This window comes from Heterocephalus glaber, unplaced genomic scaffold (genome assembly GCF_053883595.1).
Source record: "Heterocephalus glaber isolate CG9 unplaced genomic scaffold, H.glaber_assembly_v1.0 deba00001600, whole genome shotgun sequence".
Taxonomy (NCBI): domain Eukaryota; kingdom Metazoa; phylum Chordata; class Mammalia; order Rodentia; family Bathyergidae; genus Heterocephalus; species Heterocephalus glaber.
The window spans coordinates 11,478,328-11,622,506 of NW_028258372.1; the positions used below are offsets into that span (position 1 = coordinate 11,478,328).

General features: G+C 37.9%; 1 protein-coding gene, 1 long non-coding RNA gene and 2 pseudogenes across 2 annotated transcripts; 2 read left to right on the top strand and 2 right to left on the bottom strand.

Moving 5' to 3' along the window:
* Positions 1-23,027: 23,027 nt before the first annotated feature.
* On the bottom strand, positions 23,028-40,528 carry Tnfsf4 (TNF superfamily member 4). The gene is made up of 3 exons (XM_004853422.3): positions 40,147-40,528; positions 25,557-25,599; positions 23,028-24,120 (listed from the first exon to the last, which is right to left on the bottom strand). The coding sequence occupies exons 1-3, from the start codon at positions 40,303-40,305 to the stop codon at positions 23,777-23,779; spliced, it is 546 nt and encodes a 181-aa protein (XP_004853479.1). The 5' UTR covers positions 40,306-40,528; the 3' UTR covers positions 23,028-23,776.
* Positions 40,529-58,199: 17,671 nt separating this feature from the next.
* On the bottom strand, positions 58,200-65,711 carry LOC110350946 (uncharacterized). Its single transcript, XR_002397907.2, has 3 exons — positions 63,624-65,711; positions 61,438-61,484; positions 58,200-58,525 (listed from the first exon to the last, which is right to left on the bottom strand). It is a non-coding gene; the product is annotated as an uncharacterized LOC110350946 (long non-coding RNA).
* Positions 65,712-116,816: 51,105 nt separating this feature from the next.
* On the top strand, positions 116,817-117,268 carry LOC101697887 (ubiquitin-conjugating enzyme E2 variant 1 pseudogene; annotated as a pseudogene).
* A 354-nt stretch (positions 117,269-117,622) lies between these two features.
* Positions 117,623-119,826, top strand: LOC101699232 (coiled-coil domain-containing protein 175-like; annotated as a pseudogene).
* Positions 119,827-144,179: the final 24,353 nt, after the last annotated feature.

Consider the following 144,179-nt stretch of genomic DNA (forward strand, 5'->3'; position numbering starts at 1 on the left):
TCTTGATTTCCTTATTTTTACTAACTTTGAGCTCAGTTTGTTCTTTTTCTAATTCCTTGAGCTATAATATTGTTTATTTGAGGTCATTCTTTATCAATGTAAGTCTTAATTCTACAAACTTAATGTCAGAATTGTTTTTGTGACATCTTACAAATTTTGATATGTTGTATTTCCATTTTAATTTGTCTCAAGATATTTTAAAACTACCCTTCTGCTTTCTTCTTTGATCCATTGATTGTTCATTAATGTGTTGTTTAATTTTCACATATTTATGAATTTTCCATTTTTCTTCCTGTTAAAAGATTCAGTTACATGCCATTGTAGTTGGAAAATATGCTTGCTGTGGTTTTCATCTTAAATCTTCAAAGACTTGTGTTGCAATCGAACATATTTCTATCTTAGAGAATGATCTGTGTGCACTGGAGGAAAATATGTATTCTGCCTCTGTTGGATGAAATGTTTTTGTCCAGTTAGCCTTAAGTGTTGTTCAACTCCAGTATTTCCCTAATAGATTTTTCTGCCTGGGTGATCTGCTGCTGAAAGTGAGCTATTGATATCCTCTACTGTCACTGCTTGACTATCTTTCTCTCCCTTTAGATACATTAATATTTGCTTTATATAGTTAGGCATTCAGATTTGGGGTATGTATATATTTACTATTATTGTATCTTCTTTATATATTGACCTTTTATTATTATATATTGACTTTCTTTGTTTCATTTTACAGTTTTTGATTCAATGTCTATTTAGTCTGATATAAATATATCTACCCATTCCATGACTTGGTTTCCATTTGCACGTGGTATATTTTTCCATCTCTTTACTTTCCATCTGTGTGTCCTTAAAGCTGAAGTCAGTCTCCTGTAGGTAGCAAATAAGGTCATTTTTAAATCTATTCAGCCATTCTCTGTCTCCTCATTGGAGAACTTAATACATCTTCACTGAGTAATTAGAGGCAGGTAAGGACTCTATGACCATTCACTGTTTTATGGCTATTTTGTAAACCTTGGTTTCTTTCTCTCTTGATTTCTCCTTTTATAATTTGATGATTTTCTGTATTTGTATTAGTTTAATTTTTTTCTTTATCTTTTGTTTCGTTATCTTACTTGGTGGTTGCCATAAAGCTTACATATAACATTTTATAGTTAAAATATTTTATTTTAAACTGATAACAACTATAATTATATTTTTTCAAAACTTTACACTTTTATTCCACCCCACACATATTTTATTTTGATGTGACATTCATATCTTTTATATTATGTATACATTAACAAGTAATTATAGTTGCAGTTATATTTAATAGTTTGATCTTTTAAATTTATACTAGATACAGTATTTAAGTAACTTATATACACCCATTACAGTATTAGATATCTTGAATTTTATTATATACTTACATTTACCAGTGATTTTTATACTTTTACATTTTCATGTTACTCATTTGTGTCCTTCAGTTTCAGATCAAAGAACTACCTATAGCATTTTTTCCATTAAGTTTATTGGCACATTTTAGGTATACAAAACAGTTACATTCATCATTGGGAACTTGTCCCTTTACATAATCTCTCTTGGTTCTTATTTTTCCCCTTTCCCCTGCCCTCCCCTCACCCCCTCCACCCTTCCCTATTTACAGAGACTTTGTTTCTATTTTTTCATTTTCTCATATTTTCTCTTTTCCCTTCTTTCCTTTCCCCTACCCCTCCCACTTCCCCTACCCCTTTAGACCTTTTCTTCCTATTTCATATTATCAATTAAGACATGCCAAGTAGTGATAAATTTCCTTAGCTATTGTTTGTATGGGAAAGTTATTATCTCTCCTTCATTTCTGAAGAACAAGTTTGGTGTAAAGTATTCTTGGTTGACAGTGTTTGTTTGATTGTTGGTTGGGTGGTTGATTGGCACTTCAAAGGGGGATCTTTCCTAGGCTGCACTCTTTCCTGAATTGAAAAATTTCTCCTCAATATTCTGCTTACAGCCTGTTGGAGTTTTTCGTGTCTGTGAGGAATCTCTTTTTCTTTGCTAATTTCAAGATTTTGACTCTGATTTTAGATAGTTTGGTTATAATATGTCTTGATAAAGTCTTTGGGTTGAGCCTGATTTATGACCTTTGGGGTTCATGTAACTGGATGCTGGTATCTTTCCTCAGATTTGGGAAGCATTCTGCCATTATTTCTTTAAATAAGCTTACTGTCACTTTCCCTCTTTCTGAAATTTCTATAATGTGAAAGTTAGCTCTCTTGATGATGTTCCATACATTCCATGGGCTTTCTTCATTCCTTTTTGTTCTTTTGTCTTTTTTCTCACTTGACTATACAGTTTTGAAAGTTCTGTCTTTCAATACACAGATTTTTCCCTACTCAATCAAGGTTACTGTAGATACCTCTAGTTGTATTTCTTCATTTCATTCATTGTTATTTTTCACCTTCAGAATTCATTTGATTCTTTTTTCATTATTTCTATCCCTCCGTTAACTTATAATTTTGTTCACATATTGTCTTCCTGATTTTGTTATTTATGTTCTCTTGTAGCTCTCTGAGCTTCCTTAAAACAAATATTTTAAATTCTTAGGCAATTTCTAGATCTCTGTTTCTTTGGCCTTGGTCACTGAAAAATGTATTATGTAACTTTGGTGCTGATATATTTTCTTGATATTGTTGTTGTTGTTGTTGTTGTTTTACCCTGTTGCTTTCTGTGCAGTTGATGGAGAAGTCACCTATTCCAGACTTCATAAACTGGTATGAGCAGGGAATGACCTTAACCTATGACTGGGTCTGAGGGCACTGGCTGGGTAGGAATGTGCTGATTCTGACTCTGGAAAGGGCACAGCGGTAGAGTTTTTATGCAGCTCTATTGGCCAAGGTTGACATCAGCAAAGGGTACAAGGATCCTCAAAAGCCAAAGCTATGGTGTCTGCAATGGCAGCAAAAGCTGCTGGGGTTCTCCTGACTTCATTTTATCCCTCAGGAAAAGTCATGGCTGTGATGATCCCCCTTTGTGCTGAGTTCAGCCCATGAGCACACTCATGACAGCTATGGTGTCACTGACGCGTGGCACCCATGAAGCAGTCATGATGCAAGGCTCTAGACTACAGTTATAAATGAATAGACCAGGGCCCAGGGTTCAGTGCCTCCTCTGCCACATTGATAAAATATGTGAGGCCTGGGCATTCATAGAGTGGCCATAAAGCCAGAGTCCAGTGTGCAGGTGCATGCAGGCTATCACTGCTCTATGAACCAGGCCACCAACATGCTGAAGTTGTAGCCTCAGGTCTGAGCCAAGACCTAGATCACAGCCGTGCATAGGGATACAGTAGGTACAAGGTCTGCAATGCAGGCTAACATCCTGTGATCATGGCTCTGGTGTTTGAGGTGTAGGCATGCACATGTACTGTGGAGTCAGGATCTGGACCTAATGCAGGGTTGTGAGGAGGAAGGAAGCAGCAGCATCTCAGCTGCAGGGAGGACAATTGTGGCTACTGTTGTAGGGGGTGGCACAACACTGTTTCCCTATCCAAGGTGTTCACAGTGGTGATGGCTGTTGATTACCTTAGTGACATAATCTGTTAGTGTCCTTTGCAGAGCAAGCCAGTGGGGAATCATGATGAGACCCCTTGGTTATTCTGTAGTCATCTTCTTTGCTCCTAGCCATCTTCAGAGGTCTCGGGTCTGCTATTCTCCCCAATATCTCTTCTGTGTATTTACTCTTATTTCTCCTCCACTGCATTGCTACACGTTCTTACTAGGACACTTGAGCCTTCCGAAGGCTATTTTTCTTTGTGGACAGTTACTGTTTTGTGTAAGGATAAAAGCAGTATCTTATTCTGTCATATGGCTGATGTGACTCCCCTAGAATTTTCAGTAACAGAAGAAAAGGCTACAGGTCTGACACTTCATACAGATTATAAGGTCTGTAGTGTTTGGTAATAGTGTAAGATAATGCCATTTATCGCAATCATCTTTCTTGTCAACCAGTAATTTTTCAACATTCTGTACTTCTTCTGCACACCCTTACATCTTTGATATCTGTGAAATAAGATCCTACAGGATAGAGACTGTGGTTTATATAAATAATAAACAAAATTACTAAACATCTTGAAAATGTTATGAACTGTGAATTGTGCTGGATGTTCCATTCAATCCTCAAAATAATCATATGAGGTTTCATTATCCCTATTTGCATGATGGCAGAGTATTAGAGGCTGACTGGTCTTAGATCAGAAAGAGAACATGATTTATCCCATTAGCTGTTAATTTATTGTCAATTGAAAACATAACTCATGTACCATTCAACAGAAGTCTTTCTGTAAGAGAAATAAAACCTAGCTAGGAAGCCCAGAGAAAAAAATTTATCCTAAGCCAAGTCTGTATCTCCAGGCAGTTGGATCTAGACCTACATTTTGCAAGAAGTCCTGGTCTGAACACACTTTATTCCTAAACAGAAACTTCTGTCAAGTTATAATAAGTTGTTCTCTTCCCAAGACTTTTGCCAGTTCTCAAGTGTCTAAATGGCAACACAATGTGCTCTATAACTTCCAAAATAAAAGCTCCTTCTTGGAGGCTGACCTGGTCCTTGGAAGCATCAGGAAAGGAGAGAATACAAGTGAGGGGAAAGCCAAAATGAAACATGCACAGAGAAGGGAAAGAGTCAGGGTAAGCCCACGTCTCACAAATGTCTTCTGATTCTAAGCACATGGCTTGTGTGCAGACTCAGAATGAATGCTATGGCTTCCTTGTATCCTTTGTAAGGCTATTTGTGCTGTATAAAAGGAAGTTAGAGCAGGTAATTAATAATGATGTAATTGATTTCATTGTGGTTAGATAATTATGGTTTATGGGGTTTGCTGACAAATTATACACATAAGAACTAATCACCTTCAGAAAACAATAGCGATATCGACCTTTGGGAAGCTGTTTCCATACTACCAATATGGACAAAAAAAAAAAATCAACCACTGGGGGCAGGAGCTGGACTTACACAAGGAACATTTCACTATTTAATGAGGAAATAGTATTAATGAAAATGTTCTATCCTTCAGATGTTGCATTACTTTAAGGGGAAAAAAAATCAATATTTGTTTTGTTTTGTTTTTTGTACCAGGTATTGAACTCAGGACCTTGTGCTTGCCAGGCAGGTGGCAGAATCACTAAGCTAAATCCCTGGCAAAAAAATCAATATTTGTATGAGAATTTTATTAGAAATTTCAATGTTCTATCTTTATATATACTAAGTTTCAAGGTAAATCATTTTTTTATTCACAAACATTTATTTATTGACCAATTTTATGTGCTTAGCACTGTGCTGTGTAGAGAAATTTAGTATCAGAGTGCTTGAGGAAACACTTGCATCAAATAATCATAATGCAAAATAGGAAGTACTAAGTGTCATAAAAGAATTATGTATTGCTTAAGAAGAATTCAAAGAAACCAGAACTTTCTTCCTTGTAGAATTAAAGAAGGCCTCCTGAAAGATTTTTGTTTAAGCCAAACCTCAAATGATGAATAGATGTTTATTTTATTCTATGTTGTATATACCAGTTTCAGAATAGCAATGCTGATACATTGCTTACCATTAGTAAGATTTTTAAAAAATTTTAAAATATATTCTCTCTGTTCTCCTTTATCCATTTTTTAGTTATACTATAGCTATATTGTCAAAGGACATATAGATATTATATACTATCATCACTTCCTTTAAACCTTGTTTTAGTAAAACTGCTTCATAGGTGAGTGTGTATCTAGTTATTTTAGCTGTTGAAGCTCCTTTCCTAATAGATTCTTTCAAAAGGACCCATGGGAACATGATTTCCTGAGCTTTTAAAAGTTGAAGACCATTTATCTGTGCTCATTATACTTGAAGATCTGTTTTGATGAGTATAAAATTTCGACTCATATTTTCTTTCCTTGAATATCTTAAATTGTATTCCAACTTCTTCTGGCTTAATGTATGTGTGGTCGGCTGAATAATGGCCCCCACAGACATCCACGCCTTGAATCTCTGCTTACCTTATGTGACCAAAAGAGATTTTGTAAATGTGATAAAGTCAAGGATCTTCAGATGCAGACATTATCCTGGGAGGTGCTAATTGTAGCCACTTACTTATTACTACCGAAAAGAAAGAAGGCAATGTGATGATTAAAGCAAGGAGAGACACGTGATGTGGTGCAGGCCTCTAACAAGCGATAACAGCTCTGGAGGCTGGAAAAGGCAAGGAAACAAATCTCCTGAGAGCTTTCAGAAAGAACCAGACCTGCTGACATCTTGCTTTGAGCCCTGCAATACTCATTTTTAGACTTCTGGCCTACAAAACTAAAAGAATACTGGCATTTTAAACCATTTTGTTGTGGTAATTTGTTACAGCAGAAATAAGAAACGGAGAGCATTAGTCTCAAAGAGTCTGATGATAATTTTTCCTTTATCTAAAGTTCAAATAATTTTACTGTAATATCTTTTTATTTGTCTGTAATCGGCATGGCAGAATGGAACTTTAAACATTAGATTTCTTTCCTTTAGAGATAAGTGGCTTCTTTAAACTTCCTGATGCCTGAGCCATACTGAACAACCCCTCCTCTTCTCAACCCAAATGAAGTGACAGAATACGCATATGCTGGCCCCAGAGGTCAGGGCCCACTTTCCTTTCTACTAGAAAAGGAGAGTTAAAAGTGGCTGAGAGGACAGAGTACTCCTAGAGATGTGTATTGTCTTTGTATCACCCCTTCCTTTTTAGAGATCCTTGCACACCTATACACATGCAAATGGACCCCTCCATGTTCTCAGAGCTAGCTTTGAATAAAGTCTTTTTTCTGATCACCAAAATAAATGGTCTCCTTTGGTACTGTCAGAGGTGAGCAAACAAATACAAGCATATGGGCCTACACAGCTAGTAACAGTTTGGGGCCATTATTCTGAAATAGAACTATGCCTTTTCAACATGTGGTTTCAAATCTTTTTATTTAAGAAAAGTTTTTTACTTATAGTTTTTAGCATTTCCTCTATTTTCTCTATTGGTTTTCTTCTTAAAGGACTCCTATCATCATGCATGTTAAATCTTTGCTTGTTTTCAGTATCATTACTTTCTCTTGAACACTGGATCCCATGTAGACAAGGTGGAACCCGTATCTGTCTCTGCCAACTTCAAAGACACTGGTGACTTGCAAGAAGAATTAGAGCCCTTTGCTAAAAACCCACACACATCCCCAGAACAGGACTTGGAGAATCAGAAGATAAAAAGATCTAGGAGAGCTAGGTGAGTTTGATCAGTTCAGTACTGCCCCAGAGCAACATGAATTGCCAACAGATCGGCAGCAACAGGCATAGGCTGCCCTTTCACTTACACCTTCCAAATCTTTTGTTGATTTCACCCTGTGGCTACATAGGGGAAAGAATACTAGAAACTATACTTCTAACTTAGCTAACTTGTGCTGCTACAGACTCAGTACATTTCACCCCTTGTTAACTTGGCATCCATACTCAACTTCCAAGTAGAGACAACAGTAAAAGGATGCTTCCGTTCACTGGTGCTGATATCTTTTTTTTCCCCTTAAATTCTTTAATTGGAACATTTTAGGTATACAATACATTTACATTTATCATTGGATGCTTGTACCTGTATGTGATGTATCTTGGTTCTTATTTTTTCCCCATTACCTGTGTGCCCTTCACTCCCTGGTGCTGATATGTTTTAAGCAACAAAAACCTTGTTAGTCCTAATTCCAAATAAGGAACAAATCTCCTTTATCCATCTTTAGACAATGTTCATTCTTCTTTTAGATGAGTCATACCAACCCCCTCCCACACCCCACCCCTGGATGGGCTTGAATTTTCTATCATCCTGCTTCACCCTACCAGAGTGCCAAGATTACATGTGTGTGCCTCTTCACCAGGCTACCTTCCCTCTTTGATACCTTATAATTTTAAATATAAGATGTAAAGTTAGATAAAATTAGTTCATGTTATATTAGATGGCAGACAAATGGGACAAGAAGGAAAACATTGACTAATATAGACTACATAAATATAGTCATATCAAAATAAGGAAGAAATAGTGATATTTATTAGTCTTCATTTCCAAAATTGGTTACATAGTTCTATACAGTGTTTTAAAATTCTTTTACCTACTATCTCCCTTAACCACATTGGTCCCTGCCAGTATGTCACAGAGCTGCTTTCTTCTGATTTTCAGATCTTCACTTAAATGTCATCTCCCCAAAGAGTCCTCAAAGCAAGAGTTACTCCTATAATAATAGCTACCTCATTATATTCTTCTTATAGCATTCTGTTTTTTCTTTCAATTATGTATTCATTGTTTCTTATATATCCATGGCTTTTCAAATAGTATTTTTGAATAAATGAACAAATAAATTCCTCCCTTTCTTTACCACCCACATGTACCAAGAACCAGGTACCAGTAGTTTTTTTATTCCTGACCTATTTCAGATTCATACCTCTCTTTCTACTCATCAACACTCTCCTTTCCATCTGATAGTCTGGCTTCTGACTCTCCCCACTTCAATTCATACTATGTAATATATTGAGTACTTAGATACTCAGGACTTTATGACCAGAAACCATCTTATGTTTGTTTTTATAACACACAGTAGGAATTCAATAAATGTCTGTGGATGAGTAGATAAAATGTCGTTGATTATATCAGGAATGTATTAAGAAACCCACTGGCTCTGTGTTTGGGCTCCTTGTCTTATGAATTCAATAATCTAAAAACAAAAATTAATAGATAAAATTATTTTGAACTTTCAAGGATCTGCCTTCTCAAAAAGTACCATGTATTTTTAGACTGCAGGTTGACATTAGCAGACCTGGAGACAGGCAGTTGAGGACTATGTGAAAAGCAAAGAGGTGTTTTCTTTCTTTTTTCTTTATCTTCTTAATCCAAGAGAATCTAACCTCCTCTGAGAATGCTGACAAAGCCCAGGGGCCCATAAAAGATCCAGACCATAGATGAGGGACTGGAAAAATGTCAAATTCTCAAAACCAACTAGATGAAAACATTCCACCTCAGGAGTAGATAGAGATGTTTTCTCTCTCTGAAGTTGGTCAAAATAGTTCCATTTTAGGGCTGGGGATTTAGCTCAGTGCTTTGGCACCTGCCTCAAAATCATAAGGTCCTGAGTTCAATCCCCAGTACAAAAAAAAAGCTCCATTATCCATGTTAAAGGACAATGACCTCGGAGGAAGGCAATAATATTCCTTAAAGACTCATTTAATCATAAAAAAGGAGCTAATCCTCAATTCAGTGCAACTGCCACATTGCTGCTTTCCCACTTTCATGTTTAAAGGTGCACTATTGTTCTAAAAAATCTATCACTTTGCAACAAGCTCTGCCTATCCTTTACACAGCTGCCTATATATCTTGTCTAAATGTTTTCTGTGAAGACAAAAAGAACTGAGAAGCATACTGGTTTCTCATGGTGTTAGGATCCAGCTTCCAAGGGATATATTTAACTGTTAATAAAATGAGATTTAGCCAGGGATTTAGTTAACTATCAATGAAATAAGAATAGTTTATTATCTAGAAGAAATATATTTTCATCAGTATTCAAGAGCTTAAAATAGTATAAACATGATTTATGGGAATAAAAATACAATATTAATGAAAAATATAAAAATAACTTGGTACATTTGACCAAAGCTGTTTATTGATGGAATAGTGTTGTGGAGTGCATCTGGGTAATGCCTGAATGTTAAGAGCAGAATGGAAAATAAATGTTCTGAAGACTCCTTCTAGAAAGTCTTTCTAGGTCCTTCTTGTCCTGAACAAAGAATTAGACAAACAAGTGCCAAAGGTAGCAAGGTTTTACATTTGTTAAAAGAAAGAAAAGAAAAATACTCTGCACAGTGAGTGCAGGCCAATTAAAAGTGGAACAGTGGTACACTCTGTAGGGTGAGAGTGGGCCACTGTGAGAGAGCTCAATGGTGACCATGTTTTGTATCTCCCACTCCTCAGGTAGACATCAGGTGTAGGCCATCCTGTCAAAAACCTGCCTCTTTTCTCACTAGAAGAATCGAAGTTAGCACTTTTTGATTAGTTCCAGATTTGGTGCTTTGGGAGCTGTTCTGCATATGTGTCCTGGAATTCTGTGATTGGCAGGTCATGCATTCCGCCCCACTCACCGGTTTGCCACACCCTAATCTCTTGACTCAATAGGCTGTAGAATGTTCTGTCTTAAAACTGGTTATAGGCCCCCAGCACCAAGAAGCAGAGCCACCCCTCAGCACCTAGGAGGTGATCTGAGTGGGCACCAGCAACACACACACACACACCCCACTGAAATGAGAAGACAAATAAACAAGTCTCAAAACCAGACTTCCAGATCACCTAAAGCAACCCCAAAGTAAAACAAGGTGGAACAATCTGATACTCAACCACCTGGACTCCCTGAACTGGCAACGAAAGAGAATCTGGAAAAAATGAAATAAAAAATAATTTCTCACATAACATCAGAGATTGTGCCCATAGTGCAAGACATGATTAATAAATCTAGAGAGGACACAGATAAAAAAGAGGAGCTGAGGAATATGATGGAATCCCAACATAGGAAACAAATGGAATACATAAAACAGATGCAAACAGATTTCCAGGAGATTAAAAACTCCATTGAAAGTCTGCCCAGCAGAATGAACCAATGTGAGGACAGAATTTCAGATATAGAAGAAAAGATTCCAATTAGTGAACAAGAAAAGAAAAATTGCTTTAAAATAGTAAGGGACCACGAGAAATCAATCCAGCAGCTGCTAGACAATGCAAAGAAGAATAATATAAGACTGATTGGGATCAATGCAGAAATAGGAGAGAGTGCAGATGACATAAACTGTTCACAGAAGTGATAGCAGAAAACTTCCCAAGCAGGGGAAAAGAACTTGATATACAGATAAGTGAGGCACATAGGACTCCAACTAGCCTTGATAAAAAAAAAAAAAACTACACATAGGCATATATAGTTAAGATTCCAGAAACCCAACAGAAGAATAAAATTCTACAAGCAGTTAGAGAAAATAAAGAAATCACATACAAAGGGAAGTCCATCAGAATCACAGCAGACTTCTCAACATAAACCATCAAGTCAAGAAGAGCTTGGAGTGACATATTCCAAGCCCTAAAGGAAAACAGTCTCCAACCCAGATTGATGTACCCTGCAAAACTATCTTTCAAAATGGATGGAGAAATAAGATACTTTCATGACAAAGAGCACCTTAGGAACTTCATGAATACCAATCCAACACTCCAAAAAATTTTAAACAATATCCTAAGAAAAGACAATGAGGATCACAATGTCAGGAAGACTAGCAAAAAGAAATTAAATGCAAAGGGGGAGAATTCAACAAAAAGGAAAGGTCATGACAATGATAAGTCAACACATATCAGTTTTAACCATCAATGTTAATGGTCTCAACTCACCAATCAAAAGAAATAGACTGGAAGAATGGGTAAAGAAGTAAGATCCAACAATTTGCTGCATGCAGGAAACACAATTCAAAAAGAAACTCATAGACTGAAAGTTGAAGGGTGGAAAACAATACTCCATGCAATGGGAACCCAAAAAAAAAAAGCAGGAGTCGCTATCCTCTTTGCAGATCAAGTGGATTTCAAACCAACTCTGATTAAGAGAGACAAAGAAAAACACTACCTCCTTATAAAAGGAACAATCCAAGAGGAGAGATGACAATCATAAACACATATGCACCAAACACTAGTGTCCCCAACTATATAAAACAAATACTAACAGACATGAAAAATCAAATAAGCACTAATACAGTAGTAGTGGGGGACCTCAATACCCCACTGTCACAAATATATCAACTAGAAGAAAAATAAGCAATGAAACACTAGAACTCAGTCAAACTCTTGAACAAATGAACTTAACAGATGTTTACAGAGTGTTCCCCACAAAATCAGAATACACATTCTTTTCAGATACACATGGGTCGTTCTCCAAAATAGACCACATACTTCCTCATAGAATATGTTTAAGTAAGTGGAAAGAAATTGAAGTTATCCCCTGTATATTATCAGACCATAGTGTGATGAAATTGGAGATCAACAGCAAAAGAAATCAAAAGAATTTCATAAACACATGGAAACTGAACAACACACTTCTGAATACCCAATGGGTCACAGAGGAAATTAAAGAAGAAATCAGACAGTTCCTACAATTAAATGACAGTGCCAATACAACATATTGGAAGCTATGGGGCACAATGAAAGCAGTCTTATGAGGGAAATTCATAGCAGTGAATACTCATATTAGGAAAACAATTAAACAACCAGATGCTGAACCTCAAGCTTCTAGAAGAAGAGCAGGACAAACCCAAAGCTCATACAAGGGAGGAAATTATAAAGATCAGAGCAGAAATCAATGCAATGGAGACTAAGAGAATGATACAAAAAAAATCAATGAAGCCAAGAGTTGATTCTTCGAAAGAATAAACAAAATTGACAAACCCTTAGTCAACCTTATTAGAAAAAGGAAAGAAAAGGCACAAATCCATGAAATTAGGAATGAAAAGAATGAAATTACAATGTACCCAGCAGAAATCCAAAGGATTATCAATACCTACTTCTAGAACCTATATGCCAAAAAGATGGAAAACACAGAATAAATGGACAGATTCCTAGATATGTATGAATTACCAAAGTTGAATGAAGAAGCCCTAAAAATTCTAAACAACCCAATGTCAACCAATGAAATTGAAAATGTAATTAAAAACTTACCAACTAAGAAAGGCCCAGGTCCTGATGGCTTCACTGCTGAATTCTACAAGACATTTAGAGAGGAACTGCTGCCACTACTGTTTAAACTCTTCAATGAAATTGAAAAGAAAGCAATACTCCTGAATTCATTCCTGGAAGCATCACCTTGATCCCCAAAGCAGAGAAAGACCCAACCAAAAAAGAGAACTGTAGGCCAATTTCACTAAAGAACATAGATGCAAAAATCCTTAATAAGATACTGGCAAATAGAATGCAAAAGATCATACACCCTGACCAAGTGGGATTCATGCCAAGGGTGCAGGGATGGTTCAACATATGCAAATCAATCAATGTAATACACTATATCAATAGATGCAAGGATGAAAACAACGATCATCTCAATAGATTCAGAAAAAGCATTCAACAAAATCCAACACGTACTTATGATAAAAGCTCTACAAAATATTGGAATAGATGGTCTCTACCTCAGTCTGATAAAAGCCTTCTATGAAAAGCCAACAGCACTATCACACTAAATGGTCAAAAACTGAACTCCTTCACACTAAAATGAGGAACAAGATATTGATTTCCAATATCACCACTCCTGTTCAATATAGTTTTGGAAACATTAGCCATGGCAATTAAACAAGAGAAAGAAATAAAAAGGAATAAAGATATGAAAAGAAGTCAAATTGTCATTATTTGCAATTGACATGATACTCTATTTAGAAGATCCCAAGAACTCCACCAAAAGTCTTCTAGACTTAATAACCAAATTCAGTAAAGTAGCTGGATACAAGGTCAACACACCAAATTCAATAGCTTCTCTGTACATGAACAACAGACTCACTGAGAGAAATAGGACAAACAATTCCTTTCACAACACCATCCAAAAAACTGAAATACCTAGGAATCAACCTAACAAAAGAAATCAAAGACCTCTTTTTGAAAACTATAGCACTCTGAAAAGAGAGATAGAAGATGATATCAGAAAATGGAAAGACATCCCTTCCTCCTGAGTAGGAAGAATCAGTATAGTGAAAATGGCCATACTTCCAAAACTGCTATATAGACTCAATGCAATCCCAATTGAAATTCCAGCAGCATACTTCATGGACCTTGAGAAAACAATCAAAAAATTTATTTAGAACAAGAAGAGACACAGAATAACAAAAGCAATTCTAGGTAACAGAGACATGGCAAGGGGGCATCACAACCCCCAACTTGAAACTATACTACAAAGCTACTGTGATAAAAACAGCATGGTACTGGCAAAGAAACAGACCTGAAGACCATGGAACAGAGTAGAAGATGCAGAAACAACTCCAGACACACTCAGCCATCTCATCTTCAACAAAGGAGCCAAACACCCTCACTGGAGGAAAGATAGCCTCTTTAATAAATGATGCTGGAAAAATTGGGTTTCAACTTGCCAAAGATTAAAACTAGACCTATATCTCTCACCATGCACTAAACTTAAATCAAAATGGATTCAAGATCTAAATATTAAAACAGAAATGCTGAACCAGCTGGAACAGAGTTTAGGTAGAACTCTTAAAGACATTCGTGTAGGAAAAGATTTTATGAACAAAACATCAGTTGCCCGTGAACTAGCACAAACAATCAACAAGTGGGATCTCTTCTTATTAAAAAGCTTCTGCACAGCAAGACAAACCAGGAACAGTGTGAAGAGACAACCTACAATGTGGGAAAAAATTTTCACCTGCTGTTCCTCAGACAAAGGTCTACTATCTAGAATATATAAAGAACTTTAAAAAATCAGACCTATCAAATTTAAAGACCCAGTCCAAAAATGGGCATCTGAAATGAACAGACATTTCTCAGACAAAGAAGTAGAAATAGCAAATAAATACATGAAAAAATGTTCAACATCACTGGTCATTCAAGAGATGCAAATGAAAACAATGCTGAGATTCCACCTCACTCCAGAAAGAATGGCTGCTATCATGAAATCAACCAATTACAAATGCTGTAGGGGCTGTGGGGAAAGAGGAACCCTGCTCCATTGCTGGTGGGAGTGTAGACTGGTGCAACCACTGTGGAAATCAGTATGGAGGTACCTCAAAGAACTAGGCCTGGAAGTCCCATTTGACCCATCTATTCCCCTGCTGGCTATCTTCCCCAAAGAATTAAAAGAATCATACCACAGTGATGTATGTGCACCCATGTTCATAGCAGCACAATTTTTAATAGCCAAAACTTGGAAGCAGCCCAATTGCCCATCAACTGGAGACTGGATAAAGAAAATGTGATTTTTTAAAAAATAAAATGGAGTACTACTCAGCCATAAAAAATGAGAAATTACAGACATTTATAGATAAACGGATGCACATTGTGACAATACTCTTAAGTGAAATAAATATGACACACGTGTAAATATTGAATAGTTTCTCTAGTGTGAGAAACTGAAAGTGTAAATAAGGACTAAAAAGTACAATAGATAATGTCAAATAGGAAGAAAATGGGCAAAGGGGAAGGGGAAGTGGAAGGGGTAGGGGAAAGGAAAGAAGGGAATGGAATTAATATGAGAAAATGAAAATAAAAAGGTAAATAGGGAAGGATGGGGGCGTTGAAGGGAGGGCAGGGGAATGGGGAAAAATAAGAACCAAGAGAGATTATGTAAAAGTGCAAATTTCCAATGATGAATGTCATATTGTATACCTAAATTGTACCAATGAAATTAATTTTTATAAAATAGGAAAAATGGATGCTATTTTAATCAGCTATTGCAAATAATATTACTATTTTTCCTATTTCCAAATTAAAGAGAAATATGTAACATATTATTTACATTTGTCCTTCATGTAATGAGTGTTTCTTGAGCATCTATAAGTGTGCAGGCAGTGTGATAGTACTAGTGATGATAAGAGATTAAGAAAAAAACCTGATTATAGTGGCAGGATATAGATTGTCATAGCTGAAAAATTACTAAGGTGGTATCTTTTCTTGTTAATAAATAGTTCAACATAAGTAAAAATAAAGCAGTAAACTGAAAGGATCTTTAGGGATTATTTCTTAATAATATAATTATTGATTATTTTTTATTTTTGTTATGTTTATCATTCTAGCCTCAAAGCCTCAGAAATGTAAGAAGTTTAAGACTATATAATGCCAGGCCAGGGATTTAGCTCAGTGGTTCCGTGGCCTGCCTCACAACCTCAAGGTCCCAAGTTCTATCCCTGGTACCAAAAAAAGAAAGACTACATAAAGCAGGAGGAGAAATGAAAATCTGTTATATAATTCAGCAATAAAGAGAATGTATATGAAAGTAAACGTGTTTTCTCAACCCTGGCAGAACGCCAAGAAAAACCACATGCTAAGAGTCTGTATTTAAGCTCTTAACATCCCTGTGTCCTCTGGTAGAGACCAGCCACAAAGAAATGAACAGTCAACCAACTCCCTTAATCAAAGCATTGTTCAAGGCACATGGTTAACCATGCCCTAGGGGACAATAACTCCAGATTTTGCAAGGGCTGTGGCATATTACAGAACATTCTGAGTGCTTAGTTTCCTGTTCCTGAGGCAATTCCTTGTCTGTTCTTAAATTTAATACCCCAGTTGACCCCCATACCCTTCAGAGGAACTAAATGGCCTTAAATCCATACCTTCAAGATCAGAATTGACTATGTAACCAGCTTTGGGGAGAAACCTGAGGGGAGATAAAGCATTAGTAGCTTTCATGTGCCAGCTGTTCTAAGTGACCTTTACATTCGCATTTCAACAACCTCCTTTCCTGCTTTGGTCCCATGCAGTGAATAAATGGCTACAACAGGTACCCTGGCTAGTTACTGGGAATGCTATTGAGAAGGCTCCTGCCACCCACATTCTCTGTAAGGGAGGCTACAGTAAGAGGGAAATTCTAAAGACTTGCCCAAAATTTAATTTTAGGAATAAGATATATTTAAGTATTAAGTAATACAAGTGTAGAGTGGTTCAAATCAATGATTATTTTAATAGTCATAACATCCTATTTGATATTTTAAATTACCACTGAAAAACAGTCAGTACAGTCTTTATTAAACATTAACTCAACTTAATAAAAAGCACTGTGTACATCTTTTTCAAAAATAACATAAACTTGGCTCTTATACTGTATTTCTTTTCCTTAGCTCTCCTAAATTATTTTTTTTAATTTCCAGGTTATTTAGGTAGTCATTGGCAGACCCAGAGTTTAAAACTAGGCTCCCAACACCAAGACCTTTCCATCAGGACACTCTGCCTCATTTTGTTTGTTCATTTCATTCATTCATTAAACTAATGTATATCACCTTTCTCATCAGACCAGCACTCACTGAGGCCAGGAGGCCTGGAGGAAGCTTACTGCAGTAGTCAAGAAAGTCAGTAAAGCCATGATTCACAGGCTTGTGACAGAGACAGGGTGAAGGAGGAAAGTATGCATACACCGGGGCTTCTGTATTCAAGAATGACTATGATGTCTTCAGCCAACATTATGAACCAGGAGGAGGGGTTGGCAGAAAAACAGTATGTTCTATTGTGAGCATACCGAGTTGAGCTACCCATTTTGCACATATAAAGCTGCATAAAGGCAGAGTATCAGTGGTTAGGTGTGTGGTCTTCGGTGTCAACTATTGTTGGTCTTGAATCTGAACCACACTGCAGTATATAGTAGCTGCAAGCCTTTGGGCAACTTTACCTTTTAGTGTCCCAAGTTCTCTAATATAAAATAGGAATCATAATAGTTACTACCTCAGAGTCCTTGGGAGAATATAATTAAATAGTTGTTATAAATAGATAACATGATGTGTGGTACAGGATGAGTACTCAATAAATAGTGTTTTATTACTAATCACACCACTGATGACAATAATGTGACATTGGAATGGAAGCCATCTGAACTGAAAGTGGTTTTAGATATTGTTCATATATGATCAGTGACTGAAGGCATTATAATCAATGACACTGGCAAATGTATAGAGCAGAGATCATAACGCACACGCTTCAAGGCCAGGCAGTAAATGAGTGGAATGAATTAGTATAAGTATATCTGTGCCTTGTATGAATGGTGGGGATTCTGGGGGAAATTGAAAATACAGAGGCCAGAGGGGACTAGGGGCTGCACACTTGCAATTCTAGGACTCTGGGAGGCTGAGGCAGGAGGATTGTAAATTCCAGTCCAGCCTGGGCAATTAGACCCTGCACTGAAATAAAAATTTTTAAAAGGGTGGGGATGTAGCTCAGTGTGAAGGCCTTGGATTCAATCCCCAGTACCGAAAAAAGCAAAACAGCAACAACAAAAACACATAATATCCCTGAAGAAAGAAGTTACTTCTCTTCTTGTTTTGTTTTTTGTTTTCTAAATTGCCAGAAATTTCTTGGTTTAAATGCTGGCAACTAAATTCAATTTAACCACTAAAACACATAGATGACTATGGACTCTGATATAAAGAAAGAGAAGGAGTGACAACAGAGCTCTGAAGGACACTAGCACTGAAGGGGAGGCAGAGAAAGAAGGACAGTGAAATCCAAGAACAGGAAGGACCAGGAAAGGAAAGAGAAGACAAGAAAGGAGATGTCAGAGAAGCACTCCAGGCAGAAGAGAGTCACCAACCACATTGGAGGTAGCATAGGGATAGCTATGGCCAGAGTATGCCACACAAGCCTGTTAACAGTTGTGAGCACTCCCTGAGACAGCAGATGTAATTATCAGGAAGCACAGGGGAGATAACACTCAAAGACATCATCACAGCATTAGAAATAAGGCAAGAGGTCCCGGGAGACTGGAACAACACAAGGAAGAACTCTGTTTGTATCCATCTCTTAAACTGCGAAGAGGGGCTCTGAGGACTTCTAGAGAGGATCTTTGCAAAAACAAGATGGACATTGTCAGTTCAGTCATCCCCTGGACACAGCTCTGATGGCCAAAACTGGAGGCAAGTAAAACCTCTACGAACTGTGAGCTGAAATAAACCTTTCCTCCTTAAACTTTGGGTGTCTCAGCAATGAGAAAAATAACTAAGACAGAATCTGGTACCAGAGGAGTGAGGTTGTTGTTCTGACCATACCTAACCATGTGGTTCCGGAGCCTTTGGAACTAACTGGCTTGTGGGAAGTTTGGAAAGGTTTGGAGATGCTGGCTGAAGAAGTAGCCCTTGAACGCCTTAAGCTATACTTAATGGGAGATTCTGGTCAGAGCTAAGAAGACCAGAATGGTGGTAGAAATGCTGTTGATAAAGATCAGGCTCAGGGGGTTTCTGCTAGGAGAAAGGACTACATTGGCTGTTGGACTCCAGAACATGTGTGTTATGCCTTGGCAGCGTTTGTCTGCATTTTGCTCAGGTCCAGAGACTTTGCCAGAGACTGAGATTAATGGTGCCAACTGATTAATCCTGCAGAAGAAATTCCAATACAGTCTGTTTGAGGTGGTGACATGACTACAGCTGGGGGCTTTTAGCCACATCTGTGTCGAGAATCAAGAGCAAAGAGCTCAGGGGAATGATTTCAAACATTGTGAGTTTGGCCAGAAAGGAAGCTCCAGTAGAACTATGGACTGCAAAGAGGGAGCAGAGAAGAACTTGGTTGCTGAGAAGGAAGAGGATAATGGAAAAGATGGCCTAAGGACATCACAAGAAACAGCCTTTCCAAAACCCTCAGTGCTGCAAAGGTGAAAGAATTTGCTTTGAGAAGAGAGCACCAAGTTCCAGAATAACAACAGCTTGGGAATTTGTTCCTCAGGGTGGGCTCAGAGTGCTCAGCAATCCAGGCACTCAACCCCTTCAGTCAAGGGAGAAGGAAGGCTGGATACTGCTCCAGCTGCTGGTAGAGGTTGGTGTCGTCCACATGGTGCTGGTTTTCGGTGTGTGCAGAATGAAAGAGTTGTAGGGTCAGGAAGACTTTCACCTAGATTTCGGGAAGTGACCTGGGATGCCAGGCAGTGAGAGGGCAGTTTGTGAAGCTGTGAGTGTGAAGCTGAAGGTCCAAAGCAGGCCCCAGAAGGTTGGAGAAGCCAAGAACATGGATCATCTGAGGAAAGCTGCAGCGAGTGAGTAAAGCCAGTCCAAGAGAGAAGCTGTGGAAGCTACACCACCTGCCAGGTTGTAGGGACAGAAGCTCCCAAGCCCTTTGGAGTTCACATCTTGCCACAGACTGCCTCGGGTGTTGACATGCAACTACAGGACTTAGTGTTTGCCCTGCTGAATTTTGGGCACGCTTTGGTCCATTCTTTCTATCCCCTTATTTGGAATGGGAAAATGGGAATGTTTATCTTGTGCCATTGTATGTTGGAAGTGTTTAACTTTCTTTTCATTTGTACAAGGGGCTTCCAGCTAAGAATTTGCCTTAAATCTTAGAGACTTTAGACTTGAACTTCAGCAGTGCTGAAACTGTTAGGACTTTGGCAACTCCTGGAGCTGAACTAAATGCCTTTTGCATAAAAGGATGTGCATGAGTCTTTAGGGGTCATAGGAGTGGAATGTTGTGGCTTGTGTGTAGATGTCCCCCCTAAGCCTCATGAGGTCATAGGGTGGGGCTTTTTGGAGGTAGCTGTATCTGGAGTGTGTGGTGCTGGGATTAAGGGTGTGTGATTACTACATCAGTCCACTGATCGGTTCGGGATAGTTCTGGGTAGGTTAAATGTGCCCCACCTTGGCTGTGAGTGCCACCTGCCCTAAGGGTGGGTAGCCTAGATAGAATGTAAAGGCTAGAAAGAGAGCTGCTGTTGTTACTGCTTGTTGCTTGCTGCTGCTAGCTGCTTTGCTATCTCCTGCCTGCTTGCCATGAACTATTTCTCCTTGGCGATGCCACCCTACCTTGGAGCCAGCCAATTATGGACTGAAACCACTACGGACTGTGAGCTAAATAAATGCTTTCTCCTTTAACTTGAGTGTCAAGTAGTTTGTCTCAGCAACAAGAAAGTAACTAAACAAGTAGGAAACCAGAAAACTTGTCCCATCCTCCCCTCATCAGGAAATTACCTAATCAGAATACAGAGAAGCAAAGAACAAACAGTAACTCTAACACTCTACCCAGTGGTAAATTCTGAGATCTTTTATTTGTTTTCATGTAAATATTAATATTATTATTATTGGTATTATTAATGTAAATATTTATATTTCCTGAGAACCAGCAAAGCACTAAATATAGATATATGGCTTAAAATAGGAAACCTGCCCATTATGCTTAAAAATATTATGATTTGGATCAAGATTGGAATCTTTTAAGGGCCAGGGATTTAGCTCAGTGTTTTCACCGCCTGCTTCGCAAGCGCAAGGACCTGAGTTTGATCCCCGGTACCAAAAAAAAAACCAAAAAAGATTGGAATCTTTTAAGCATTCTCTAAATAGAAAGTCACTAAATAACAATTGTTAACTCCTGAAGAATTGTCGAGGAGGATGAAGGAAGATGTTTAACTTTTGTAAGGGTTTTTAAAAAATGTATATAGTAAAAGGGAAAGTTATCCCTGTTGACACATAGCAACCAGTGCATAAACTTTTACTATGTAAGAAATCAGGGTGCAGAAATACAAAGTTATTTGTCTAATGTCACTTGGCTTGTTAATGCCTGAGAGAAACTTAGAATTCTTAGCTTCTGACTTCTCACGTTTTCTTTCCATATGTCTCTTCCATGTACAAAGCATAGGTTAATTATCCCATTGAAGGATATGACTTACAGGGCCTGATACACAGAACACATCTAATTTGATGGGTGTAAGGCAGAGGAGTGAAGCTGGTGCACAGCAGCAAAGGCCCTGTGTGGTGGAAGGAAGCCAGCATGAGAAGAGCAGGCCAGAGGAAGCCCAAAGGAGCGGGCATCTGGGAGGAGGCACCATGGCATCAAAGCCAACAGCTCGCAGAACAAGGAGGCTTAGGCCTAACCTATACACTGCATCCCCACAAGAAATACAAATAAATACCAAACTTTTAAAAAGCAAATATAGCTAGGCTTGGGAATTTATGCTTACAATCCTAGCACTCTGGGAGGCTGAGACAAGAGGATCACAGGTTCAAGCCCAGCCTGGGCAACTTAGCAACTTAGGGAGACGCCTACCCCATCTTTTTTTAAAGGGCTGAGGATATAGCTCAGTATGAAAGGCTTGGGTTCAATCACCAGTACCAAAACTAAAGTAAATATACATTTTTAAATATTACCTATGATCATGAACATTTACTTTTCCAGGTATCATTCATTAAGTAACAGCAACTTTCCAAAACACAGTCAATAATGAAAAGTAAACTATACACAGAAACACACATACATAAATCTTCTGCAGAATTCACGAGAAGCGTTTAACCCAGTGCATGATCCACAGAAGGGCCTAAGTGTTTAGCTATAATCATAATTATATGAGTACCTTGGCTCCCAGTGAGAGCTTCATTACTCTCACCTTATACATACATTCTTTTACTTATATTTAGCTAGCTCCTTTTCACAACAGGTTGAAATGGAGAGGTGAGAATATAGTTGGAGATAGATGCTTAAGAGGAAATAGAAAACTATCAGAAACTAGATCCAAATGTAACTGAGACCATTTACTGTAGGGACACAGTCCTCTGTCTTCCTGGAGGCCCTAGAGATAATCATAGAGGTCAATCCCTTCAATGACATGGAATCATCTGGAAAGATTTTATGATATGTTGTACCCTCTAATTAAGATAGCCAGGAAACATTTGCTACAATTTAAAAAATATATATCAAACATTTACATTTGTAAAAATTTTGGCACAGAGAACTTATAAATCATCTGGAAATTTGACATAAAAGAGCAAATTTTTCCCCAGTGCTATATACACGATGCACTATCAAGTTAAGGGGGGCCATTTAAAGTAAATAAAAGGGGTCCTATTTCCTTGAAGGCTGGATATCGGATGATTGTCCTAATTTCTCTCTTTTTTTTTTTTTGATACTGGGGATCGAACTCAGGACCTCGCGCTTGTGAGGCAGGCGGCGGAACCACTGAGCTAATTCCCCAGGCCCATCCTTCTAATTTCAATGATCAATGTAAGAGCACATGTGGCATTATGGCATTTCTAGGCAGAGATCATTTTTTTCATAAGGTACCATCACTACTTAGTGCTCTTTGACATCAAATCACCTTTGATTATAGCATTTCTTCATTTATTTTGGATAGCCAGCAATGTGGTAGATGTGTACAAAGCATAGTGCTGAGTATGAATCTCAGCACAAGCCAGGGGATGAGACGCACCACTTTGCCTACTTGGGACAAAGAATAGGTTTTCCTCCCCAGGTTGTTAAAATCCATATTGACTTTTACCCTGAGAGTCCAGTTCATTGCTATATCATGTGATAAAGCTAACCCTCACAAATTATCTCCCATCCTCTATAAAAAAATCTTTCTTGATTTTCTTTATGTCACAGATTAGATTTTTCACGGTATCACATCCCCAGGATGGTTCTTTGAAGAGAAATTTCTATTAAGTATGTTTGGAAGCTGGGAAGGCAAAATGGTAAAGAAAAACACCTGTGTACACAATATTTCTTAGACAGTTATCTCAAGTCCTGCTTTTCACAAGATGATTTTCCTTTCGAACTCCCACCAAATGAAAGAAGTATTTAAGCAATATGCAAATAGTAACCAATTTAACCTTGGAGGGGCCTCTTTGGTTCCCTGGGGTTGGTAGGTACCACCTTTTGAGGATTCATAACCCTGTTCCTTGCTCCTCTTCACTTTGGCATTGCCACACACATTAGCTTTCTGGCAAATGGTAGTCAAGGGTCTTTCCAATGACATAAGGTTATTTTGACAATTGCCTGACCAATAGAAACAATGTGAATGAAAGAGGCCCTTGGTTTTTCATTCTCACAAAGGTTCCTAGTGGGGTCAAGGCAATCAGCAGTCATGGGGGATGAATTAGGTGACTTAGAAGATAATAGGATAAATAAGATTGATTGGTAGGTAAAATAATGTTTTAAATATCCCTGAGTGAGGGGGTGGAACAGGATGTGCTCTGCTCATGTCCATATGGCTGAGCCGGAAAGGCTCTTCCACTCACAAGGAAGACTGTGTCCTGTCCACCTGCAGCTTGGAGTTCATCCTGGTCCCTGGTTGGAAGTGTTGCTGTCAGATCCTCCTTAGATACAAAATCCACCAGGATTTTGCTGGATGAGATACAGTTCTCCACCATTCATCCTGAAGTCCTTGCATGAGGTATTCGGAGAGTTCATACTCAAGTAGACTTTGTCTTTGTAAGCCAAAGAGACCACTGTGGTGAAGTCCACCTGCAGGTCCTTTCTCAGGGGGACAGAGATGGGATTCCGATGCATCCGGTAATGAAGGCTAATGCTGACCTCCTCCTGGAAGTAGCCCTTCACAGAGATGAGATAAAACCCATCACAGTTGATGATGACTGAGTTGTTTTCTACCTTCATGATATGAGCATCATTTGGGATGAGGATCAACTTCTCTTCTTCACATCCTAGAATGGGTAGGGTGAAAATTTGAAGAAAAAAAAATGAGCACAGCACTGGACAACAGCCTTCCCTACCTCTAGAGCCAGGTGAAGAGAAAGTGATACAGAAAGAGAGTTTGCAATGAGTGAAAGAAAACAAGCATTATGTTTCCTCCTATGGGTTGGAATCTGCTTTACCTGTGGAATGGAAGAAGGGGTAAAACTAATACCTGTGACCAGGAGAGTCTCAGGTAGAGCTGAGACTTGGAGCTGAGAAGTTACAATTGTCATATCAGACCTATGGTGGGAAAAGTACAACAGGGTTTTCCTAAGTTTTCAGAGCTGGGAGACATTGGCAATTTTGATGACTACTTTTTTGGTCAATGGGTGGACCACAGTAAAGTGTGGCAACAGTGCCCTCTGGCTTGATCCCACACACCACTTATTAGCTTGTCTCCAAGCTCTCTCTGCCTGACCAAGAAATGCACATTTTCCACATGCTCTGGGCATGACAGAATTTAGTACTAGCAGTTCCCTGAGCATAATGATGCAGAATCAAAGTGGGCTCAATCAGATGGAGATGGAAGAGTTCAAGGACACAGATTTGCTTCTCCCTTCTACCTCCTATTGCTAGTTTTCCCTGGAAGGTGACTTTGGAAGACTTACTATCACAGGAGGAATGAAAGGAGGAGGAGAAGAAAGAACAGCAGCAGCAGCTTTGTTAACTTTTTGCAGAGCCATTTCAAGTACAAGCCAAAAGGCCTAAATTTATTTTATTTCCATAGCCTCAATATCATATTGAATGGCCCACTAACTACCTCGGCTCACTTGTTTTGGATTATACCTCTTGGTAATGGGAAAGAATAGATCCCCACTGCTAGCTGCATTCAGCAATTCTTGCTTTGTACCAGGCCCAGAAGGCATATTTTAAACTGAAAATAAGCACCATTTATGGAAGGCAAAAGGTACTTTCCTTTAGGCTCAGAGAACTTAACTAAATAAGTAAATATATAGAACCCATTGGTGTTGGATATAATCACAGACTAAAGGATGCTCTCATAATAGTCAAAGTATCTTTTCCCTCCATATCTAGAGCTTCCCTCAGTTCTTATTAAGGTATAATCTTGTCCTAGAAGAGAATTAGCAGATTATGTCTCTTTATAGCCAGACAGACTTGTAGAAAATAAATCTTTAGTGTCCTTAGCTGAAAAAAATAAGAATTCCTACTCAGAACTCCTGGGGGAATTAAGTGAGACACATAAAGAACAGAGACAAGCATATGATTTTGTGACTAATCCCTCCTCTTCATTATGAGTATCTTTTCATATTCAGGCTCTGACAATTCTAGATGTAATGCTACCCTAAGGAAGAGGGCAGATCTTGTGTTCTGGAGGAATCTAAGAGACTAAAGAAAACAGATATTTTTAAAAATATGAATCAACTAAACTTTTGATGATACTTACCAGTAAGTAGTATGCTAATACTTTGAATTGGAGGATGCTGCACCTGAGGGAAGAAAAGAATATTTTTTTAAAAATGACTAAATGGAATTGGTAAGTCATAATCAATGACGCAGAAATACAGTGGCCTGTGAAGGAAAAGATTTGGCTTTTTCTGTGAGGACTAAACCCAGAATTCCTGCCTGACTCTGTTTTTCTGTAGCATCTTTTAAAATAAGTGAAGATTATGCTGCTCTTTTATGTAAGCATCTGAGATCAGTCATTATTTCTGTCAACTCTTCTTTGGTGTATTGTTTGGTTCACTGAGTCCCAGATTCCCACTTAGGTAACAGTGCACTCAATAGTCTTTGGGTTAAGAAACCTATTCACAGAGATTCCCTCATGGAAGAGTCTATGACCAATCACTCTGTGATGGCCACAGGCTTCCACAACACACTCTAAGAAGGTTCTGGAAACCTCCTGCATCCTTCTGCCACTGTCACACAGGAGGAAGTGCATCTTATTTTCAGGGGACACAGGCAATTCAGTAGCTCTTTATTTTTCTTTTTTTAGCACATCAGATCCCTCCATTCTTCTCTTCAACAGCTTGAAAAACCTAACTTGAACCAATTCAGTACTCAAAAGCAAAACGAGAAAACCATGAAGAGAGGAATCATGGGAGATAGATTGTCCACAGTAATTTGGTTAAAAAGAAAATGAAGCTCAATATGGAGCAAAAAGGTCTATTAAGTGAAAATAACAAGGGATGGAATATAAAGTATATTGCCATGTTTGCTTAAACACACACTTCTATGGACATTGAATACATCTGAAAGAGTTGCAAACATTTCTCAGGAGAAAAGAACTGGAATCCTGAGATCGGGAGTAAAAAAGTGATGCTTATTTTTCCTTAAGTGATTTACTTATTTTTTTCTTTCTGGTACCATGTGGTTGTATTCCCTACTAAAAAAGGAAATAGGACCAAAAAAAAGTCTATTGTGCCTGCCAAGAACAACAGCTCTACCCACAAGGTTATTTTTGGCAGGAGGTCCTGATCAAAGGTGTGGGGAGAGATTTGTTTTCATGCCCTAGGCAGTGGAATTCCTGCTTCCCACTCTGCTGGCAGACTTGTAACCTCAGTCAAGCGAATGACACTGGGGACTCCCCACACAGATGAGGAACCCCCTCCTTGCCTTACAATCATAGGCCCTACCAAGCTGAAACCAGGAAGCAGTGTAGGAAGAAGGGAGAGCTCTTCTGAGCCCTGCCAGTGGCTGGGCCTCAGGAAAAACATCAGTACAATGTGCTGAGCATGTGAATAGTGTTAACTTGGGTCCAAATGGGGGTCTTTGGTTCCCTCCCCCCGTGTAGCATTTGCAGAGACTGAATGATTGTCATTTGTACTTAAGGCAGTGCTCTGAAAAGACTTCTCAAGAGTTTATTACTGCACCACCACCACCACAATAATCCTCAGGTGAATAGTTGCCCCCACTGTTCTCAAACCGGGCGGTGCCACCTATTGGAGTCACAAGTCATTTGCAAAGTAGCACAAAGCACAGGGCTTGGTGTGCAGCACTTGGATTCTGATACCAAGCAGGTACTTGGGCAAGTTTCATAAACACTCTATATACCCGTTTATCTTCTTTGAAAACCATTAAAAGATCATGGTCATCCCTTCCAGCACTAACTTCCCATGACTTAGATTTTAAAAGTTGCAACTCTAAGTGTATTTAATAAAAGAGAAAAAAGACATGAAGCATCCACATTTACAAATTTACTAATCTCTCTGATCTTAATGCCTTTGTGATTTGATTATTTGGGGTAACTTTGCAGAATTCTCTGAAAGATTCCTGCAAATCAAAGAAACTTCCCAGGTTTCTGAAATAACCTCTCCTCTTGGTAGTGACCAAGAGGACATCCCCCGGCTCTGAGCAGCTAGGAAGGCACATGGGATTCCCTCCCTCGGGTTGATCTACTGTACTCCAGACTTGGAACATGAAAGAATGCAAAAGAAATTGTCTTCTAGCTGAACATTGTATTTTACAGATGAAGAAATTAAGGCCCACGGAAGTGAAAAGATTGACTCTTGCCCTCCAATCCTAGACAATTTGTATTATATCACCCGAGTGGATGTTTTTCTTCCTATGTAACTATGAAGTGAGAAGAAATTACTGTAAAGATTGAGTTAATCTCCCATTCTCTGTGACCTTGTTTCTACTTCAGTACCAACCATAAGGAAGAGAAGTTGCCACACAACAGATTGGCAATGACTTCATCATAAAAGGATGTAGGGAAAACTTAGAGCCCAGGCTTCCCCTCCCCTCCCCTCCCCCACCCCATCCAATTTCAGTCCTGCCATAAGTGGACTAAAACAAAATGAAACACAACCACGTACCCATTCAGCAAGTATGGACTATTTGACCAACCGACTGAATAATGGCTATGTCATGTATATCTAGAGGCAGATGATGATATAGCAGGAAGGTCTGTCAGCCCAGTGGTGCTTAAATGCTAATGTGCATTAGAATCATCTGTGAAATTTGTCACACAAAAAAAGTCCAGATCTCCAGCTTATTCACAAAGATTCTGGTCCAAAATCTCTGGGTGGATCCAGGAATAGACATTTTTACAAGGTTCAAAATTTGAAAATCATTGCACTAAATATAAACTTCTAAAGATCTAAAGTGTAGAGACAGTATTTTTAACCATGCCCTGGAGGGCGGGGAGATGGACAAGCCTGTCCCCAAGCTAGTACTCATTAAATGTTTGCTCTACTGTAAGTATTATTCAGTAGTTGAAGAATAATGTTATTATTATATAACTTGGCTGTTTGGGTAGAAACAGGATCAACAATTACTAAGTACTGCCATGTGGTAGGCATTACCCTCAACTCTGGGAACAAAAAGGATAGAACGTATTATCTTTGTTTTTGGCAAACTTGTATTCTGGGAAGAAAAATAGTCCCTCTACAAAAAACTTTCAATAAATACCAATATACAACACAAGGTGTTAAATTCCAGGAAATGGAAAGAAAAATCATCTCAGCCTTTGATTGTTTAAGGAGAAAGAGCCCAGACTTAGGGTTCTTGAAAAGGGAGAAGAGAAAAAATTCAGTTAAGCCAGAGACAATCAATGATTAGCTGAAGGAAAGGTCTACAAATTAGGCCATTTTTGTGTATTCAAGAAAAAGAATAAAAATTATTGATAGCTTACAACATGCTGAGTACTTCAGTAATCTCATTCATTTGCTGTTCAAAATAACTCCTATGTTTTACAGATAGGAAAATGAGCATCAGTGCCGCTAAGAACGTGCGGAGGAATAAGAGGCATCACCTTGAATTCTGTTGCATTCCAGGTTCATGATGATATCCCTTTTCTTTCTCCTATCTTACCTCAAGCATAAAAAATACATAGGAAGGTGTTTATCTGGGAGTCTAACATTAATTTGAACTACTTTCATCATGAACACTGAATGAGATGACTTAAAAATCTTTGTATATCCAAAATACTCAGATATTTTTCAAAATACCCAGAAGTTTTCCTCCAAAAAGTGTTGTCTGTGTAGTGCAGGTTGCAAAAATCATTAGCTGGGCTCTAACTAGGTGTCACTGTCCTGGCAAGGAGCAGCAGCCATGGGCGAGCACAAAGCAGACTGCAAGCAGGTGCAAAGGAGAGGCAAAATCAAATCCTTCCCTGGTTTCTCACTGCCTTGAGTGCTGGGCTGTTTAAGAACATAGATGAAAGAGTCTGATGTCTGGTATTTACCTGACGCCTTTACCATGTTCCCAAGAAACTAGTACTCGTTTCAAGAGCTCATCTTTAGAGAGTGTGAGCCTCTGATTCTGACTCAGTCGGATGTGGCATGGGCTGTTAACTTTATATTCATTTGGCATTTGTCTTCTACACAGGTGTCTGTGACAGGAGCCATGGTATTCATCAAATACGAAACCAGCACATGGGCTCTGCATTCACTATATGGACCCTGAGGTTCCTCACTCGATACCAGGCCACAGTGTCAAGGTCCTGGGGGTGAGTTGGGGTGAGGTGTGAGTCAGCAGAGGATAATGGAGAAACAGATCTGAGATGGGGACTTGCTGGCTCACCATGCCACCCGCACCAGGATAGAACTGTTTAGCTCCCCACCTTGGGCTCATGTCTATCAGAGGGGACCCAAGAGATCGTTAAAACACAACCTCACAAGCTCTCAGAGCTTCAGAAGAGGAAAATGGACTTTTCTACACCCACCCACTGGAGAGGGCAGACTTTGATCTTAGAGCAGTGATGGCAAAACTTTTAGAGACCAAGTGCCCAAACTGCAACCCAAAACCCGCTTACTTATGGCAAAGTGCCACGCTGCAATGAAACCGGAGTGTCCGGCTGCTGGGCTGATGCTAAACTTGCCTCTCATGCTGACAGAGAGGACTCTGCATGCCCACTGCAGCACATATGCCTTAGGTTGGCCACCACTGCCCTAGAGAATTTAGTGTGTAGTACATGGCAACCACCCTGTTACAAAGGAATGAGTCTTTACTTCTGAACAAGGAAATTCAGAACATGGCCCAGGGAAAGAAACGGGAAGAATGGGCCATGGGTTCTTGGGTCAAGGAATCTTCCACCCTCAAACCATTTGTGTGGCTTTGAAATTCTGGTTGGAGAATGAGCTGTGGACATAGAGAAAAGGCATTGTAGGTGTCACCCAGGATATTTTCTTCCTCTATGCCCATGCTGACCACTGCTGTCACCCCCTTTCCTCTGCACCTTCTCTCTTATCTTCCACCTTCACCCCCACAACACAACCTGTGTGATATTTCCAATAAGCCCCCTCCAACCCTGTCCATCCCTCTTATCAAAGCTACCTATAAAGGCTGTTTTGAGTCTCCCCTCAGAGAGGCATCGCTCCTCTTTGTCTCAGAGGACATGAACTGTGATTTCCTTGTCCTTAATACTTTGCAATTGATGGTTTCTGAGAGTAATCTCAAATATTCAGGCAAACAACAAGGCATCCATTGCGGCATGAATACACCTGCAAAACCCACAAAAATATAGGGAAGATTTTCTTCTCTTCTCTTCTCTTTTCTTTTCTTTTCTTTTTGTGTGGTATTGAGGATTGAATCCAAGGCCTTAGCAGTGAGATAGATATAGATATAGATATAGATAGATAGATAGATATAAATATAGATATAGATATAGATATAGATATCTAAATATATATCCATCCCCAGGCCTTTTTGTTTATTTTATTTTGACAGTGAGTCTTGCTAAGTCACTGAATTGACTAGGCTGGGCTCAAACTTGTGATCTTCCTGCCTCGGCCTCCCAGAGAATAAGGAAGATTTTCTTAAAACTGAGTCTCCTGTTCCACGTTAACTAGGGAATTCCTCAAAGTACACTGACAAAGGAATATCCTGAAACATTTCTGAGAACTCCCTTCTTCACTTCAATGATTAAGTCTCCATCATAATATGTTTGCGCCAGCTTAGTCTCAGGACCTGAAAGGATGGGTGTATAATGTATGTACTTGTATCACTGTATCGCCAATCATATCTCAAATACAATGGTGCTCAGGAAATAAATGACTGCTGAACTACAGTGCACCTTAGCCTCTCCCACCATGCTGCGCCTGTGCCGGTGGCTTCATGATCACATAGTATCTGACACTGACTCTAGCCGGTCAGTCTAGCCAATGACCATACATTGCTGGAGAGCCTTGAAATTGTCTTATTCATCTTTGAATACAAAGGAGGTAGCAGAATTATTGCAGTCAACATCTTTCCATCTGAAGTCACTTATTCCCCATCTCACTTGCTATGTAAAACGGAGAGATTGTTGCTTTAAGAAGGCAACAGAGTACAATAGACCAGGCAGTGGACTGGCAGTAGGGAGACCTAGATTCCACACTGCATCTGGAACAATTCTTTTCCCTTGCTGAGTTTCTAATACCCTTATCTTTATGTCCCACCTTAGTTAAAATGGTTGAAATAAAACATTGGAGGATAGTTCCACTTCAGGAATTAGGCAAACAGATCACAATATTCAAAAGAGAAAACTCAAGAGTTTGAGTGATAAGAAGGCTTTCGGACCAAGCCAGATCTTTGCAACACGATTGATCCCTCTGCTATAACAGAAGCAACAGGCTTCTGTCTCCCCGGTGGCTCTCTCTGAGAAGTGACGGAACAATCAGATTATACCTGGTGCTGTGTGCAGTGAAGCTCCCAACCTCGTTTGTGTGAGGCTAATTAATCCTCAACAAGTGTTCCCAGGTGAACTGAGTCTGATGACTGGTAAAACCAGCACAGCACAGCAGTGGGATGAGAGAAATCGTGGCTATGATGACATTTTAAACTAAAGCTTTCCTGTCAACTACTGGAAGAGAAACCAAATGCCTAATGCAAGAGAAAAATATGCTTATTCATAGTCTCAACTGAGATACCAGGTTTTGAAACCAGTGGGTAGCGTTCTACAAAATCTCTTACTCAGGAATTGTACCCTGCTTGTCTGTCCAGCACTGCTCACATGCTGTGCTATTCCTTATTTAACTGCCCTCTTTTCCCACTGCGTTGCAAACACTGCCAGATCAAAGGGCACCGTGTCTGTCTTGCTCACCACTGTGCCCTCAGTGCCTGACAGATAACCGATATCCCACAGACATTGTTGAAGCACCACATGAGTAAATGATTTCCAGAGGGCTGATTAGTGTCTCCCCACAAATTCATGTCTACCTAGAACTCAGAATGTGACCTTATTTGGAAATAGGAGTGTTACAAATGTAAGTACTTAACATGAGGTCAACAGGATTAGGGTTGGTCCTAAATCCACCATGATTTATGATTAAAAGACTTCACATACAGATACACACAAGGAAGAAAACCCCATGTGACAATGAAGGCAGAGCTTGAGGTTCTCCAGCTATAAGCCAAAGAACATGAAGGACTGTTGAGAGCCACCAGAAGTTAGAGAGAAGAAGAGGGAGTATGTATGGCTCTTCCAACACCTTAATTTTGAATCACTAGTCTTCAGTGTAATAAGAGAATAAATTTCTGTTGTTTTAAGCAACTCAGTTTGTAATAATTTTGTAACAAAAGTCCTAGAGAACAATTTCATGGTTCAGTAGGTATTTGTATATAGTGTGCAAATAACATTATCACAATAAACAGATTCTTTGAAGCAGTCTGATAGAATTAGAAAGGCCTAGGAGATTATGTAGTATAATCTCCTTATTATTTAAAAAAAAGATGAAATGAATATAGGCCCTCTTCTTTCCCTATAAATATATCACACATGTAATGCTTTGTTTTATAAAAACACCTTTTAAGGGGTTATTTGATGGTTAAACCTGCACTAATCATGTTATCTACACTTGTGTAAGTAGATTTAAATCTTTTCTGTGAGCATCAATTCTTCCATTTTTCTTCAGAAGTAACTGATATTAGAAAAAAACCTAATTTTTATACAGCCACGCACTGTTCTTAAAGCTCAGAGTTATGGAGTCAGAGCCAAATGTAACAGAAAGAGACAAGACTGGAATTTAGACCTGGCCTTAGTTGCTAACCCGGACCTTTCTATGCAAACCTAGTCAAGCCTCTATGACTCAAATTTCCCCAGCATAAAACAGCACACAAATGTTAATCCTATCTTCCTTCAGGATGTAGCTAAGAAGTCAGAACAAAAGCAGGAAAAGGCCCTGCAAAAATGAGGAACTCTCATCATGAGTAGTCCCTGGAATGATACCCTCCCATCTCCACAGAAAGAGCTTTCAGTTCCCAGGGTGCACTGTACCACATACAGGGCCAGGTGTACACCTGGAGGAGCCTTAGAAGCTAAGCTCATTAAGCACCCAACACACAGGTAATTCAAGATACATTTTATAATGTATTTTCTAATCCAACAGGGTATTTTCAATTTTCCTTTGGTGGTTGTTTGATGTTTCTCTATAATCTTTCTAATAGTAATTGTCACTTCCATTCTTATCTTTGTTCATTTCACTGGATTTCCAAGCTCATGCTCTGGCTGCCTGCTCAGCAACACTTTCAGCATACATCACTTAACTTCATGGGAGCCCTCTGTTTTCCACCTTTATAATACTTTGGGAATGAAGACTTTCTACCCACAAGCTCTTATTAAATAAGCATGGGATAAATTAAAGTTTGAGTCTGTCTCTCTTCCTGTCAGTCAGCGTGTGTTCTTAAGTAGTATTTGTATGTTATCAAGACTAGATGAATTTTTACATGTTAACCCACCTAAGGTACATTTCAGAATGAAAGATCTACTGAAAAATAATTATGCTAGTCACATCTTCAACATTTCCAGTATTGTGAACCAGACCACACATCTTTTGTAGATATAATTTTCTACCACATTGGCAGCCAAGTCATTGGAGAATTAGATGAAATGTGTCAAAGGGAAGTAAAATGAAACCAGCCTGTATCATGTCTTCCAACTTGTAATTTTAGGTCCCAGAACTGTTTTAAACTAGATACTGATCTAGTAACACTTCATACCCTCATAAATTCTCCCCTTCTTTTTTCTTTTGTTCTCTAATACTGTTTAAGCTCATAGTTAAAAATCTATGTTCAGAAATAATCAAACTATTTCAAAGTGGATTTTTAATACCCCAAATTATACTATAAAAAATTAAGTAAATGAAGTCAATCTTAACTGTAGTATGTTCTCTGAGATTTTGGTTATAGGCCATATGTGTATTTTTATACATCTGTACTATAAAGTAAATACATTAGTGGCAGTGTGCTTATGAAAGTATGTTTATGAATAACAATGGTAACAATCTTGACATTTACAATTTGATCCTCACAACAACCAAATTCCAACTTGGGAAATCATTAAACTGATGTTCAGGGAATTTATTTATACTCATGAAGCTAAAAGCCTTGAATAAACCAATACTCTCCTGTTCCTGGTCCTCTTTGTTACATCCTTAGCCTCAAAATCTGAGCTGTTTTGTACTTTTGCATATGGAAACACTTTCATTTCTTTATTTGAAAAGATGTGGCTGTCATGGGTAATTACATCAAAATATACAAGGCATAGGATGGTGAAGAATTTAGTCTCAATCAAACTCTACCATGTATTTCATCTGTGGCTGTGGGGAAATAATCTTGCTACTTCAGACCTCAGATTTTTTATTGTTTTCTTTATACTGGTTAAATATAGCAACACTGTGCATGTCTCATCTACCTCGCAGGACTCCAAGGGATTAATGTTAATTTTCTATGAGTGGAGAATCCCTGAAATGAGGTGGGGGCTTCAGATTCTCTGAGAGTGAAGGGCACAAAGCAATTGTTATTAAAAGGAACAGAATTGCCACCTGCCCTTGTGACTCATGCCTATAATCCAAGGACTCCGGGAGACCAAAGAAGGAGGATCACAAGTTTGAGCCAGCCTAGGAAACTTGGTGACTTAGCAAGACCCCATGTCAAGGTGAAAATAAAAAGGGCTGGGAATGGAGATCAATGCAAAGTTCCTGGTTCAATCCCCAATACAGAAAGAAAGGAAGGAAGGAAGGAAGGGAAAGAGAGAAAGAAATAGAAAAAGAAAAAGAAAGAGAGAGGAAAAAGGAAAGAAAGAAAGAAAGAAAGAAAGAAAGGAAGGAAGGAAGAAAGGAAGAAAGGGAAAGAGAAAGAAATAGAAAAAGAAAAAGAGAGAAAGAGAGAGAAAAGAAAGAAAGAGAGAGAGAAGGAAAGAAAGGAAGAAAGAAAGAAAGAAAGAAAGAAAGAAAGAAAGAAAGAAAGAAAGAAAGAAAGAAAGAAAAAGAATTAGAGGGACATGGACAAGGCTAAACCTTCTCAGTGTTAGTAGCTAGAGGCTGAGGTCATAGATGAAGACTAGGAAGGAAGACTAGGTCCCTAGGTCTATACCAAGTGCCATATATATATGAATATGTATATATATATTCATTCATTCATAGATGACATTTTCCAGCATAATCTCTATCCAAATCATTCTGTCCTATTCTGAGTGCTTGTATCAAAACATTTATGTACCTAAAATTTTCATCTAGAAAATATCATTCTATAAATAGTGAAGAATATTAGCCTCCCCCCATATTGTTCATCCTTTTCTATGTGGGCGACACTGGGCCCCCTAAGATGTTTTCATCCTGTCCCTTCAGAAAAAGAGGTAGGTAGCCGCTCAAGATACAAGAGGGTGGTTAGTTTACTGTGGTGCCCCCTAGTGCCAGGTGTGATTAGACACAACTGTATTTGCTAACAAGTACAGCGGCCACATGAAAGGAGCAAAACTTGGAGAAGCAACAGTTTTGGTAACTGTTCCTGTATTTTCTTTGGCACAGAATGGAATGAAGTATGTCCCCTTAGCATGATTCACATCTCTGCTATCCACCCCCGCCTAGATTTTTCAATTTCATCTTATGCTACTTTTCCCCATGAACGCTGAACTTCAGCCATTCTGAACCCCTTGCTATTCCTCCCCAGAGGGCCTTCTCCTTCCTCCCTTTCCATCCTCATCTCTATTGATTGTACAAAGAATTTCCACTCTTCCTTCCAGTGCCAGCTGAGGCATTACCTTCTCCCCTGGGTTTGTCTAACTCCACAGAAAACTTAGGCAGTCCCTGCCCCGTCTTCTACTCTTCCCATTGTCCTCAAGCATGTCTCCACCTGTCTGTTGTCCTTTGGCCCCACTTTGTATCTTGACTATGGGTTTAAAGAGTTCAAACACCTTCTCCAATGCAATTTGTGTGTCTTAAACCTCAGACAATATCCTATACAAGTAGACATTCAGTGGAATGAATTCAGGTAAGGATCCTTTCATTGATAATACTAGGAATACCCCTAACACACGAGTCAAGAATTTCTGGTTAATTAACTAGGTAGATGATCATGAGCAATTTACCTATCTTCTCTGGGTTTCTGTTTTCTAATCTGTAAATAGACTATTTCTAATACCTGCTCAAAAATCTAATGATTGTACCTTTTCATTAACACCTTCCTTAAGAGCCTCAAAATACTCTATGATGAATCAGATCAACACTTCAGGTGTTTCTTTTTAATTCTCAAAGAGGTGCTTAGGGAAAAGAAACTCCATTTGCATTCAAAATTATTTTATTTGCATGTATGTCATAAAGAAAGAATTTCTAAGAAAAAGTTAGGTTACATTCAGACATTTAAATTGAGCTAATCTGAGGCAAAGTTTTTAAAGCAAATTCCTCTTTCTCTTTTTCAATGATACAAAGAAAGGTAGAAATTCTAGCCTGAAATTTCATCCATGAATTGTTTACTCTAATTCTGACTCTTACTGACACAGAACTGGCTGACTTAACTACTTCCACTTCTGTTTTTCCCAGCAGAAACGAATAATAAGAATGTAAATCTTTGACAGTGGAATTTGCTAAAGAATTATCGCTAAAAGATCTTACACCTAAAGAGGACCATGATGAAGGTGAGAGAGAGAGAGAGAGAGAGATGAGATGAGATAGAGATATATGGAGAGGGAAGGAAGGAGGGAAGAAGAAGGGAAGGGAAGGGAAGGGAAGGGAAGGGAAGGGGAGGGGAGGGAAGGGAAGGGAAGGGGGGAAGAAGCTTGGAAGAAGCACTCTTCAACTTCTCCAGACACACAAATATAATTTACAAAAGCTCCTCACTTTATAGGCCAGTTTTTTTTCTGCCATGGTTGCCCAGCTAAAGTTCTTAGTAAGACTGGAAGCCTGACATTTCCAACAGCAGCCCCAACAGAGGGTCCAGTTTGGAATGGTTTCCATAAGAGAAACATGCAATTCTATACAAGTGTCTTGGATATTCTCCTAGAGCATTCATTTCTTTCCCCTTTCAAAACAATGTGTTTTGATAACTCAGAATAGGTTGTTTAGATAAGGACAGAGAATATAAATTGATTATAGAAAAGTATATATCTACAAATTTGGTTTCCCCCAGACCCTTCTTAAGAGCCAAGAAATCTATAAGTGTAGACACAAGCATCCATTAACTCACATTTTATATTTCTCAAGTGTTTATACTTCTATGAATATGTAAATAACATATTCATAGAATTTTGAGCTGGAAAAGATCTCAGGAATAATCTAGTCTGATTGCCTCATGTTATAGATGAGAAAATAGAAAATCAAGGCCCCAAAAGGAAAATGAATTACATGAGGAGCAAATAAGAGATTTTGTACTGTCATCCCAAAAACAAAAACTTCTGTTTTCCATGTATGTATACAAAATTTAACCCAGCATTGAGAAAACAGAAGTTACACTTAGTTGGAGGGGGAAACTGACTGCCAAGTAGAGTTTAGAAACTAAATCTGTATTTTCAAAGTCATTCGTACAGGCAATTCTTTTCTAAGGGTTAAAAAATTAAATTTAAGAAATAAGAGGAAAAGCATGGTTATTTTCCAAATACCTTCCTCCTACAAGAGAAGAGATCAAGTGTAGCTGGTTGAACAGCGACCATTTCAGCTCTTCCCACCTCAGCATACATCACTGAAGTAAATGACTCGCAGCAGTGGAGGTTTAATTGTATCACTGCTACTACCTACCCGTCCTTCAATCAAAATTCCAAACTTAATGTTTTAAATGCTGTCTCTCTCTCTCTCTCTCTCTCTCTCATTCATGCACACATACACACAAACACACACACACTCACACTCACACGCTGCTGCCACCAACACTATTCCACCATGTTCCAGGTAAAACACACACTAACCACCTAAGTCCTCCTCATAATAAAGTGTATGAGAATAAATTTAGGATCCTGTTGTGCTGCCTGGGTCTTATAACAGTATCAAAAATTACATTAGCTAAATAGCCTAGCTGGAAATAAGAAAAAATTTAAAGTTAACATCAAGTGAAGAATTTCAAATATCTGAGCCCCTCCCCCAATTTTTGTACCCAGCGTATACAGGAGCCTGTTTCTTGAGCAAATAGTTCAAACATACCTTATATGTTTTTGCTTCCACTTCTGCAGTAAAACTGCAGAAAGCTAATTCTCTCCCAGAGATCAGCTCATCGTGAGTTCTAATGTTCTGGAAACCAGCCTTCAGCTTTGCTTCCCTGCTCTGCTGCAGAGCTGCTGGATAACTCGCAGAAAGGAGCCTGCTTATTCTCACATCACCTGGGTATTGCTGGTCCAAGGTGGCTCCAGATGCCAGCAGGCTCTACATCTGCATTTCACCTTTTGCTCTCCTGTCCAGAGCCCTTGTGCAATTGGCTAGCCTTGTCTGGGACCTTGTGCCCTGTCTTTAACATCCCACAGAGTAAGGAAACACAGCACTGTGGTCATTTGAAATGCACTCTCAGAGCTCACAAACCTGGTGAATTCACTGAGCTGTTCTATTTTTGGTTGCTCCGTTTGCTTTCTTCTCAGAAAAGCCTTATTCCAGTCTGTATCTTGGGCATCCTGCCATGGAGACATTACTCTTCCCTTACACATTCTCCCCAAAGCACCTATTTTAATTCCACCCAAATGGTTCTGCACAAAGTAAATGTTCATGATGGTGAGGAAAGGACAGGTGTGTTGCTGTCCTAAGTGGTCTGCAGGCTTGAGCACCACACCAACTACACGTCTGGAATTTGGGGACATGAGTACTTGCTGTGGTTCACTGATCATGACCACACACACTCCCACCAGCATATGTGCAGAAAACCCCCACTTCCTGTAGGCAAAGACAAGCCCAGGCATTTACTAGGACTCTTTATCTTATCCTAGTTTGATTTGAAGTAGCCAGTCTGACATGGCCATCAAAAATCAAAGCCTCTCTTATCTGACACTCACCAGGGAAGGACATTTCTAACCCAAAGCAGCCAGGCAGGGGAACAAGAATTATTAGAGCAGCCCCCCAAAAGGAACCTGGAGACACTGTAGATTTATTTTCTTTTCAGTGGCACTGCCACAGTAAAGAACATTCTTAAAGACCTAGTTATATTTGCATAGCTGGATCAGTAAATAAATTTTTAAAATGTAAAAGCATGGGAGCATGGGATGAAAATAAAAAGATGCAAAATGGAAAGACTATCTTAAGTGTAGAAAACACTAGAAATATGATCACTCACTACATCACACAGTGGAAATATACAAAGAGATGTCTTTACCTTGTACAGATAGACAGTGAGAAAAACCTGATTAAATTACTGGATTGAATGTGTGGGCATGTAGGCACACACACACACACACACACACATTACTGCCCTTAAAGTGCAAGGTTAGCTATTTAGAAGAGCTTAATATTGATAACTTTAACATTTTTAAAAGCAAACCTCCATAAGCATCTGTGGAGTTGATGAGTATGATAGAAAAGTAGAACTGTTTTCTTTCTTATTTCCTGTTTAGATCAAGCCTGTATAGCAGTGTTTCTAAACTTCCAAGTGACAGCTCATCGAGAACACTGGGATTATTTCATTGCAAAGAAAGAGAAAAATTCTAGAAGCAGCTGCCTCTGCCCTGTCTCTCCTCTGCCTTAGAACAACCACCGCTAAAAAGGGAAGGAAAAGAGAGACGGAGGGTGTTTGTCCACACTTCACAATCTCTTGGGGTGGTGGAGGAAACTCAACAATTTTGGCATCAGATTATTTCCAAGTGACTGCAGCTGTTGCAGTTGCCATCAGCGTGAGCTGGAGGGAGAAAAGCACTCAGAGATGCATCTTACCTGAGGAGCAGAGACACGCAGGCAGATGTATATGAGGCACAGGAGCAGCCCCAGCCCCTGAATCACAGAGACCACCAGCAAAAGCTTGTTCCACTGGGGTCTTGGCCTGGGTACGCTTCCCACATTCTCTTCCAGGGGTTGAACCCCTTCCATTTTCATAATCTGGATGCAAGGAAGATGAAGCTGTGGCAAAGGGGAACTTGGGGAAAGCCTGATGAGGAGGTGATGAAGGCAAAGCAAAGCCTTTCAATCAGAAGACAAAGGTCCCAGGACCTGAGACAAAAGGCGATTGAAAGAGCAGAGAGGACTCTCTCAGTTTTAACTCTGCAACTTCTACAGGCAGGCGGGGAACTTCTTTGTGACTAATCTGAATTTCCCCTTTACTTTCTTTCTTTTTTTTTTTCCCTCTGGGCTAACAGGGAGTTGTTTTTGTGGCATTCCAGTTCTGATTTGAGTGACTGTGAAATGACAGTCATACAAGTGTGCTATTTTCTTAATTTCTCATTGCACCAGTAACCAGTTTGTGGGTCACTTGATAAAAATAAAGATCATCATCTGTTGAAGTAGGAGCTCACATATCCCCTCCTCAAGATATTTTGCATCATATAAGAGATTTAAGGAAAATGCTCTCCCAAAGCCCTTGTCTATATTATGTAACTCAGTCCTGAGCTCATTTTACAGGTTTAGAAATAAATCACACACAGACCATTCTTGAAATGAAAAAGACAAAAGAAGAAAAAAAGATGATGCATTATGTGGAAATAAAGAGAGAGTAATCCTCTAGTTATATAGTCTATTACATTAAAATAAATAAAGTAGTATTCATGGAGCATCCACTATGTGACAGACACAGTATTAGACAAAATTATGATCTTTTTATTATTTAATCCTTTTAGGAAAATTCAGTAAACATTTATATAATTAATTTCCTGTGCAGAAGAAAATTCTTGTTCTTCTTCCAGCCACTTTATATTTTCCCCATACCAAATTTTTGCATGGATTCAAATAACCCTTGAAAATTGTTCTTTTCTTTGAGATAATGACCAGTCTCAAAATTCAGAAAGTAAAAATATTCTATCTAGAAACTCTATTTTCCTTTCATCACAAAAATAAATAATAAAATAAAATGAATGATAAAATTATAATACCAAGTTCAAACTGGCAATTTTCTTTTCCGATACTGGGGATTGAACCCAGGGCTTTGCGCATTTGAGGCAACTCGGTTTCACCACTGAGCTACACCCCCATACCTTTATATTTTTATCTTGAGATAAGGTCTCATTAAGTTGCCCAGGCTGGGCTCCTGTCTCAGTTTCCTGAGCAGCTGGACTTATAGGCGTAGTCCACTGCACCCAGCCAAATTGCCAAATATTTACTATGCACATGAGTGTTGTACTGGACAACACAGAAATATTGGGCAGGGCCTGTTTAAAACAGAATTATTCCATGGAAAAGTATGTCTCTCTAAGCTCCTCATGGGGCACTTAACAGATATTTAAAGAAATAACAGAAAGAGTAATATTTTAGATTCAGCAATATGAGATGTTCTATATGACTTTGTTTCTGGAAAAATGGGTATGAAGCATATACAAAAGAGAAACAGTTGTAATAAATGGAAAGTAATTTCTTGCAATATTAATCAATTAAAATTAAATTGATACCTTCATTACAATTGTGCATTGCATTTAGAGAACATATTGATCTTCAGAAGTTCAAGTGTTTTTCTGAAAGACATGGTAATTAAGGTAACTATATTGGAGACTTGAAACCAAAACTGGAAATCAAGTTCCATCGAAGCATCTCCATAATAGTTACACCCCCAAGCACAATATGTGCAACATAAGGGTCTGAAGATAAAAATTAAAAGAAAAAGCCCAATTATTACGCAAGGCTTAATAGTCAAAATAAGCAACAGAATCAGTAACTACTCAGCTATTTTCAAAAACTAAAAGAGACAAAAGCAAAAAAGCCTAAAAAGACTAAAAGAAAATAGAGACAAGCAGAAAAGAAGTGGTTAAAGCTATTCATGCTGAAAATCATAGGAAATATTTTATGACTGCTAAAAAGAAGAAAAAGATAAACATCTGAAGGACACAAACTTGTGCTTTGCATAGAATTTCTTTTCTATTAACATCATGACTCCTGCAAAGAAAAATCAACAAATACTGTTTTCATTTATAGACAATAAGAACTGTTCAAAAGAATGAATTTCAATTAAGTGTTGTCCGAAGAAAACGACGTTTAGGCCTCCACACCTGTGGCACACCTTCTGGGGTGAGGGGAGGAGTGCTGGGGATTGACATAGGGCCTTCGCACTGCCCTACATGCCTCCTGGGTCCTTTCATTTATTTTTAATTTTGAAATAGGGTCTCTCTTTCTTTCTTTTTTTGCAGAACTCAGGACCTTGCGCTTGCCAGAGAGGCACAGCACCACTGAGCTACATCCTCGGCCCAAAATAGGGTCTCTTTAAGTAGCTAAATTGCTCAAGTTGAGCTTGAACTTGTAATCCTGCCTAGGCCTCCCAGTGTGCTGGGATTACAGGCATGTGCCACCATGCCCAGCTCAATGCTACCCTTTTTATTTCCCTCCTAGTGCCATATTTTGCCTAGTGTAATTTCTGGGGAAGTGTATGTGATATCAAATTGTTTCTTTTCTATCCACCACATTCTATCAGCTTTTTCACATTTTTTGTAGCTAGAGAATACACACACACACACACACACACACACACACACACACACAAATAGGAACTGGACTGGAAGTTCCAACTGGAAGTTCCAAGTGAGATCTTTTTTTTTTGGTACTGGGATAGAACTCAAGTCCTTGCGCTTGCGGGGCAGGCGGCAGAACCACTGAGCTAAATCCCCAGCCCCAGGTGAGATCTTTGATAGACTGTAAGAGCATTTCAAAGTTCATCACTGGGCTGCTCTAGCAGCTGAACACCAGCTGATGAACCCAACAGAGATATCACTGGTGGCATTTCAGTCTCAGCCACCACCATAGCAGATATTATTGATAGCATTTTAAAGCATCTCACAAAAATCAAACACATATGAGGTGTGATTTTAAAAAATACGGCATATTTTTTAAATTTTTGCTATAATAAAAGATATATTGCCATTAACCACCCTCCTAAATACTCCCCCCTTACTTGGAACACACTTATCCCATTGTTCTTACTACTTTCTGAAGCAGTTCTGGAGGTCCACTTGTGTGAGTGTCTTAATTGCATGGTCATCATGGCTGTCTCAGTGTTCTTATTTGATTCAAAACGTTTACCTTTCATGGTCATTTTAACTTTGGGGAAGAACCAGAAGTTGCCTGGTGCCAGATCCAGTGAATCAGGTAGATAAGAGCACACCACAATGTTTTTACAAGCCTGTTTTTCTGGTGGATGGCATTCACTGTATTTTTTATTGTGCCTCACCAAGACACTCATGAAAGAGGACCTCCAGAACTGCTTCAGAAAGTAGCAAGAACGATGGGATAAGTGTGTTTGAACCAAGGAAGATATTTTGAGGGGGAATTAATGTGTCTTCTATTGTAATAACTTTTTTATAAATTTTTGAATAATCACCATATTTTTCAATTTCCTCTCATAAACCAGAACAAAGTAACCTTGGGATAAAATCTTAGGAAGAAAAATAAGTTAATTGACTTTCCATTTATCATCAACCTCCTAAAGGAATAGCCATTTAATGACTAAAATATCGGGGTGGGGGGGTGGGATTTAAACAACTAACAAAATACCTCACCTTCAGAAAGCAGCAAAAACTTTTGGGGTTTTTTTAAGGCTTGGGGGATTTTATTGTTGTTTTGGTTTTTTGGTGTTTGGGGGGTTTTTGTTTGTTTGTTTATTGGTAAGATCTGTACCATATCATCACTTGTCCATTTAACAAGCATAAGGCAGGTGCCTACATCCTGGTGCTAGGGGAAAGGACATACACAGAACATATCCTCAGTTTTCTAGGATAGGAAGGTAAGATGAACACCCACAACCTGGAAAATGCTAAGGCTGAGGTGTCATGGCAAAAGGGGAGGGTCACAGGGCCAGATAGCCTAGAATTGAGGCAGGGACAGCTTCCTTAAGATGAATCAGGTTAATCTTGTAGAAAGCAGAAGGAATCTGGTCACCTGGGGGAGAAGAAGGCAGTGGGGCCGGGTGGGCAATGCTCCCTGGGCCAATCTTTCTTGTGCGTTCAGGAAACTGCGTCGGGAGGGAAGAATGGTGGTAAAGGAGAAGGGCTCCCTCAAGAAGCTGTGGCTCAGGACTTTGGGCTGTATCCTGGAAGAGTTGGGGAAATGCAGAAAAGTTAGAAGAAAACATCGTTCCAACGGAATGCCGTGAAAATGACAGAGTAGGACCAAGATGGCGTAGCTGGGAAACATTTCCACGGAGCTCTGTGCAAGCTGAGGGAACAAGTGAGATCCAAAATCTCACCTCTGCGTTCAGTTTGCCAAGCCCTTCATCCTGGCAAGGGAAGCTTCCTCCCGGCCGAAGCCAGAGTTTTATCGTTTCACAAAGCTGTGCTGTGCTTCTCCACCCTGAGAAAAGAACTGCATCCATGCAGATTAAGCCTCCTTTTCTAATTCATAAACCCGGAGAGGGCGCCTTATTCTAATTCATACAAAAACAGCAGTACAGCTAGGGCTGCCCCTGGGCTTGCAATTATTTAAGTGAGAAATAATAAGGTTCTAACCTACAGTGGGGAAATTAATGGGCAGAGACGATATTTGCTATGGCTCTTCATTCATCAAACACTTTGAAGGTGCCTCTAGCCAACCCCTGAGCATATACATATCAAAGCTCTGCTGGGGACAAGTGATAGACTGCTGGAAAAAGTGACAGAAACAAACACATTTTTAAATGTCAAAAGCCTGCTTCGCCCTCTGCTTTCTTAATGTTCTCTTGATTTTTATGTCACTGTCCTGGTTAATGTTTTTACCACTTGGAAACCTCGGAATCCCAGAATCAGGGTTAACTCTTTTTTGCCTCAATAAGCCAAACTTTGTAGGTCTATTCTTGCCCATACTTCCCTTCTCTTTGCCAATCTTACAAGTCCTTATTGCTCCCCATTGGTCTCCTAAATTAATTTTCTGACATTCTCTCAGCTTCTATTCTCATCAGTCTCCAATCAGACTTCTTACACTCAGTGAGATCATGATCCTGTAGGAGCTTCCCATCACAGGAAAAAGTTGGAATTCTTTAGTTCATCATTTTAGTCACTCCATTATAGGGCCCCAAGTTTCCTCTCCAAACTTACCTCCCTCAATTTTTGATATCCACTCTGACTCAGAAATTCACACCCTTCATCTCTGGCCATCAAAACCCTACTCACTACACACTTCCTCTTGAAGGCTGACTTGTGAGAAAAAGTTAACAAAAACTGAACGAACACTGTTCAGAGGTCATGGAGCTCTGGCTTTGAGTAGAGGGGAGGTGGTATCATGGCTCCCGAAGCCTCGTTGACCATCAGAGTCACTAGGAGAGCTTTTGAGAAATTCACATTCCTAAATCCTTCACTCTAGAAATTCTGATTCAATAGGTTTGGAGAAAGATCTTGTAAAGCCGTATTTCTAAAAGATTCCGTGACAGCCAGATTTGTGAATCACTCCGAATGACCGATGAGAGTCTCGTCATTCTATTTCGATGATGGGAATTTCTATAATTGGCAGCCTTCCCAGGGCAGACAGAAGAGTATATCTGTTTTCACTCCATGTTGAAAGTGTTTCCATGCTCTATTTTGTCTTTTATACTACTTATAACTATTTCAGTATCCCCCTATAATGTTACATGGTCCTGAGATCAGGAGCACTATATTATATTCTCTATAGACAATTTGTCCAATTAAGTTGAATTTTCTTACAGAAGATCTGAAGTGCGCTATTTACAGTACCAGAAAAGAATAAGAGTCTAAACAATACTGAAAATGACACTATTAAATACAGAAGTCTCCTGATTGCTAGACTTTGATCTTAGATTTGAAAGATTAGTAAACCCGAAATGTGTACTTTTCATTGAAACCGGATATACACCTTTAGTTCAAATGCAAATGTGAACTCATGCAATGATATTTCATTTGGGTTTCAGAATCATTAGTCCCTCACTCAGTAACTCTTTTTCTTCCAGTGCTGATTTTTCCCTTTCATTCTTCACATTGCTTTGTACTTATTTTTAAATATAGCTTAACTGGCCACTGGCAGTTATTTTAGGACATGATGATAAATTCTAAAACTTAGTGGCACAAAACAGCCACAGAAATTTTTCTGTGTATGGAACTATGCCCATGAAGTACTACCCCACCATTATGGAAAGAAAGTATTGAGACAGATTTGTTGACACTCACAAAATTATATTTTTAAATTGTGTATTTAAAATGTGTATGTAATGCCAAGAACATATAAAAATATATAAGTACTCTTTAAACTCAGAAAAATATAGACAGTTTCCTTTTTTAAAAAGTCAACTTTATTATGGTGAAATATAATAATGTACAATAAACTTCATCTATTTTAACATGCGCCATAGATGAATTTTGACATTTGTGTACACTCATGGGATGGGACCACTAACACAATCAAGTTACAGAACCTTTAATGAATCCTAAAAATAATTTTCTTCAAACAATAAAATTTAAAAATTAAATTAAAACTACATTGAGTAAATGAGACTTTCATCTTCCCCTCTTTCCAAAATATATTTAATTGGGTATAGTTGGAATTAGTATATACTGGTAGTTCTCAATGGAGAGTGGATTTGATGCCAGGGATCATTTGGCAATAACTAGGGGCATTTTTGGTGTTTGAACTGAGCATTGAACCAGTATCTAGTGAGTAAAGGCTAGAAATCTGCTAAACATATCACGTAGGACAACTCTAACACAGAGAGAGAAGGAGGGAGGGAGGGAGGGAGGGAGAGAAAGAGAGAGAGAAACAAAGGATTAGTCCTGAGGCTGAGAAACCCTGGCAGTGATGTATCCTTGTCCATAATTGACAGGGAACAAAGCAGTACAATACTCCCTCTCCAAGTCTTGGCATATGCTTATCAGTCCTATCCGAAACATCTCTCCATTGCCCAACAACCACTCTACAAGGAGAGCGTTATTTTTTCTCTTCATTTCTCAGTTGAGAGAAACTGAGGCTTAGAAACCTGAATTAACTTGGCTAACATAATTAGTGCAAGATTAGTCACATAATTAGTCACATATTTAGTACACACCAGAGATAAAACCTGTATCCAGGTTCTTTCACTCTGGAGCCTGCTCTTTAAATACATGAAATACTATTAATCTTTTAAAGTGAAAATGTAAGCTCTCTATCTGATCTAGGCACCCAGTAAACAATTAATACATCCAAGTAAATATTAGCATGCCAAATGCATATCAGCACTAATCTAATAAGAGAAAACAACTTCTCCAATCAATCAGATCCTTTTTCCCAAAAATTTTTAGTGAATGAAAATAAACCTCACATTTGGTATGTCCCAGGCTAAAAGCCTTCTTTCATTCAATCCTCACAGGACCATTGCATGATTATTACAAACCACATCTTTAACACATGGAACCAGAATCTCAGACTAACTTAACCACCACAGTGCTGGGATTTAAACCAAGACCATCTGGGTTTGTCTGGTTAGGTGTACCCAACTACTCAATAGCTTGTGCTATGGACTGCTTGTGTGCCACCCACTAGATTCATACAGTGAAGGCTTAACCTCCAAGGTAATGGTATTTGGAGATGGGGTCTTTGGCCAGCAATTAGGTCATGAGGGCAGAGCCCTTAGCTGAGTGGATTTAGTACCTTTAGGTGCACTCTCCCCACCACCACCACTGAATGAGGACACAGCAAGAAAGAGACTGTGTGCAAGCCAGGAGCAGAGTCCTCACCAGAATGCAGTCACGCTGGCACCCTAACCTCATACTCCCAGCCTCTAGAACTGTGAGAAAATAAATTTCTGGTGAGCACACAGCCTGTTATGTTGTGCGTGGCAGTCCACATTAACTGTGACATCTGGAAATTATAAAAAATGTACCAAACCAACTCTTGGGCTCTCTCTTCTTTCCAACTTCCGTTTACCCAGTATATGATAGCAAGAGTTTGTAGTGTCATCTTCAAAGTCCTTGGAAGGAACTCTTTTCTTAAATGTCCTTCCTATTTTGAAGTTAGAGTAAAATAATCTACATAATATACCAAGCAACAGGTCTAGACAGAATAGGCCGTATGCAAATGTTCTTGCACTGTTGTTGTTGTTGTTTTTGTTGTTGTCGTTTTAACCTATAAAAGCTTTTCAATATTAATTCCCTGCATTAACCATCTTTTAAAGTTTTATTCGGGGCCAATCGGCAGCCACTGCTATCCTTATTAAAATCATTGAACACAATGTACTGAAACTTGATCAACTTTAGCTTCCTCATTTGAAAGTGGGACAGTAGGGTTTACCTCCTGTGGTGTTATAAGGTCCTCATGAGTCAACAGCTCCCTGTTAGCACTGTGTCTTGTACACTGAATGTGCATAGTAAATGCAATAAGCATAGTCTCTAAAATGGCAGCATCAGCTCACCCAGAAACCTGTTAGAAATGTGGAGTCCTGGGAGATTTATATCTACATGGAATTTGAAAAGCATTAAGCAAAAGCTGTAAGGGGGTTGATGAAGACTGAGAAGACTAAGGGCAGATCCTTGACAAGCCACTAGAAACCAGCTTCTAGAACAACATCTTACGTGTTAAAACATGCCTGGGGTTTGGCTAGATCCCACCTCCCATCCCAGGCCTTAGCAGGGACAGGGCTCTCCTTACTCAGGAGTGGACATTTATCTCTGCACCAAACAATGTGCCCTTTTCTCCTGTCCAGGGGATCTTCACTCTGTTCAGGTGCTAAGAAAGCCTTCAACTTATTCATCAAACATTTTCTGCTCCCCTCTGGCCCTGAGTTTTTCAGACCCAAAAGTCAGGAAAATATTTTCCTATGCTTTGTGCTGGCATTTTCTTTGCCCCAAAATAATGCACATAGACAAGCCAACTAAATGAGGGCTGAAAGTGAAAGGATGTGGCCCGAGAAAAATAGATTATTAATGGCAAAATATTTCCCTGCCACATGAAGTGGATTTTATGCTCAGAGACTGAGGTGGGATGTAGAGAAATAGAACAATGATTTCTCTCTCTTTCTCTCTCTCTCTCTCTCTCTCTCTCTCAACCCCCCTTCCTCTCCCTCTCCCTCTCCCCCTTTCCCCCTCTCTCCTTCTCTCTCTCCCTCTCTCTTCCTCTCTTCCTCTTTTTCACTTCTTGAGGTTAATATTCCCTATCTTCTCATTCAGTATCAATATATATCATTTGTTTATTCATTTCCTCTTCCCTAAGCTATGCTTAGAAATCTTTGGGTTGTGGGGCATGTCTTCTCTACAAAAGTCACACACACACACACACACACACGCACGCACACACACACCCCCCTATGGCCTCATGCAAATTGGCTTAGGCAGGAAACTACCCTTGGTCTTTCCTCCCTACTTTCTGCTGTGATCCTTCATGCTTTCCGCAGTTGCTATTTTTGTCCTTCCTGTGTTGGCTCAAAATTCTCAATTTGTCTTGATTAAACTTGGAAGAGAGTTTAACCTCCTGCCTCATCATTGATCAAAAGTACCAAAGGATACCCTGCTAGGAATTTCCCAGGATCCAGGCCCCCTAGATTCCTTTTCCAACTGCCCAACCCTGTTCTCCACCCGCTCTTCACTCTGCTCTAGGCTCAGTCTAGGAGAAAAGAGATTAGTGCCTCTCTCTTTCTCTCTCTCTCTCTCTCTCTCTCTCTCTCTCTCTCTCTCTCTCTCCAGCATTATGCATGCATGTGCCCCTCTCTCCTTGATCCAAGAGCCTCCAAGCCCCATCCATCCTCATATTCTTCACATGGCCCTGCCTACTGCAGCAGCAAACCATGGCTGAGGTCAGTACATGAACAAAGTTAGATTGGATTGTGGGCTATAGTTTTATGCTAGCTTTTTCACTACAGAGTTTTCATCCTTCTTTCCTTCTACTCTTCTAGCTCCCTGGCTCACTCTCCTTCTTTGATCCCACCTTCACACTTGGCAAAAATTGTAAGACAGATATATGGATATATAGATACAGATATGCAAACCAAAGCTTTGCTACATCTCATTGGACAAGTTATTTAGTTATTTAATCTCCTAGCCTTCATTTAGTTTTCTTGATAGAAGATTGAGCCCAATGTGGAGGCACATGTCTATAATCCCAGCACTCTGGCAAGATTACAAGTTCAAGCTCAGCCTGAATAACTTAGTGACTGCAAGACCCTCTCTCAAAATAAAAAAAAAATAAAAAGGGCTGGGGAGTTAAGCCAATATGAAGGCCCTGAGTTCAATCTCCAGTGCCACAAGAAGAAAGAAGATAGATAGATAGATACATACATATACTATATAGCTCTATATAGAGATATAGATATATAGATATGAGAGAGATAAAGAGACAGAGAGTCTGGTACATATTAGCATTCAATCATCACTAGTTGTCATTATTAGCATCATTATTGTAAATTGAAATTGACAATTGTGTTTATGTTATGGAAACTGATGAACACTACAAATTAGGACCTTTATCCCAGAGAGTTGCTTTATTATCATAAGCACATAACTAGGCTAGTGCCACATATTAAAATGATAATATTTTGGCTCTGTTAGGCTAAATAAAAATAAAGCATGATTAGAATTAATTTTACTTTTTTCTTCTTTACTTTTTATGACCACTCAAAATTTTAAATTACATTGTAATATTTATATTGGAGAGTGCTAGGTTAAATAGTCCCTAATCCACATAGTAGGACAATATCATCACATCTCTCATTGTTGTCCTCTGATATTTCTGGGCATCCCAGAATTTCCTCTGCAAATCACTCTGAGCTGATGATTGTCACCTCTGTCAACCATTGCTTTTCCTGAGTCCTCAGGACCTTGCATGGTTTAATCACCTTGATACTCCAGAATGACATAATTTCCCTGTTTCCATTTGCTGTGGCTACTAGAAATGACTACACTCAGCCCCCAAGAGCTCAATATCCTATTTCAAAACGCACTGCCCACTTCCTCACAATATCCAGGTGGCAGTGGAAAGGCCAACTTAGTGCCCACCAATGAAAAAAATTCCCAAGTCTTCTTCTACTCACCTTCTCCTTTTCTCATACATTCTCTTTACAGTTACTAAGACCCAAACTTCAATCTCTGTCCCAGACATGATGGAAAAAATTTCCCTAACATACAAACAAACAACAACAACAAAAAACTCCTTCGACATTTCCTAGCTGCCTTTACTTCCAGCTCTTACATTAAATCAAAGTTCCTCCACGATGTGTAAAGTGTGAAATTTGGCTATTGCAAGATCAGAAAGAAAAATAATATTTTTCCATTTCCAACAATGTTTTATTTTTTTACCTAATACTTAGAAAAAAAATGAGAAAAGCTTGTCTTTTTTACTGTTATATATAGGAAACAAATTATACTAAAAATTTACATATGTTCTAAGAAACTATGGCAAACACAACAGACAACAAACTAAACTGAGAAAGTGCAGAGTAAATTGTGCAGTAGTCACTTTGTAATCACCTGCCTCCTTCTCATTCTACCAAAACAGAAGAACCTGAGCCATACCTTTTCCCCTGGGAGGAAAAGTTGGGCCAACTGCCAGCTGTAGTATACCCAAATACTTGATCACTGCCAAAAGGTAGTCATTGAAGAGATTTTGCTGATCTGAGTAGAATCTACACAAACCTTGTAAGAGGTATTTGCTTTTTGACCATTTCACAACATGTGGGTTTCCCCAAGGAAATGAGTGATTATTTACCTTTAAAGACCATCTGTTCAAACTTCCCCAAACAGAAGGATTTGGTTCAAAGTGATTCTTTGCCAGCAATTTTTACATATTGTTGTCTTAGGGGGAAGGAGTAAAGAACAATTTAAAATAGTAAGTAGAATCTCTGTGCTACACTAACCACCCAGATAAAATTCCTTTGCCTGGACTGGACACCGAGACTAAAACTATTTCTCTTAGCAAACCTTGAAGAACAGGTAAGATAAAGGACTTAACCTATTACTACAGGAGATTCGAATTTTGTTTATCTTATTTATTTATGTATATATTCTTAGAAACTATTTAGTTCCTACTAAAGGATATCATCTCTGCTCTCTTAGAATTTATATTACTATTGGACAAAACAGACAATAAACTTGTGTGCAGACAAATTAAAGTTTAGTATATGGAGGAAATATTTGTGTCCCCCTCCCCCTCAATTCATATGCTGAGGCCCTAATTTATAGCATGATACCATTTTAAAGTGGAGCCTTTGGTAAGTAATCAGATCGTGAGGGTGAACCTCAAGTGAGGTCATTGCCCTCGTAAGAAGGATGATCTCTCGGCCATGTGAGGATACACCAAGATATTATCTGCAAAAATCTTCTAAGACTTTGATTTAGCTCTTCCTTGTCTCCAATCTATGAGAAATAAATATTTATTGTTTAAGCTACCCTGTCTATACTAGCTGTTACAGTAGCTCAAGCTAAGACATTTAGATGGTGATTAAATGTTACACACACACATATGCACGTGCATGCACACACACACCAAAAGCCCACAAGGGTAAAGATACAGGCAGTGACAAGGAGAACATCGCCATGGTGAGTGTGTGGCCAAAGGGCTCACTGAGGACGTACAGGTGAGCTGAGCTTTCATATGGGCTAGTCATGGAAAGAGCCAGAGGAGGTACATACCAGATAGCAGCACCAGCAAGTCTAAGAATCCTAAGAGGTTTGACTTGAAGGAAGGAAAGAGACTACAGCATAGTAAAACTGGGGTGAAGGGTAAATGAGTTAAAGGCATGGCATTAACAGATAGTCAAGGGTGAGACTGAATGGGGCTTTCATCTCATAGATTGTATGGAAAGCCACTGGAAGGTCACGATAGGAAGCAGTTTCAAAAAGAGAAGTGATATCAGATTTGTATTGGGGAAAGCTGGCTGACTCTGTCCTTGTGTAACAAACAGACCACAGTGGGACAATAGTTAAAGTGGGGAGACAAGATAGGAACGTGTCACAATAGTCCAAGCAAGATGTGAAGTGCCATGACTTCCAGGGTGTGGCAATAGGAATGGAGACAAACACTGAGATTCAGTACATACTTTGGAGGTTAAGCAACAAGACTTAGTGAACTAGATATGGTAAATAAAGGTCGGGGATTTAGCTCAGCGGTTTTGCCACCTGCTGCTCAAACACAATGACCTGAGTTCAATCCCCGGTACCAAAAAAGAAAGTGAAATGGATATGGTAAATTAAGGAATCACAGATAACTTCTGGGTCTTTGGGCTAAGTAACTGTGAGGTAGTGTCAATCAACCAAGATTAAGGGAAAATTAAGGACAGATGGAGACAGGCAGTTTGTAAATCAAGAGCTCTGTTTTGCACAGCTCCTAGTTTAAGTACCATGTAATTTAATTCTCAGAGTCATTTTCTTTTCCCCATTTTATAGATGAGGAAGCTAAAGCACAAAAAGGTTATATAATTTGGTCAAGGTCACTTGGCTAACTCATTCTGTGTATTTTTCTTGCTTACACAGTAGCATTAAGGTCAAGATTTCTGAATTCTAACCCTAGGACAATTTACTCGTTGTATGATGTGTGACCCTTTGACAAGACACTGGATTTCTCTAAGATCTGATTTCTCTTCTCTTGAAACTGGAAATTTTCTTGTTCAAGGTTTGTGTATGGTTAAATGGCACAAGGTAGCCAATATACATGACATAATATGTAACAAATGATTATTAAATGTTAGCGACTATTAGTAAATGTTAGGGATGAATGGTCATCTCTAAGATAGGAATACAATAGCATACGATCCTGGATTCACTCCTGCTAAAAGAACTCATTGAGAAGGTGTATTTTTCTCTCTAGCTGGGCTTAGCCTGTGGCCTTGGTCTTATTTCTCATTGTTACAACTGCAAACCAGAATGAGGCCCTGAATGTCTATGAGAGGTTCTCTCTCATGATGGGTAGATAAGGAATATTTACTGAAACCTGAAATAAAGCCTAAGTAAAAGAAATACAGGAGACAAAAGACAAGATGTGAAAACCCATCAAAAGGGTTTGAAATGACAAAAGTGGAAAAGTCCCAACTTTAATCAGGGAAAGTTGGTTGCATCAGTGAAAAATAACCACACATGATACAATCAGGCAGTAGAAATCTTGATAGTGGAAAGCCAAAGGTGCAGAATATTCATGAGCATTTCCCCTAGCCTGACCTCAGAGGAAGAATTGGTTCAAAATTAGCAAGATTGAGAGCTATTTAGCTTCACTGACTGGAAAATTCCTTCCCTGAGCCCACATTGATGTAGAAGCCTCCTCCACTATGCCAAAATACACCCAACATGGGGGTGCTTGGGGTAATACCATCACTTCACTGTCAGGGTTGCTTCTTTGGTAAGAGTGGGAAACAGTGAAAAATCAGTGCTAACTGAGGTGGTAGGGAGGGTGAACCTTGCGAACAGTTATCAAAATTGTGTCTTTTAAATTGACTTTTAAGGGTAAAATGAGAGTAGAATCACTCAAACTGGTATGAAAAGACATCACAAGAAGCAGGGTAAAAGCAAGACCATGGTGAGACATGTAGAAATGATGAATGAAAATCTCATGCTTCCCTTCAAAAAATACAGGCCCCCACCCATCCCAAATTCAGCCCCATCCCCAGCAGGCTTTCTCCTGGTGCTTCCTGATCACCCTTCTGGGTGGAGTCTTGGGAGATAGTCAAGGGTACCTGGGTTAAGAACAAGAGATCTGTAGATGGGTTGCCTGAGTCCTGGCTTGCCAAGGTTTTCAACCATAATGGAAGAACTACTTAACTTTTTACAATCTTGGTTTCCTCCTTAATGAATGTGGAGAAGAGTATAATGGTGCATGCTCTCTTTCTCTCTCTCTCTCTCTCCCTCCCTCCCTCCCTCGAGCACACAGAAGAGAAGCTATGTGATGACTATGAGAAGGCATCTTCCTGACTGGAGAAAAAAGGCCACACCAGGAACTGACTGTGCTGGCACCTTACTCTTAGACTTCCCTTCCCTAAGACTATGAGACAATAAATTTCTGTAGTTCAAACAGAGAGAGAAGGAGAAAGAGAGGGTGAGGGAAAGGGTGAGGGGGCGGGAGAGAGAATAATGACTGTATCTATTACCCAACCTCACAGAGTTGCTATTAGATGATAATGAGATAATGCATATAAAATACCTGGCACACAGCTTTTAATGAGCATTTATACTTGCTATAACATAATCTAGAGTTTCATTCTGGTTGCAGTAGGGTTTTTTCTTGGTCAAAATAAAGCTTTTAAAAACTCTTAAAAGGGCCGGAGATTTAGCTCAGTGGTGCCGACACCTGCCTCACAAGCACAAGGTCCTGCGTTCCATCCCTGGTACCAAAAAAAACAAAACAAAAAAACCCCAACTCTTAGAACTTTGTTAGATTTCAATCCATTTCTGCTGCTATCACTTTAGAAAAGAGTATTTACTGAGTATTGAGCACCCAAATTTTTTTAATGGGCTAAAGAAAATAGGGTTTTGGGGAGTCACTGCCTACAACCTAAGAATGAGAGCCTGAAAGAGATTAGGTGAAAGTAGACTTCAGAAATTTATTGGAAAAGGTAAATACTGAAAAGAGGTAAGAAAGATCAACCCTCATCCTATTCAAATTGGGTGTGAAGGTTAAGATAACTTCTGATATGCCATAAGAGTTGTGACTTCCCCTTGTACATTATTCTGTTCTTCTTTCTTCCTTTTCCTAGACATATCCGAAAATCTAGGCAAGCAGAAAACCAGTGTATTAACTGGAAATACATAGGAAAGAGGAGGAAAAGAACTCTGTGCATCTGTGTCTTGTCTCAACACAAGTTCCAAGCAGAGAAGAGAAACCCCAGGGGAGAAATAGGTGGTGGCCAAAGGAGAGAGAAGGCCCGTTAATCTTCGGGACGCCCCAGATGAGAAAGCAGGCAGAATAGAGGGGGTTCCCTGGGGGGATGCCATCAAATCAGCAGCAACTCTGCAAGGATTTGCCCCAGCCTGAAGCCCCCAGGTGATTTCCTCTTCAGAACAGCCTTGGATCAAATAAAACTGCAAGACCTGAAGCCAGAGATCCCTAAGCAATACCAGGGCCATTTGTTGTCTGAACCAGGAGTTCCTGAGTGAAAGACAAGACCTTCATGATGACGTTGGGTCAGCAGGAGTACACTAGGCCTGTTCAGTATGCACAAAACAAGAGGACTAAATATGGGCTGGGGAACAAAGGAAAAAAAAACAAAAGGTGAGTAAGTGATTGGGAAGTAAATAAAAATATTTTTTAAAGCCCTCTATCAAGCTTGTGTATGGTAGCTCATTAAGTCATCAAAATATGCAAGGCAATGAGAAAACAGGTTCAGAGAGGTCAAGTGATTTCCACACAATAATAAGTAGTGGGGCCAAACTTCAAAGTTGAGTTTTCCTGGCTGCAAAGCTAGTGTTCCCTCTCACTAGGCTGTAGGAAGGCTGAAGTGATTGAGAGAACTGGGGTGGGCTTGCAATGGCGCAGCTGGAGCAGGAAGCGTGGCAGAGGCTCCCGCCAGGCCTGCCTTCCCTGCCACCCAGGCCTTCCAGTTATCAGGCCCTCCATTTCCTTGCCTTCGCAGTTAATTGACCACACCATTATCCTGTCTTAGCATTATCTTCCCTTTTTCTCGTCTTTCCATAAGTCAGGCCTTTTCATGGTTTGGTGTTATTTCTGCCACAGTGTTTTATTAGTACAGTTCTATTTTCTGCCTGCTCTGGCTCTTTTTTTGCGTATAAACTTTTTGAGCCAGGTCTCTTATTCTCTGTTGTCCACAGCCATCAGGAAGTGAAGGCCCTGTGGTAAGAAGTTGGATAAATACTACTGGTTGTGTTGAATGATTATAAGGCCCTTATCTTCCCACTCTCACACCGAAAGAGGAATTCACCAGGAGAAAGAGAAGTCACTTTTTCTTATGCATACCCATCTCCTTCTCTAAGTCTTTTCTGACTCATAAATATCATGGTGGAATGAAACCTTCCCTGAAAATAGGAAATCAGAAATTATCCCCAAATTTCCATGCACAGCTTCTGCACAGCAAAGGAAACAAGCAATGGGAAGAAGAGGTAACTGACAGAATGGGAGAACATTTTTGCAAACTATACATCTGATAAGGAAGGAGTATCCAAAATTTATAAGACGCTCAAACAACTCATAGCAAAAAAAAAATCTGATTTTAAAATGAGCAGAAGACCTAAACGGACGTTCCTTTGAAAGAAGATCTATGAGTGGCCAACAGTTATACATTGAAAAGATAGAAACTCGGAATCAAAATTTCATAAGATTAGTCTTTGCTGCTTCATTAAGACATTCTTAAGCAAAACTGGCTTTTTGGTATATTGTGAATGTTTGATGCTTGAAGAATATGGTGACAGTTAGAGTTTGGTGCCACCACTTTAAGTCATGGTTAACTGACAGTAGTTTTACCACCATCAGTGCAAATCCCAACACAAGGGAAAAGACAATCATGTCTTAATCTTACAAATAAAAGAGTTTTGACCTTACTGATGTTTTAAAGGGCCTTCTGAGTTCTCAGGCCACACTTACACATTACTATTCTAAGTCCAAACACTAGCAATCTTTTAGTTTATAATGGGCCAGGTAGTAAATATGCTGTTAGCAAGCCACATGTTCTCTGTTGAACTCCTCTACTCTGCCACTGTACCACAAAAGCAGCTGTAGGAGATGGCTCCCTCTAGCACTTTTATAAGGGGACTAATCCACATATGAGGGCACCCTATTCATCTAATCTCCTTCCAAAGGCCACACTTTTTAATACTATTGTAGCAAGGGTTGAGTTTCAACAGGAACTTTAGAGGGATCACAAACATTCAAAACATAGTGTTACTGGATTCAGGGGTACTGGAATCTCCTTTTAAAGGTGATTTCTATTTCCTTTCTGTACTGGACAAAGAATTGAACAAAACAAGCGTAAACCATGGCAAAGTTTCACATTTATTAAAGGTAAAGAAAAAAACAGAAAGATAGGGGAAAATGGGCTCTGCAGAATGAATTTGAGCCAAGTAAAAAAGGAGGAAAAAATAAAAATATACCAGACAGTGCGGTAGGCTGTGGTGTGGTGGACTTCTTTATAGTTCCCGCACTGGGCTCACTTACATCCAGGTCATCCTACCAAAATCCTGCTTCAGTTCTTGTAAGAAGTCCACAAGCAGGGTTCTGAGAACTGCTCCGTGCATGTGTTCTGGAATCTTGTCACGCTTCCTTTCCCACATATTTTAGCTGCATTATCTTCCTGCCTCCATAGCACCTGGTAGAGACCAAATGAAGTAATGAATTAAAAGTATTTACCAGACTACCTGGCACATAGTAATTGTAGTAATTGCTCAACTAACAGTAGCTATTATGACAAATTTTCTTAGCTCCCCACCACAGGTACAAACACACACACAGCACAAGAAGACTGATACATTTTGCTACTATCATAGTGTTTACTTTTGCCTGTCTGTTTCATTATTTTAGCTATTAGTATATGTAGTACATGATGTTTACATTCCTTGCAGGGAGTTGGTACATGTACGATAACACATCCCAATTCCTTTTCTTAATCCCTTCTCCTGCCCTCTCTTCCTCCGCCCTCCGTGTCCTAATCCCCTTCCCCTCTGAGAACAATGTATCTCCCTCCTTTCTATTACTATCTTTTATTTCTGCATTTTACAAAAATAGTTAACTGACTTCTGAAATGACAAGATGAATCAATTAATCAATCAATAATAAGGAGGTATTAATAAAAGTTCAGAGGATAAGTGTTAAATGAAAAGTTTTAGGAGTATACAGATGCAGTTCACAGAAAGCCATAGCTTATTGAACAAGCACGGGTCTGCCTATCAGAAGCTCCAAATCTTCATTTCAGATCTGTCATCAAGTAACTTGTGTCCTTAGGTTTCTGTGGGCCTCAATTCACACATGTTCCAAATGGAAGACATTGGATGACAGAGTCTGTCACTTTCCTATTACTACAATAACGTTCCACAAATAACCACCAAATCTCAGTCATACACAGCAATAGGCATTTATGTAGCTCATAAAATTTGTGTGCTGCCTGGGGGTCAGCTTGACATGGCTGCGTGGTTCTGCTCCATGTGTCTCTCATTCTCTTTCTGAGACTTGCAGAAGAATCTGAGCATTATCCTTTCATGGCAGTGAGAGGTGCAAGAGGACAAAGCAGGAATGTGCAAGGCCTCTGCCTGCCATAGTCTGTTTCTGCTGCTATAGTGGGTAATATATTAACAGCACAAGTTTATTTCTCACAGTTCCCAAGACTGTTAGTCCAAGACTCAAGGATTAACTAAAGCCCAGTCTCAGAAGACATCTGGAGCCGTGCACATTCTTTCCTTACTCACATGGCAGAAGAGATGGAATGGGCTCTTTTATATAGTTGATATGATGTAATCACTTTCTGCAGGCTCTATCTCTGAATACTATCACAGTGACAATTAAGTCTCAACATACTAATGTGTGGGACGCGCATGCAGACCAGAGTAGCCACCTACGCCTTAAGCTTAGAATGTGCGTAGCATTACCTCATTCTATTGGCCAAGGTCAGAGAGGGGAGCATATCACACCTTCTCAGGGAGCAGAACTTCATAACCACAGGCACAGGATATGGCCTCAAAGAAGAACCAGCACCATTAATGCTATATATAAATAGTTCCCCAATTATAATAGTTCAACTTAAAGTTTTTCAATTTTATGATGTTGGGAAAGCCGTATACATTCAGCAGAAACTGTACTTCAAGTTCTGAATTCTCACCGGGGCTGGTGGTAAGTCCACGACACTCTGGAGATGCCGGGCTGTGTCACTGAGCAGAAGCTCCCAGTCAGCCATGAGATTGTGAGGGTCAACACCCAACACTGTGCACTGAACCCTGTGCAAAGCTATGATGTTCTATGGGTTGGTGCAACTTATGCATTTTTGACTTATAATATTTTCTATTTATGGTGGTTTATTATGATATAGCCCCATCCTAAGCCAAGGAGCATCTATATAGAAAAATTATAATGAGTTCACTTTCATTTCTAATAAAACTTATAGAATATTTCAAATTAAAAGGATTACCTATATGGTTCACTAAGATATTAATACTTAATTATTTACATGATCTTTTTTCAAACTCACTTGGGACAATTAAGGCAAGCAAGGGAGACAAAGGGAAGTAAGGAGGAAAATAGAGGAATAAGAAGGAAGAGTGGTATAGGATGGAAGTTGAAAGGATTGTAAAAAAAAAGGAAAAGGAGGAAGGAGGGACGAAAGGAAGAAGCAAAAGGAAGGGAGATATAGGACAGAGGGAAGAGTAAGGGACAAGGACAGGACACTGCAGGGAAAAGAAAAAGGAGGGAGAAATTAATGACTGCACTTCTTCTTCGGGAATGTCTGAACCAACAAAGTTAATAAAGGTCCAAAATTTATCTCATTCTTAGGAACTAGGTTTTTGTAAAAGATATGTGTTAAGATTCTACCTAGAATAAGCTAGATGGGAACTAAATTTTAGTATATGCTTTACTTTTAATCTTTCAATAAAGCTAAATTAGTATAAAATATGTCCAATTATCTAAAATCTTATAAAACTTTGTTATAGAACAAATCAAATTTCTTAGATTACCCATGTCTAAAAATTGAAAGTGAGATTTCAAATCATATGTTTTTAAATTACTGCACTTATTTTCTGTCACAGTTTCAAGTCACATTCATAGCTTCGCCTCTTCTTTTCACATTTACTGATTGGTGTTGACACTTTCAGACTCAGTATCTGATGTGATACTAAGTTTGACAAGGATCTTAAAGTGTTTCCAGCATTTTGTTCTATTATTTTCATTTTGTGTTTTTCCCTTATTTTTATCTGTCTTCTTTTAAAATTATTTTCTGCAGTATAATTTCAGGCTTAGAAACAAAGAAAATTTTGAAGAGGTCACCCAATTTAACAAGCAAAACAAATGTCTTCAACTGTTTTATTAAAGTGCTATTATGAAAAAAGTTAAGATGTTTATGACTAAAGAATTAGAAAGCACCTTAATCTCCAGAAAACAGCCAAGAACCTGAAACCAGAATGATTAATATTTTCCATCTGTGGAGCCTCTAAACTCTGAAACTGGTTTGAACTGATCTATATTTGGAAGTAAGTGAAGTGTACCTTAGAGCAAACCCAGGCTCACTTATCTTACCTGAACAAGTGACCTGGCCTCAGGACGCAACAGTAACAGGAGGAGATCTGAAAACCAAAGATCGCTGAGCTTTCGTCCATCAACCACATTTTATAAAATACTCTTCATCAATCTTTATTCAGTCTTTTCTTCCTGTTGCCACATAACTTGTTAAAAATATTGAGTTTTTTTCATCTTTTGTTAACAGATACCAACTTAATTATTTCTGTGGTACAGGTTCTGAAGCATTCATTAGGTGAACATCATTAAAAAAAATCTTTTATCACCAGGGAAAGAAAAAAAGCAGACGTCCTGAATGTATTTGATGTGGTAGCCACTGTGCTAAGTGTTTGTAGGTGATGTGTTATCTAATCTTTACTTCAACCCTTTGAGGGAAATTTGATTACCTTTTTAACAGATGAAATAACCTCTGAGAAATTTACCAAGGTGCCCAAAGTCATTACTTCATTCATTTATTCACCAAATTAATAAACATTTATTGAGTACCTTTTCTAGACTTGATATACATAATTCTAAGGGAAGGACAAATAATAAAAGAGTGTTTAAATTAAAACAAAATCAGCATGCAAATAGTGCAACAAGTAATTATAAGAATTATGAAGAAAACTAAGGTAGGTAGAAAGCTAGGGATGGAACAGAGACCTGCATGGTATGAAGGGAAGATTCAGGCAAAGATTTGGAGAGAAGGAACAGCTAGTCTAACAACTCAAAGGCAGAAACATAGCCAGTAAATAGTGGAGCTAGGATTTAAAATCAGATCTGTGACATGCAAACGTGTATCTTTCCATCATGGCCAAAATCAAGGTCCATTTAATTCGTTTCTGTGGAATAGGCTGTGAGGATAAACTTTTCAAATTATCGCCAGAAAAAACAAATTTGTACTCCAAATTACTGAAGAAGTGATCTAAAAAAGGAGGCTTCGAGGGCCTCTGCTTAGAAGTAAAGAAAACTTCTCCAGAATGCCTATAGAGAAAGCTTGTGGAATGCCTTCTCTTGAAAGGAATTTCAGAGACAAGATTCATATGTAGTATATGTTCCAGCCCTTGCGGCTTTGAGACACATTATTTAGTGGCAAAGTCCGTCTTTTCCAGAAAATTTCTTTTTGAAAAGAATGCAAAGAGAAGGGTAAGACACTATTTATCCCTTTATCAAGAAGAGGCCTATTAGAGGGACTTACTACTCAGCCTGAATTTTTTAACTTTTCCTTTTAGTATCAGAGAATCGGGCCATGTCATGATGAGAAAGAACATTTTTCTGTTGTACATCCACCATCCATCAATCCTACCACCTGTTCTCCACAGAGAGCCACTCTGACTCACAACACTGTTCAGTGATTTCAGAATCAATCTGATAAGTCTATTTATTATAAATTATTAAATATTATTTATTATGTTAATTTAATAAATTATTAGAGTCATTTATTATAGGCTTCAGTAAGTCTGCAAACCTGCTAGCCAGCTCACAGGTACAGTGGCAAACATGGATCACCTTCTTCCCTATAAGCCCACTTCCCTTAATGCACACTACCCCACACCTGTTCCCACAAGGGCCTGGCCATGGAACTTTCTATGTCGGCCCTTCTTCTGCAGCATTCCATTTGACCTTCCTTTTTCTCTAATGTTACCTGTCCTTCCTGAGAATGGATGATTCATCTCACCCACACCCTCTTTCCAAGACTTTCCTCACATCCTCCTCTGGTCAAGAGCAACTTTCTCTCCCAAGGAATCTGTATCTCTTCTCTTTCCCCTGAATAAGAGAGGTTAGTGGGCTTTTACACGGCTTCTCAAATGCCATATAATCCTGAAAGAAGAGCCTGGGGTTGGGGGAAAAGAGAGACTGAGAAAGATAACTTCAGATCTCTTCTGGTATAGAGGAATCTGTGGCCTTAAGGTAGAGATGCACAGAACAATCTTTCAGTTCCTGATAGTACTTTAAAGGAAACAAGATTTACATAAAATACAGAATTGCTTGTTGGGACTTTTAGGCACAGTCAATACATTTATTTTTCTATGGAAGCACCATTTCTTTTCTATGTAATTTATATTCAGATCAGAAATGAATTATAAGTCAGGTAGAGTTGCCTAGCTGATCAACTGCCCACCCCCCCACCGCATTTCTGTTTTAGTCACCTTTGAGTGTTCCTATCAAATTAATCACCTTAATCACCTTTGAGTGTTCCTACTCACCATCTTTCTAGAGGACCAAGTCCATCCACGGATAACTGCAAGAAAACCCTTCATATGGTGTCTTCAAATCCAGTTTCTGGTCCTCAGTTCTTTTACTTTTGGAAGTCGAGTGCCTTAGGAACTGAGTCCTTTCTGAGGGTCTCTCTTTGCAGCCACAGGTATTTCCAAAATGAAAGGATAGTGTAGAAGGCTATGACAAAAGAGAAGAGCTAGAAATAGACATTAAGAAATGCCTTAAAGGAGAACAGCCATTTGATTTTATGACCATAGACTATATATAATCTAATTTTTGCAACTACGGAAGCATAAAACAGCAACAGATAATGGGATTCAGTATACTTTGGTTCTGACCCAATTTCACCGCTATATAAGTATATAAGGTGGGACAAAGCAGTTAATCTCTAAAGACGTCCGTTTTCTCCTGTGAAAGTACAGGGAGGAGTTTTTGAGCAGAACAGTACTGTTGTAGAGTACCAGAACCAGGAAACAGATGGCCCCCAGAGGTTTGGAGGCAGTAAACAGCTTTATTTTCACCGGTGGACCTGTCAGGGATCTTTCCCCAAGGAGGTCAGGCCCAGGATATCGGTGGGCTGGCAGTTTTATAGGGTTCCAAGTAGGAGGTACGGAAGCAGAAGCAGAGTATGGCAGTCTTTGGTTAGTTAGTTATTGGACACTTTTTACATCTATGAGGCTTAATTCCATCGGAGTTTCCCTGGGAATATAGCAAGCAGGGTTTACACAAAGCAGAGCAGCAGAGGTGGGACAGAGCAAAGAGTTGGAGCAGGACTTTCTGAGTCAGTTACACTCCTCTGGTGACAGATTACAGAAGTTGTCATGGCTACTCAGGTACATTCTACAAAGAACATAGTTACTTAGTTAAGCCATAATTTTTTAATAACACAGTTAACTCATAGTTGTCCAACTGAGATATTTTTTGTTGAAAATATCCATCCGCCTGGAAATTCTCTTTCAGTACTAGATGATTTCTGAGAGCCCACAGAGTCATAGGACAAAAATCACAGGCTATGGCATCAATCAGATTCAATCTTTGTGTATATGATACTGTACATCATTTCTAAGATAAAGATGAGGGTCTCTGCTGCACTGGACTATCAAAAAATTTAAGTACTGTGTGACTCAAATATCAGTTCTTGGCACTCAAAAATGCCACTTTCCTTTTGTCCCTTCCTTTAGTGATTTGTTCCCAGTGCCTAATAGGCCCAATTTGCTCAGAAACTATTCCTGACTTCATCCCAGAGCAAAATAGAAGCCTAGTAATGAAAGGATCTAACTATTACCAAGATTACCAACACTAACTATGAACTTTTAGCAGGAACCCATTAAGTTATGGCTGGAGGGCAGTGAAGAGAAATTCTATAGATCTGGGTTTAATTCTAGTACTTTTTTGGAAGACCAAGGCCCAGATAAATTCAGGGACATAGTAAACAGTTCTACTCTCCCTTCAACTACAGTCATCTGTCTACCTTCAATGTCACGATACATAAATCATCTGACATTAATGGAAAGCTTTAGATATTTTCCATCATATTTTCATCTTCACAAAGACCCCATAGGATAGATGGAACAGATTTTCTTATCCCTATCTAACACAGTTGACATCTGCAACCCACAAAAGCTTACTCAACCAGTTTGTGACAGAATGGAAAGAAAGGTTCTGATCCCTTGTCTTCCACTACAATTTCTTTGCTGCTATGTCAGGATGTCCTCAATGTCTATTTGTCCTCACTAGGAGAGGAGCCTACAGTGGCTACAAGAGAACTGGCTCAGAGGTTGGAAACCCACTCTTCAAGTCAGTCCTCTATAATCTTATCCCTACATCCTGTTCCTCCCTTCTTTGTTCCTTTAGAATCAGGTACACAGAATGGGGTTCATCATGGTCCTCACTTTGTGGCACACCATTATTATCAGTCAAGGTACAGCCCCTCAGTTGGTGTGTCATACTTTGTTATTTTTCTATCTTCATCCCTCACCTTCTCTCCCCTTCTACCATACATATTACCTTTCTAATCCACCTTTCATACACTTACATATGGAGAGAGATAGAGATAGAGATATATGTATTTTAAAAATATGTGATATGTTTTGTGTTTGGGTTCTCATTTAAATAAAAGAAGCTGTTATAATGGTTATTCTGTTTCTTAAAATGTGCTTTAATATTATATTTTTGAGATTTATCTATGTTGCAAAATATAAATCTAAATTATATTTTTGACTAATCTGAGCATTCAATCATTTCATCACATTTTATTTATCTATTGTCTTGACAATCAATAGTCATGTATTTTGCTTCCAATTCTTCACTACCACAAATACTACTTGGCTGAACATCCTCATCAACATCTCCTTTAGGGCTTACCTGGGATTTATTTTTAGAAACAAAGCTAGTTGTGAAGACATGCTTCATTTCATTACTTGGGTCAGATTGTGTCCCAGAATAACTGAACCAGTTTATATTGTTTCCAGTAGTGCACCAAGATCCCATTTCCCCATATCCTCACCAGCACATACCATCTGACTTCCTAATCTTTGCTAGATTTTAAGGGTAAGGAAATATTGTTATTTTAATTTCCACTCCCTTGATTGCTAATAAGATTTAGCTTTTCTTGAAATATTTATTAGCCATAGGATTTCTCTAATTGGATTGCTACCACTTGGTTAGCCACATCCTTTGTACATGTTTTCTGCTGAATTTCCTGTCTTTTTTCTGGTGAATTTGTGAGAATTTCTTTTATAGTCTAGACATCAGTCTCTTCTAGGTTTAGATCTTGCTATCACATGCTGTAATAGTCAGCTTTCCTGCCAGTGGTACAAAATACCTGGTACCCACAATTAAAGGAAGAGAAATTTAATTTGCCTGGTGGCTTCAGGGGTGTCAGTCCATGGTTGGCAGCCACAGAAACATCATGGTGAACAGACATGGCAGAGTAAAACTGCTCAGTTTACAGTAGCCAGGAATCAGAGCACAGGAGAAGAACACCAGGAAGTGATACACTCTCCAAGGGCACACCCCCAGTGACCCACCTCCAACTGGGCCCCACCTCTTAACAGCACATTCAGCCATGAACATCAGTGGATGTCCACTGAAAAGAATGGTGCCCTCATGACCCCTATCCCTATAAATAACACAAGAAGGCTAGTACATATGACATCTACACTAGACAAATGAGACAGGCAGCAGTTTATTAGTCACATATGCTCCCAGCCAGGGAAGTGAGAATACTGAACACTACGGGGAACTTTGCAGGACCTCACAAAGAAGCAGAGTGAACCAGGAAGGGCTGCAGAAGGTGGGCTCTATAGTGTCAAGAAGATAGGGAGTGGTTTGGTTCCTGTGGGAGGGTGTCATGTGCTCATTTGAATAATTTCATGGGCTGGTGGGAAGGTGAAACCCATTGTGTTGAGGACCAGGTAGGGAGCAGCTGGTCTGGCCAATAGAGGAACTAATCAGATAGGGAGCCTTTCACTTTGGGTGGAAAGCATATTTGGCAAAGAGAATGAAACTCACAGAGCTGCACTTGAAATTTTAGGTCTTACAATATATGATTCTCACAGTTCTTGCACTATGTCCCTCTTTTCAATGAATCATGCTAACTTGACTTTGAATATAGTCATGCACTGCTCAATGATGGAGATACTCCCTAAGAAATATAGTTAGGCCATTTTGTCATTGTGCGACCATCAGAGTCTATTCACACAAACTACAGTGGCTATGATGTCAGTAAGCAATATAATACTATGGGACCACTGTCGTATAGGTGGTCTGTTGTTACCAAAATATCATTACACAGTGCATGACTGCATAAGAAAAGAAAAACAATGTATCCTTCAAAGTCTGAAATGAAATTGGTCTCATGATTAGTTAGCATGTTAGGCCACAATGTTTTCTCTGAGGAAAAAATGAGAGTGGTCAAAATATTCCTCTCATTTTGGAATGATCAACTGGTTATGCTGACAGAAGGATTCTCATTAGCCACAGGTACTTCTGCTTTGTAATCTACGCTCCAGACACCAAGAATAGGCCCATAACAGTACCCTGGATCATTCAAGTGGTTAGAGACTCCCTTCTTTAGGCAGGGCAGAAGACACATAGATAATAGCAGGGTATTGGTTGACAATGAATTCTGTGTAGAAGAGTGCAGAACAGAATTCCTTTAGCTAGTAATTGTGTCCTCATTTTTTTCACATAAGGAAGCATTTATTTGGGATTTACATGAAATCATACAAATAAAATTTGTATAAACACAAATCCACACTGAGTCATAATGGATAGCAAAGGACAAAATAAAAACAAAGAAAACTAAATGGCAGCTATATACAGTTGGTTGTGTCCTCATTTTGTTGTGATTAAAAGAAGTAGAGTAGAATTGAAGTCAGAGAAGGAACTATTCTATAGTAGGTAGAACAATGACCTATGAGTATGTTAACCTTCAGTGGCAAAGGGGTTTTGCAAATGAAATTAAATTAAGGGCTTTGCAATACTAATCACATGAATCCACTGAAGCAGAGAACCTTTTCCAGAGGGAAATGTGACTATGGAATAATGGTCAGAGAGATGAAATGTTCCTGGCTTTGAAGATGGAGGAAGGGAAACAGCCAATGAACACAGGCAGATTTTACAAATGGGAAAAGCAGAAAACTAAATGCCCCAAAGTCCCCAGAAGGAATCCCTGCTGATACTTTTATTTCAGTCCAGTGAGACTCCTGTCAACGTTCCCACCTATAGAATGGTAAAATAATAAATTTGTTTTCTTAAGCTACTGGCTTTGTAATAATTTATTATAGCCACAGGAAAAAAAACTAAGACACTTCCTTAATTTTGGCAATTCTAAAAACAGATAGACATCTAGCCACCCTCAAAGCAAAACACGGGAAAGCAAATCACAACTTCCTTCTGACAAAAAACTTCCATTTCCTTAGGACTTCCCCATTTATATCACCACCTTCCTGTCATTTGCCCTCTCCCACCACTTGCTCACACCTCACCCACCAATTCACAGTGATGCCATCTGTGTCTCTTCTCTCCTTTGGCTTCATGTCCCCCGACACACAAAGACTACCTCTTCTTCCCAAATCCTTGTCTTCTACCCCACTGGTTGGTGGTGAGGATTTTTTACATCCCCTCTTTTATATCTCTGCTCTTGGTTTTGTCCTTTTCTACTGCACAAGAACTTTAACCATGTCTCTGTCTCCACATAGTAGGCTCAGCAAAGTGAATCTTGATAAACCATTGGGAAGGGTTTTCCAGAACTGGGAGTAGCCACTTGCAATTTCCAAATGTGAGTGAACTAAAATAATTTTTGCAGGATGTGGAGCTATGTATCATCATTTGCTTTTACCAGCCCTGCAAAAACTTCTCCTAATCTTGTAAATGTTAATTCATAAATGAATAAAGACTAAATACTTAAATCATAAAGCTAGAAAAGCTATGAAAACAATCCATTTGACAGAATAAAAGTCTATGTCATTTCTGGAGCTGTAATACTGGAATCAAACAAAAACATTCCAAATGAAATGGATTATTTATTATGTCTTAGGACTGAGACCTATGTCTCAGTGACATGGTCGGAAAGAGGAAAAATGTTGGCTAGACAGTGCCACAGTTCATAAATATAGGTGATTCCACTGAAGCTAGAGATTTGAGCCACAAATGACCACAAGCAAATAAGTGCTGGTAGACTAAAACTATCAGAGAACACCGGACCCATAAGAGTCAAGGTGATATTTGGATATGTATATGTAGCACGTTTTTGCAGAGATATCTGTATCATTGTGTGTGTGTGTGTGTGTGTGTGTATGTATGTGTTTCCAGAGAAGTAATACATACTTAGAGGACATATCACTTCTTAGTTCTGTTCCTATGTAACTGGCTTTTTTTTTTTGCCTGTATTACTTTAAAAGGGCATCAATATACAAAAATCTACCTGACATGATCTTAATTTTATTGGTATGATGACTGGCATAGATTACACTGCATCAGTGGTTTTTCAGCAGAACTTCAAAGAGCCCTTGGTTCCTCTCGAAGAGAAATTGAAATAAGTGGCCAGAATGTAGAGGAGCACACTCCAACATCAATCAAACCAGCTGCTCTTTTAACTGTTTCCTATGTGATTTGGTTTGATATTTTATTTTTCAAAAGAAAAATCAGAGCCGGCAGACAGTGAGGACCTCGGCCGGCTGTGTGGAGCCCCACTCCATTCCTCCCTCGCCCCATCCCCAAGCAACCAGCTTAGTCAGGCGGGCAGAGAAGACCTTGGCTGCTCCATCTAACCTGTGCCCCACCCACCAGCGACCAGCCAGTGGACAGTGAGGACCTCTGTGGGCCGCCTGGAGCCCCACTCCATCCCGCCCTCACCCCGCCCCCCAGTAACCAGCTTAGCCACGCAGGCACATGCAAACACCACCACCCCACCCCTGCTTCTGGCCTCCTGGCTGTGCTGCTACCTGGTTCCACACTACACAGGCACAGGGGGTCATAAAGGCCATTGTCCTGAGCTCCAGAAGATAGAGCAGAAGTGAACAACAGAAAGAAGGCTGTCCTCAGGCTCCTTGATGAAAACTGAACCCCACTGGAAAAGTGAAGAGAATCTCTACAATAAAGGCACACCAGACCACCGTACTTGGTAAGTTGGAGGGATCATCACCTCCCATTGGAACCTGGACTATCTTCAGGGGAAGGGCAGCTGGAACCTGCAGTAGAACCTTGCAGAGTTCAACCCCTGCAGGAGGACAGGGAGCTCAACATGGGACTTGCAGCTGGAAATCTGCCTGAATTTCACGGGTCTGTTACTGGCTTGCTGAGACTCATTGACTTATAACTGCACACTGATGCCCATGTTGTCTATTGTGACAGCAGAGACATACCCTGAAGGAGGCCCTTCATTTTTATTTTTTATTTGTTACTTTCAAAATTATTATTATTGCTATTTTTAATTTTCATTTTTTTCTTTTTCTACTCTTTTCAAATTTTTATTTTTCTCTTCTTGTTTTCTTTCTTTTCTCTTTTCTTTCTTTCACTCGCTCTCTTGCTGTCCCACATTGTTCTTCATCTCCCTGTTTGTTCCTGTTCTGGCCCTAATTCAGATTTCTTCTTTATTTTTCTTTTCTTCTCTTTTTCCTTCTGTAGATTGTCATTAGTTTTAAAGGAAAGTAAATACAGTTTCTAGCCTCCCTATTCCTGTTGGATTGTTCTGCTCTCGTCTTTGTTCTTTTGTTCTGTCTTTTCCTCTTGTCTTCAATAGTTTCTTAGAGTTTGCATGATCTTCCTGTGTCCTCTGGCCTCACCGCTAACCTTCCCCTATCCTTCTACCTGTCTATCCCTCCCTCCCCAACTCCTTCTAACTCCCCATCCTGAAGGGTAAAGTTGCTATATTGAAGAGTTTATTCACTATAAACATATGTTGGATCAGTCCTCGATTTTGATTTAATTCACACAGTCAAAGGTGATAGATTAATAACTACCACAAAGTGTCATTCTCTAAGGTGTGCTTGATGCTATGGTGTTAATTGTATCACTTGGGCTAAAGTGTGATTGATCTAATCAGTTGTCCTTCCTGGTATAATGAAAATGAGATAGCCTCAGAGTCATTAGAGACTCAAAACCTAAAGACCAGCTATATATGGAAGACACCTCTAAGAAGCAATCATTTCATAAGGGTTCTAAATACAAGCAACAAAGATACTTACAAAAAGCAATTTTGAAGTATCAACCCAGGAATTAAACCAAGGACAGTACCAAAAACATAAATGAGAAGACATTTAAGCAAGGCACAAACTCAAACTTCCACCCCACAAAAAGCAAATTCTGGGGGAAATGAGGTGGAAAAGTCCAATAATCAACCACCTGGACACCCTGAACTGATAGCACAGGAAATAACAAAACAGATGAATGAGGCTCTAGAAAAATTCAAAACAGAAATAAGTTCCCAGATAACTACAGAGTTGAAGAGCAGAGTGAAAGATGTGATTAGAGGTTCTAGAACAGAAACATAAAAAAATAGATGAGCTCAGAACCATGCTGGAAGCCATGAATGCCCAACATAAGAAAATGGAATCCATAAAAGAGATTCAAACAGATATCCAGGAGATTAAAAACTCCATTGAAAGTATTCACAGCAGATTAAGGGAATGTGAAGATAGAATATCAGATATAGAAGACAGGATTGTGGTTAATGACCATGAAAACAGAGATTTCTTAAAAATAATAAGAGACCACAAGAAATCAATCCAGCAGTTGCTAGATGATTTAAAGAAGAATAACATAAGACTGATAGGAGTCACAAGAGAAAACAGGAGAAAGTACAATAGACATAAAAAAAAAAACTGTTCACAGAAGTAATAGTAGAAAACTTCCCAAACAGAGGTATAGAATTGGACATACAGGGCCAGGGATTTAGCTCAGTGGTTCCGGCACCTGCCTCACAAGCACAAGGTCCCAAGTTCAATCCCTGGTACCAAAAAAAGAATTGGACATACAGATAAGTGAGGCATATAGAACTCCAATTAGCCACGATCAAAAAAAAATCTATACCTAGACATATAATAGTCAAGATCCCAGAAACCCAACAGAAGAACAAAATCCTATAAGCAGTTAGAGAAAAGAAACAACTCACCTACAAAAGAAAGCCCATCAGAATCACAGCAGACATCTCACCACAAACCCTCAAGTCAAGAAGAGACTGGAGTGAAGTATTTCAAACCCTAAAAGAAAAAAGCTTCCAGCACCCGGAAGGAAGCTCACTGCCTCCATCCCAGGCTCCTAGGGCAGTGAAGCTCAGTGGGTCCCAGCACCCAGAAGGAAGCTCCCCCACTGATATCCCAGGCTCCTAGGGCCAAGAAGGTGAGCCAGTCCCAGAAGCCCGAAGGAAGCTCCCTGCCTCCATCCCAGGTTTCTAGGGCAGTGAAGTTCAGCCGGCCCCAGCACCTGGAAGGAAGCTCCCCTGCTGCCATCCCAAACACCTAGGGCACAGAAGGTGAGCCACGTGGGCGCAAGAAGCAACCCCCCGCCCCGTGGAAATGAGAAGACACATAAACAAGCTTCAAAAACAGACTTCCAGATCACCTCCAGCAACCCCAAAGGGAAACGAGATGGAACACTCTGATACTCAACCTCCTGGACTCTTTGAACTGGCAACAAAAGAGGATCTGGGAAAAATGAAATCAGAAATCATTACTCAGATAACAGCAAAGATTTTGCTCATGGTGCAAGACATGATTAATAAATCTAGAGAGGAAACAGATAAAAAGTAGAGGATCTGAGGAACATGATGGAATCCCAACATAGGAAACAAATGGAATCCATAAAACAGATACAAATAGATTTCCAAGAGATTAAAAACTCCATCGAAAGTCTGCACAGCAGAATGAACCAATGTGAGGATAGAATTTCACATATAGAAGATAAGATTGCATTTAGTGAGGAGGAAAAGAAAAATTGCTTTAAAATTGTAAGGGACCACAAGAAATCAATCCAGCAGCTGCTAGACGATGCAAAGAAGAATAACATAAGACTGATTGGAGTCAATGAAGAAAGAGGACAGAGTGCAGATGACATTAAAAATCTCTTCACAGAAGTGATGGCAGAAAACTTCCCAAGGAGAGGAAAAGAACTTGACATACACATAAGTGAGGTATATAGGACTCCAGCTAGCCTTAATCAAAAAAAATCTACACATAGGCATATAATAATTAGGATTCCAGAAATCCAACAGAAGAATAAAATTTCACAAGCAGTGAGAGAAAAGAAACAAATCACATACAAAGGAAAGCCCATCAGAATCACAGCAGACTTCTCAATGCAAACCCTCAAGGCAAGAAGAGCTTGGAATGATGTATTTCAAGCCCTAAAGGAAAACAGCTTCCAACCCAGATTGATGAACCCTACAAAACTATCTTTCAAAATTGATGGAGAAATAAGATGCTTTCATGATAAAGAGCACCTCAGGAGCTTCATGAATACCAAACTGGCACTCCAAAAAAATTTTAGACAATACCCTAGGAAAAGACAATGTATATCACAACCCCAGGAAACCCAGCAGAATGAATCCATTGGTCGTGACAAATTAAACACAAAGGAGGAGGATCCAACAAAAAGAAAAAGTCATGACAAGGCTTTTAAAACTTTTGCCTTCATCTTCCTAATGAGTGTATAATTCAATCTTATTATTGTACTGATTAGTATTTTTCTGATTCTAGAATTACACACCATTCCTTGTGCTATACTGGCTGTTTATCATCTTCTTATGTCTACATTTTAATTGGGTTGTCTATTAATGAGCTCTAAGAATTCTTTATGTATTCTACTCATAGGTTATATACATTGTAAATATGGTCTGTTTAAGGACTACTTTTCATTTGATTGATGTCATTTAAAGTTCTAAATTTTGATGGAATCTCATCAATGTTTTTCTTTTATACATCATGGTTTTTGTATCCTAGGTAGTTCTTGCCTACCCTGAATACATAAATATTTCCCTTTATAATTTCTTCTTAAAGTTTTATATTTTTAGGCTTTCTTATTTAGGTTCATAGATCCCTTCAAGTTATTTTCATGTATGTAAAAAAAGGGTTGAGGTTAATTTTTTATGTACGGATACCAGGTGTTCTAGTGCCGTTTGCTGAAGACATTCTCTCTTCCTCAGCTCTTGAATCGAGTTTATATTCTATAAAATGCTAATGTTAAATAATCTTTCAAAACTCAGTGGACCATATATGTGTGGTTCTATCTCTAGATTCTCTATTTTATTCAAATGATCTATATGTCTTTCCTTACACCAACACTGCCTTGATTACTGTAGCTTTAGAAGAAGTCTTAAAATTGGGTGCTAAACATCTTCCAACACTGTTTTGATTTGTTTTTGGCTTTTCTGGGTCCTTTGTACTCCTACATAACTTTTAAATTTCAATATCCAATTCTTCATTTATAGCAGGTATACACAGACCTGAATTTTTATATATACCTGTGTTTTCTAATCCTGCTAAATTCAAGTACAAGTTCTAGGGGCTCCTAGAGATTTCTTAGTATTTTCTCTGTAGATGATCATTTCACCTACATATAAAGATTTTGCTTCTACCTTGACAATCCTATCCTAGTTGTGTCATTTTATTGCCAGACTATTTTGTTTTAGACCTATGTTTCAAAGTCTAATGGACAGATGAAGAGTAGGCATATATGCCCTTGTTCCCCACTTTAGGGAGAAAACATTGTATCATCTCCATTCATAGAAGAAGTTTTTGTTGGAAGTATGGAGTAAATGTCTTTGATCTGTTGAGAAGGTTCTGTTCTACTTCTAGTCTCCTGATAGCTTTTACCATGAACAGTTGTAGAATTTAGTCCAATACTCTTTCTTCAACTAGTGACAGGATCATATGGCTTTCTCCTTTCCTCTGTTAAAATGATGACTTTTGGGGGTGGATCTTCCAATGCTAAACCAACACTGCCATCCCTATAATAAAACCACTTTCTACATACTGCCAGATCTGACTTCTAAGAGTTTGTTTTGTTAAACAAATTTCTATCTATGTTCATAACTTTTTCTTCTATTATCTTTATCCAGTTTTAGGATTAGCACAATGTTGATTTCCTAAAATGAGGGGAGAAGTGTTCCTTCTTTTTTCTGCTTTAAATGTTTGATATAATTTATCAGTTAAAATGTTTATGAGCCTGCTGTTGTCATATAGGTAGGTTTTCAAGCTAGGAATATACTTTCTTTAATAGGTGCTATTCAAATTTTATATTTCCTCCAGAGTTAGTTTCATTAATTTGTCTTCCAAGGTACTTCTTAGAAGTTGTCAAATTTATTTCAAAAAAGATTTTTAATATGCTTTCTATATCCTTTTAAATTCTGTAAAATCTGTGGAAATGTCTCCTAGATCTTAATATTGTAATTTTAAAAATATATAAAGATATTGTGTAAGAGGAAGAAAAGGTCTAAAAGAGCAGGGGAATTGGGAGGGGTAGGGGAAGGGAAAAAAGAGAAAGGAAAAAATATGACAAGAGGAAAAAATGGAAACAAGGTCTTTGCAAATAGGGAAGGGTGGGCAAGGATAGGGAAAAAAATAAGAACAAAGAGACTCATATAATGATACAAGATCCCAGCGATGAATGTAACTGTATTGTATACCTAAAATGTACCAATAAAGTTAATGGGGGGGGGAGAAAATAACTTCCAACCTAGACTGGTGTATCCTGCAAAATTATCTTTCCAAATTAATGGGGAAATTAGATACTTCCAAGACAAAGAACACCTAAGAAATTTCACGAACACCAAACCAGCACTCCAAACAATTCCAAACAATATCCTAGAAAAAAACAATGAAGGTCACAACTCCATGAAGCCCAACAGAGGAACCCACCAGGCAAGGCAAGAAACTAAAGGGAAAGGGGGAAAAATAAAAAATAAGAGAGCCAAAAACAGTAAAACATCATGACAAGAATGAGTCAATATCTACCAATTATAACCATCAATGTTAATGGCCTCAATTCACCAATCAAAAGAAATAGACTGGCAGAATGGATTAAGAAGGAAAATCCAACAATATGCTGTATACAAGAAACACACCTAACTCAAAAAGAAATTCATAGACTGAGAGTAAAAGGATGGAAAACAGTTCTCCACGTGACAGGAACCTGGAAAAAAGCAGGAGTAGCAATCTTATTTGCAGACAAAGTAGATTTCAAACCAAACTAATTAAGAGAGACAAAGACCATCCTTGTGAAGGGAACAATCCAAGAGGAAGAAATGACAATCATAAATATATATGCACCAAATACAAATGCCCCCAACTATGCAAAACAAATATTAATGGACATGAAAAACCAAATAAGCACTAATACAATTGTAGTGGAAGACCTCAATACCTCACTATCACAAATAGACAGATCAACGAGACAAAAAATCAACAATGAAATTCTAAAACGAACCAAGCTATTGAACAAATAGACTTAATGGATGTTTACAATCTGTTCCACCCAACAAAATTAGAATATACACTCTTTTCAGCTACACACGGGTCATTCTCCAACATAGACCACATGCTACCTCATAGGGCATGTTTAAGTAAATGTAAAAGAACTGAAGTTACCCACTGTGTATTATCAGACTATAGTGCAACAAAATTGGAAATCAATAACATAAGTAACTGAAAAACCTCCACAAACACATGGAAACTAAATAACAGCCTCCTGAACAACCAGTGGGTCACAGAAGAAATTAAAGAAGAAATTAGGCAGTTTCTATAAGTAAATGATAATGCCAGTACAACATACAGGAATCTGTGGGACACAATGAAAGCAGTTCTACGCAGAAATTCATAGCAGTGAATACCCATATTAGGAAAGCACAGAGAACTCAAATAAACAACCTAATGCAGAACCTCAAGCTCCTAGAAAAAGAAGAGCATAACAAACCCAAAGCTTGTACAAGAGAGGAAATTATAAAGATCAGAGCAGAAATCAATGCAATGGAGACTAAGAGAACAATACAAAAAAATCAGTGAATCAAAGAGGTGATTCTTTTTCAAAAGAATAAATAAAATCGATAAACCTTTAGCCAACCTTATCAGAAAAAGGAAATAAAAGACTCAAATCCATGCAATTAAGAACAGAAAAGGTGAAGTCAAATCATACCCAGCAGAAATCCAGAGGATCATCAATACCTACTTCGAGAACCTCTACTCCAATAAAATGGAAAACACAGAAGAAATGGGCAGATTCCTAGATACATATGGATTGCCAAAGTTAAATGAAGAAGAGATAAAAATTCTAAACACCCCAATTACAATGAGTGAAATTGAAAACGTAATTAAAAATTTACCAACAAAGAAAAGCCCAGGTCCTGATGGCTCCACTGCTAAATTCTACAAGGCATTTAAAGAAGAACTATTGCCATTACTCTTTAAACTCATCAATGAAATTGAAAGAGAAGCAATACTTACAAATTCATTCCTGGAAACAAGTGTTATTTTGATTACAAACCAGGGAAAGACCCAACCCAAAAAGAGAACTACAGACCAATCTCCCTAATGAATGTCGATGCAAAAATCCTCAACAAGATACTGGAAAACAGAATACAGAGGGTCATCAAGAAGATCATACACCCTGACCGAGTCAGATTTATCCCAGGGATACAAGGATGGTTCAACATACGTAAATCAATAAATGTAATACACTATATTAACAGAGTCAAGGACAAAAACCATATGATCATCTCAATAGATGTAGAAAAGGCATTTGACAAAATCCAGCACCCATTCATGATAAAAACCCTACAGAAAATTGGAATAGAAGGTCTTTATCTCAACCTGGTTAAGGCTATCTATGAAAAACCAACAGCCAACATCATCCAAAATGGTCAAAAACTGAAAACTTTCATGCTAAAATCAGGAACAAGACAAGGATGCCCACTATCACCACTTCTGTTCAGTATAGTTCTGGAAACATTAGCCACAGCAATTAGAATAGAGAAAGAAATAAAAGGAATAAAGACAGGAAAGGAAGAAGTTAAACTCTCATTATTTGCTGACGATATGATACTTTACATAGAAGACCCAAAAAACTCCACCAGAAGACTTCTAGACTTAATTGACAGATTCAGTAGAGTAGCTGGATACAAGGTCAACACTCAAAAAACAATAGCCTTCTTGTACACAAATAACAGACTCACTGAGGGAGAAATTAGAGAAACAATTCCTTTTACAACAGCATCCAAAAAAAATGAAATATCTAGGAATCAGTCTAACAAAGAAACCAAAAGACCCTACACTGAAAACTACAGCACTCTGAAAAAGGAGATCGAAGGGGATATAAGAAAATGGAGGGCTGGGATTTAGCTCAGTGGTTATGCCACCTGTCTTGCAATCACAAGCACCTGAGTTTGATCCCTGGTACCAAAAAAAAAAAAGAAGAAGAAAATGGAGAGATATCCTTTGTTCTTAGGTAGGAATAACCAAATGTAGTGAAAATGGTCATATTTCCAAAACTGCTATATAGATTTAATGCAATGCCAATTGAAATTCCAACAATATACTTCACAGAACTAGAGAAAATAATCCAAAAAATTACTTGGAACCAGAAGACACCTAGAATAGCAAAAGCAATTCTAGGCAACAGAGATATGGCTGGGGGTATCACATTCCCCAACTTGAAACTATACTACAAAGCTACTGTGATAAAAATAGCATGGTACTGACAATGAAACAGACCCGAGGATCAATGAAATAGATTAGAAGATGCAGAAACAACAGCCACTTCATCTTTGACAAAGGAGCCAACCACCCTCACTGGAAGACAGATAGCCTATTTAATAAATGGTGTTGGAAAAACTGGATTTCAACCTGCCAAAGATTAAAACTAGACCCATATCTATCACCATGCACTAAACTAAGATTGAAGTAGATTAAAGATCTTAATATTAAACCAGAAACACTAAACTTGCTGGAAAATAAGTTAGGAAGAACTCTTGAAGACATTGGCATAGGAAAAGACTTTATGAACAAAACCTCAGTAGCACAGGAACTAGCAAAAAGAATCAACAACTGGGATCTCATCTTAGTAAAAAGCTTCTGCACTGCAAGAGAAATCACCAACAGAGCTAAGAGACAACCTACAATGTGGAAAAAATTTTTAGCAGCTGTACCTCAGACAAAGGACTACTATCTCAAATCTATAAAGAACTGAAAAAAATCAGACCTCTCAAATTTAAAGACCCAATTCAAAAATGGGTATCTGAAATGAACAGACAGTTCTCAGACAAAGAAGTAAAAGCAGCAAAGAAACATGAAAAAACACGTTCAACATCACTTGTCATTTGAAAGATGCAGATGAAAACAACACTGAGATTCCACCTTACCCCATAAATAATGGCTGCTATCAAGAAATTAACCAACAACAAATGATGCTGGTGGGATTGTGGGGAGAAAGGAACCCTTCTCCATTGTTGGTGGGAATGCAGACTGGCACAACCACTATGGAAATCAGTATGGATATACCTCAAAAGAACTAGGACTAGAAGTCTCATTTGACTCAGCTATTCCCCTGCTGTTTATTTTCCCAAAAGAATTAAAGGAATCATAGCACAATGATATATGTGCACCCATGTTTGTAGTGGCACAGTTTATAGTAGCTAAAGCTTGGAAACAGCCCAAGTGCCCATCAACTGGAAACTGGATAAAGAAGGTGTGGTTCTTTTTATAAAATGGAGTACTACTCAGCCATAAAGAATGAGAAATTTGAGACATTTATAGCTAAATGGATGCATATCAAGGCCATACTCTTAAGTGAAATAAATAGAACACACATGTGTAAATACCGAATAGTTTCTCTAGTGTGAGAAACTGAAAGTGTAAATAAGGATTAAAATGATTATAATGAATAATTGATCATTTGAAATAGGAAGAAAAGGTCCAAAGTGGTAGGGGAAGTGGGAGGGGAAGGAGAACTGAAAGAAGGGAAAGGAAAAATTATGAGAATAGGAAAAAATGGAAAGAAAGTCTTTGTAAGTAGGGAAGGGTGGAGGGGGTGAAATGAGCACAGGGAATGGGGAAAAAAATAAGAACCCAGATACAGCATGTACAGGCACAAGCACCCAATGATAAATGTAAGTGTACTGTATACCTAAAATGTGCCAATAAAAGAATTTAGGCAAAAAATAAATAAATAAAAATTTTAAAAATCAGACAACACTTTTCTTTTTAAAACTTCTTAGAACACTGCAATAGGCAAACAGTATGGGCGCTCATCCATGTTTTTACAGATGTAAAACATTTTTGTTAATGATGATTTTGTAAATGTTTATCATTTGTCATAATATTTAACTTTCCATTGAAATAAGTTGCTTTTGGAGAGGTTATTCTGAGTTTCCTTGCTTTTTTCGTCATTCAGAATGTTCACTTATTACAAACTGTTGACTCCTTGACAAGAACTTTCTAGGAAATATTGAACATAAATTTGCTGAAATGTTTAGAAATAGTGTTGACTTATGAAACACAGTATTTTAATCCATTTATTACCACACATATTGAAATAATGGATAAAAAATCTTTTTCCTCTATGATCTCAATTGCCTCTTAAAATAAAGTATAAAAAATAATGTACAACTTTGCAATCTCCATTCCCTCTCGCTGCCCCTCCACACATACAACCACCACAACCACAATCTATCAGTGTCATTCTCTCAAGTCCTCTGTTCTCTGAGCATCTCTCTTTCTCTTTTCAAACATTCCCAGGTCTCTTGGAATTAGAACTTGGAAGTAGCTCCACTTTGCTCACAAGTGTAGGATCTCCATTTCTTTTTTTCCCTTAAATTCTTTTATTGGTATATTTTAGGTATACAATACATTTATATTTATCACTGGGTACTTGTACCTGTATGTGATATATCTTGTTTCTTTTTTTTTTCCCATTCTGTGTCCTCCATTGTTATACCTGTTTGCCTCTTCTATAGTGGCTCCTTCTGATCTTCTCCCAGGAAAACCAATGCCTAAAATGTTGTCCTCTCTCATCCCCCACCAAAATTGGTCTCAAAAAAAATGGATAAACTCTCTTATAGTTTACATTGGCAATGAATTTTAATGTGTCCTCCATGGGTGTCCTTTTAACAGGGCTTCTGACCAATTATACCATCTATTTAGGCTCTCTCTGGAGGCAGAAATTTCCCTATCACTGAGTATCTTGGCCACAGCTCCTGGATAACCCTTCATATGAAAATGAAAAAGAAAAAGTAAACGCATAGGATGGTGAGTTAGACTGTGGTAGGAGTTAATCCAGTGGCATCATTATAAGGCAGAACACATGTTGTGCTCTGCATGAAGAAAGAAGAAAGGAATATGGCTGTGATGACTTAAAGTGAGGTTTTCTCTTAAGAGTAATAGGAAAAATTGCGAATTCTAGTGGAAACTGAGTCTACCAAGAGTCTCCACTGAGAGCATTAGACAGAAAAGAGAGAAACCTGAACCTCAGCTATGAGTCAATAGTGAGCACTGAATTTATTTGTTTCCCCATTTTGTGTTTTACCTAGAGCTAACTCAAGGTTTTAGACAGTTTGCCCCAGTTTTTTGTTTGTCTGTTTTTAAAATCATCAAAAGAAGCATTGGATAGTAGAGGTAAAATTGCTATGAACACGTTTTCAGTGACTAAGAATTAGACCAAATTTGACCCTACTTCACCCCTGCTAGTTCCCAAGCCCTGTGATACATTCATGAACACAGAGACAAGGTTTCTGCTGTCTTTACTTACAGGCTAGCAGACAAAATAGATTATTAAGAATTTAAAATATAGTGAGAAAGTTTTATGTTAGAGAAGTCCAACACTCATACCATCATACTTTACTTAATTCAGAAGTATAGAAAGTTTTCTGGAATAAGGAATATTTCAGCTGATGAGTCAGAATTGAAGGAAGGGTATGTTCCAGATAAAGAGAAAAATATATTTTAAAAGCCACTTAGGAGAAAGCATGTGTCCTTTTCAAGAAACAAAAACAAATTCATCATGGCAGGAACCTAAGTGGTCAGAGATTAGACAAGAGAAATAAATGTGGGCCAGTCATGTTGTATCTTGTAAGGCATTTTACAAAATTTGGAGCTTATGTAAATAGCAATGGAAAGCTACTAGTAGGTTTTTAATTAAGAAACAGGTAATAATTTAAGTTTTAGAAGCATCAGTTTGATAACATCAATAAAAGATGAGACAGTAGAAAACAAAGAGGATATAATGCCAGAAAGGTAGATACAGCAGCTGAAGGTAAAGCAGAACTTATAAAGAAAGTTCTAGCTGAAAACAGTCTAATAGCTCCCCACTTGGGTCCCCCTGTCCTATAACTACTGATCTCCCCCTGGTACTGATAAGGTAGACGGTTATAGTTCCATGAATAAAGTTATAACCCTTGAGGAACCATATGCTCTGTAAACAACTATGTTCTGTAAACAAAGTTTATGACACTGTTCCCATATGTTCCCATAAGAAGACACTGGTGTAGGGGTGATGGGAGGGGAAGGGGAAAGGGAAGAAGGGAAAGGAAAAATTATGAGAAAAGAAAAAAATGGAAAGGAAATTCATGTAAATAGGGAAGGGTGGAGGGGGTGAAGGGCACATAGGCAATGGGGAAAAAATAAGAACTGAGATATATCATGTACAGGTGCAAGCACCCAATGATAAATGTAAATGTATTGTATACCTAAAATGTACCAATAAAAGAATACAAAAGAAAAAGAAGAAGACACTATCTTCCTACAAGGCTAAATTACTAAACTGCCCTTGTCCTGTTCTGGTAAACTCACTTACTGCGTCATTAAAAAGACCACCTCCCTTCAACTAAATGTATAAAAACTAAAACTTTCCTTTGTTCAGTGGCCCACCACTTTAAACACACTTTAAACTGGGTCAGGTGTACACCTAATAAATCCTCCTGATTCCCTTTTGGTCTCTCACATACTTTTGGAATTCTGCAAAGGGGACCAGATGATCTTTTAGGATGCAGAGTTGATCAAATTTGATTAACTAGATGGTGTTAAGGATTTTGAGGAAAACAAGGCTGAGCTTGAGTTTCTGGCTTGGATGACCTTGTGTGTAACAGAGCTGTTCCTCAGGATGGGGAACACAAAAACGGATAAGCACGTATGCAGGGACAGAAAGACGTTAAGTTCAGTTTGGGACACATTAAATCAAGATATATTTTAAATCTACAAGAGAACTTGTGAATGCTGAAAAGTTGATGTAAATAGTTTAAAAATAGGTTTTGGTTAGTCTCTGAAGACATCCTTCATACTGGGCAAGATTGAGGGATATATCCAAATCCAACAAGCTATACTCTTGTCTTTATACTGAGTGCGTGTCAGGTTCCTTGTTGTGTCGTTTTTATAGTACACCACATGCACGATGCCACAGGGTGGGAGGACAGGAGGAAAGAGTAAAGATCAGCTGGGTTTTACAGCCCATGGGAGGTGCAGCCAGAACTCTTCTGACTGCTAGGACATAGCCTGAGTCCACCTACCTCCTCTCAAGGTGCATTCCCTCCTCCAAAACAAAAGCTGGTGCACCAGACACCAAGGCTTCCTGCCCTCACTGGTACCGCCACCACTTAGCAACACTGTGCTAAATCCTTCTCAGGCCTTAGTAAATGGACATAATAACATCTCTGCTTCACAGATTTCATGAGGAATAAAAGATAATGCATGATTAGCACTAATCATAGGGCCCTGACACTAAGCACTCAACAAATACTGGGTGGTGTTGGCTATGAAACCAAGAGTTTCAGGAAACTCTTAAATCATCAAATACCCATGTAGTTCTTTTTAAAAAATAATATTAAGCATACTTCCTCATACTCTGAACATTTAAAAATTGATCATCCATATATGGCAACAGCCTGTTCATTAGTGCAGCTGGTTAGTTACGCAGTAGTTAACTATTCTGTATATATAGCATTTGGTGGCTAAATTGAGATTTTATTTGAATCTGACTAATTAGTACTTTTTCTTTCTTTGTCTCATGGAAATTTTTAAAGGATTATATAAGTTTGATTGTTTTAATAAATTAATAAAACTTAGATGAATTTTATAATCTAGCTGATCACTTGAAATAAATTTACACCATTAGAGAGAATGTTCCATTAAAAAATTACAGGTTATATTGGTAATTAATATGAAGTAGAGGTTGAGAGGCAGAAATTTGTTCCTCACATCACAAAAGTCCTAGATACAGACTCTTACTTGCTTCAGTATCTATAGTTTCTTAACACAGACCTCAATAAATATATTTGGAAGGAGAGAAGGAGAATGAGATCTGAGGCTTTTACGATCAAATGTCTGCACAACCCACAATGTGGAAAAAAATCTTCACCTGCTATTCCTCAGACAAAGGTCTACTATCTCAAATCTATAAAGAACTTAAAAAGATCAGCCCTCCCAAATTTAAAGACCCAATCCGAAGATGGGCATCTGAAATGAAAACATTTCTCAGACAAAGAAGTAGAAATAGCAAATAAATATATGAAAAAATGTTCAACATCACTGGTCATTCGAGAGATGCAAATGAAAACAACAACGCTGAGATTCCACCTCACTCCAGAAAGAATGGCTGCTATCATGAAATCAACCAATAACAACTGCTGGCAGGGCTGTGGGGAAAGAGGAACCCTGCTCCACTGCTGGTAGGAGTGTAGACTGGTGCAAGCACTGTGGAAATCAGTATGGAGATACCTCAAAGAACTAGGACTGGAAGTCCCATTTGACCCAGCTATTCCCCTGCTCGGTATCTTCCCCAAGGAATTAAAAGAATCATACCACAGTGATATATGTGCACCCATGTTCATAGCAGCACAATTTGTAATAGCTAAAACTTGGAAACAGCCCAAATGCCCATCAACTGGAGACTCGATAAAGAAAATGTGTTTTTTTGTAAAATGGAGTACTACTCAGCCATAAAAAATGAGAAATTAGAGACATTTATACCTAAATGAGTGCACATTGAGGTGATACTCTTAAGCAAAATAAATAGGACACACATGTATAAATATCAAATAGTTTCACTAGTGTGAGAAATTGAAAGTGTAAATAAGGCCTAAAAGGTATAATAGATAATGTGAAATAGGAAGAAAAGGGGCAAAGGGGAAGGGGAAATGGGAGGGGTAGGGGAAAGGAAAGAAGGGAATGGAATTAATATGAGAAAATGGAAAAATGGAAACAAAGTCTTTGTAAATAGGGAGGGATGTAAATAGGGAGGGTTAGAAGGGAGGGCAGGGGAAGGGGGAAAAATCAGAACCAAGAGAGATTATGTAAAGGTGCAAATTTCCAATAATGAATGTCATTGTATTGTATACCTAAAATGTACCAATGATTAGAATGAATAATTGATAATGCAAAATAGGAAGAAAAGGTCCAAAGGGGTAGGGGTAGTGGGAGGGGCAGGGGAAAAGAAAGAAGGGAAAGGAAAAATGCTGAGAAATGGAAAAAATGGAAACAAAGTCTTTGTAAATAGGGAAGGGTGGAGGGGGTGAAGGGAGGGCTAGGAATGGGGAAAAAAATAAGAACCAAGACGCATCGTGTAAAGGTACAAGTTCCCAATGAGAAATGTAAATGTGTTATATACCTAAAATGTACCAATAAAAGAATTTTTTTTAAAAAAGAGATAAGATCAAATGTCTGTTGAGAGACTCATTAAGGATCCCATCCGAAAAAATCACTTTGTAATATAACTGGAAGACTAACATCATGCATGCATGGGCCTGACAGAGATTCTCCATCCAGATCTCCTCACCTGGGCGTTGTTGGATATGTCAGTTCTGAGGCTGCACTGGAGGCCCACTGAAACTGTGGAAGGGAGGTTCAGCAATTTGTCCCCAGGTTCCACAAGTGATTCGGACACACTCAGTTTGGAAAACTTTGAAGAGAAAAGCTCAGTGTGGGTCCATAGATTTTACAGGATTGTTGGGTGTTTAAAAAGGCAAAACTAGTCAGGTGTGTGGAATTGGTCAAAATAAAAGCAGCTTTGCTCCCCGAACTTACCTGGCATACTTCATACCATTTACATGCAGGTTCCATATAGGCATCTGAGTTTCCACTTGTTAATTTGCCTAAGATAATAAGCAAGAAATCTCAAGAGGAATTTTGTTATAGAACAAATGGAGGGAAGAATAATTAATCTCTGAAGTCCTTGAGAGTAGAGGCTTCTCCTATTCCTTATTTGGCCCCCATTTTCTAAGAGAGTGCCTGCCACACAGAGAGTCCTCAATATCTATTTGTTGAATGAAAAGAGGGTCTTCTACATGTGGAAAGGGCTCACCCAGGGTGGTCTGCACGGGGAGTTGATGAAAAGACCTGGTGTGAAGTCCAGTTCTGGCCCTGTGCAGCTCTGTGACCTTGCATTAGTTAACCTTTCTAAGGGTTTTTTTTCCCCCTTAAATGTACATTGGGGATGAAAGCAATCCCACAGAATTGTTCTGAGGATTAAAAGAGAAAATATATGCAAAGGACATAGCAGAGTGCCTGAAACATACCATTTTTGTTATTATAGCTGTATTACTTTGGAGGAGTCAGTACATAGACTGAGGCCCCTATGTCCTTCAATTTACATTATAAGAACTTAAGCATACCCCACTGGCAATCATTTTCCCTGAAAAGAAACATAGAAATTCCTTTTCCTCTGGTATTCTTTCTTGAGACAAATAATTATGAGATTAATTATGTAATTAACCCCAGAACCACAAAAACAAAAGACAAAAGATTAAAGTTCAGTTTTTAATAATTATGTTAGAGGAATATTGGACTGAGATTTTAATAGCTTAATTTTGAATCTCTTAGATAAATCTTTGTACAATCTTCATGCAAATCTAATCACAAATTTGAAGTTCTGATTGTTGAAATTATTGAAATACTAGTCATTAAAATTAAATACAAGTGGGTGCTTAAGGTCTTCCAGTATGGAATTCATTTTTCTTTTTCTTTGGAATAATTGTCCATGCAATATAAGATATTAAACGGTTGAATACTGCCCCCCTGTCCTGAGTTGAGGTTAAGGGAATGATTATTTGCTTTGCAAAGAAAATTTCCCAGTGTCTATATTTCTATCTGGTGCAGGATGTCTTGGACTCTGACCAAAGTAGTATGAGTGCTTTATCAGTGTAAGCAGTCCACACAAAACACTGACACAAAGCACCAACTCAGGCAGCAGGGGGAGGGCTGATAAGTAGTGAGACCAAGAGAGATTTCACCATTTTAACGAGACACTGAAGCAGGTTGAGCTTGGTGGCTCAGTGGTAGAGCATTTGCCCAACATTATGGCACTGTGTTTGATCCCCAGCAAACACACACACACACACACACACACACACACACACACACACAGTTGCAGCAAGCATTTTACAGAAACCCTTGGAGGTACCAACCTTCTGTAGAAATTTTTGATAAAAGCTCTGATTATAATGTATTTCAGATAGATGAATGACTATAAGCTTCCAGCAGGATGACTTTCAGAACTTCCTCAAAATCTTTCATTCCTTCTTGTCATAGGCAACTATACAAGATTCCCATCTCCTGTACTTCCATGCATTCACGGATATATCCAGGCTTTTTTCTCTTGGACCTACTTACCCTGTCTTGCCAGGTTTGGGGGCTTTGTTTTTGTTTTTGCTGACTCCTTAGTTTTGGTCACTGCCTGTCTTCTCCTGTTCATTTGGACTTAATATTTCAAATCTTCACTCACAGTGAGATCAGCTTTCAGGTTTTTCCCTTCAAGTCCTGCACTTGTATTCCAGTCATATCCATTCCAACTATAAGAGCTCAGCTCTAGGATCTCCACTAGCTAGGAAGAAGGTCAAGAGCATGGCTTCTGTAAAGGAAGGGACTGAACTCACTTAGAAGAATGGAACAAGAAAAGCATGTGGCAAAGGAGAGAGCTAGCAGGTGCTAGAAGAATAGGGATCTACAGCAGACCAGTGATTCTACACTTTGTCAAGCTTGAAGAGGGTTCTTATTGAATACTTACTGAGGAGTATGAGTATTCAAGAAATTAAAGTTGGATGTAGGCGAAGAACCATAAGGAAGAAGACATAGGCTTTGCAATTTCTCCTTGATAATACAAACAAGTTCAGGCAAACATCAGGACTTTGCAGTTGTTCCCCCATCTGATCCTTGCCCAATAAGGAAGAAAGAACTGAGCTGTGGGTAAAAAGATTCACACCAAGATGCATGACCTAGTTTCTGCCATGCTCATGTGGAGAATTTGTGGTCATATAATATTATATAACACTGGGAAGATAGCAAGAAAAGCTCCTCTGGAATTATGGAAATTTCCTGCCAAAACTGTTGAAGCATATAAACTAAAGTGAACTGAGTTTTTTCCTATCAAAAGCTTTGAAGCTATAACACTTCAGTCATGAGTAAACATTAGTCTCTGGAGAAGGTGGGTGCTGAAGACAGAAAGTCATTAGCAGTGAGCACTCTTATCTTCCTAGCTCTTCTAAAAGGTGACAGATACTGAACTGGAAACAAGGAGGCTTTAGGCCACTACTGAGTTTAGGTTTAGGGTTAGATGAGCTCTTAAGATCTTAAACTTCTTGATATTCTACTGAAGAACCAGATTTTAAATAGAACAACTGTAATTCATTAATCCAATGCAGAGGCATCCCTAGGACAAAGCCCTGGGTAAATGCAGGAAAATTATTAAAACTCACATTCTTTACATGAGACCCTGTGCCTACATAGAGATCTTTACATTTGTCAAAAGACAAAAATCACAATAAATTTTCTTACAGATATCATGGGCTTTTATGTGCAATTCATGAATCAATTGAGGTAGCCTCCCCAATTGAAGTGGACTTTGTAAGGTGGAAACAAGGAAACAGAACAATAGAAAGTAAGCTGGTCAACATTAGTTTACTTCAGTATTTTTATTGTAAGATTAAAGTGGAGGTGACTTCTATAGTAAGCTGACTTGATTATACTGGAATCTTCTGTTTTCAGGAAAAATTGGCCTGTGTAGGTACCTGTTTTCTCTAAGTTTCAGTTCAATCATATGGCATTTAGCCAGAGTGACTCCAAATTTAGATTTGGTCTGCTTTATTGGGGCCTAGTGCAGTAGCTTAATACAAAACAATGACTTCTCATAATTTTTGTCCCATACCTTATTTCCAATAAACAAGATCCAGGCTCCTAGAGGCTTAGGAATTGCCAGATAGGGATGATGAACAAACCTAGACTATCTCAGGTTTATTGAGATAAAAACCTTGAACAGAGGTTGAAAGGAAATGATGAAGAGGAAAATAAGGTAGGCAAAAGTAACAAATTAAGAAGATCATGAGATCAAAAGAATTACCTGCAACACAATGGAATCATAGAAAATGAAATCATAAAACATAAAATAAAAAAGTGTGGGCCTCCGAAGAAAGAAAGTAGGTTTGAAGAGAGTATCTTCGCCCCGTAGCTCACTGGCGCTCAAGTTTGGCTGCACAGTAAAGTCACCTGAGAAGTTTTCAAAATATTGATGCCTAGATACAACCCCAAGATTCTGATTTAATTGATCTAAGGGGAGAAAGGGGGGCCAAGACTAGTCTTTTTTTTTTATTCATACAACATATGTGCTCATCTCTAAATGAAGTTACTAATCAAAATCAGCAGGACCTGAACACTGAAGTTCACAAGATGGTTTTAACAATGGTCAAAAAGAAGGGATGTATAATTACAGTGTCTTTATGCCTTTGAACAGTCCTGTGCTTTATTTAGGGTTTAACTTTATTTTAAATTACCTTAATGCACCACAAAGCTGTTAATAGACTCTGGCAAGATAAGTGATGCAGAAAAGCTTATGTAAGAAAACAAATTCAGTTTATAATATAAACTTAATTTATGGAAATGTCATTACTGACCTGTAGGGGGAACTCTAAGCTCCTCTCCACCTCTACTTCTTTCCAGTCACCTTGGAGAAAAACATTATTAGCTTTAAATTTAGGATATTTTTGGTTAATTCAGATCAGATACCACCATATTATCAAGTTAATAGTTGTCATAATGTGTATGTGGCCTCTTTGGGAGATCCTTCTTCTTAACAGAGTAGAGGGCAAGATCTGAACATGAGCTTCTGCTTGGGAAATAGTAGACTATTGGCTAATTTGGTACATATTAGCAAAAGGTTCTTTACAAAGTATATTACAACTTTTTGGAGTTCCACATTAGGCTAGGCACTAAACTTACAGCTAAGGAAAATATACGTCTTTGTTTTACTTTGTCTTGCATTATCTTCATCATCTGTCAGGGTTTTTTCCCACCCACCCCCAGGCCTTGAAAGAACCTCACAATGAGGGGAATTGTAGGTTAGAATTCAGGTAGTATCCTAACGAAATGCAGTTGTAATAACACCATCATGTTTACTTGAGTGTTATTGGAAGGGAAGGAGGAGGCAGAAAGGGAAAAGGGAGAAGTGAGAGACAGAGGGCTTTTCTCATAATTCAGCCTTGAAAAGATAAAAGAACTTAAGCCACAAATACCAAGGCTAAATTTAGTTTGAATAGTAAAAGACGGTATCCAATTTTACCCCATTTGTCCACTGGCATACTTATGGAGACTGAAAAAAATATATAATACAGGCAGAAAAGGAAGTGCTCCCTTCCCTGCCCACTATAGTGGGTCATATATGACACCCCACAAGAACAGATTAACAAGAGAAAAGCACAAAAAATTTATTTGATCATAATTTTACTTGCCAAAGGAACCTTCATACTGAAGATTCAAAGACCCAGGGTGATCTGTTCATTTTTATACTTTGGTTCATTGAAGTATAGACAGCCATGTACAAATATGATTGGACAAAGTTATAATCCAATAGAAATAAACTGAGGAGAGAGGAGGTGAGCCAATCCCAGCGCCCAGGAGAAGGCTCCCCCACCACCATTCAACTGCTCCTAGGGCAGAGGAGGTGAGCTGCACAGGCACCCGCAGCACACACACACACCCCAGCCCCAGGGAAAGGAGAAGACATGTAAACAAGCCTCAAAAACAGACTTCCAGATCACCTACAGCAACCTCAAAGGGAAATGAGATGGAACAATCTGATACCCACCACTGGACTCCCTGAACTGGGAAAAAAAAGAGGATCTGGATAAAATGACATCAGAAATAATTTCTCAGATAACAGCAGAGACTGTGCCCATAGTGCAAGACATGATTAATAAATCTAGAGAGGACACAGATTAAAAAAAATAGAGGAGCTGAGAAACATGGTGGAATCCCAACATAGGAAATAAATGGAATCCACAAAACAGATGCAAATAGATTTCCAGGAGATTAAAAACTCCACTGAAAGTCTACACAACAGAACGAGGCAAATGTGAGGACAGAATTTCCGATATAGAAGAGAAGATTGCAATTAGTGACCAGGAAAAGAAAAATTGCTTTAAAATTGTAAGGGACCACAAGAAATCAATCCAGCAGCTGCTAGACAATGCAAAGAAGAATAACATAAGACAGATCAGAGTCAATGAAGAAACAGGAGAGAGTGCAGAGGACATAACAAAACTGTTCACAGAAGTGATGTCAGAAAACTTCCCAAGCAGGGGAAAAGAACTTGACATACAGATAAGTGAGGCATATAGGACTCCAGCTAGCCTTAATCAAAAAAATCTACACATAGCCATATGATAGTTAGGATTCCAGAAACTCAACAGAAGAATAAAATTCTACAAGCAGTGAAAGAAAAGAAACAAATCACATACAAAGGAAAGTCCATCAGAATCACAGCAGATTTCTCAGTGCAAACCCTCAAGGCAAGAAGAGTTTGGAGTGATGTATTTCAAGCCCTAAAGGAAAACAGCCTCCAACCCAGATTGATGGACCCTGCAAAATTATCTTTCCAAATTGATGGAGAAATAAGATACTTTCATGATAAAGAGCACCTCAGGAACTTCATGAATACCAAACCAGCACTCCAAAAAATTTTGGACAATATTCTAGGAAAAGACAATGAGGATCACAACCCCAGGAAGCACAGCAGAATGAATCCATTGAGGGTGACAAATTAAAAGTAAAGGGGGAGAATCCAACAAAAAGAAAAAGTCATGACAAGGCTTTTAAAACTTTTAACTTCATCTCCCTAATGAGTGTATAATTTAATCTTTTTATTGTACTGATTAATATTTTTCTGATTCTAGTGTTGCACACCTTTCCTTGTGCTGTACTGGCTATTTATCATCTTCTTGTGTCTACCTTTTAATTGGGTTGTCTATTAATGAGCTCTAAGAATTCTTAATACATTCTGGTCATAGGTTATATGCATTGTAAATATGGTCTGTTTAAGGACTACTTTTCATTTTAATGATGTCATTTAAAGCTCTAAATTTTGATGGAATCTCATTTATCAATTTTTTTTTCTTTTATACATTATGTTTTTTGTATCCTAGGAAGTTCTTGCCTACCCTAAATTCATAAACATTTTCCCATATAATTTCTTCTTAAAGTTTTATAGTTTTAGTCTTTCATATTTAGGTTCATAGATCCCTTCAAGTTATTTTTATGTATGGAAATAAAAGGTTGAGGTTAATTTTTTATATACAGATACCAGGTGTTCTAGTGCCATTTGCTGAAAACAGTCTTTTCCTTGGCTCTTGAATTGAGTTTATATTCTATAAAATGTTAAAGTTAAATAATTTTTCAACTCAGTGGACCATATATGTGTGGTTCTATTTCTGGATTCTCTGTTTTATTCCAATGATCTCTATATCTTTCCTTATACCAAAACTGTCTTGATTACTGTAGCTTTAGAAGAAGCCTTAAAATTAGTTACTAAACATCTTGCAACACTGTTTTTTTTTTTCTTTTTCTTTTTACTTTTCTAAGTCCTTTGTACTCCTACATAACTTTTAAATTTCAATATCCAATTCTTCATTTATAGCAAGTATACATAGATCTGAATTTTATATATACCTTGTGTTCTTTAATCCTGCTAAATTCAAATACAAGTTCTAGGGGCTCCTAGAGATTTCTTAGTATTTTCTCTGTAGATGATCATTTCTTCTACATATAAACATTTTACTTCTACCTTGTCAATCCTATCCTAATTGTGTCATTTTATTGCCAGACTATTTTGGTTTAGGCGTATGTTTCAAAATTAATAGACAGATGAAGAGTAGGCATAGCTGCCCTTGTTCACCACCTTAGGGAGAAAGCATTGTATCGTCTCCATTCATACAAGGCGCTCTCGCTGGAAGTATGGAGTACATGTCTTTGATCTGTTGAGAAGATTCTGTTCTACTTCTAGTCTCCTGATCGCTTTTACCATGAACAGCTGTAGAATTTAGTCCAGTACTTTTCCTACAACTACTGACAGGATCATATGGCTTTTTCCTTTCCTCTATTAAAATGAGGACTTTTGGGGGTGGATCTTCCAATGCTCAACCAACACTGCCATCCCTATAATAAAACCATTTTCTACATACTCCCAGATCTGACTTCTAATAGTTTGTTTTGTTAAACAAATTTCTATGTTCATACTTTTTTCTTCTATTATCTTTATGCAGTTTTAGATTTAGCACAATGTTGATTTCCTAAAATGAGGGGAGAAGTGTTCCTTCTTTTTTCTGCTTTAAATGTTTGACATAATTTGTCAGTTAAAATGTATATGATCCTGTTGTTGTCATATAGGTAGGTTTTCAAGCTAGGAATATACTTTCTTTAATAGGTGCTATTCAAATTTTATATTTCCTCCAGAGTTAGTTTCATTAATTTGTCTTCCAAGTTACTTCTTAGAAGTTGTCAAATTCATTTCAAAACAGATTTTTGTAATATGCTTTTGATATTCTTTTTCTTTTGGTACCAGGAATCGAACTTGGGTACTTACGCTTGCAGGGCAGGTGGCAGAACCACTGAGCTAAATCCCCAGCCCCTCTATGTCATTTTAAATTCTGTAAAATCTGTGATAATGTCTCCTAGATCTTGATATTATAATTTTTAAAATGTATAATTGATACTGGGTAATAGGAAGGAAAGGTTTAAAGGAGCAGGGGAAATGGGAGGAGTAGGGGAAAGGAAAGAAGGGAAAAGAAAAAATATGAGAAAAGGAGAAAAATGGAAACAAAGTCTTTGCAAATAGGGAAGTGTGGAGGGGGTGAAGGGAGGGCAGGGGAAGGGGAAAAAATAAGAACCAAGATACTCACGTAATGGTACAAGATCCCAATGATGAATTTAACTGTATTTTATACCTAAAATGTACCAATAAACTTAATGGGGAAAAAAAAAGAAATAAACTGAGGAAAGAATGCCAGCAAGGACTGTCTGTTCAGATTCCTCCTGGCCTTTCCGTGCAGCATTCCTTTCATGTAGATATGGGGCAAGACCCTTTCTGGAATGAGAGGTTTTAAGACTGACAATCAAAGAAGTTCTAATTGTAGGATCTACAAACAAATACTGAATTTCTTTACGGACAATTTTTATGCAAAAAGATGGAAGAAAATTAGGCCAATATTTTTCGGTTTTATGACTGGCTTTAGGAAAAGTGGTTCTGGTTTCTATATTCTGCCTCGGGGAAGAAGAATCCTAGATTCTATGGCTTTCCCAGAGGGAGAAGAGACAGGAGGCCAAGAGAAGGTAAGAGAGATACTTTGCTTCTGAGTCTTCTGAAGCTTTTCCTTTGAGGTATCATTTCCTTGGTCCCAACAACACAAATAAAATGGCAGCATGAAATACTAGTAAAAGATTCACCAGGTTCTGAGAAAAATTACCATTAAAAATGTTGTCTGCTTGAGCTTCTTTAACTACATACCATAAGCTGGGTGGCTGAAATCACACAAATTAATTCTCATGGTTTTCTGGAGACTAGAAATTTATTCTCATGGTTCAAGATCACAGTACCAGCCAGTTTGGTTCCTGGCCTCTCTTCCTGCTTGCAGGTGGCTCCCTTCTTACTTGTCCTGATGTGCCAGGGAGAAGCCCAAATGTCTCTTACAGGGCACAGATCTCATTAGGAGGATTTCACCCTCATGACTTCTTCTAAACTTAATTCTCTTCTAAAGGCCACATCCCAAAATACTCAGAGTTCCCATCGCATTGAGGGTTAGGGCTTCAGCACATGAATTTTGGGGAAGTGGACACAATTCAGTCCCTACCGACCATAGAAGAAATAGAGTCAGAGAAACTTTCATGACCTGATCTAAAGTCTGATCGTAGAAACATGAGTAAACTTGGCACTCCGGGAGCCTGAGGCAGGAGGATTTTAAATTTGAACCCAGCCTGGACAATACAGTGACTTAGTGAGACTCTGTCTCAAAATTTAAAACAACAAAAATTTAAAAGGGCTGAGGATGTAGTTTAGTGCAGAGGACCTCTATTCAAGCCCCAGTATTGAAAAAAAAGCTTGGATAGAAAGGAGATAGGAGGCTAGCATGTCGGTGCATGCCTATAATCCTTCCACTCCGGAGGCTGAGACAGAAGGATTGCCATTGAGTCCGAGGCCAACCTGGGCTACATATCAAGACCCTGTCTCAAAAAAACAAAATACAGAGAGAGCGAGCGAGAGAGAGAGAGAATAGGAGAATGAGACTTCTATCCATCTCTTATTGTATTATCCTAATACTCTACCAAGTAAGCATGATTTGCAACAACCAAAAAACAGAAATGTCCCCTATTCTATTAGGGAAGACCCTTTGAGGCACCCATGCCTCTTCTTCTACCCTAATTTTAGCTGCACACTTACTTCTACAGGGCACTCAAATATTTGAACATATCCCCTAGTCTTCAGTTCATAACCCTCCAAAGAAGAGTTTCAGGGTGGTTTATCTGTAAATGATTTCCAAAGATAAAACTGTGTCACATCAAGGCCTTTAGTAGAAAAGCAAAGGGGTTAAAATATTCTTGGAGCCCTGTTAGTCTCTAAATCAATTCCCCACTGTTAAGCCCATTGCCCATGTGATGAGATGAGCTCTGCTCTTCCTCTCACTTGGGAGGAGGCACTATCCAACATCTCTACTTTCAAACCCTCAGGAAGAAACTCTTCTTTCTCAAGGCAAACACAGCCTAACTGCTTCACATCATACCTTTGCACTGATGTCTCCACTTTAACTTCAGCATGAGAAATTTCATGAAACTCCAAATACTGTAAAGTTGGGAACTCTGCTGTTAACCTCACCCATCTTTATTAGCTCTCATTCTCAGTATCATTGTAGTTTTAAACATACAGTGCACAGAAAGGAAAAAAAATTTAGATATAATTTTATAAATATGTTTAAATAGAATTAACTGGAGCAGAGTTGCTATTCAATGACTTCTGACACCAACTGCCCAGATATTGGGCCAAACTTCACAAAATAAAGGCCTTGTCTCCTAAGACTGCCTTCACTTCAAATATTAGCTAAAAGTGCAGCAGTCCCCAAACCTTTCTCTCTTCTGAACAACTGGGTGAAAACTAGGAGGGTCTGCCTACCCCCTTCAAGTTTTGTAGCCTAATAGAACAATTCAAAGAACTCAGAAAATCACTGTCTTTATTATTACAGTCCTGTTAAAGCAAAGCAATATAAATCAGAACCAGCCAAAGGCCAAGGTCTGGGGTTCCAAACTTCATGCTTCTGTCGTCCTCTCCCCATGCAATCAGGATGCATTATCCTCCTGCTGCATCATCCTCCTGCTGCATCACGTGTGACAGTATGCAGAGATTTGCCAATTAGAGAAGCTCACCTATGCTCTGCTGTCCAGAGTCTTATTGGGATTTATCATGTAGACATTGTTAGTGGTATCATTGCCCACAGGGGTCACCTGACTTCCACTCTCACCCTCCAGAGGTCAGGCTGATATCACTGTAGCTCAAATCCTCTAATGTTGTAGTTGACCTTTCTGACATCACTGGCCCCATGTCCTGAGTCATTTCACAAGTATAAATTACTGCTGCAACCCACACAGTGGTCCGAAGCCGGGGAGAGCAGTGGGAGATGAAGAAAAGACAATGAAAACCAAGATTACTCTTAATAGCTGGGACCAGGTGGAACCATAGCTTGTCTGGAGCTAATGGCCCCTGGAGCACCACGTGCTTTTTATTTATAGTGGAAGGCAAACAGGAAGAGAAGGTGGGGCAATTAGTGCTACATGGCCTACTGGCCTAGGAAGAATGTAGCATGATTGTTTTGTGATCCCGACATGTGTAGGAAGGGAACACAGAAGGATACAATGTAACTGTCTCCTGGGGCTGTGCCATCCAGGGTCTACAATACCTAATCTATGGAGGAGAAAGGGAGCAGGAGACAAAGGGCCATCTTCAGGCTTGGCCACGGCAAATTATCAAATGTCCCACCATGAACCAGCCTGTTAATATATCAGGGCCCACCCTGAATAATGAAGTTATACTCCTGTCACTCTGGAAATTCCGAGAGTTTACAGGCTACTTCCCAGTAACAAGGCAAAGACCAGGCAGATCCTCTAGTACATAGTAGGCTCTCTGCTTTTCTTTTTTCTTCTTATACACATCACTTGGGCTAAGATAGGAAGCTTTTAATCAGTGTTCCAATATTTTTGACCATCACTATCAGTATTAGAATTTTACCAGAAATTCTAGCATTCCCAGTATAAATATTGCAATGTGGTAGGTGCCTAAAAAATAGGGGACTGAAAAAAGGAATCAATATGTTACATACATGTGCCAGCATGTACGTGTAAATATTATGTACTACAAACATGTACTAATAAAAAAATGTTTTAAATAAGGACCAAAATATATTGCTACATTACTACAGTACAACTCAATAATCAATGACGAAGGCAGTACATTTCATCATTATACATGAGCAAAACATCTCTTTGCAAAAGGCTGATGTCAAGCAAAAGCTCACTGCCCTGCAATCCCACAAGCCAATATGTTTGCAAAATGAAAATGCAGTATTGCAGTCAGTGGGCAAAGAGGCCAAGAGCTAAAAAGAAGTTCAAATCTGCCTCCTCAGTAAGCTGGTAGCAGAATTAATAGGAAGGGAAAGAGGAGCAGTTGTTTATTGATTGGGCGATGAGAAGGGGTGTTTTAAGGCTCTTTTGCATAAGTACAGATGGTCATCATGCCACTTCACAGGTCACATGTTTTGTTGGGGGAGGATTTGTGGTGTCATGGGCTTGTGATATCAAAAGGTTATTTACCAGATGATGTGGTCTCTTCTGCATGGGTATATTCTTAAAACGCTGGTATCAAGTAGTCCTTGAGAGGATTCTGGAGGTTTTCCCTGAAAGACAACTTAAGAACTTGCGTTATTAAAGGAATTTATGTCTGGGTATGTACAGGCTTTAGCTAATTTCATATCTTTCTTTAATGTAACCCCCAAATTACCACTGGAGTTCCCATAGGGCAGTGTGCTATAAATGTACCTCTTAAGAGTACATTTTGTATTGCCATTCTGCCTGAACAAATGGAAAGGCCATTGTGCACCTCCAATAAGTCAGTGAAAACCCAAGCATAGGGTCTTATACAACCTTCTAGAGAACCATGCCCCAACCTGCAGGGTATTGCCATCTCAATATTGCTGTCACTGAGCCTTCACCAGGAGATTCCACAGTTCTACAAAACCAGCTGAGTCAGGGTAAAGGCAAATGGTAAAACCAGTGGTTTCCATCAGCATGGGCCCAGTGCTGTATTTCATTTGCTGTAATTTCACTTTGAAATCTAATTTCCCAGTCGCGCAGAAGATGCCGAATCAGCCCGCTGTAGACAGGCAGGCCTGTGCACGCCCTACCGAGGTCCTGAGTATCACAGACACGCCCAATCAGCCCCCTGCAGACAGGCAGGTCTGTGCACGCCTTACTGAGGTCCTGAGTCACGTGGAATATGCCTAATCAGCCTGCTGGAGACAGGCAGGTCTGTGCATGCCCTACCGAGGTCCTGAGTCGCGCGGAAGATGCCGAATCACCCCACTGCAGACAGGCAGCCACCTGGTTCCACACTAAAAAGGCGCAGAGGACAACAGACCACCAGACCAAGGTACTGAGTCCCGCTGCTCCCGGCCCAGAGGTAGGGGCTTCTGAGCTGCCATCCCACTGCTCCTGGTCCAGAGGAAGGGGCTTCCCAGTCACCATCCCTCCCACTGCTCCCAGCCCACAGAAAAGGGCTTTGGGTCACCATCCCTACCGCTGCTCCCTGCCCCTGTCACACCTCTCTCAGCTCAGAGGAGGTAATACCAGCAGGCACTAACAGCCCCCCCCCCCAGTTGAAATGAGAAAACACGTAAATAAGTCTCAAAACCAGACTTCCAGATCACCTACACCAACCCCAAAGGGAAATGAGATGGAACACTCTGATACTCAACCACCTGGACCCACTGAACTGGCAACAAAAGGGGATCTGGAAAAAATGAAAGCAGAAATAATTTCTCAGATAACAGGAGAAATTGTGCCCCTAGTGCAAGACATGATTAATAAATCTAGAGAGGACGTGAGGAACATGATGGGATCTCAACATAAGAAACAAATGGAATCCATAAAACAGATGCAAATAGATTTCCAGGACATGAAAAACTCCACTGAAAGTCTACACAGCCGAATGAGCCAATGTGAGGACAGAATTTCAGATATAGAAGATAAGATTGCAATTAGTGACCAGGAAAAGAAAAATTATTTCAAAATTATAAGGGAACATGAGAAATCAATCCAGCAGCTGCTAGATGATGCAAAGAAGAATAACATAAAACTGATTGGACTCAAGGAAGAAACAGGAGAGAGTGAAGATGACATAAAGAATCTCTTCACAGAAATAATGGCAGAAAACTTCCCAAGCAGGGGAAAAGAGCTTGACATACAGATAGGTGAGGCATATAGGACCCAAATAGCCTTGATCAAAAAAAATCTACACATAGGCATATAATTGTTAAGATTCCAGAAACTCAACAGAAGAACAAAGTTCTCCAAGCAGTCAGAGAAAAGAAACAAATCACATACAAAGGAAAGCCCATCAGAATCACAGCAGACTTCTCAACACAAACCATCAAGACAGGAAGAGCTTGGAGTGACATATTCCAAGCCCTAAAAGAAAACAGCCTCCAACCCAGATTGATGTAACCTGCAAAACTATCTTTCAAAAATGATGATTGAGAAATAAGATACTTTCATGACAAAGAGCACCTTAGGAACTTCATGAATACCAAACCAGCACTCCAAAGAATGTTACACAATATCCTAGGAACAGACATTGAGGGTCACAACCCCAGGAAGCAAAGCAGAATGAACCCATCTGGCATGACAAGAAATTAAATGTAAATGGGGAGAACCCAACAAAAAGAACAAGTCATGGCAATGACAAGTCAATACGTCTCAGTTATAACCATCAATGTTAATGGTCTCAATTCACCAATCAAAAGAAATAGACTGGCAGAATGGGTCAAGAACAATATGCTGCATACAAGAAACACACTTAATTCAAAAGGAAACTCATAGACTGAAAGTTAAAGGGTGAAAAACAATACTCCATGCAACAGGAACCCGAAAAAAAGCAGGAGTAGCTATCCTCTTTGCAGATCAAGTAGATTTCAAACCAACACTGATTAAGAGAGATGAAGAAGGACACTACATCCTTGTAAAGGGAAGAATCCAAGAGGAAGAGATGACAATCATAAATATCTATGCACCAAACACTAGTGCACCCAACTATATAAAACAAATAGTAACGGACATGAAAAGTCATATATGCACTAATACAATTGTAGTGGGGAACCTCAACACCCTATTGTCACAAATAGATAGGTCAACCAGACAAAAAATAAGTAATGAAATACTAGAACTCAATCGAACTCTTGAACAAATGAACTTAACAGATGTTTACAGAGTCTTCCACCCCACAAAATCAGAATACACATTCTTCTCAGCTGCACATGGGTCATTCTCCAAAATAGACCACATATTCACACATAGAACATGTTTAAGTAAGTGCAAAGGAATTGAAGTTATCCCCTGTATATTATGAGATCATAGTGTGATGATATTGGAGATTCATAGCAAAAGAAACGAAAAATTCCATAAACACGTGGAAATTGAACAACACACTTCTGAATAACCAATGGGTCACAGAGGAAATTAAAGAAGAAAGCAGACAGTTCCTTCAATTAAATGACAATGACAATACAACATATCAGAATCTATGTGACACAATGAAAGCAGTCTTATGAGGGAAATTCACAGCAGTGAATATGCATATTAGGAAAACAGAATGAGCCCAATTAAACAACCTGATGCTGAACCTCAAGCTTCTAGAAAAAGAAGAGCAAGACAAACCCAAAGCTCATACAAGGGAGGAAATTATGAAGATCAGAGGAGAAATCAATGCAATGGAGACTAAGAGAAAGATACAAAAAAATCAATGAAGCCAAGAGTTGGTTCTTCGAAAGAATCAACAAAATTGACAAACCCTTAGCCAATCTTATCAGAAAAAGGAAAGGAAAGGCCCAAATCCATGCAATTAGGAATGAAAAAGGTGAAATTACAATAGACCCAGCAAAAATCCAGAGGATCATCAATACCGACTTCCAGAATTTATATGCCAATAAGATGGAAAATACAGAAGAAATGGATTCCTAGATACATATGAATTATCAAAGTTGAATGAAGAAGACCTAAAAATTCTAAACAACCCAATATCAACCAATGAAATTGAAAATGTAATTAAAAACTTATCAACTAAGAAAAGCCCAGGCCCTGATGGCTTCACTGCTGAATTCTACAAGACATTTAGAGAGGAACTACTGCCACTACCGTTTAAACTCTTCAGTGAAATTGAAAGGGAAGCAATACTCCCAAATTCATTCCTGGAAGCAAGCATCACCTTGATCCCCAAAGCAGAGAAAGACTCAACCAAAAAAGAGAACTATAGGCCAATCTCACTAATGAACATAGATGCAAAAATCCTTAATAAGATACTGGCAAACGGAATGGAGGAGATCATCAAGAAGATCATACACCCTGATCAAGTGGGATTCATCCCAGGGATGCAGGGATGGTTCAACATATGCAAAACAAACAATGTAATACACTATATCAATAGAGCCAAGGACAAAAACCATATGATTGTCTCCATAGATGCAGAAAAAGCATTTGACAAAATCCAACATGCATTTATATAAAAACCCTACAAAAAATTGGAAAAGATGGTCTCTATCTCAAACTGATAAAAGCCATCTATGAAAAACCAACAGCCAACATCATATTAAATGGTCAAAAACTGAAATCCTTCACACTAAAATCAGGAATAAGACAAGGATGTCCACTATCACCACTCTTGTTCAATACAGTTTTGGAAAAATTAGCCATGGCAATTAGACAAGAGAAAGAAATAAAAGGAATAAAGATAGGAAATGAAGAAGTCAAATTGTCATTATTTGCAGATGACATGATACTCCATATAGAAGACCCCAAGAACTCCACCAAAAGTCTTCTAGACTTAATAACCAAATTCAGTAAAGTAGCTGGATACAAGGTCAACACTCAAAAATCAATAGCTTTCCTCTACACAAATGACAGACTCACTAAGAGAGAAATAGGGCAAATAATTCCTTTCACAATAGCATCCAAAAAACTGAAATACCTAGGAATCAACTTAACGAAAGAAATCAAAGACCTCTTCTCTGAAAACTATAGCACTCTGAAAAGAGGGATTGAAGATGATATCAGAAAATGGACAGACATCCCCTGCTCCTGGGTAGGAAGGATTAATATAGTGAAAATAGCCATAGTTCCAAAACTTCTATATAGATTCAATGTAATTCCAATTGAGATCCCAGCAGCATACTTCATGGACCTTGAGAAGACAATCCAAAAATTCATTTGGAACAAGAAGAGACCCAGAATAGCAAAAGCAATTCTAGGTAACAGAGACATGGCAGGGGGTATCACAATCCCCAACCTGCAACTCTACTACAAAGCTACTGTGATAAAAACAGCAGGGTACTGGCAAAGAAACAGACCTGAGGACCAGTGGAACAGATTAGAAGATACAGAAACAACGCCAGACACACTCAGCCATCTCATCTTTGACAAAGGAGCCAAACACCCTCACTGGAGGAAAGATAGCCTCTTTAATAAATGGTGCTGGAAAAATTGGGCTTCAACTTGCCAAAGATTAAAACTAGACCTATATCTATCTCCATGCACTAAACTAAAATCAAAATGGATTAAAGATCTAAATATTAAAATAGAGATGCTGAACCAGTTGGAATAGAGGTTAGGTAGAACTCTTGAAGACATTGGTGTAGGAAAAGATTCTATGAATAAAACCTCAATTGCCCGTGAACTAGCACAAACAATCAACAGGTGGGATCTGTTCTTATTAAAAAGCTTCTGCACAGCAAGAGAAACCACCAGCAGTGTGAAGACACAACCCACAATATGGGAAAAAATCTTCACCTGCTTTTCCTCACACAAAGGTCTACTATCTCGAATCTATAAAGAACTTAAAAAGATCAGACCTCCCAAATTTCAAGACCCAATCCAAAAATGGGCATCTGAAATGAACAGACATTTCTCAGACAAAGAAGTAGAAATAGCAAATAAATACATGAAAAAATGTTCAACGTCACTGGTCATTCGAGAGATGCAAATGAAAACAACGCTGAGATTCCACTTCACTCCAGAAAGAATGGCTGCTATCATGAAACCAACCAATAACAAATGCTAGTGGGGCTGTGGGGAAAAAGGAACCCTGCTCCACTGCTGGTGGAAGTGTAGACTGGTGCAACCACAGTGGAAATCAGCAGGGAGATACCTCAAAGTACTAGGACTGGAAGTCCCATTTGACCCTGCTATTCCACTGCTGGGGATCTTCCCCAAAGAATTAAAAGAATCATACCACAGTGATATATGTGCACCCATGTTCATAGCAGCACAGTTTGTGATAGCTCAAACTTGGAAACAGCCTAAATGCCCATCAACTGGAGACTGGATAAAGAAAATGTGGTTTTTTATAAAATGGAGTATTACTCAGCCATAAAAAATGAGAAATTAGAGACACTTATAGCTAAATGGATCCACATTGAGGCAATACTCTTAAGTGAAATAAATAGGACACACATGTATAAATGCCGAATAGTTTCTCTGGTGTGAGAAACTGAAAGTGTAAATAAGGACTAAATGTATAATAGGTAGTGTGAAATAGGAAGAAAAGGGGCAAAGGGGAAGGAAGTGGGAGGGCTAGGGGAAAGGATAGAAGGGAATGGGATTAATATGAGAAAATGGAAAAATAGGAACCAAATCTTTGTAAATAGGGAGGAATGGAGGGGTTGAAGGGAGGGCTGGGCAAGGGTGAAAAATAAGAACCAAGAGAGACTATGTAAAGGTGCAAATTTCCAATGATGAATGTCATTATATTGTATACCTAAAATGTACCAATGATTAGAATGAATAATTGATAATGTAAAATAGGAAGAAAAGGTCCAAAGGGGTAAGGGTAGTGGGATGGGCAGGGGAAAGGAAAGAAGGGAAAGGAAAAATGATGAGAAATGGAAAAACTGGAAATAAAGTCTTTGTAAATAGGGAAGGGTGGAGGGGGTGAAGGGAGGGCTTGGAATGGGGAAAAAATAAGAACCAAGATGCATCATGTAAAGGTACAAGTTCCCAATGAGAAGTGTAAATGTGTTGTATACCTACAATGTACCAATAAAAGAATTTAAGATAAATAAAAAATAAAAATAAAAAAGAAGACTTCTAGGACTGCTTCAGGAAATGGCAAGAATAGCAACATGTTTTTTACTGTAATTTTTTAAAAATGTAAACATTCACTGTGTATTTTGAAAACACTTGTATCTGCTATATTGTCTGTGTAATTACTTTGTGGGACATTGATTTAATTAGCGGGGTTTTGTACTAGTCATTTATTACTGCATAATAAGTTACCTCAAGATTTAGTGACTTCAAACAAGAACCTGCTCACTCATGCTTTTGCTGGGCCAGGAATTGCCTAGATGGTTCTGCCTCAGGGTCCCTCAGGAAGTTGCAATCGACCTCTCAGCAAGGGTGACAGTCATGTGAAGTCCTGACTGAGGCTGAATGATCTTCCAGAATCACTCACCACCATTCCTCCATCATGTTGCCAGTACAGCAGAATCTAATTTTCAAAAAGGATCCAGAGGGCAATTTTTTTAAAAAAGTGAGAAAGGAGAAAGAAAGAGAAGGAAAGGAAGAGGAGTGTTTCTGTAACAAAAAACCAATTTGAGGGTCAGTAAATCACTGGGATGGCTATTTGACAAATGGTACCAGGATGGTAGTTTACCAATTGGGAAAGTATAGATGATAGATTATAGACCCTCATGTACACTAAAATAAATTTCAGAAGAATTAAATATATTTAAATTATATGATAATGACCCTAAAAGGAAATGTTTAATGAATATGTATGGTACAACCAAGTTAAGTTGCAGAATCAAAAAATAAATGGATGCTTAATTGTGAAGTTATTACTACATTTCTTTCCCATATTACAGTAGCTGAAGTCAACAGAATGCTAAGATGGCTGCTCCCTTCCACCAAGTACAAATCTTGCATAAATTGCAGTAGTGTGAGTGTAATATGATCTTCTGATGGGGCCCTTCTTCAAGAGGGCCATTCCTGATCACAAATGCCTGTTAAAAATAGAAAGCTTTTTCCAGCTGATCTCAGAAGAGGAAATCAGAGACTTGAAGTTTGAAAAAAAAAAATTGACTTACAATTTTTGGCTTGAAGGTGGAGGAAGCCATATGATAAGAAATCTGGACCCCTGTGGTGGCTGAGGGGCCTGGGGCTGACAACGAGTAAGGAAATGGGGAACTCAGTTACTCATCTGTCACTATAAGGACAACAACCAGTAAGCTTAGCTCTTCAGAGGAGACCTCAGCCCCAGAAAACACTGATTCCAATGTATTAAGATTCTAACCAGATAATCCAGCCACACTATTCCTAGACTTCTGACCTACAGAAGCTCAGATAATACACTACATTTGCATGGCTTTAAGACACTAAATTTATGGTAATATTATTCAACATTAGACAATATAGTAAGAATTCACCCTCTCAAGACAAATGTACCTAAATTCTTCAATTTTTCACCAGCTGCAAATGTCAACCATAATTCTGAGTCAATTTGATAGTTTTTTTAAGTACCTCATTTTATATATATTCTATAGAGTATTTCTATCTTGCAAAAGGTATGACCAAAATGTACGGTGTTTTAATTTTTTTTAATTTTCACAGTAAAAGACACATTTCCATTAATCCTCTCAAAGTAGTCCCCCTCACTTCAAACATACTCATCCCATTATTCTTGCCATTTTTTGAAGGAGTTCTGAAAGTCCTCTTTCACAAGGGGTACAAAGAGAGGTATGATCAAAAATGCAGCGGATGCTTCAAGTGCTGGTCAACAGAAAGAAGGCATATAAAAATATTATTCACTGGATTGGGCACCTTGCAAATTCTGATTTTTCTCCAAACTCAAAATGTCCACAAATGGCAAACATTTTGAATCAATTCAAGGATACTGAAGCCACAACAGTGCAAGTAAAGACACTCATGAAAGAGAACTTCCAGAACTGCTTCAGAAAGTAGCAAAAATGATGAGATAAGTGTGTTCTAAGCAAGAGGGAGTATTTTGAGGGGTGTTAATAACCATGTGTCTTTTACTATAATACTTTTGAAATTTTAAACTTTCACTGTATTTTTATCACACCTCATAATTCTTTGTAAGTGTAAAACTGGGCATGTTTCCCTATGTTTTATAGTTCCCCTTCTGTGGGTTGTCTGTTTACCTACTTTGACAATTTTTCAATTGAAACATTTGTTTAATTCTTATCAAGGTTTAATTAAGCAATCCTTAAGTAATAACATAGGTGCTAAGCTGACTTGCTGCCTTTTCAAACTTCAGTTGGTAAGGAAACAACAAGCCCAAGTGGATTTAAGCCATTTTTACATTATGGCAGAGTAGGCAGCACAAGCTCCATGTTCACTCATTCTCCTTGTCTGTAAGTTCCGTGGGGGTTGAGGACAATGCAGAGCCACCCTCCAAAGACACAGCATACACAGATCCATGCTCTGTCCTAGCTGAGAACCTTAAGCTTACGAAACTTCTAACTTTTTAAAGGGCTGCAATCAAACCTGACCAGACTCTGTGTGCGCCACAGGGAGACTTTATTATCTTGCTCAGGAAACAGATGGGCTGTCTGATCTGAAAAGAGACACTATCTCCAGCTTCCAGGCCTGTGGCTATACATACATTCTTGAAAAGATAATCTGGAACTGAAATTCTCACAAGATGTGTAAAAACACTGTGGAGAATTGCATTTGAACAAGTCCACCTCTCATTTCCACACCTCTATGACTAAATGCCCTGTTAGCCATTCAAATTAATCTAACCAACGGGGAAGAAAACCAAGTTTCTTCAATGTCTAAACACCTACAGATCTCATGATCAGCATTTTCTGGAAGAGGGGCAAATTAATGCTTGGCTTTCATGAAAGAATTATACTCCCAAGGACATTTATGATCCCCATAAAAAAATTTAAAAGGCATTTACAGTTGTTGAGGACCCCATCTGGTGGGACATACATACATCTGTCCTTGGCACAGCTTAACAGTGGTTCCTGAGTTTAATTCCAGAAATGTAAGGATGGGTAATTATCTGTTGTCTATTAAGATCACATAACACACACAATATTAACAGCTAACATTCTGTAACACAGTTCCAAAAGCTTTACAGCCTTAAGCCACTAAATCTCACAACAGTGTGGTGACAGTGATATCTTGATTTCTTTTTTTTTCTTTTTTTTCTTTTTTTGGTACCAGGGATCAAACTCAGGTCCTTGCACTTGCACAGCAGGCGGAGAAACCATTGAGCTAAATCCCTGGCCCTGATTTCTTGATTTAAAAGAACTCTTTAGTCATTCATAACAAATATTTCCTTAACATGATAAAAAATCAGTTTCAAGCTAATCATCAACATTGCACTTAAGAATGAAAGCCTGAGGAAAATTATGTTAAACCTACCCCAAAAAACAACAGAAAAAACCAGAGACATTGTTTCAAGGGACAATTCTCAATCCAGGTTTACAGAAAGATTAACCCAAATCTACCCTGCTTCTGGAGGACACCCTCTTAAGCTACAGGAACCAGACTTTCTCCTGACTGTGCACTTCCTCCTCCTTTCTATAACTCCATCACTAACATCCTCAGAGTTCTTCCCAGTTTTCCAAGATTGGGGAAAACTCTCAAACACTATGGTGGCAGGTGAGTCACCTGTAATCTTGTCCAAGGGAAAAGCATATCAAGCTGGAAGTGAATTCATCTGACCTAGAAGCAGAGGGGAATGAGCAGAAAGAGAAGAGGAGTCACCATGATGGAGGCCTCCAGGTGACAGGAAGGGAGCTGGTGTCTAACCTCTAGCATCTCTGTTTAGCTTCTGTGACCATCATTTTTTATGGGCTCCACTTGATAGATAGTTCCTATTTTGCACTTCAAATTTGAAAGAAATTTGACAAAACATCTTTGAAAATAAATGTACCATTTACCTGCATTTTAGAATGTGAAATTAAAACGGGCCATTGAGTGAATCCAAAGCAGAATACTGGGAAAATGTGCATATCTCTTGGCCCTCTCAACCCAGGACTCAGACCCTTCAGCCTCCACAAGACACTTAGGATGGTCGCTCTGTTGTCTACAGCTGCTTGTTAAGTATGATATCGAAGTGTGATGTTGTGATAGGACATTCATTTCTGAGAGCAGCACATCCCTCCCTTTCACAAGGACACACAAGTATATCTGGGTGGAGTGGTGTACACTAGTGGTCCCAGCTACTTAGAAAGCTATGGCAAAAGGTCACTCGAGCCCATGAGTTTGAGGCCAGTCTGGGCAACACAGTGAGACTTCATCTCTAAAAACAACAACAAAAAAAGAAACTTAAAAACACAATTCTGGTTCCCAAAAATAAGAAGAGTCCTGGTTCTTCAGAATGAGTCTACTAAAATAATAGTGCTTCAAATATTCCAGATGTCTGTAAGACTATCAGTTAGAATGAAACTTTCTCTTTGAAACTATTCAACCAGAGCGAAACTCTGCCAGGGGTAAAAAAGAAAGCTGCATATGGTTTCATGGTGTTTGCTCTACCACCTTCCACAATGATAAGACAGAAACTTGCCTAGGATAAAGAACCTGGGGAAATTTGTAGCATTTACTATCTGTCATGAATGTAATTGTTCTGGCTCTGATCTGCTCAACTGGCTTCTGATGTGCTGGCTGTGAGAATAGCTAGATAGACTCCTAAATACAAAGCAGAGGGAAAGTGGAGCCTTACACCTAGGAACCTGAGATACTGGAGTCCTACTGTGACTTATTATAGCCCTTTGGCCCATGGACCCCAATTTGGAGGGAATGACCTATTCCACAATTTCAACCATAGGGACAAAAAAAATGAGAAAATTGTGACAATCAGGAAGAAACACTGCCAACTCACATGTAAGCTACTTAGGATAAAGCTGGGCATTGTAAGTGCAGTACACTGCTATTTTTGTGATAACTATTTTTATCAGCTGTGACTTAGAAGTGAGGTTAATACAAAGGTGAACTTATGCTTCACTGCATCAACACCTGAGGGTAGACACTTACTGTGTATCAGAGACTACACTAAAATCTTCAGGTACTCATTTCTCTTAGTCTTCACAAGAGTCCTATGAAGTAAGTATTGTTATTGCCCCCTTTATTTAATAGGAAATTGAAATTCAGGGTCAGTAAGTACCCTGACTAGTGACACACCGCTCATCAATTTCAAAGCTGGAACTGGAGCCCTGGTCAGTCTGATTCCAAAATTTATGTTCTTAACCATTGTGCTATCTGGCCAAGCTCCAAAAAGGTAGAAATAGCACGATGGATACAAGAGATAAGATAACACTAGGGGAAAAGCAACACCACCAAAAATCCCAGGCAACATTTGAATATCATTGCAGTTCTGAATTCTTCTTAAACAGGCCTGACTGAATTCAGTAACTAATGAGAGGTGCTCATCTAAGAAAAATCACATCTAAATTCTCTCAGTTAAGTGGGAGACTGCGCAGCTCATTTTCATTTTCCCCAGACTTTCCAGACAATCCTGAAATTAAGAATGTTTCTATATTTTCCTGTTATATGCATGCAGAGATTTCATATATCTTGTCAACTATTATATCGCCAGCATCTTGCACAATGCTTGGTATAGTATTATCAATTAATTTTTTCAATGATAAATGAATTAATGAATCTTATATCCTTCCTCCTGTTCCTTCAAAAATGATGTATTTCTAGCTATCTTTAGCCTCTCTGAGATCAGTAAGAAATATTTTTCTTCTCTAAAACCCATTTATTTCAGGTGCCAGCTGAAGTGGATTATTCTGATATGATTTGTCTCTATTAAGTAAATCTGCCATCATTACTTATGTCATTCCCAGAAATGGCACAAAAAGACTTTATATCTAAGAGGTAGAGCTCAATAAGATTTTCACTAGGAAACAAAGTCTTCAAAAGACTGCACATAGGCTGTCTTTCCACCACTCCCAGGGCAGAGGAAGTGAGCCAATCCTAGCCCCCAGGAGAAGGCTCCCCCACCACCATTCAACTGCTCCTAGGGCAGAGGAGGTGAGCCACGTGGGCACCAGCAGCACCCCCCCACCCCCACCCCATGGAAATGAGAAGACACATAAACAAGCCTCAAAAACAGACTTCCAGATTACCTACAGCAACCCCAAAGGGAAACAAGATGGAACAGTCTGATACTCAACCACCTGGACTCCCTGAACTGGCAAAAAAAGAGGATCTGGAAAAAATGAAATTAGAAATAATTTCTGAGATAACAGCAGAGATTGTGCTCATAGTGCAAGACATGATTAATAAATCTAGAGAGGACACAGATTAAAAAAATAGAGGATCTGAGGAACATGAAGGAATCTCAACATAGGAAACAAATGGAATCCATAAAACAGATACAAACAGGTTTCCAGGAGATTAAAAGCTCCATTCAAAGTTTACACAGCAGAATGAGCCAATGTGAGGACAGAATTTCATATATAGAAGATAAGATTGCAATTAGTGACCAGGAAAAGAAAAATTGCTTTAAAATTGTAAGGGACCACAAGAAATCAATCCAGCAGCTGCTAGACAATGCAAAGAAGAATAACATAAGACTGATTGGAGTCAATGAAGAAACAAGAGAGAGTGTAGATAGCATAAAAAAGCTGTTCACAGAAGCGATGGCAGAAAACTTCCCAAGCAGGGGAAAAGAACTTGGCATACAGATAAGTGAGGTATATATGACTCCAAATAGCCTTGATCAAAAAAATTCTACACATAGACATATAATAGTTAGGATTCTAGAAACCCAACAGAAGAACAAAATTCTACAACCAGTGACAGAAAAGAAATAAATCACATACAAAGGAAAGCCCATCAGAGTCACAGCAGACTTCTCAATGCAAACCCTCAAGGCAAGAAGAGTTTGGAGTGATGGATTTCAAGCCCTAAAGGAAAACAGCCTCCAACCCAGAATGATGTACCCTGCAAAATTATCTTTCAAAATTGTTGGAGAAATAAGATACTTTCATGATAAAGAGAACCTTAGGAACTTCATGAATATCAAACCAGCACTCCAAAAAATTTTAGACAATATCCTAGGAAAAGACAATGAGGACCACAACCCAGAAAGCCTAGCAGAATAAATCCATTGGGTATGACAAATTAAATGGAAAGGGGGAGAATCCAACAAAAAGAAAAAGTCATGACAAGTCTTTTAAAACTTTTAACTTCATCTCCCTAATGAGTGTATAAATCAATCTTGTTATTGTACTGATTAGTATTTTTCTGATTCTAGAGTTGCACACCTTTCCTTGTGCTGTACTGGCTACTTATTATCTTCTTGTGTCTAGTTTTTAATTGGTTTGTCTATTAATGAGGTGTAAGAGTTCTTTATATATTCTGGTCATAGGTTACACGCATTATAAATATTGTCTGTTTAAGGACTACTTTTCATTTTAACAATGTCATTTAAAGTTCTAAAGTTCATTTAGCAATTTTTTTCTTTTATACATTATGTTTTTAGTCTCCTAGGAAGTTCTTGCCTACCCTAAATTCATAAACATTTTCACTTATAACTTCTCCTTAAAGTTTTATAGTTTTAGTCTTTCATATTTAGGTTCATAGATCCCTTCAAGTTATTTTCATGTATGGAAATAAAGGGTTGAGGTTAATTTTTTACATACAGATATCAGGCGTTCTAGTGCCATGTGCTGAAAACTTTATCTTTTCCTCTGCTCTTGAATTGAGTTTATATTCTATAAAATGTTAATTTTAAATAGTCTTTCAAAACTTAGTGGACCATATATGTGTGGTTCTATTTCTAGATTCTCTGTTTTATCTCAATGATCTATATGTCCTTCTTACACCAACACTGCCTTGATTACTGTAGCTTTAGAAGAAGTCTTAAAATTAGGTACTAAATGTCTTCCAAAACTTTTTTTTTCTTTTTGCTTTTCTGGGTCCTTTGTACTCCCACATAACTTCTAAATTTCAATATCCAATTCTTCATTTATAGCAAGTATACACAGACCTGAATTTTTATATATACCTTGTGTTTTCTAATCCTGCTAAATTCAAATACAAGTTCTAGGAGCTCCTAGAGATTTCTTAGTATTTTCTCTGTAGATGATCATTTCATCTACATATAAAGATTTTGCTTCTACCTTGCCAATCCTATCCTAATTGTGTCATTTTATTGCCAGACTATTTTGGTTTAGGCCTATGTTTCAAAGTTTAATGGACAGATAAAGAGTAAGCATATCTGCCCTTGTTCCTCACCTTAAGGAGAAAGCATTGTATCTTCTCCATTCATATAAGGCATTCTCACTGGAAGTATGGAGTACATGTCTTTAATCTGTTCAGAAGGTTCTGTTCTACTTCTAGTCTCTTGATAGCTTTTACCATGAATAGCTGTAGAATTTAGTCCAATACTCTTTCTCCAACTACTGACAGAATCATATGGCTTTTTCCTTTCCTCTGTTAAAATGAGGACTTTTGGGTGTGGATCTTCCAATGCTGAACCAACACTGCCATCCCAAAACAAAACCACTTTCTACATACTGCCAGATCTGACTTCTAATAGTTTGTTTTGTTAAACAAATTTCTATCTATGTTCATACTTTTTTCTTCTATTATCTTTATCCAGTTTTAGGATTAGCACAATGTTGATTTCCTAAAATGAGGGGAGAAGTGTTCCTTCTTTTTTCTGCTTTAAATGTTTGATATAATTTATCAGTTAAAATGTATATGATCCTGTTGTTGTCATATAGGTAGGTTTTCAAGCTAGGAATATACTTTCTTTAATAGGTGCTATTCACATTTTTATATTTCCTCCAGAGTTAGTTTCATTAATTTGTCTTCCACGGTACTTCTTAGAAGTTGTCAAATCATTTCAAAACAGATTTTTGTAATATGCTTTCTATATCCTTTTAAATTCTGTAAAATCTGTTACAAAAAAGATTGCACATAATACCTTAACAATCAGATATGATGACAGATCACAGTTAACATGAAAGTGATTATATAAATTTGGAGAAGCCATCTTTCAACACAAAGGATGTTTCAGTTCTAATTGGGGGTTAGTGAATAGTAAGCAAAGGAAGGGCAGGAGATTTCCAGAATTCATGTTCCAGCTACCAGAAGCATTCTTGAAATCAGTTGACATAATGATATGACTTAGCAAGTGAAGAAAAAGTTAAGGGCAGAGCTCCCTGTAAAAAGTGCTGAAAAACCCTATCTTAATGTAAGATCAGCCACAGTGGCTCCATTAAAAAAAAAATAGGCCAAGTTGCCTTTCGGCAAAATATCTTGAAAAAGTTTTCAAGAGAAATTCTTAATACCCCACAAAAAACTGTAGCTACTTCACTTATCAAAAAAAATGCCTAATAATATATTTCTCGGATTGTGTTTCCATCACGTGTCATATGACTGTATCAAAATTTAAATTAGGGAGAAGCTCGGCTTATGTGGAGTCTGCTAGCTAACTGCAGTTTTTTTTTCCAGGCCACCATTTGTTCAATGTTGGTTTTGGGGATCTTTCTGAAACAAATTGCATCCTCTGGTGTCTTGTTGGTGCTTGAGATATTTTTTTAAGTTATATGGAAAAAATGTTTAAGTGTTTTTCAGTTTTGTTTTGGTTGAGTTCTACTGTATTTGAATATTATTGTACTTTTCTTCCCTTGCATTGTTCTTCTTTGAATGGTTTTAATTTCTGTGTGTGTGTTTGATAATAAAGTAATTTTTAAATAAAAAATTTTAAAAACATAAATTATTTCCAGATCTTTTTCCTCCTGGCCACTGACTCTCAAGTGTTAGCCAGCTAATTAATTGTAGGTCACAAGCACACCTGGTGTTTTATATAAAAAGGTGACCATCTATATAAATGATGACCAAGAGTACTCACGCACTTCAAAGTCTCATGGACATCTATATTACTCTTTATGTGTGATTGTAAAACTCTCTCTTCCCTTGGTTTAGACTGCGCTGTCTCCTGCTTTTTTTTTTTTTTTTCCTAAATCTTTGGACACTCTTAGTTTCCTTCACTTTCTCTGTGTAAATATTAATGTTACTCAGGCCTCTGTCCTGGGTCTTTATCGTCATCCATGGTGTCAATTCTGTCATTTTTTACGTTTTTATTTGCATTTGTTTATAGTACATGAGGTTTACATTCATTTTAGGGAGTAGGTACTTGTACTTAACATATCTTGATTCTTTTTATTTCCCTACCCCTTCCCTTACTTCTCTCCCTCTGTCTCTAGATCCCCTGCTCCCATTCTCATTATTATTATCATTATTATTATTATATTTCATGTTTGTGACTTATAGTGATTACATTCATTGTGGGTAGTTGGTACATGTACATGACACATATTAAATCTTTTCACATCCCTGTCACCAAATACAAGATTGATAAACAAAAACAGGGAGATAGATCTTTTGCAAATGGGAATGAGTTCAATTCTGTCTTTATGATGTTAAAATCCAAATTTAAATCTGTAACCCACGTCTCCCTCTGATTGTTCCAGGGGATCGATCTGTTTATCAAAGGCTCTTCACATTGGGTTTGGACTGCAGCACCCGGGACAGAGTAATCATAATATCTACAGCTAACATTTACTGAACTCATTATGCATGAGACATTTGCTAGATCCTTTACACACATTGTCTCACTTAATATTCACAACAATACTGTGGGGGGGTGCTAAATTTATCCCCATTTCAGTGAAATGTAGACTAAGGTACAGAGAGAATGAGAATTTCCCCAGTCACACATCACTAAGCGACAGAGCTAGATGTGATGTGTCAGTCTCCAAATCTCCTCATGTTCACCTAATACACCACAAGCTGCTTCTCAAAACTTGGTTTTGTTTTTTTTTTCCATTGCGGTTCCAGAGCCTGCTTTAGGATCTTAAGCCAAACATTTGAACCTGCTCATTATAAATTATATATAGCATGTATAGAATAAGTACAATAAAGTTAGTATTTATGAAGTTACTATTTATAAAGTTTTAGGTTGCTTTTAGCTTATACATGTAATGATTCTTTGATTTTGTTTATGTAATAAATTCTTGTTAAGGTATAAGGGATGTGTCTGATCACAGTTTTGATATGTCAACTGCAGAGACCAACCTAGCAGGAATTTCCACTTATTAAGTAATAACTGCTTTATCCTAAAAGAGAGGAAGTGGATTTTAGAAGAGTTGCAGGCATCACTACAAGCAAATGTGAAAACATCTTTGAGCAGCAAATCTGTCCCAGACCTGTCAGGACATTGTGCTGATGACTACCTTCCTTTACCTATGTCAAAAAAGAATTATTCATTCTGAGTTCAACTAAACATTGTTCCTTGAGACCACGACTTTTGTTGCTGTGGTGGATTATGTACTCTGAAGGACCTTTCTAGTATACAATAACTAGGTCCTGGATAAAATAGACTTTTGGATTTATTTTTAATATGTCTCTTAAGCCCCAACCAACAAACCCTGCACTCTTTGTCTGCCCCCAACCTGTGTCCAAGAAAAGTGAGTGAAAATCAGAATGGAATCAATGAATAATAAACAAGAGAAAAATATAAGATTTTCTTCAAGTTGTTTTGATCAATATTGCAGTTAACTGAGAAATTTAAGCATCATGGTAATTAATTTAAATCAGAGACAGAAAGACAGAAACCTAGAAACAGATGAAAATGATTCCAGTTGGCTAATACTTCTTAGTTGCTAGAAGAAACAACTGGAAATCCTCTCTAGAGGAAAGCATTTCTACTTTATGACCTCAAAATACTCATGGATTAATTTCAATGAACTTTGGCAACTTAGCTTTCTACTTAGCAATAAACATCATGACTGAAGGGAAAACAGCATATTTTGGGAACTAGTTACTTAAAATTCTAGAATTAGCAGATATATCATATAGGATAACTATGTATGAAATTCTTTTTAGAAATGCTGTCACATGAATGAGAAATATAAGGCTCTCAAAAATCTAGATAAATGTAGAAAATAGGACTTATAGAAATAGAAAGTATTTTTTGAGGAGGAGTTTATGAGAGAAAAAAGGCATATCACCTACAAAGTAATGCTAATTAGATTAAACTAATAGCTGACTTTCCAATAGTAGCAATGGAAAGCAAAGCAGTATTTTCAAAGCGTAGAGAGGATAGGGGATGTATCAGATACTAAACTGATGAGAACCACAGTGACACACAAGATGGCAGCCACTGCATGGGCTCAGGAGTAAAAGTCCCTTGCAATTTCCGACTGTTGGAAGAACTCAAAGAAGGCCAGAAAGGAGTAGGAGATGGCACAGTTATCTGGGGCCTAGAAGATGATGAAGACATGACACTTACAAGATGGACAGGGATGGTAATGGGCCTCTAAGAACAATTTATGAAAAACAAATATACAGCCTTAAAATAGAATGTGGACCTAAATACCCAGAAGCACCCCCCCTTTGTAAGATTTGTAACAAAACTTAATATGAATGGAGTTAACACTCAAAATGGACTGGTGAACCCAAGAGCCATATCAGTGCCAGCAAAATGACAGAACTCACATAGCATCGAAGTTGTTCTGCAACAGCTTCGGCACTTAATGATGTCTAAAGAAAATATGAAACTTTCTCAGCTGCCTGAAAGACAGTGTTACAACAGTTAATCAAACAAAACCCACAGGCTCTTCCCCTCCATGCCCTACCCCCAATTCAATTTAAGCAATATTCATTTTTCACAGTAGTAAATTTTCTAGTTACATCTTGTAAACCTCAAAGTATTGGAAAAGAAGCTTCCATTCAAGGGCAGTTTATCTTAAAATATTGTAAATGATACGAATTTTTTGTCTGTTTGAAATATTTAAGTTGTACTACAACAAATCATCGTGTGAAGTGTAAGCACTGTCCGCATAGTTCAACTTCTGGGATCAAGAAAGTAATTGATTCCCATCATGACTCGTGAGGCACGTCTGACTCAATTGTGAAAAGACACATCATACAATCACCTTGCTTCTGATTACATGGCCCGGGTCCGCCTTCTCCCCTCCTTGCCCTCCTCCGCCCCTGGAGCCCTGGCCTGGGGTGTCTGGTTGAGTAAATGTGAAGGTTTCAGGTCGCAACCTGTGGGACTACGGCTGGGTGTGGGGGGTGTTTTGCCTGCACCTTGGTTTCTTTTTTAAGTCTTAAATGATGCTCCCTTCCAAGCCACCGTCCTAGCCCACTCTCCTCCTCTCCTACCCTTGGCTGAAGCATAGATTGCAACCTTTACCTCTGTCCCTCAGTGAGGAATTCAGGGCTTTCCGCCATCTCTCCCCCACCTTGATTGAGGGGCGCTTTCTCCCTCCTCCTCCTACTCCTCTTCTCCCTTGTCACACTGTCCTCACCCAACGCTTTCCACAACCCTTCCGTCCTTTGGCCAGAAGCCCTCAGGTAAGGCTGGAAAGAGTCTCAGACTTTCTGAATGGTTCCCTTTCCCCACACCCACTTTGCTTTGGGACATTGAAGAAGATTTATAGGGCTTTTGAGGAGTTGTCCTTGCCTCTACTGGGGTCTAGTGCAGAATCTGACAACTGGAACAAAGAACCTAGCCTGTCATGGACTTTGGCTTTGGTGCTGCTGCTTCTCAGATGCTCAGCAAGGACTAAGGAGGAGCTTGGTGTGCAAGAGACCCCGGGCCTGGTGGGCCTGGCCTCCTGGCACCTGCTGCACTCTCCCACTTTCTGTTCAGGACCACTAAATGGTGAAACGTGGCTGCATATGGAAATAAAGGCAATTCATGGTGTTCTGGAAAAAAACTGTAGAGAGGAAATAATTGCCAACCAAGAAATGTATACTTTCAAAACTATCTTTCAAAACTGGAGACAAAATAAAGACATTTCCAAGTAAATAATAATTGGTGGTTGCCACCCACAAATATTAACTAAAGAGAATTTTAAGACTATTCTTCAGTGAATAAGAAAATGTTCCTTGAAAAAAGTCTAAGATGCTGAAGGAAAAATGAGGAGCAAGGTAAAAGTAAACCTAAACAAACATTTTATCTATAGGAAAACCATAATAATAATAAAGATTTTAGAACAAAGAGCTACAAGAGAAAATGAATGCTAATTTACAACAATATAGGATTGTGTTAACTGAAGAAGATCAAGGTTTTTTGCAGAAATGGAAGCTCCATGACAAAATCCAGAGACAACTGGCATTTACTGCACAAAAAGAAAACTTCTTTGCACAAAGACAAATAGACACCAAAAATATGGAAGAAGGACTTGTTACACTTGAGGATCTGCATAAATCAACAAAAGAAGTATATAAAAAACAAATAGAAATTCTGAGTGATACCCTGGAAAAAGAAAATCAGAGATGTATCTTAATTCCGTGGAAACTAGCTTGTTTGAGAAAACAGCATGCATGATGGTTAGCCATGAAAATGACCGAAATACAAGTAATTGCAGGTAAAACTGAGCATGCAGAACAGAGATGAAATGAATTACTGGAAGAGACCAAACTTAGAGAAAAGGAGATCAATGAATTTGTGATACAGATTGAAAAAGTTACAGCACAATTAAAAGAAGAAGAGGAGGAATTTATAATCAGACAAAAAACCTAATTTATGAGTTAAGCATATATGAGGATTTGTTAAGGAAACAAAAATTAGCAAAGAAACAGAAGAAGAGCTCATTGATAATCTCCCACACCTTCATTTGGCAGAAGAAGAGTACACAATAAAAAACAGAAGGCTACAAGAGCTCTATAGGACATTTAAAGCACAAAGACAGGAGGAGACTTTACTGAACAACTACATTTCTCATATTACATGGGACTTTTCAAGATATGTTGAAAACATGGTAAAGGGTTGACACATTCATTCTGCTTTATTAGAATGCTAGAGAGAGTGGAAAAAGAATTGAAACAAGCACGAGATCAAGAAAGCCAGAAAATCAAAGAACATTTTAAAATTCTAAAGAACTTAGAAAATGAAGTCTATTTACATGACCAAAACACAGACCTTTTGCTTCTGGAAAATAAAAGATTAAAAGAATATATTTCATACTTAAGGAACAACACAGAGGAATACAGAGAGGGACAAGACTTCCTTAGACACAATTCAAGTGACCTGTCCTGGAAACTGATAGCTCAGCACACACAATATAAATATTTTTAGACAGAATTTCAGGCCACAGTTAAGAGGGCACATGAGAAAATGACTTCAAATATACAGAACTAGAAGATACAATCCTGATAATCAAATTCATGGCACCTCCCACATATCCAACAAACTAATTATCCAATTAGAGATTATTTGGCAACTCAGAATTTTAATGGATGAGCCACCAAACCTGTGTGAGATACAAACAAATTTTTTTTAAAAAATTTATTCCTACAGGAAAGAAGAAAAACAAGCATACCAAAAAGAGTCCATTTCTTACAAAGAAATGCATTCTTAAAGAATAACAAAATACCTCAAAGATACAACTGTTGTGAATTCAAAAGGCATAAACAAAACTCAGGAAAAATTAGTGTGCTTATTTTCATATTTTGCAACTGTTAAGTCTTCAACATGTGAGCTCTAACCAATTTGCCCAACCCTATCAAATAGCAAAAAAAGTGAATAACCTTCTAAACAATACAGTGGCTGAACATGGTCAGACTAGGGAGCAATAATCAGAACATGTCTTCCACCAAACTATCCATAAACACAAAACCTATTCTATAAATTATGCTCTATTTTTGCAATATTATCCAAATACTGTATTGGTGAAAATAAATAGTTTACCAAAAACAAAAAAATAATGATTTTAAAATAAAGATCATAGTAAATGCATGCTAATAATATATTTTCAACAGGAAAATTAGTGGAATTAAAATATTCTAGGTACTTTTATTGCTCAGGAAAGGTAAACTTTCATAAACACAATGGTAAAATTTCACAGTTAATCACTAAAACAATAGACATAAAAGAAAAGACCTAGAATAGCAAAAGCAATTCTAGGTGACAAAGACAAGGTAGGAGGTTTCACAATCCCCAACTTGAAACAGCAAAGCTGCTCTGATAAAAACAGCATGGTACTGGCAAGGAGACAGACCTGAGTATCAGTGGAATAGATTAGAAGATGTGTGGAGTACTACTCAGCCATAAAAAATGAGAAAATAGAGACATTTACAGATAAATGGATGCACATTGAGGCAATACTCTTAAGTGAAATAAATAGGACTCGCATGTGTAAATACCGAATAGTTTCTCTAGTGTGAGAAACTGAAAGTGTAAATAAGGACTAAAAGGTATAATAGATAATGTGAAATAGGAAGAACAGGGGCAAAGGGGAAGGGGAAGTGGGAGGGGTAGAGAAAAGGAAAGAAGGGAATGGAATCAATATGAGAAAATGAAAAAATGGAAACAAAGTCTTTGTAAATAGGGAGGAATGGAGGGGTTGAAGGGAGGGCTGGGCAAGGGTGAAAAATAAGAACCAAGAGAGATTATGTAAAGGTGCAAATTTCCAATGATGAATGCCATTAGATTGTATACCTAAAATGTACCAATAAATTTCATTTTTTAAAAAAAGAAGATGCAGAAACAACTCCAGACACACTCAGCCGCCTCATCATTGACAAAAGAGCCAAACACCCTCACTGTAGGAAAGATAGCCTCTTTAATAAATGATGCTGGTAAAACTGGTTTTCAACTTGCCAAAGATTAAAACTAGACCCATATCTCTCATCATGCACTAAACTAAAATCAAAATGGGTCAAAGATCTAAATATTAAAACAGAAACACTAAACCTACTGGAAGACAGGTTAGGTAGAATTCTTGAAGACATTGGCATAAGAAAGACTTTATGAATGAAACCTCAGTCTCTCACAAACAAGCACAAAGAATCAACAACTGGGATCTCATCTTATTAAAAAGCTTTTGCACAGCAAGAAAAACCAGCAACAGAGTGAAGAGACAACCCACAATGTGGGAAAAAATTTCTACCAACTGTTCCTCAGACAAAGGTCTACTATCTAAAATATATGAAGAACTCAAAAAAATCAGACCCCCCCAAATTTAAAGACCCAATCCAAAATTGGACAAATGAAATGAACAGACATTTCTCAGACAAGGAAGTAGAAGCAGCAAACAAACATATGAAAAAATGTTCAACGTCACTGGTCATCTGAGAGATGCAAATGAAAACAATGCTGACATTCCATCTCACTCCAGAAAGAATGGCTGCTATCAAGAAATCAACCAACAACAAATGCTGGTGGGGTTGTGGGGACAAAGGAACCCTTCTTGACTCTTTGTGGGAGTATAGACTGGTGCAACCACTGTGGAAATCAGTGTGGAGATTCCTCAGAAAACTAGAATTAAAAGTCCCATTTGACCCAGTTATTCCCCTGCTGGGTATCCTCCCAAAAGAATTAAAATCATCACACCACAGCAATACATGGGCACCCATGTTTATAGCAGCACAATTTGTAATAGCTAAATCTTGGACAAAGCCCAAATGCCCATCAACTGGTGACTGGATAAAGAAGATGTGGGGTGTTTTTTTACAAAATGGAGTACTACTCAGCCATAAAGAATGATTAACTAGGGACATTTATAGCTGAATGGATGCACATTGAGGCCATACTCTTAAGTGAAATAAATAGGACACACATGTGTAAATACGAAATAGTTTCTCTGGTGTGAGAAACTGAAGTGTAACTGAGGACTAAAATGTATAATAGATAATGTGAAATAGGAAGAAAAGTTAAAGAGGAAGGGGAACTTGGAGGAGAGGAAAGAAGGGAAAGAAAAAATTGAGAAAAGAAGGAAAAAATGGAAATAAATCTTCTGTAAATAGGGAGGTGTGGAGGGGCAGAAAGAGGGAAGAGGAATGGGAAAACACAAGAACCAAGATACATCATGTACAGATACAAAATCCCAATGATGAGTGTGATCATAACATATACCTAAAATGTACCAACAAACTTAATGAATAAAAAAAAACTAATAGGCATGAAAAGGGGAAAATATAACAATAAACAGAAAAATTCAATTAAAAATACAAGAGCTTTAAAATGTAGAACATATACAATGCAAAAGGAAGATGAATAGAAAAGGCCAACATATAAAAGTAAATACTTTTTAAAGTATAAAGGGCTAAAGCTGATGATTAAGTGACAGAGTATTCATTTTGGTTTTTTAAAATCCAGTTATATCTTGTTTACACAAGAATGAGTTATATGCTATTTATTTAAAAACAACACCTATAATTGTCACCAAACCATACCCCGTAGGTTGAATTAGGCTCACTGCTTTTTACAAATAAAGTTTTATTAGAACACAGACATGCCATTTGTTTAGATATTGTCTATGATTGCTCTCACTCTATAATAGCAGAGGTGACTAAGTAAAACAAAGACTATATAACCTGTAAATCTGGCAATGTTTACTCTAGCACTTTACCAAAAAAAAAAAAAAATAGCCTGCTAATCACTGACATGGAAAAGTAAAAAGAAAAATTAAATTTTTTGCACCTAACAAAGTAGCCTCAGAAAATAACAAAATATTTCTCAGAGAAATTAAAGAAGAAAAAAGTAAATACAAGACTATACTATACTAGTAAATTACAAAACCCAAATTTGTTATTATGTCATTTCATCTGAAATTGGACTACAGTCCAAGTTCAATGCCAATCTAAATTTCCAGCAGAGGTTTGTTTTATTCTGTTTTGTTTGTTTTGGAATTTGACAAGCTAATTCTAAAATTTATATGGAAATGTAAGAGACTATAACGGCCAAGGCAATCGTGTAGAATAAGAATAAAGCTATCTGAAACACTATCTGACATCAAAACATTATAAAACTGAAGAAATTAAGATACTGTCATATGGCACAAGAAAAGTGCAATGGTCTATATCCAGAAACATACCTATATATGTAAAGCCAACTGAGTTGGCCCAAAAATGTCAATTCATTGAAAAGAGATAGCTAATTAAATAGTGTTCAATTAATTGAATACTCATTTTAATAAACGAACCTTAACTCCAACATTATACTACATGCAGAATTTTATTTCAAATGAATCATAGACCTAATATAATAAATATTCTAATAGAAAAATAATAGAAGACTTTCTCCTTGAACTTGGGAACAAGATTTCTTAAATAAGACACGTAAAGCACTAACCATAAAAGAAAAGACTGAGTCCACAATGTCAGTATTGCTGAAACTGATAAACTGCTCTAGAGATCACAGGGAAAATTAGCTTACTACAGAAAAAGATGGAAACCAAACTGGAAAATGAAAAGCACAATGCAGATATCATAGTAAACTGTGAATGAATGAATACAAGTGAATCAAGACCATTCCAGGCATATAAGAAAGAAAAACAAGAAGAAAGGAAGGAAGGAAAGAAGGAAGGAATTGAGGGAGGAAAGGGGGAGGGAAGCAAGGATGGAGGGAGGAAGGGGGGAGACAGAAAATTATACCATGCATATTATTAGATCATAGGGCAATGAAACGAGAGCTCAAAGATAATAGGAACCGGGAAAACCATACAGAGAAATTAAACAATACATTCTCTTTTTTTGAGTTTTTAAAATAATTTTTATTTTTTTTAAGTTAATATGTGCATTACAGGAAACAAAAACACAAGAAGCAAAGAACAAAGTCATTTGCAATCATAAGCATCTTAGCTGGATGTGTTCTTCTAGGTCCTGTGTGTACATATACAACATGCCATTTTGTGTGACTGAGTTTGTACAGTGTGTGCCATGCTTTTCTACACATCATGAATATTCATAAATTCAAAATCCCAAAGCTACAAGAGTATTTTTGATAACTAAGAACACACTCCACCAACTCAATCTGTTAGAATAAATAATCCTGCCTTTCTTGGGAACAAAAATTTCACTGAAGATAAAAATGGCAACAGGCCTCTATATAGAAGTATTGGCAAAGTTACAATTACAATACTGCATTTCCTTAATGCTCAATTTAAAATGAGACATAAAGCAACAGAGTACACCAAGCCATGTATCTGAGAGTTATCAGATCTCTATTAAGATATTAGCAAGAAGACATATTCCCACTGAATTATTAATGTATTTCTACACATTTTGATTCCTTTCACCAAAATTTAAATCTGAACATTTTGCTCACATCTCTCCCTGTGTGCTTATTTCTGCTCCTCTGTTGCCAGCCTAACAAGTCCTGATACATACTTCCTAGAAGTGTTATAACAATTCCAAGTCTAAGATGCATCTTTTCTATCAATTATAACAAAGACACTTTAAATGTTGTCTAATTCACTACCTCTAGTTTTTATGGTACATTGTCAACCCCCGACATCTATAAAGCTTAGACGCTGTGCAATAGAGTACGAACTTTGTGCACAATGCGCCCAAGTACTTTACCAAATATGCACCCACAAGCCTATGGTTATAATCTAAAATCATCTTCCAGATATGGAGATCTAGCAAAGAGCTCTTACCACCCTCACCCACCCTTTTCCCTCTTCACTTCAGTGACTTAAGCTTAGGACCACATCTAGCTCCAAGAGGTGGCTGTAACAAAGGTCACTTCCAGAAGACAGTTCTTCCTAAAAACTACTTTGCTATTTCTAACATAATTTAGGTAGTAAAACTTATCCTTTAATACACAGCAATATTAACTAACATGTACATATAGAACAACAGCAAGACAATCTGAACTCACATAAACCTCCCTCTCTGCACACTTCCCCTCCTGCTCCCCATGAATAGCCAGCATACTCTCCAAGACATCAAGTTTGACAGTTCCATTCTCAAAATACAACCATTCCTGTGAAGTAATTAAAAAAAATATTTAAAGCACATTATATTAGCCCTTGACTTCTACATGTGTGAACTTTATTTTATTTTTTATTTTTGGTACCGGAAATCGAACTCGGGACCTTGTGCTTGCGAGGCAGGCGGTGGCATCACTGAGCTAAATCCCCAGCCCATGAACTTTAAACGTCTAGAAAGACTAGATGTTTCCAGTAAGAATTTAAAATGTCTTACATGAATAATGGCATTGAGTAAATTGCAAACATACACTTAACAAAGGCTAAATTTTAAAGTATCATCCAAATAGGAACACTCTTGTCTAGAGCCCTTTCCCCTTTCCATCTTTTTTAACCTAGGGGACAGATATATGGATATGTAATACTTACAGGGGGCTTTAACAATTTCACTTACTAAGTGGTTTTAAGTACATTCTAATGAATTTTAACACAAAAGTGTATACAACATGTTATTTTACTAATTCTACTATCATACACTGGCAACCTCTTTAACATCTAGAAAGACTAGATGTAAATTAGGACTCCTTTGTCCTTTATATACAACTATATACGTAGGAAAGTAAAACAAAATGTGCAGACATAAGGGACAGTGGTCAATCCCGCTTCACCTAAACCACATTGATTTAGAGCCCTCTGTACTTTCTTCCTCCCTCTCTGAACTAGCACAAATATGTCTACTGCTCAGATGAATGGTATGATCATTCCACTCCCTAAAGACAGTATTAATTTTAACAAAAGGATATCTACAAAATGTGTTTACTACCTCTACTTGTAACATACTTTGTGCACTTCTAAACATCTAGAAAGACTAGATGTTTCAAATATGGACTCAAGTTCATCCACTATATACACAGAAGTGTTGAATAAACTACACACATGTAACAATGGTTATATCTGAAAGTGTCTTCTAAATAGGAGCATTCTAGCCTAGAATCTTTAATTTTTCCCATTTCTTTCCTTGTCACATGTGATAGAGGCACGTGTCATTCAAAAGTGATTTTACAATTACACTTCCAGAAATCCTTTTCAGAAGACAGCCTTTCTATGAATTTTAACACAAAGTATATAAAATGTGTTAATTTACTAACTCTACTTTTGTCATACATTGGCAACCTCTTTAATATCTAGAGATTAGATATTATAAAATTAGGACTCATGTGTCCAGTATATACACTATATATACAGTATAGCAAAGTTAAGTGAAATGCAGGTAACATAAGAGCAATGTCAGCTGAAATTTTCGACCATACACTTAACAAAACACATTTCACAATTTCTTCCATCCCACCTCCTTCAACCCAGTGACCAAGTACAGACAGTATACTGTTCAGACGTGGTTTAACCATTCTATTTGCAAACATAGTATTTCCTATCTGTTTATAACAGCTATTTACAAAGTGTTATTCTTCTACCACTACTTTTAAATATATCAAGCTCTTCTACTTATCTAGGACTAGATTTTTCATATAAGAAATTGTCTGCTATCGTACGGCACTGATAAAATTACACATATAGTAATGGTTGTAATCTGAGGTATCTTCTACATATGACAATTTTGGCTTCACTTCTTTCTCTCTGCTTTCAACCCAGTGGACAAGTACAGAAATATGTAATGTTAGAGATGGTTGAATCCAAAATTCATTTACAGAGGACAAGCTTTTCTGTGTATTTCAACACAGGTGTACAAAATGTGCTAACTTTACTACTTTGTCATATACTGGCAATTTCTGTAACATTTAGGGACTAGATATTGCAAATTTTGGACTTGTCTGTTATATACACTATATACACAGCAAAACAAAACCCACAAAACACACAGAAGAATTATGTCTCAAAATGTCCAAGTACAAGTGCACTAACCTAATACCTTTGCAATTGCTTCCCTCCTACGTCCTCCAAACCACTGAACAAGTACAGACAGTACTATACTGCTCAAGAGGTGGTTTAACCATTCCATTCCCATCAACATTTCATATGAACTTTAACAAGATATTTACAAAGTGATATTTTACTACCTCTACATTTAACATACATTGGGCACTTCTAAATAAACAACACATTCTTGAACAAACAATGGGTCACAAAAAATTCAAGGAAGAAATTAGACAGTTTCTAGAATTAAGTAGTAATGCCAGTACAAAATAGCAGAACTTATGGGACACAATGGAAGCAGTCCTAAGAGGGACATTTGTAGCTATGAATCCCTACACCAGAAAAACAGACCCTGTCCAAATAAATAGCCTAAAGATGCACCTCAAATTCCTAGAAAAACAAGAGCAATTGAAACCCAAAGCCAGTATGAGGAAGAAAATTATACAGATCAGAGCAGAAATCAATGAAATGGACAATAAAGAAATACAAAGAATCAATGAAGAGTTGGTTCTTTGAAAACATAAACAAAATAACAAACCCTTAGCCAATCTTACCCAAAAAAAAGGTGAAATCAAATTGATAACTGCAAAAATCCAAAAGATTATTAGCAAATACTTGACAAATTTGTACACCAATAAATTGGAGAAATGAGAAGAAATGGTTATATTTCTACATACATATGAATCATTAAAATCAAACCAAGAAAATTTAAAAATCCAAAATAATTCAATAATATGCAATGAAGTTGAAGCAGTAATAAAAACCTACCAACTTTCGATCCCTGGTACCAAAAAAAAAACCTACCAACTAAGAAAAGCCCAAGTCCTGATGGACTCAATGCTGAATTCTAGAAGAACTTCAGGTAATACCTAACTCTAATATTCCTTAAATTCTTTAATGAAATCAAAAGGGAAGGAGTATTGCCAAAGTTATTTCTGAAAGCTAACATTACATTTGATTCCAAAACCAGACAAGGATACAACCAAAAAAAGACAACTGCAGGCCAATCTGTTTAATGTACATAGATGCAAAAATTCTGAACAAAGATACTTGCAAACAGAATGCAATATATCATCAAAAAGATCATACATCATGACCGAGTAGGCTTCATCCCAAGGTTGCAACTGTGGTTCAACATGTACAAATTAGTAAATATAATTCATCACATGAACAGAAACAAGGACAAAAATCACATGATCATCTCAATAGACCAAAAACAAAAAATCCAACATCTATTCATAATAGAAACCCTGAAGAAAACAGGTTAAAAAGAACCTTATCTCAAACCCACTTATGACACACATGCTGCTTTCCCTCTAAAATCAAGAATAAGACAAGGATACCCACTATCACCACCATAATTCAAAAAATATTAGCCAGAGAAATGAGGCAAAAGAAAGAAATAAAAAGGGGATAAATATAGATATAGATATAGATGATATAGATATAGATGGAAGAAGTCAAATTATCATTATTGCAGATGGCATGATCCTCTAGGTAGAAGATTCAAAAAATTCCACTCAAAGACTTAGAATTAACAACCAAAATAATGTAGCAGGATACAAATTCCACTCACAAAAATCAATAGCATTCCCATACACCAATAATGAACTCACTGAAAAGAAATTAGAAAAAAATACCATTCATAATAGCATCAAGAAAAAGTAAATACTTAAGAACTAACCTAAGGAAGTAAAAGACCTCTACAATGAAAACTATAGTACTCTGAAGAAAGAAATCAAAGAGGACATCAGAAAATGGAAAGATGTCCCTTGTTCCTGGATAAGCAGAACCAATATATTCAAAATGTCCATACTTCCAAATTGGTATACAGATTTAATGCAATCCCAATCAAAATACCAACAGCATTCTTCACCAAACTGGAGAAAACAATCCTAAAATTCATACAGAACCAGAAGAGACTTAGACTAGAAAAAGCAGTCCAAAGCTATTGTGATTAAAACAGCATAGAGAAATCGCCTCTTTAATAAGTGGTGTTGACAAAAATCAATAGCTTTCCTCTACACCAATGACAGACTCACTAAGAGAGAAATAGGGCAAATAATTACTTTCACAATAGCATCCAAAAAACTGAAATACCAAGGAATCATCCTAATGAAAGAAATCAAAGACCTCTTCTCTGAAAACTATGGCACTCTGAAAAGAGAGATCGAAGATGATATCAGAAAATGGACAGACATCCCCTGCTCCTGGGTAGGAAGGATTAATATAGTGAAAATAGCCATACTTCCAAAACTGCTATATAGATTTAATGCAATTCCAATTGAGATCCCAGGAGCATACTTCATGGACCTTGAGAAAACAATCCAAAAATTCATTTGGAACAAGAAGAGACCCAGAATAGCAAAAGCAATTTTAGGTAACAGAGACATGGCAGGGGGTATCACAATCCCCAACCTGCAACTCTACTACAAAGCTACTGTGATAAAAACAGCATGGTACTGGCAAAGAAACAGACTTGAGGACCAGTGGAACAGATTAGAACATGCAGAAACAACGCCAGACACACTCAGCCATCTCATCTTCGATAAAGGAGCCAAACACCCTCACTGGAGGAAAGATAGCCTCTTTAATAAATGGTGCTGGAAAAATTGGGCTTCAACTTGCCAAAGATTAAAACTAGACATGTATCTCTCACCATACACTAAACTAAAATCAAAATGGATTAAAGATCTAAATATTAAAATAGAAACTCTGAACCAGTCGGAACACAGGTTAGGTAGAACCCTTGAAGACATCGGTGTAGGAAAAGATTTTATGAACAAAACCTCAGTTGCTCATGAACTAGCACAAACAATCAACAAATGGGATCTCTTCTTATTAAAAAGCTTCTGCACAGCAAGAGAAACCACCAGCAGTGTGAAGAGACAACCTACAATGTGGGAAAAACTCTTCACCTGCTCTTCCTCACACAAAGGTCTACTATCTCCAATCTATAAAGAACTTAAAAAGATCAGACCTCCCAAATTTAAGACCCAATCCAAAAATGGGCATCTGAAATGAACAGACATTTCTCAGACAAAGAAGTAGAAATAGCAAATAAATACATGAAAAAATGTTCAACATCACTGGTCATTCGAGAGATGCAAATGAAAACAACACTGCGATTCTACTTCACTCCAGAAAGAATGGCTGCTATCATGAAATCAACCAATAACAAATGCTGGTTGGGCTCTGGGGAAAGAGGAACCCTGCTCCACTGCTGGTGGGAGTGTAGACTGTGCAACCACTGTGGAAATCAGTATGGAGATACCTCAAAGAACTAGGACTGGAAGTCCCATTTGACCCTGCTATTCCACTGCTGGGGATCTTCCCCAAAGAATTAAAAGAATCATACCACAGTGATATATGTGGGCCCTTGTTCATAGCGGCACAGTTTGTAATAGCTAAAACTTGGAAACAGCCCAAATGCCCATCAACTGGAGACTCGATAAAGAAAATGTGGGGTTTTTTTATAAAATGGAGTACTACTCAGCCATAAAAAATGAGACATTTATAGCTAAGTGGATGCACATTGAGGCAATACTCTTAAGTTAAATAAATAAGACACACATGTGTAAATACTGAATAGTTTCTCTGGTGTGAGAAACTGAAAGTGTAAATAAGGACTAAATGTATAATAGGTAATGTGAAATAGGAAGAAAAGGGGCAAAGGGGAAGGAAGTGGGAGGGCTAGGGGAAAGGATAGAAGGGAATGGGATTAATATGAGAAAATGGAAAAATAGGAACGAAATCTTTGTAAATAGGGAGGAATGGAGGGGTTGAAGGGAGGGCTGGGCAAGGGTGAAAAATAAGAACCAAGAGAGACTATGTAAAGGTGAAAATTTCCAATGATGAATGTCATTATATTGTATACCTAAAATGTACCAATGATTAGAATGAATAATTGATAATGTAAAATAGGAAGAAAAGGTCCAAAGGGGTAAGGGTAGTGGGATGGGCAGGGGAAAGGAAAAAAGGGAATGGAAAAAATGCTGAGAAATGGAAAAAATGGAAATAAAGTCTTTGTAAATAGGGAAGGGTGGAGGGGGTGAAGGGAGGGCTAGGAATGGGGAAAAAATAAGAACCAAGATGCATTATGTAAGGGTACAATTCCCAATGAGAAATGTAATTGTGTTGTATACCTACAATGTACCAATAAAAGAATTTAATACAAAAAATAAAAGTGGTGTTGAGAAAATTGGCTATCCACATGCAGAAGATCAAATTTAGAACTATATCTCTTACCATGTACTAAACTAAAATCATAATGGATCAAAGAAGTAAATGTAAATAAAAAAAGAAGCAAATGTTAAAACAGAAACAATCTGCTGGAAGATTAAATAGAGAAAAGTCTTGAAGTCATTGGAGTAGGCAAGGACTTTCCAAATAGAACTCTGGTTGCACAGAAAATAGCACTGAGAATCAACAAATGGGATCATATCAAATTTTAAAACTTCTGCACAGTAAACAACCAATAGAGTGAAAAGAAAACCTTCAGAATGGGAAAAAATTAGCCAGCGATTCCTCAGACAGAAGACTCATATCTAGAATATAAAAAGAACTCAAAAAATTAGACCCTTTAAAATGAAACACTCAAAAAATGGGCAAATGAAATGAATGGACACTTCTCAGAAGTACAGGTGCCCAATAAATACATTAAGAAATGCTCAATATCACTAGCCATTAGAAAAATGAAAATTAAAACAAAACTGAAATACCACCTTACCCCAGAAAAAATGGCTAGCATCAAGAAATGAAATATTAACAAATGCTGGAGAGGCTGCAGTGAAAAAGGGAGTCCTACGTTGTTGGAGGGGATTGTAAACTAGTACAGTCACACCGACTATGAAAATCAGCATGGAGATTGCTCAAAAAACTAACACCAGAAATTCCATTTGATCCAGCTATTCCCCCTCAGGAATCTTCCTGAAAGAGTTAAAAATAAACACACACACAATATATTATAATGATATATGCATACCTACATTTACAGCAGCCCAATTCGTAATAGCTAAATCTTGGAAACAGCATATATACCCATCAACAGATGAATAGATAATAAAAATGTGGTGCCTTCACACATGAAGTACTATTCTACCATAAAGAAAAATAAACTTGAGTCATTTGTAGGAAAGTGGATGTATCTTGAGAGCATAATGTTTAGTGAAATAAGTCAGACACCCAAGCTTAAATGTTGCATGTTTTCTCTTATATGAGAAACCTAAAATATAAGTAAAGAGGAAAATAAAAAGTAGATAAAAGGAAGTGGGGACATATTTTCAAAGGGCAAGGGGGTCAAGAGACGGAAGGAGCAAGTGAGGGAGGGGGTAAGGGACGTAAAAAGAACCAAGATGTGTTACGTACGTATACCACCTCCCCATGATAAAGGTACTCATCATATACTGGAAATATGCACTAATAAAAATAATTTTTAAATTGATAGAACAATAAAGAAAAATCAACAACTCCAGCACCCAGTATTAAATTCAACATGCATCTGTCAATAAATAACCAACTAGCCAAAAAGTAAAGATACAAAAATTTTAATACAATTAATAAGATTGATTTCACAGACATTTATAGAAACCATTCCCAACAATTAGAACATAGTCTTTCTTCACAAATTCACATGACATGTTTAAAAGTTAGTAAAACATAAGTCAAATTCAACAAACTTCAGATATTTGTTGTTGTACGAAATACATTTACAAGGCAATTAAATTCAAAATTAAAACTCATATCTTTTTGGAAAATTTAAAACTCAGAATAAAAATTCTTTAAATGTTTAAAGTCAGGACTTCTACTTCTAAGATGAAGTAATTAGAACCAAATTTGTCTTCCCAAAATAAATCTTTGTAAAATTATACAAAATATATGAAACAATATTAACATTATTTTAGGAAATGATACACAGCACAGAAATGTAATATCTGAGAGCAAGGAAAGTAAGATAGTTCTGTTACCCTGGCTTTCTAACTGGATGAATTTCCAGACTACGGGGTGGGGGGGGGGGAGCAGCCAAGCAGAGATCAATCATCTCACTGAGATTAGGAGACAGGAGCACTGCAGCTGGGGGCTATAGGGGAAGAAGGACTGAAGATATTAGATTTTTCAAGTCAGACTACGGGAGAAGAGAGAATAATGCACCGAATCAATTCTAGAAATATGCAAAGTGGTCCCCTTCAATCCATTTATAGATACTGTGTATATATAAAGTAAAATTTTATGAAACGGGGCCAAGAATTACAGGACAGCTCTAAGATGAAAATTCTCAATTTCACTCATTGTAATTGGAGTATTTAGAATTTTTATATCTTCATTTAACTTTGGCAATTAGTATGTATCTAGGAATCTGTCCATTTCCTCTGTGTTTTCCATTTTATTAGAGTACAGGTTCTCGAAGTAGGTATTGATGATACTCTGGATTTCTGCTGGGTATGTTGTGACATCTTTTTCTTTCCTAATTGCATGGATTTGAGCCTTTTCTTTCCTTTTTTTGATAAGGTTGGCTAAAGGTTTATCGATTTTATTTTTTCTTTTGAAAAATCAACTCTTTGATTCTTTGATTTTTTTTGTATCATTCTCTTAGTCTCCATTGCATTGATTTCTGCTCTGATCTTTATAATTTCCTCTCCTGTACAAGCTTCGGGTTTGTTATGCTCTTCTTCTTCTAGGAGCTTGAGGTTCTGAACTGGGTTATTTATTTGAATTCTCTCTGTTTTCCTAGTGTTGGCATTCACTGCTATGAATTTCCCGCATAGAACTGCTTTCATTGTGTCCCATAGATTCCTGTATATTGTACTGGCATTATCATTTACTTGCAGAAACTGTCTAATTTCTTCTTCCATTTTCTCTATGATCCATTGGTTGTTCAGGAGGGTGTTATTCAATTCCCATGTGTTTGTGGGGTTTTTGTGGTTTCTTATATTATTGATCTCCAATTTCATTGCACTATGGTCTGATATTATACAGGGGGTAACTCCAATTCTTTTATATTTACTTAAACATGCCCTATGAGCTAGCATGTGGTCTATGTTGGAGAATGACCCATGTGTAGCCAAAATAAATGTGTATTCTGATTTTGTGGGGTGGAACACTCTATAAACATCTATTAAGTCCACTTGTTCAATAGCTTGGTTCAGTTCTAGAATTTTGTCATTCATGTTTTGTCTAGATGATCTGTCTATTTGTGATAGTGGGGTATTGAGGTCCCCCACTACAATTGTATTAGTGCTTATTTGGTTTTTCATGTCCATTAATATTTGTTTTGTATAGTCGGGAGCATTCATATTTGGTGCATATATATTTATGATTATCATTTCTCCCTCTTGGATTGTTCCCTTCACAAGGATGCAGTGACCATCTTTGTCTCTCTTAATTAGTTTTGGTTTGAAATCTACTTTGTCTGCAAATAAGATTGCTACTCCTGCTTTTTTCTGGGTTCCTGTCACATGGAGAACTATTTTCCATCCTTTTACTTTCAGTCTATGAATTTCCTTTTGAGTTAGTTGTGTTTCTTGTATACAGCATATTACTGGGTTTTGCTTCCTAATCCATTCTGTCAGTCTATTTCTTTTGATTGGTGAATTGAGGCCAGTAACATTGATAGTTATAAATGAGAGATATTGACTCATCCTTGCCATGATGTTTTATTGTTGTTGGCTCTTTTATTTCTTATTTTTCCCCCTTTCCCTTTAGTGTCTTACCTTGCCTGGTAGCTTCCCTCTGTTGGGCCTCATGGAGTTGTGACCTTCATTGTCTTTTTCTAGAATATTGTTTAGAATTCTTTGGAGTGCTGGTTTGGTATTCATGAAATTTCTCAGGTGTTCTTTGTTGTGAAAATGTAATAAAAAATTTACCAACAAAGAAAAACCCAGTTCCTGATGGCTTCACTGCTGAATTCTACAAGACATTAAAAGAAGAACTATCACCATTACTCTTTAAACTCATCAAGGAAATTGAAAGAGAAGCAATACTTCCAAATTCATTCCTGGAAGCAAGTGTTACTTTGATTCCAAAACCAGGGAAAGACCCAACCCTAAAAGAGAACTACAGGCCAATCTCCCTAATGAATATAGATCCAAAAATCCTCAACAAGATACTGGAAAACAGAATACAGAGGGTCATCAAGAAGATCATACACCCTGACCAAGTCAGATTTATCCCAGGGATGCAAGGATGGTTCAACATTAGTAAATCAATAAATGTGATACACTATATTAACAGAGCCAAAGACAAAAACAGTATGATCATCTCAATAGATGCAGAAAAAGCATTTGACAAAATCCAACACCCATTCATGATAAAACCCCTACAGAAAATTGGAATATAAAGTCTTTATCTCAACCTGATTAAGGCTATCTATGAAAGACCAGCAGCCAACATCGTACAAAATGGTAAAAACTGAAAACTTTCATGCTAAAATTAGGAGCAAGAAAAGGATGCCCACTGTCACCACTCCTGTTCAATATAGTTCTGGAAACATTAGCCACAGCAATTAGAATAGAGAAAGAAATAAAAGGAATAAAGATAGGAAAGGAAGAAGTTAAACTGTCATTATTTGCTGATGATATGATACTTTACATAGAAGACCCAAAAACTAAGTCAAAAGTCTTCTAGACTTAATTGACAGATTCAGTAGAGTAGCTGGATACAAGGTCAACACTCAAAAAACAATAGCCTTTTTATACACAAATAACAGACTCACTGAGAGAGAAATTAGGGAAACAATTCCTTTTACAATAGCATCCAAAAAAATGAAATATCTAGGAATCAGTCTAACAAAGGAACCAAAAGACCTCTACACTGAAAACTACAGCACTCTGAAAAAAGAGATCAAAGAGGATACAAGAAAATGGAAAGACATCCCTTGTTCCTGGGTAGGAAGAACCAGTACAGTAAAAATGGCCATACTTCCAAAACTACTATATAGATTTAATGCAATGCCAATGGAAATTCCAACAATACACTTCACAGAACTAGAGAAAACAATCCAAAAATACATTTGGAACCAGAAGAGACCTAGAATAGCAAAAGCAATTCTAGGCAACAGAGACATGGCAGGGAGTATCACAATCCCCAACTTGAAACTATACTACAAACCTACTGTGATTAAAAACAGCATGGTACTGACAAAGGAACACACCTGAGGATCAGTGGAATAGATTAGAAGATGCAGAAACAGCTCCAGACATACTCAGCCACCTCATCTTTGACAAAGGAGCCAACCACCCTCATTGGAGGAAAGATAGCCTATTTAATAAATGGTGTTAGAAAAACTGGATTTCAACCTGCTAAAGATTAAAACTAGACCCATATCTATCACCATGCACTAAAGTAACATCGAAGTGGATTAAAGATCTAAATATTAAAACAGAAACAGTAAACTTGCTGGAAGATAAGTTAGGTAGAACTCTTGAAGACACTGGCATAGGAAAAGACTTTATGAACAAAACCTCAGTAGCACGGGAACTAGCAGAAAGAATCAACAACTGAGATCTCATCTTATTAAAAACTTCTGCACTGCAAGAGAAACCACTAACGGAGTTAAGAGACAACCTACAATGAGGGAAAAAAATTTTATCAGCTGTTCCTCAGATGAAGGACTACTATCTTGAATCTATAAAGAACTGAAAAAAACCAGACCCACCAAATTTAAAGACCCAATTCAAAAATGGGCATCTGAAATGAACTGACATTTCTCAGACAAAGAAGTAAAAGCAGCAAATAAACATATGAAAAAATGTTCAACATCACTGGTCATTCAAGAGATGCAGATGAAAACAACACTGAGATTCCACTTCACCCCAGTAAAATGGCTGCTATCAAGAAATCAACCAACAACAAATGCTGGCGGGGGTGTGGGAGAAAGGAACCCTTCTCCATTGTTGGTGGGAGTGCAGACTGGTGCAACCACTGTGGAAATCAGTATGGAGATACCTCAAAGAACTAGGACTAGAGGTGTCATTTGACCCAGCTATTCCCCTGCTGGGGATCTTCCCCAAAGAATTAAAAGAATCATACCACTGCACTATATGTGCACCCATGTTTATCGCTGCACAATTTGTAAAAGCTAAAGCTTGGAAACAGCCCAAGTGCCCATCAACTGGAAACTGGATAAAGAAGATGTGATTTTTTTATAAAATGGAGTACTACTCAGCCATAAAGAATGAGAAACTAGAGACATTTATAGCTAAGTGGATACATGTTGAGGCCATACTCTTAAGTGAAATATATAAGACACACATGTATAAATACTGAATAGTTTCTCTAGTGTGAGAAACTGAAAGTATAAATAAGGTTTAAAATGATTAAAATGAATAATTGATAATTTGAAATAGGGAGAAAAGATCCAAAGGGGCAGGGGAAGTGGGAGGGGGACAGGAAAGAAGGGAAAGGAAAAATTATGAGAAAAGAAAAAAATGAAAACGAAGTCTATGTAAATAGGGAAAGGTGGAGGGAGTGAGGGCCCTCAGGTAATGGGGGAAAAAATAAGAATCAAGATGCATCATGTACAGGTACAAGCACTCAATGATAAATGTAAACATATTGTATACCTAAAATGTACCAATAAAAGAATTTAAGCAAAAAAAAAAATTCCCAGAATTCACATAGGTTGGAAAATTTTTAAGTTAATTTGAAGGCAATTTTAAACTTTCTCAAAGTTTTAAAACAACTTCAAAATGAAGGTGATTCACAAGTAATTTAACTACTTCCCAGAATTTTTTCCAACATTCTTTGTTTTTTTGTTTTTGTTGGTTTTTTGTTTTTGTTTTTGTTGGTACCAGGGATTGAACTCGGATCCTTACACTTGCAAGGCAGGCAGCAGAACCACTCAGCTAAATCTCTGGCCCTTTCCAACATTCTTTTTTTTTTTTTTTTTTGGTACTGGGGATCGAACTCAGGTCCTTGCGCTTGCGCAGCAGGCGGCAAAACCATTGGGCTAAATCCCCAGCCCTCCAACATTCTTTAAAGAAAGAGAACCAGGGCCAAGGATTTAGCTCAGTGGTTTCGCTTCCTGCTGCGCAAGAGCATGGACCCGAGTTCGATCCCCGGTACCAAAAAAAAAAAATAAAGAAAGAACCAAACCCAAACACTTAACAATGTAATAATCTTAATGTCTAGCATCTAATCAAAATTACTCTTTTAAATCACTCAACATGCAACTAGCAAGAAAATGTGACCCACTTCCAGAAGGGAAAGAAATTGATAAAAGCAGCCAAGAAATGACAGTACTGAGAAAATTAGAAAATAAGACATCCAAGGTGATTAAAGAAAAGTTGAACATAAGAGTAGAAGTGGAAATTTTTAACAAGAACCAAATGAAACTTCAAGAACAAAAAATGCAATATAGGAATTGAAAGAAATCACTGAATAACATTAACAGCAAATTAGATACCACAAAATAGATCAGTGAGCATGAAAATATGCAATTGAAACCATCCAAACTGAATTACAGGGTTTTTTTTAAACAGAAAAAGTAAAAGCTCAGTGACTTGAAGGAAAATATGAAGCAATCTAACAAAAGCTTATTAGAGTTACAGAAGGAAAAGATTTGAGGCTGAAAAGTACTTTCCAACCTTCATGAAAATTATAAATTCATAAATCCAAGTATATATAAATATATATATGAATAAATTTATTTTTTTAAAAAACTTCCCCCAAAGTCTGGATAGTTTCACTAATGAATTGTATCAAATAGTAAATGAGAAAACTAACACCTTTACACAAACCCAAAAATACAGAAGAGAACATTCCCAACCACTTTCATGAAGCCAGTATTACCCCGATACCAAAACCAGACAGTTACTACACAACACACACACACAACACACACACACATTTTCATGCAAAAATAACAAAACATTAGCACATAAAATTAAGGCTTATACAAAAAAGACAATACATGAAATCAAGCGGAGTTTTTCTTAGAAATGCAAATATCAGTTATAATGTACTTTACCATATGGGATCAAGAAAGAAGACCTTACAGTCATCTGAATTAATGCAGAAAAAAACCACTTAAAACCATATAACACACTTTCATGATAAGCAACCTACAAACAGAAGAGCTAACTTCTTCAACCTAAGAATGAGCCTCTATGCGAAACTTGTGGCTAGAACCATAATTAATGTTAAAAGACTGAATATTTTCTCAATATTGTATTAGAAATCCTAGGCAAGGCACCAAAGTAAGAAAAACAATTTAAACGTACAATTTTGAGATGAAGAAGTAAAACTGTCTTTATTCTCAAACAAATTAAGAATATGGAATATCCTGAGGACTCTATAATTTAAAAATTCTGCTAGAACTAATAAATGATTTTAGCAATATCAAAAGAAAATATTTAAAAATCAATTGTATTTCTAATTAGCAACAATTGAATACTGAAATTAAGAAAAATATTTATAATAGAATGAAGTCATCAGGGATAAATTTAATAAAAAGTCTGCAAGACCTGTATACTGAAAACTATAAGGTATGGTTGAGAGAAAAATTTTAAATATCTAAAAAAAGGGAGATGTTGCTGGATTAGAATTCCCAATTAAGATATCAAATTTATCTGTAGACTTAGGAAGTTCCAATCAAAAGTCAGCACAATTTTTGTAGAAATTTGCAAACTGATTTTAAATTTTACATAGAAACATAAAGGACCTAGAATAACAAAATATGAAAAAAAACATTTTGGATGACCTACACTATATGACTGTGAGACAATTCTAAATGACAATAATTAAGACAGTGTGGTATTGGCATAAAGTACATTTATAGATAAATGGAACAATATTCAATGCAGAGATAGATCTATTATGTTACCCATATACATGTAGTTGATTTATTTTCAACAAATGGGACCATGATAATTCACTGAAGAAAAGAAATTCAATATATGCTAGGAAGAGTGGGTATCTATTTTTGAAAAACAAACTTTTGTTCTTTTTTCACATCATATAAAAAAATATGTACTTAAAATTGATCATAGTCCTAAACTTAAACACTAACACTATAAAACTTTTAGAGGAAAACATTTTTTAAAAAACATTTTGAGACCTTAGGGTAGACAAAGATTTCTTATACAAAACACAGAACTCATGAACCATAAGAGACAAACGCTGATAAACTAAACTAAATTGAAATGAAAATATTCTGCTCTTAATGGAGCAAACTAGGAAGAAAGTCACAAATAGTCAGAACTGATTTGTATTCAGAATATATAAATAAGTCTCACAGATAAATGCTAATAAGAAAATTGACCCAATTTTAATGGGCAAATATTTGACTATTCGTACTGAAAAAATTAAATAAATGTCTGATGAGCACCTGAAAAAATGTTCAACATGATTAGTCATCAGAGGACTACAATGTAAAGCCACGGTTAGATACCACGACACACATACTAAAATGGCTAAGCCTCAAGAGACTGACTATAGCAAGTATTGATGAGCGACTGAAAGCTTCATGTGTTGCTAGAAGGAACTGAAAATGATACAATCATTTTCTAAAATACCTAGGTCATTTCTTGTAAAGTCATACATTCACCATATAACCAAACAATTCCACACCTAAGTAATTAACTGAAAGAAATAAAGATGTATCTCCACCCATAAACCTGTATGTGTATGTTTATAGCAGTTTGTTCATAATAGTCACATTTTAAAACAAATTCATGGGCCAGGGATTTAGCTCAGTGGCTCCACGCCTGCCTTGCAAGTGTAAGGTTCTGAATTTGATCCCGATACAAAAAAAAAAAAATCATAATTAAATAACTGGATAAACAAATTGCAATCCATCCATCCCATGAAATAATAATGTGTAGTAAAAAGTAATTGTTAATACATGCTTCTCAAAAACGTTATGCCGGGCCGGGGACTTAGCTCAGTGGTTTCACTGCCTGCTGCGCAAGCACAAGGACCTGAGTTCATCCCTGGTACCAAAAAAAAAAAAAAGTTATGCTAAAGTAATGAAAGGGGCAAAAACAGAGGGGATATATATATATATATATATATATATATATATATATATATATATGTTTCAATTTATCCATAAGACAAAATTAACCTGTAGTGACAGAAGATTAACAGGGTTAGAAATGACTACAAAGGATAAAAGAACAAGAGGGTAATTGGGGGTGATGGAAGTTGTCTATATATTTTAATTGAAATGATAGTTAAATACATATAGACATTAACCAAAACTCCTCCAACTGTATTCTTAAACAGAATGTATTAAATCCTAATAAAGTCAGTTTAAAAAATACCATAGATTAAAATTTATGGAATACAATAAAGCAGCACTCTGTGGAAAATTTATAGCTTTGAATGCTTACATTAGAAAGGAGTATTGAAATTATTGAGTTACATTTCCAAATTAAGAAGTCAGGGGAAAAAAGATGATACATGCAGAAGGAAATAATAAAGGTAGGAGCAGGAGTGATAGAAATAGGAAACATAATAGAAAATCAATACAGCCCAAACTTTGTTCTTTGGAAAGAATGCCAGAAACAGACAAACTTGTGCTCTTTCATACTGCAACCATTAGCCACATGTCACTATTCAAATTTAAACATGGATTCTTTAAAATTAAATACAATTATTGTAGTTCCTCAGCCACAAGAACTAGCTACCTTATAATAAAATTAAATTACCCACCTATGATACAGAGATGTAAAAATGCTATGGAACCATAGGAGAAGCACCCAACCCAAATTTCTATCACCCCAGTGGGGCTTTTACTCACAGGGATTTTTAGGAGCAGTAGAAGAGAGAATGTGCTTGGCTAGAAATCCCAAGCCCTCAGAGACAAAAGGTGATGTTGTCTAGCACATCTGCCCATCTTATCCTGGATGCCTATCCATGTGATTTTTAATTCTATCCAACAAATATTTAATAAAGTCCTACTCTGTAGAAGGCCTTTAAATCTACATATTGGAGTTAGAGATCAGGAAAGAGTTGCTGAGGATGAGCTATGGTTTCAAGGTGCTCATAACACATTGGGAAGATGCTTAAACACACAGAAAAATTACAGGGGTTTCATAGTAATCTAAATCATCTTTAAAGGCCACTTAAGCCACACGCAAATGATCATTTATTATGTGAGGCATGGAGGATTTTTTGACTGACAGGAGAGAAGGTAGGAAAGAGGCAAGGAAGACAGAGTAATGAAAGAATAAAGGCTTGGAAAGAATCTTGACAGCCATGGGACACTGCTAAGCACACATGTCCCTACTGTGTTAGGCAGAAAGAAGGCATACATCTTGGTACATCCTCCTGATCACCTTTACCCGTTGCCAACCATGCTTCCCTTATAGGATAAGACCATGCCTCACCTGCCTTAGAAACAGCAAGGAGGATGGCATGGATGAGCTGGAGTAACAGACAAAATCACATGTAAGAACCCAACAGAAAACTTGCCCTCACACTGCTTCTAAATGTGCCATAGAGTCGAGGCAAATGGTCCCCAGAGAAGCAAATATTACTACTTCTCTTTCTCCTTGGGAAACTAGAAAAAACCCCACATTTTCCAAAGTTGAATTAGTGAACAAACATGCCTTAACATTTCTGCGTTGCAGACTCTGGAGATATATGATGAGCAAGAAGAGTTTGCCCTTGTGGTGTTTACTAAAGAAAGATATAGAAAATATTCGGGTGGGGGTGTATATGATGACACTGGAGAAAGTAGGAAGGATCTCCCACCTACTGTTAGGGGGTCAGGACTGGTTTCCATGAGAAAAGTGCTTCCATTATATCACATACCACCTACTGATATGTTACATGTTGTTTTCATTAAGAAACATGGGGTCTGGGAATGGAGAGTTACCTAGCTAAGTACAGAAAAAAAAAAATTGATATGGAGGCCAGATCTAAGAAGGAAAGAATAAAGTCAGGTTTCCCAGGCACTGAGTGCCATATGCATAAAACAAATATGCTGTTGGCAAGATCAGGGTTAAGTACCCAATTCAAATAACCCATAAATGTTGAAATAACAGAAAGCACAAATCAGCCCTGACCTCCATCTGCCCTACTGCTTTGTTGAAATTGTTGGCCAGTCACCAACTCAGAGACTAAGAAAAAAGTATGGGTCCCAGGAACAAGGCATTAAAGTCAGAGTTAAAATTAAAGCCCACATAAGAAAGCTGCAGGAAAAAATATTAAATACACAGTGCAGTGCAGGTTGGCTTCTTCACCACTTAAGAGTGGAGTAGATGGATGAATGGCAGGATGGATAGATAGATAGATAGATAGACAGACAGACAGACAGACAGACAGATAGATGGATGAGCTGTTGGGAGAAAGAATGGAGGGAGATGAGCAAAACAGAAAGCCTCTGGCATAGAAGAGGAAAAGTCCTAATGTGGCCAGTCAACTGGCAAAAGGCTCCAACTAGAAGGAAATCATCCAACCACACTTCCCTGGAGTTGACAACATAAGATTTTCTCTAGTGACTTTTTTTTTTAATTAAAACCAACTGCACCATCAGAGTTTGAAAAAGCTCAGCATTCAAAGCAAACATTTCTGATGCTAAGGGTGGGGACTGGGGAAGTCCACATTAACCCTACCCTGACCTAAAGGATGATCACTTACTTTCAGGAAAGGGACTCAGAGAGGGCTGTCACGAGGAAATTAAAAATGAGACCAAAGTAACCATGACCACAACAAAAAAGAGCGTGCATGATGAAGAGAGACTTAGAAATGAACACCCACTTGCTTTCAGTTGAAAAAGTTGAGTCAAAGTGGTGTTGAGGAGGTGATAGATCCTGTACTGTAGCCAAAAACCCCAGATCTAAACAAACACAGCGGTTTTGCTTCCCTCCCAATAATGTGATTGCTCTTTTCCTGGTGAAAGAAAGAAGGGGGTGAGGACATATTCTAAGATGAAGAACGATTTACTTAAGGTATATAATACAGCCGA

Excerpts from the sequence above, each read along its gene's own strand:
- Tnfsf4 (XM_004853422.3), bottom strand. The coding sequence starts at position 40,305 with ATGAAAATGGAAGGGGTTCAACCCCTGGAAGAGAATGTGGGAAGCGTA. Across the intron at positions 25,600-40,146 it reads TGCGTGTCTCTGCTCCTCAG|GTGCAGCATCCTCCAATTCA; the intron begins GTAAGATGCATC and ends TTCTTCCCTCAG. Across the intron at positions 24,121-25,556 it reads TATTAGCATACTACTTACTG|GATGTGAAGAAGAGAAGTTG; the intron begins GTAAGTATCATC and ends TACCCATTCTAG.